This window comes from Enhydra lutris, unplaced genomic scaffold (assembly GCF_002288905.1).
Source record: "Enhydra lutris kenyoni isolate GAN:26980312 unplaced genomic scaffold, ASM228890v2 scaffoldscaffold12, whole genome shotgun sequence".
Lineage (NCBI taxonomy): Eukaryota > Metazoa > Chordata > Mammalia > Carnivora > Mustelidae > Enhydra > Enhydra lutris.
This window is the reverse complement of record NW_019154096.1, coordinates 24,379,068-24,487,792: the sequence shown is the minus strand read 5'-3', so window position 1 is coordinate 24,487,792 and position 108,725 is coordinate 24,379,068. Positions and strand designations below refer to the sequence as shown.

Below are 108,725 nucleotides of genomic sequence, written 5' to 3'. Positions count from 1 at the left end.
GATTCTTCTAGGTTGTTGTATGTATCGATAGTTCATGCTTTTTATTCTTTTTATTGCTGAGTAGTATTCCTTGGTATGTATGTAGGCTCACTCCAGTTTTTGGCTATTACACTGCGAAAGCTGCTGGGAACATTGCCACACACATTCGTTGTCTGCATCACCTGTCACTGTGATTGCCAGGTCAAATGACGGACGCTTAGTCTCCTAAGAAGCTGCCAAATTGTTTTCCAGAGTGTTGGGCCGGTTCACGCGGAAGATAATTACTGCTGTGTTCACATTTTATCCTGTTCAGGGTCTGCTCACCTTGGATCTGTAAGTTTGTGTCTTTCACCAGATGTGGGAATTTTCCAGTTGTATTTCTTCAAATACTCTTTCAGCCCCAACCGCCGTCCTCTTTCTCTGGGAGCCTGATGATATGAGGGTTGGATCCTTTGCTACCGTTCATGGGTCCATAGGCTCGGTTTTGTTTTTCCAATCTATTTTCTCTCTGTTCCAGACTGGGTGAGTTGTGTTGTTCTGTCCTCGAGTTCATGGAGCCTGTCTTCTGTTATCTCCAGGCTCACAGTGAACCTGCCCAGCAGGTGTTCTGTTACTATGGAACTGTTAAGTTACTGTATTTTTGGTTCTATGGTTTCCATTTGGTTCTTTTTTATAATTACTATTTCTTTGCCAAGGTTGTCTATTTTTTAACTTATTTCAAGGGAATTTCTAATTGACAGTCTAATCACAGTTTTAAGATGGCTGCTTTAAATTCCTTGTCAAGATTCATCACTCCATTGTCTTTTTTTCACTTAAGTGGTGATTTTCTTCTTTCACGGTACGATGGGCTAGCTGTGTCCTAGGCGTTTCTCTGTTATGGTCCTGTGTAACTCTTGGATTTTAGCAGGCATCCCCCACTGAAGGCTAGTGCATGAGGCTTGGCCCACTTTGTAGACCGTGGTTTCAATGGTGGTTTAATTTTCAGTGCTTCGCACTGTTAATCTGGTGTGCTTTGTTTCCCTGGTGCCTCTGGGGCTTCTATTGGTCCCTGAAGGTGCTGCCTCAAGGCGCTGGTGGGTATCTCTTGGTGGAGGAAGGGCGTGTGGGTCCATGAACTGGTCCTCCCAACCCCCACCCTCTTGGACTAGTGTCCCTGGGTGGGCGAGGAGAGCCTTACTTTAGGCTGCAGGGATAAAGAGGCTTCTAACCAGTGCACCTGCTATAGCTGGGTTTCTCCCTCGGGCTCAGCCTGCCCGCCTACCCACCGAGGAAACTTTTGGGGGAAAGGGGGAGTTTGTAGGGAAAGAGAATACCTCCCTGGTGGCTTATTCCTGGCTGGACCCGCAGTGATCCCCCTGGCCAGCTGATGTCCTGCCACCAGACAGACTCCCACTCTCTAAGGGGCAGGAATGAGCCTCCCTGGGCTGCCTTCTATTGCTAGGTCAAGGGTTGGGAAGGACTCTCTTGTGGGTGGTAGGACACACGTACCCCTGCCACTGGGCCACTCTCTGGTCCTGGTCCCAAACCAGCTCGCCGCCTAGAGTTTTCCTGTGGCTGCCTGTTTTGCCATTTCCAGGGTTTATAGCTGTACTTTGCCATGAGGAGCAGGGGGAAATGGGTCTACACCACCTTGTCTGGACCAGAATCAGAAATGTCAGCATTCAGATTTTAGCAATATTTCTCTGACTCCCTTTTTAAGTTTATTTTTAAATGTTGCCTCCATCACAGTTGACAAAAGTGATTTGTCAGGATGAGAAATAGGTTTTGTAATGAAAGGATTATACAATGTGCAGGACTTCCGAAGACTTGGCCCAGTAGTTAGGAATCAGTCATCAAGGTTTCTGCCAGTTTTCAATGCAGTAAATGATTGTATTTTTTTCTGTAGACTTGGAAGTCAAAGCTGACTATGTCACCACGGTTAAACTACTTAAACCTACTTGAGTTTTAGTTTTTCTGTCTGTTAAGATGCTCGTGAAGCTGTCCTCACAGGTAGAAGGAATGTAGGTGAAGGACTTCCTCAGTGCCAGGGTCACAGGAGAGGCTTGGTGGAGGCTGGTTGTTCTTAACTGTAAATCTCAACAACAGGGAGTGTGATCAGGTGCATTTTTCCAGCCAAGAGAATCTGAAACAGTGGCCCAGCTGTGGACAGGATCGGACTGAGAACTCCCAGGGGAAATCAATTCACTTTCGCCATCATTGAGCCTAGGCCTGTGTGTGCAGCCCCTGTAAAGGTAGTTTGTCCTATCTGATCTGCATGTTCACTCTGCAAGGGCTTAAACTATGCTTTTGCACAGAATGTTCTTTACATTTAGAAAGAGCTGCTTGGCTTTCTGAGAGTCTGGGCAGAGGGGAACTTGCTTTCACATTGACAAGAATGCTGTGCAAATCACTTCACGGTGGGCAAGTACTTATTAAAGAATTATTAACTGGGGTGCCTGGGTGGCTCAGGGGTTAAGCCTCTGCCTTTGGCTTGGGTCATGATCTCAGGGTCCTGGGATGGAGCCCCGCGTTGGGCTCTCTGCTCGGCGGGGAGCCTGCTTCCTCCTCTCTCTCGCTCTGCCTGCCTCTCTGCCTACTTCTGATCTCTCTCTGTCAAATAAATAAATAAATTCTTTAAAAAAATTATAAACTGGAGTTGGTTAGCACATAGTTCATGGTTCCCTCTGTCAGTCTTTGGAATCTTTGGTTATTACAAAACCTTTAAGTTAACAAAAAGTTTACCAGATGTAAGATGGAGCAATGAAAAATCACAAGGTCGTGTGGCAATCTGAATTTAAAAAGAAGCCTGAGATGAATTTGGCAGTCTCTTATCAAAAGTTTAGACTCACCCTTACCCTTTGAGTCAGCAGTTCTGAGAATTCATTCCAGTTGACAATAGTCAACCAAATGCACAGTGTGTGGTGGCTTTGTTTAGCACAGCAAAACCTGGAAAACTGATTGTCCAGTTGAGAAGTGGCTAGATATGTTCTCAGTACCTTGTAGCAATTAAAGAATAGTTACCGCTAGAGCTGATACGGGAAAGATACTCAAACTATACAAGTGGTAAGAGAACCCTGTACTCCGCAACAGCTAACTATGGCCCGTGGGCCAAATCCCGCCTGCTGCAGGTCTGATAACTAAAGCAGCCTTGGAACACAGCCATCCCCATTCATTTGCGAATTGTTGTGGCTGCCTTCAAGGTATGATGGCGAGTTTCATAGCTGGGACAGAGACCATATGGCCTACAAAGCCAAAAATATTTCCTGTTCAACATGTTGCTGAGAACATTTGCCAATCCCTACTCTCTCCTATGATCCTATTCGTGTTTTTCACAAAGTGAGCATGGGGGAAAAGACATATATTAGTGGATATGTTTGTATGGGCATAGACAATTTCTGGAAACAAAACCCACCACAGTTAACAAGGATTATCTCGGGTGGGAACCTAGGGATAGCGTGGAAGAAGCAGGGTCTGGGGAGTTTCCTTTCACTTAGTAAGATTCTGTGCTCTTTGAATTGTTTTTCTAAAATCATGTGTAACCTAATTTTTTGTTTAAGAAAATTGAAGTAGGAGAACACCAATGGACAGTACTCAGCACAGCTCCTGGCAGAGGGCTCCTGGCTCCCGGCGGCCTCTCTCCCTGTGGTCCTTGAACCACCAACACTGATTCACCTAAGATATTTGTAAAAAACAAAGAAGTAGGGGCGCCTGGGTGGCTCAGTGGGTTAAGCCTCTGCCTTTGGCTCCAGTCATGATCTCAGGATCCTGGGATCGAGCCCTGCATCCAGCTCTCTGCTCAGTAGGGAGCCTGCTTCTCCCACTCTCTCTGCCTGCCTCTCTGCCTAATTGTGATCTCTGTCTGTCAAATAAATAAATAAAATATTTCTCTCTCTCTCTCTCTCTGACAAATAAATAAATAAAATCTTTAAAAAAAAAAAAAAAGGGACGCCTGGGTGGCTCAGTTGGTTGAGCAGCTGCCTTCGGCTCAGGTCATGATCCCAGCATCCTGGGATCGAGTCCCACGTCGGGCTCCTTGCTCGACAGGGAGCCTGCTTCTCCCTCTGCCTCCATCTGCCAGTGCTCGCTCGCTCTCTCTCTCTCACAGATAAATAAAATCTTTAAAAAAATTTTTTTTTTAAAATAAAGAAGTAAAACACATACCATATATATATATATATATATAAAATATATGATAGATAACATGATATACATATACAGACTATATATGATAGATAACGTGATATCCATCCCACTGAATCAGAGCAGGGAGGGGCTAGGCCCTGAAATCTAATTTTGAACCAGTTCCCCTCAGGTTATTCTAACAAATCTCATGTCTGAAACCACTGCTCTAGTCATAAATCTCATAAATTAGCGAAAGAGTTCTCAGCGGGTTGTAATATAATCAGCGTGAGATAATCAGCAAACATCTACCACAGCAACAGCAGTCACAAAAATAGCTTCCCATTTGTGGGGCGCCTGGCTGGCTCAATCAATAGAGCATGTGTCTTATTGATCTCAGGGTTGTGAGTTCGAGCCCCATGTTGAGTGCAGAGATTACTTTAAAAAAAAAGCTCCCATTTGTTTGTACTTAGTAAATAAGCATCAGGCCCTGCCTCTTCTATACACTTTATGTACTTCATCTCATTTAACTCACTTGCAACACGCAGCTAGGGAGGCCAAGCTCTGAGTGCCTTGGGCCCTGCCCTTTGTGAAGAGCCAAAGGGCCAGGAATGGGACACCCTCCCAGCCCCATGGCACTCCCCAGTGACAAGCTGGTCTCTTTCCCCTGGCAAGCCACATAACACTGGCTGCACTTTGTCAGGTGGTCTCAAGAGATTCATAAGTTGGGTCACCTTCAATGCCCAACTTCCATCCCTGGGAAACAAGGGGCTCAACTGGGGTGCCCCGGAAGGTCTCTGCCAGCTGATATCCACGCCTCCACCTTGGAGCTGCAGTGCGGATGGTCCAGTGGGACATGCGGCTCCTCACTGCTGTACCCATGCACCTGTGGCCATCCTCCCCTGGCCTGTCCCCCTGCTCCTTCCCTGTGGAGGTGGATGGCATTGTCCTCCCGTGTTCCTGCCCTAGCAGCCCCATCTCTCCTCCTAGCTCCTTAAAATACCCCGTGAGCATGGAGCTGGGATCCCTAAACAGCCTGCCAGCCCCTCACAGGCAGAGGCCGTGTTGATGCTGTGTCATCCAGCACAGCCCCGAGCCCACAGCAGGAGTTCAGGAACCACCTGATGCTTCTCCAGTGCCTTTGCCAACAGAAACGTAATGGCGTCATCATACGACTCAAGTTGATAACCAGCAGCTGGTGCCTGCCTGCTCCCGCAGAGGGTGTGAGAGGGCACTGCGGTAGAGTGACACATGGCCTTCCACACGGGGGGGCCAGCACCCCACGGGGATACAGCCTGTGCCCAGACACCGAGCAGAGACATGCGGCTTCCATTGTACTGGAGGGGGAATAATCACCGGGTTATTCACAGGTTTGAAGACATAGATGTGCTGTGATTTTTGAATGCTGCCTTCCCCTGAATTTTAAAGAGAAACATGCCATTGCAGGGCAATTTTGCTATGTGTGCCTTCCGTCCTGGGGCTATGGCACCAGACCCCTGGAGCCAAAGTGGATTCTCCTCTGGTCTTGGAGTCAATTCAGAGGCAGTTTGCAGGGCACTGCAGGAACGAGCTCTGGGCCGCTGGTCCTGAGTCAGGAGTTCTGGCTCTGGCCCTGTGTGATATCGCAAAGGTCTTCTTACTTCTCTGGGCCTCAGTGTCCTCATTTTGTATAATAAAGTAGTCGACCCCTACCTCGAGCATGTATTAACAAGGAAAATATCATGTCTTTATAACTGCTACAGTCCTGCGGTGCAAGGAAGGGGTGGGAACAAAGTTTCTCTCTGTGGCTGGCACTGGACTGAGAGCTGGGGTGACAGAAACCACCATTTCACACTCTTTGCCTTCAGGAAGTTCCCCGGTATGGCGGTACACTAAAAAAATGGCTGTAGATGTGGAGAAACTGGACCTCTGCATGTACTGCTGGTGGGAATGCAACATGGCTCAGCCACCTTGGAAAACAGGCACATTTTCACAAAGTTCAACATAGTGTTACCAGATCACTTAGTGATTCCAGCCCTAGGTATATACCCAGAGAGATGTGTCCCTACAAAAATTTGTATGTTCATAGCAGCATTATTCATAATAGCCAAAAAGTGTAAATAGCCCAAAAGTCCACCAATTGAGTGGATAAATAAAACATGGGTATGACCGTGAATTAGGTATTGTTCAGCCAAAAGGAATGAACTATGGGCACGCACTACAACTTGGATGAACCTAGAAAACATGGTGCTGAGTGAAAGAAGCCAGACACAAAGGCCATATCTTGTATGATTCCATTATAGGAAAGTCTAGAATAGAAAAATCCATCAGGACAGAAAGTACACAGGTGCTTGCCAGAGTCTGGAGTGAGGGGGAGTGGGGCTAATGGGGTTTCTTTGGGGGATGGTGAAAATATTTTAAAATTGGGGTGATGACCGCCCAACTCTGCAAACATACTGAAAATCACTGCAAATACACTGCAAATGGGTGAATTTTATGATATGTGAATTACATCACAATAAGGCCATTATGAAAAAACCCAAAACCAACCTCAGAGGTGCTATAATGGTGGAAAAGAAGTTGAAGGACAATGCGGGAAAGGGCCATGTGGGAAAGGCTGACTAGGGGGAGTTTGCTTGACCTGGGTCTTGAGCCACAAGGCTCAGAAGAGATGGAAGGGTGTCCAGACAGAGGGAATAGCCCGTGCAAAGGAAGGGATCCCGAGGCTGGAGAGAATGTTGATGGTAATATTCAACTGTTATTGGATGTTTGGATTGTGCCAGCAAACTGGTATCATCTTATTTAATCTTCATAAAAGTCCTTACTTCATCCACTCTGTCATACTGAACAAACTTCATCAGAGACCTCCTGTATGCAGGAACTGTGCTAGCCACCAGAGATGCTATGATGAGGTAGACACTCTCATTATCCACTGTAGGCATATAAGGATTACATAAGTTATGTGAAGTTACAGAATGAGTAAGTGGAGGAACTGGGATTCAAACCCAGGCAGTCTGATTCCAGAGCCCATTTTCAAAAAAATGTTCTTTTATATATCCCTACAAATACTAATCATTTAGCATAAATACATAAATACCATCACACATTTCTCCCTTCATCTCCCTCTTATTCTATCACTCTGTCTCTTTCTCTCAATCCTTTTCTTTTCCAGTTTGGTTGCGAGAACATGGACAGATAACACTGTAAGTTTCAGGTGTACAATCTGTTCACGAGATACGCTCACACACTATAAAATGATGACCACCGCAGCATCAGCTCACACCTCCCCTCATGTCACCTCATACCGTCGCTATTTCCTTTTTTGTGGTGAGAGCATTTAAGATCTACTCTCTTAGCAACTTTCAAGTATAAAATACAGTATTACTAACTATAATCATCATGGTCTACCTCAGGTCCCCAGAAGTTATTTATCTTAAACTGGAAGTTTGTATCCTTCGGCCAGTATCTCCTATTTCCCCACCCCTCTGCCCCTGGTAACCACCACTATACTCTGTTTCTAGGAGTTTGGCTCTTTTGGATTCTATATACAATTGATATCATACAGTATTTGCCTTTTTCTGGTTTATTTCACTCAGCATGTTGTCTCCAAGTTCATCCATGTTGTCACAAATGGCAGGATCTCCTTCTTTCTCACAGGTGAACAATATTTCATTGTGTATACATACCACAACTTCTTTATTTGTTCAACAATTGATGGGCACTTAGGTGGCTTCCATATCTTGACTATTGTGAATAATGCTGCGGTGCACACAGAAGAGCAGATATCTCTTTAAGATTGTGTTTTTAGGGCGCCTGGGTGGCTCAGTAGGTTAAACTTCTCCCTTCAGCTCAGGTCATGATCTCATGGTCCCAGGGTCAAGCCCCGCGTGGGGCTCTTTGCTCAGCAGAGGGCCTGCTTCCTCCTCTCTCTCGGCCTACTTGTGATTTCTCTGTCAAATAAATAAACAAAATCTTTACCAAAAAAAAAAAAAAAAAAAAAAATTGTGTTTTTGTCTTCTTTGGATAGACCAGAAATGGAATAGTTGGATCATATGGTAGTTCTATTTTTTGTTTTTTGAGGAACCTCTATATTGTTCTCATTCCCACCAACAGTGCACAAGGGTGCCCTTTTCTCCACATCCTTGCCAAAACTTGTTATCGCTTGTCTTTTTTATAATATCCATTTTTTATAATATCCATTCTAAATATCACCTTTTGATAATATCCATCTAAAAATGGATAAAATCCATTCTAATAATCTCACTGTGGTTTTGAATTTCCCTAATGACTAGTGACATACCTTCTCATGTACCTGTTGGCCACCTGTATGCCTTCTTTGGAATCATGTCTGTTCAGATCCGCTGCCCGTTTTCTAAATCAGATTGGTTTTTTGTTATTGAGTTGTATGAGTTCTTTATATATTTTAATCCCTTATCAGATATATGATTGGCAACTATTTCTCCCACTCCATAGGTTGCCTTTTAATTTTATTTTTGTGTATTTTCTGCCCCAGCCCCAGAATCAGCCATTTCTTCAAGGAGCATCAGTTCCTTTCACTGGAGAATGGTATTAGAAACCAAGATCTGGATGCTAGGTGTGTTCAGGGCTACTGAGTTGCTGTTGCTTCTAGGTCCTCTCAGCTCACAGAGCAAGGAAATCTACAGTGTATACCATCTTGTGTATATACACATATCTATACATATTTCCATATACACCTATCTGTATCTATAGTAAGCTAAACTTGCATTTCTACTGTTGCCTCCTAAACTGCTTCTTCAAAGCCAGAACCTACACCTGGAAAGGCTCCTTCAACCAGAGGGAAAAAAGGGAAAACCAGTGCTGGTGAGGATGGGAATAATCCTGCAGAAAATGGAGATCCCCAAAAGACTTTGCGTGGAAAGCTGAAAATGCTAGAGGTTCTGCTCATTTCATCAGTACATACACTAACACTGGGATGGAAGACAGATTAGCATGGCCCTGCACAAAAATGACATGCAAATGTGCAAAAATGCTCTAGATGCCAAATGAAACATGTGCATTAAAAAAAAATTTTTTTTAGGGGCGCCTGGCTGTCTCAATCAAAGGAACACGTGACTCTTGATCTCGGATTGTGAGTCTGAGCCCCACATTGGGCATAGACATTCCTTAAAGAAAACAAAAAATCTTTTTAATATGTGGCAAAATATTTTACCATTTAAAAACTTAACATTTTAACCATTTTTCAGCATACAGTTCAACAATGTTAAGTACATTCATGATGTTAAGGAAAAGATCTCCAGAATTTTTTTTGTCTTGCAAACCTTAAAGTTTATAATCATTAAACAACTTCCCATTCCCCCTCCCCGTAACCCCTGACAACCACCATTCTACTTTCTGTCTCTATGAATTTGACGCCTCCAGGTACCTCATAGGAGTCAAATCCTATAGTATTTGCCTTTTTGTGACTATCTTATTTCAGTTAACATGTCCTCAAGGTTCATTCATGTTGTAGCATGTGTCAGATTCCCTTCCCTTTTAAGGCTGAATAATATCCATTGCATGTACATATCACATTTCATTTATTCATAAAGTGGGTTACTTTCACCTCTTGACGGTTCATAATGCTCCTATGAACATGGCTGTACAAATATCTCTTTGAGACCCTGCTTTCAATTCTTTGGGATGTATACCAAAGCAGTGGTGTTGCTAGACCAGATGGTAATTCTATTTTCGACTTTGTGAGCAACCCCCATGCTGTTGTCTATAGTGGCTGCACCATTTTACATTCCCACCAACGGTGCCCGAGTGTTCCAATATCCCCACCTCCTTGCCAACACTTATTCTCTGTTTTTGTTCTTGTTTGTTTTGAGTCTAGCCATCCTAATGGGTGAGGTGGCCGCTTATGTCAGTTCAATTTGCATTTATCTGACGATTAATGATGTTGGGCATCTTTTCATGTTTCTTGGCCATTTACAGATCCGTTCAAGCCCTTTGCCCATTTTCTTCTTTTTGAGAGTGCTATATTTGATTGGAATGAAATGGTATTACATAAAATCACCAATACAAAGATAAGGCATTATTCTTAATACAAACAGGACAAAAAAGACTTGAAAACCTCCCTGAGTGTCACAGTGTGTATGCCTTGATCTAGTTTTTCGGGGAGTTGAAAGTAATTTCACTGAAGACCCAGGGAGCTCTAATTTGCCTTTTTTTTTCTGAGTCATCTTGGAAAGAGTGAAGGAAGGGGCAATTTTGGCTTATCAGTTCCTCAACTCTTACAAGGATATAACAAGGGACAAAGAAAGTAATATACTATTCAGGAGGACATGGAGTTTATTTGGAACAAAGATACAATAGAAAATAGTTCTCTTTTAGTGATTTTTCTGACTCCAAAACCCATCCAGTTTTGGAAGGATTCCCTGTCCAGGAGGAAATCTAAGGTAAAACTTATCTTTGTATAACTATAATGACCAAGGAAATCAGAACCTAGATATAGAGAAATTTATAAAAACATATTTCAGGAAAAGGACTTCAAGTTAGATGTCCTTTCCCACCCCTTTGTAAACTGGGGAACATACAACTTAAAGAAGAAGTGCTTTTTTTCTAATTGCCTCTAGGTGATGTCTAAGGGGAAACATCTGAAAATTTTAACAATTCGTCTCAAATTTTAAAATAGATTGCTTTTGGGGGTACCTGGTTGGCTTAGTGAGGTGTCTGACTCTTGATTTTGGCTCAGGTCATGATCTCAGGGTCATGAGATTGAGCCCTGCATCCAGGCTCTGTGCTGAGCCCACTGAAGATTCTCTCTCTCCTCCTCACTCTGCCCCTTCCCCCTCTAAATAAAAATAAAATAAAATAACATAAAATAAGACAGATTTTTCTAATCAAAATGGTATAAAATCCTCCAGATGACAAAGGTCAAATGTTTATTTTCTCAAGATTTGAACCAACTTTTAAGTTTTTTTTTTTTGAAGATTTTATTTATTTATTTGACACAGAGAGAGAGAGAGAGAGATCACAAGTAGGCAGAGAGGCAGGCAGAGAGAGAGGGGGAAGCAGGCTCCCTGCTGAGCAGAGAGCCCGATGCCGGCTTCCATCCCAGGACCTGAGACCATGCCCTGAGCTGAAGGCAGAGGCTTAACCCACTGAGCCACCCAGGCACCCCAACTTTTAAGTTTTGACCCAGATGATATTCCAGTTTTTTACCACTAAGCAGAAAAGAATATGAATTCTCATCATCTATGCCCTTTTAGATCCCCAGTCTCTCCTTCACAGCCACATTTCTAACGGCATTGTCCTGGGTCACTGCCCCATTTCTTTCTCTCCTCAGGTCATTCCAGTCCAGCACCCATCCTCGTCACTCCCCAAAACTGCATTTATCAGGCTCACCCATTACCTCCATGTTGACAATTCCAAGAGATGCTGATGGTTTATTGTATGTGTCAACTTGACTGCACTAAGGGATGCCCAGGTGGGTGGTAGGTTATTTCTGGGTGTGTCTGTGAGAGTCTTTCTGGAAGAGATGAGCACTTGATTCAGTAGATTAAGGAAAGAGATCTGTCCCCACCAATGTAGGTGGGCATCACCCAATCCCTTGAGGATTCAAATGGGCCAAAAATGCAAAGGAAGGGCAAATTCTCTTTTTCTCTTCTTAAGCTTTGTCATCCATGTTTCCTATCCTCAGACATCAGAGCTCCTGGGTCTAGGGCCTTCAGGCTCTAGGGCAGACACAGCAGCCCCCTGATTCTCCACTCCAAGGCCTTTCGGGCTTGGCCTGAATCATACCACCAACTTTCCTGGTTCTCCAGCTTCCAGATGGCAGATCTGGGACATCTTGGCTTCCATAACTATGTGAGCCAATTCCTCTAATAAATAAATCTCCTCATATATATGTATATGTATGTATGTATATATGTATACATACATATATACATACTGTGTATATAGATACATATATATACATATATACATACATACATGTACATATACATGGAGAGCTATGAATACTGACACATTTTTTAATCCCCATTTTAGCTTCTGAGTTCTGTCTACCTAATAATACTGAGCATGTATAGGGGATAAGAATAGAGTGGGGGGGATTACATAAAATTGCTCTGTTTCTATTATTGTTTATTATCCTAAAAAGACCTATTTGTATTTCTTTTCCTGTGAATTGTCTGGTCTTATACTTGGCCTATTTTTCTAAAAATTTTTTTGAGATTTTATTTTGGAGAGAGAGAGAGAGAGAGAGAGCGCGTGCGTGAGCCCGTGCACACCTGCTGTGAGCAGGGGGCAGGGCAGATGGAGAGGGAGAGGCAGAGAATTCCAAGCAGACTCATGCCAGTACAGAGCCAGATGCAGGGCTTGAACGGCAGCCCCAGATCATGACCTGAGCCAAAACCGAGAGACAAATGCTCAACCCTCAACCAACTGAGCCACCAAGGCGCCCTCCCTTGCCCATCTTTCTAACAACAGTTAGTCTTTTCCTTTCACTTGTGATGTGATTATGCATATTTTTCCCAACACCTTGTTCTTTGGGGTTCATGGTGTCGTCACTGTTAGGGCAGCACTTTTCTGTCATATAAAACTTTCCTGTTTTCTTGTAGTTGAATTCGCGCATCTTTTCTCTTTTTACTTAGAAATTACAGGTTTACTTTCTTCTTTTGACGAAGACATAACAGACAAAAAACAAAAATAAAAACCCAAACAAGAAAACATGTGGTTAGATGTTTGAAAGCAAGGCTGGGCTCAAACAGCCTTCTGGTCAAATACAACTAAAAGTTTTGCTTAAGTGTTTAGGCAGTATTTTTGTTTATTTGTTTGTTTTTAAATAAGTTCCATGCCCAGGATGGAGCCTGATATAGGGATTGAACTCATGACCTTGAGATTAAGACCCAAGGTGAGATCGAGAGTCAGATGCTTAACCCCTGAGCCACCCAGGCTCAGGTTTTTGTTTTGTTTTGTACTACCTATTGTCCCAACCTTTTTATTATTTATTATTTATTTTTAAACATATAACTGAAACATTTATTGAAAACATACTCTAGAAAAATTGCTTACATGTACAACATCCTTCTTTAACTCATTTTAGAGCTGGGTACCCTGTGATCTGAGGTATCTGTCAACTTGCTCAAGGCTGCCCACTTGGTAAGGAGAGTTTGCAGCTGTCCTGATAATTTGCCTGTGTGCTCCTTCCTTCCTCCTGAGCCTCCCAAGCCATCCTTGTGGTTTGGGACTCCCCCACTCCAACCTCTTATAGCCAGCCTTCCATCAGGGCCAGTAATCCAATGCAGTAACTCGTGCTGAGGGAGCTCTCTGTCTCCAGGATACACACACTACGGGTCCAAGCCCTACGGACACAGTTCTGGTCTCACCAAAGCTGGGAGAAGCCTCAGAACATGGCTTTCTGTGTCTGGACAGGATTCAAACTCAATGCAGAAGACTTACAGGATAAAAAGAGCAGGGAAAGTGGTGAGCTTGTCCGTCCAGCTCCCTCTGAGTATTACTGGAGTTGTCAGATGCCACTTAAATTTTATTTCTGCACATATTTGGGTCTATTTCTGTATTTTGTTCTAATTGGTTTGTTTGGCTTTTCATGCACTAGTACCAAAGTGCCTTCTTTAAAGTTTTTTTTTTTTTTTTCTTATGAGAGAGCCTGAGCCAGAGAGAGAGAGAGAGAGAGAGAGCGAGCACAAGCAGTGGGGAGGGTAAGAGCGACAAGCAGACTTCCTGATGAGCAGGGAGCCCCGATTTGGGGCTCAATCCCAGGACCTTGACCCCAGGACCCTGGGATCAGGACCTGAGCCTAAGGCAGATGCTTAACAACTGGGCCACCTAGGCGCTACCCTCCTTAAGTGTTTTAATTACTGAGGATCTATAATATATTTGAGTATCTGATAGTGCTAGGTCCCCCTCCTTGTTCTTTTCCAGAGCCTGTTCCCCGAATAGTCTTCTTTATTTTTCCATTTGAATTTTAGGAAAAAATAGGGTAGTTTAAAACACACACACAACCTATTAATTCTATTAGTTCTTTTATGGGAATTATGTTAAATTTTATAACTGTACTTAAGGAGAATTGAATGTTCTTGGTATTGGGTCTTACTATCCAAAAACATCATTCATCTTGTCACTTGACTTAGTTTTCCTATCTGTAAAATTGGAGTAATACCAATCTCATAGGACTGTCTTCAGAATTAAATGAGAAAATGCTTGGGAAGGATGGCAGAGTAGGAGCTAACGTGCCGCTTTGCCACTTCCTAGCCTATGAACTTGGGCTTGGTTACTGGACTATTCTGAACCTTGATTCTCTCATCTGCAAAAGGGGGAAAATAAATCTACTTCATAACGGCTGTTATCAAGGTCAAATACTGGGGGCATGCATGCGAAGTACTCAGTGCACTGCGGGGAACCTAAGGGCTCAATGAATATTAGCTGTTCTTCTAAAACACAGGCTGTCGCAGAAAACGGTGACTGAAAGCAAAGGCTTTCTGGGATCCACCCTAAGTCGAGGGCTGTCGGGGCAACTCTTCGCTCTGAGAACCTACCTAGCCACTTGTGGATGCTCCCGATTTGGCCCGACCGTCTGCAACCGCAGTCGGACTTGAAGCCGCGATCCACCGCGTCTAGGAGCACTGCTAGACTCCAGGCTCCTGCCCCGCCCCTGGAGCCGCGGCCCTGCCACGTCTCGCGCGCCCGGCCCTCCGGCCGGTGGGGGGCGGAGCCAAACGTGGCCCGTCCCCGGGAACGCTCTGCACGCCTCAGGCCCGCCCCTCCGCGCCCGAGTCCTCGGTAGGAGGCCCCGGCGAGCCTGAGCGCCGTGACGCTACGAGGGGGCGGGGGCAAGCACGCGCCCGGAAGTCCCGGGGGAGGGGGTGTTACGTATATCCGGCGAATAGCTGGCGGTCCCGGGTGCTGCTGGGCTGTGTGCTGTGAGGGAGGGTTGAAGCCGCCCGCCGCTGCCGGAGGAGCCCCCTTGGCCGTGAGTCGGGGGGCTGCTGCGAAGGAAGGAGCCGAGGGGCGGGAGGGGCTGGGGCGGACGGCAGGGAGGGTCAGGGCGGAGGCCGGCTCAGGCGGGGTTGCTGTGTGTGTGTGTGGGAGGGGGGAAGTGACACGCAGGCGGTTCTGTGGGGCCGCGGGGCTGGTTCTGGGTGGGGACGGGCCGACTTGGCCGGTCTGCTCCGTTTGCTGACAGCCCTTGGGGTGTCGGTTCGATCTGCATTCCTTTCGGGGTCCCGCAGCTGCTGGGCGGGATAACAGTTTTCTTGTCTGTACTGTGCGCTCAGGTTTGCGAAACGGTTTCACATCCCGTCTCGGAGGAGCCTCACAGCCCTGGGTCGGGATAGTGGGGGTCCTTGATGACTGTCCTTGGTGCGGGGGAATAATAAGGCTCGGGAGGCACTGAATTGGCCAAGGCCCCACAGATAACAAGAGGAGCGTTCGAACCGGATCTCCTGACTCCCAGACCTGTGCGCACCCCCCTTCCCGACTTTCAGCTCTGTTATCATCTGATGCCCTGGGTCTCGAACCCCATATTTTCTTCTTCCACCTTCCTCTTTTCCTTCCTCTTTTCAGTGCGTGGAAAAATTCCTTCGAGTGCATTTTATATAGATAAGTATTTTCTTCATGATTCTATCCTAGAGGCCGGGCGTGCACTTGTGAGGGCTGGCACTAAATTGTCTCGGTTAGTAGTCTCCCCTGCTCTTGTCTTTTCTCTTTACCTCGACCCATCTGCTTAGGTCGTGACAAGGGACCTGTGGTGCTTTGCCTGGGGGCTTGACCTTTGGTATTTACGCTGCAGCTCAGCTTGGTTTCTTAGCTAAGAACCAACAGCCTGCTCTCCCAGATCTGTCAGGAATGGTGTCTCCAAGTTGTAAAGAGGATTCCTAAGAAATAATGAGCATATATAGAGAGTAATGCACACGTTATTGGCTAATGGTCAGCATTGGCTAGGGCTCTTCTTTTTTATTTACTTCATTCTCATGTCAGTCCTGAAATTGGCAAATTTTAGTTTGGGGTACATTGGCAGTGCTTTTGTGGTAGTTTAGAGTTCTTAAATTTTAGAGTACGCCAATTCGGCCACAAGATGCCATAAGGTGGTAGAGTGGATCAAGGATAGGAGATAAATAGAATGCTAGTTATTAAAATACCATTCAGAAGGTGTGATAAATTGTAAGGAAGGAAACTTAGAATGATTATCATCTGTTTAGCTGGTAGGTTAAGGACGTTTTATGTTTCTTTAAAAGCAGTTTTGTGATTTTGATTGGAATTTTATGTAATATTAACAGGAAGAGCTTTAGCTTTGGCATTTTAAGAGGAAGGTTTAAGTTTTGGCACTTAGACTTCTTTAGCTGAGCAGTTTTGGTTCAGCTAGCTGACCTAGGAGTGTCAGCGTCCTTGTCTTGTTATCGAAGGCTAAGGACCCCTGCCCAGTAGGATTTGTGTGAGGTCGAAATGAGATGTATGTGCAGGCACTGTATAAAACTGTAGAACTGCTCACGAGGGTTACAAACCCTAAGATTGCAAGGACGGAGGAACCATCAAAGCCATTTCCTTAACTATGGGTAGCAATACAGTACAACACTTTGGGTCCAGTAATGGCTTTTATTATTTTTTTAACATCACCTGAAGAGTTTCTTCAAGCACTTTTCCATCGATCATTTTGGAGGGACCTTTAATTAAAGCAGGAATGTCAAGGGAAGATAAATTGGAAAATCGAACTAATTCAGTTACCATGAAAAAATTCCTTATGCGGGGGTTTTCCCATTGTCACCTTTGGAGAATTCATTGAGTTTGGAAGAATTCTAAAATGATGTGGTAAAACTTTACAAAGAGTCTGTAGAAGTGTTGACTGCAACCCTGTGTCTACAAATGAATACGTAACAGTGGGTTTTAAAGGAGTGATCAGAGTGGGAGGGATCTTAAAGAGAGGTTCTCTGTAAAGGTGAGCCTCACTTCTCCAGGTTGTAGAGGGAGAAAAGTAGAAGGGAGAGATGACTGGTTTGGGGGAATTGTGGAGAAGAGGCACATTGTTCTTTTACTTACCTACAGTGGAAACTTAAAAACAGGAGCTTTGTAGGTGTATTTAAGTCATTAAATTTCTTAAAGTGCTGACTAAGTTATCAGACAAATTATTTAACATGCTAAATTTGGTCCCTGTCCTCCCCAAATATATGTAATACATATTAATATTAATATACATATTTAAAATTTTTATTTATTTGAGTGAGAGAGAGAGAGCATAAGCAGGGGGAACGGCAGAGGGAGAGGGAGAAACAGATTCATTGCTGAGCAGGGAGCCCGACGTGGGGCTCAATCCTAGGACCCCAGGATCCTGACCCAAGCCAGAGGCAGATGCTTAACCAACTGAGCCACCAGGCACCCTGCAAAAATATATTTTAATGTTACTGAAAAGGGCAAAAAAACCCCACAGTTAGTTTTTTTTTTTTTTTTTTTTTTTTGCAAAAGCTTTTGTCTTAGCCTCTGCTCTCACCCAAACTCCCAAGCCTCATTTGGCTTTCCATGATAAGAGCCATAGAAAACAAGCATTAGGAAGCCCCTAAAGTTTATAGTCAGACCTGATTTTTTTTTAAAGATTTTATTTATTTATTTGAGAGAGGGAGGGAGCGAGCACGAGCTGGGGGGTGGGGCATGGGCAGCAGAGGGAGAAGTAGACTCTCCACTGAGCAGGGAGCCCAGTGCATGACTGGATCCCAGGATCTGGGAGTCATGACCTGAGCTGAAGGCAGTTGTTCAACCGCTTAACCGACTGAGCCACCAGGTGCCCAGGCCTGATTAAACAAAACAAACAAAAAAACCAACTCAGTCACTGGACAGAAAAAAAGAATGATATATACACACACACACATATATATGTATATGTATATTAAATATATGTGTGTCTATATATGTGTGTGTGTGTGTGTGTATTCACATTTAGTTATTTAAGTAGTCTCTGCCCTTAATTTGGGGCTCAAACTTACAACCCCAAGATCAAGAGTCACAGTTCCTCTGATTGAGCCACCCAGGCACCCAGTGTAGCATTCTTTGAGGGAAGAATATAGGTGGGTTTTTGTGGATAACCCTGTTAAGGTCACTAGTAAAAGAAACAAAAGTTCATGAAAGTTGCATTTGATAACAGTTGGTCACATCTACCATAGGCTTATGTTCATATGCTCTGGCTGATGAAGAGGAGTGAAAGTGGGGGAAATCTTCTTTTTTTTTTTTTTTCTGCACCAAATCTGAGATATTGAGGCAAAAGTTCAGTGACCAGGAAATGCTGAACCTCAGAAACTTTGACACTAGCACTGGCATTAGATCTTACCTTCTTAACTTCTTTCAGAGGTCCTCTTGCTCATTACCAGTGTGTGTAGACTTTCTAGTAGCTTTGGGTGATCTTTTGTTTTGTTTAGGCTTATGGAAAACAATATGAAAAGTGGTCCTACTATTAGTACTAATTAGGGTGTGTACTTGGCTAGGAACCTATTTCTATGCCCCAAATAAGTACTCTTATTTTAAGAAAATCACTGTTTGTAAAATGGGTTATGTCTTGTTTACTCATATTATGAAAAGATTATCTTATTTCTTACTGTCTCTCCAAAATAGTGATATTATATCTTTTTATAAGTCGAGACACAAATCTGCAAAAGGGGTTAAATAAATATTGTTTAAGAAAGGGTATTGGTGGGGGCCTGGGTGGCTCAGTGGGTTAAGCCGCTGCCTTCGGCACAGGTTATGATCTCAGGGTCCTGGGATCGAGTCCCGCATCGGGCTCTCTGCTCAGCAGGGAGCTTGCTTCCCTCTCTCTCTCTGCCTGCCTCTCTGTCTACTTGTGATCTCTCTCTGTCAAATAAATAAATAAAATCTTAAAAAAAAAAAAAAGAGAGAAAGGGTATTGGTGGGGCGCCTTGGTGGCTCAGTTGATTAAGATTTCAACTTTTGGTTCAGCTCAATGTCATGAGCTCGGGGCTCCTTGCTCATTGGGGTGTCTACTTGAGATTCTCTCTCTCTCTGCCCCTCCTCACCTCCCACAAGCTATCTTTCTTTCTCAAATAAATAAATCTTTTAAAAAAAGAATCGTCATTGGTAAGTGGGGCAGGGCAAATCATGTCAGCCATTGGGATTTTGGTAACTGTGTTTTAGAGCTGTTTACAAGGAAGGATTAATACGCTTTTCATTCTTATTTTCTGCTTAGTGTATCGATGTGATGTTTTGATCTAGATTATTGATGGATTCATTTCCTAGAGGTTTTATTAACTGGTAATAGCTGTGGTGTATCTAGGGAATGTGAATGAGCAGCTGCCTGGAGGAGAAAGTTACACAGTAAAAGATGAAAGTGTATTTTTTTTTAAACTTTTTAAGATTTTATTTTTATTTATTTGGGAGAGGGAGAGAATGAGAGAGAGAGAGAATGAGAGAGGAAAGGTCAGAGGGAGAAGCAGGCTCCCCGCCCAGCAGGGAGCCTGATGCGGGACTCAATTCTAGGACTCCAGGATCATGACCTGAGCCGAAGGCAGTTGTTTAACCAACTGAGCCACCTAGGTGCCCTGAAAGTGTATCTTTAACTCCAAGCCCTCGGAGTATCATGGATTGAAAACTGATAGAAAACCAGGATTTTGTACAGATCTGAGAACCCCGGAGACTTCCCTCCAGGGTGCAAAATCTTTATTATCTTATGCCTGAAAACATGGGACAATAAACATGCATCAGAGCTACAGAATAAGAGTTAACTTCTCTGGAACTATACTAGCATTCAGAAAGCTAATGTTTGCTGCTTTCATATTTTATACAGGTAGTAAGCATTGATAATGTCTTTCATCTTTGAGTGGATCTACAATGGCTTCAGCAGTGTGCTCCAGTTTCTAGGTAAAACCATTTCCTTGAAATATATCATAGGTTTCAAACTTTGTACATTTTGTCCAACGATCTAACACAAACAGCCTTTGGTAAGTAGAAAGCAAAATTATGTTAATTTTTTTTTCCTTTTTAGGACTCTACAAGAAATCTGGAAAACTTGTTTTTTTGGGTTTGGACAATGCAGGCAAAACCACTCTTCTACACATGCTCAAAGATGACCGATTGGGCCAACATGTTCCAACATTACATCCAAGTAGGTTTGAAAATACCAGGTGACCTTTTGATACTTGAAGGTCATTGTCATGGTTTGAGGATAAATCCCCAGTTGACTCATTTCTTGTATTAACTGAGGTTTCAAAAGACAACTCACTTGAAAAAAAAGTTCCTTGTAGGACACTCAGGTCACATACCCCTAAATCTAACCCTCTGGGACTCTCAGTATCAGTTCTTACTAGTTCTCTAAGGGGACACATCTCCCATATCTACTTCTAAGAAGCAGCAGACAGACACTTTGGAGAAAAAGAAACTTGGCTTTTTAGAATAATTTAAGAATGTTTTCATCCTTGTATCCTTTTCTTTCCAAGGTAAAAGCTTCATTAAGTTTTGCCTTTGTATTGGCTTACAGTGCTGGGAGCTGGGCCTTGTTGGATGGAGGAGTTTATGTCTTTTTTCTATTTTGACCATTTTTCAGCATCAGAAGAGCTGACAATTGCTGGAATGACGTTTACAACTTTTGATCTTGGTGGGCATGAGCAAGGTAAGAGACGATTCAGTGGAAGAATGCTGTTAACTTATGGTTCTTTTTATTCCCTCTTTTTTTTTTTTTTAGCAGTGTGACATTTTTACCTTTTTAGAATGTGATTAAATTATGATTGAGCTCTTATTACTTAAAATTGTTAAGTACTTTCAGACTTATCAAAAGTTGCATATAGAGAACTCCACTCCTTTATACCTTTTGCTCCAATTTATTAGTCTCTCTGTAACACATAGTAAGTTATCAAACCTAGGAAGTTTTATTTTTATCTACTATGTAGTGTATATTTCTCTTTTTGTCAGTTGTCTCCATAATCTCCTTTATAGCATTTTTCCTCTTGAGCAAGATCTAGTACAATATCAAATTTAATCATGTCTCTTTTATATCCTTTATTCAATGGAGTGTAAGTATGTAGAAAATGGTTATTATTTGTAAGTAATTTCAAATTTGTCAAAAGTTGCAAAAATAATAACAGGGAGGGGCGCCTGGGTTGCTCAGTGGGTTAAAGCCTCTGCCTTCAGCTCAGGTCATGATCCCAGGGTTCTGGGATCGAGCCCCGCATCAGGCTCTCTGCTCAGCGGGGAGCCTGCTTCCCTTCCTCTCTCTCTGCCTGCCTCTCTACCTACTTGTGATCTCTGTCAAATAAATAAATAAAATCTTAAAAAAAAAAGTTAAAAAAAATAACAGGGATATATTTTTTAAGATTTTATTTATTTATATGACAGAGACACAGTGAGAGAGGGAACATAAGCAGGGAGAGTGGGAGAAGGAGAAGCAGGCTTACTGATCAGGGAGCCGGATGTGGGGCCAGATCCCAGGATCCTGGGATCATGACCTGAGCCAAAGGCAGAGGTATAACTGACTGAGCCACCCAGGCGCTGCTAACAGGGATATGCTTGTGACCACTCTGATCTATTTAGTATACTCTATCCATATGCGGTGGTTGGTAGAACATTTCCTTCTACCTTATTGTTTTTGTAGTACCTTTTGCCTTACACAGGCCATGTCCATTTGGTTCCTAGATTCCTATCAGGTATCTTGTGTGGGTTTTGGAGATATGTAGACCAGATCATCTTTTTCTGATGGACACTTAGTTTACATTTGGCAAGACTTTAGGCTTAGGAGTCAAACATTTAAGATGTGGGAATAAATAATCTGCAAAGTAGGAAAAATACTGAAATTTTGTCAGATTTATTCATTTGTTATTAAATTGAGAGGTTTCCTTTTGGAGCATTCATTTTATTAGGTTGAATTAAATATAGCTTTTTAAAAGCGTAGTTAAAAGAACAGAATATTGGTAATTTTAATTTTTTAGCCAAGTAATTTTTTTTTAAATTTTATTTATTTATTTGACAGAGAGAGAGATCACAAGTAGGCAGAGAGGAAGGCAGAGGGGGAGGAGGGAAGCAGGCTCCCTGTGGAGCAGAGAGCCTGATTAGGGGCTCGATCCCAGGACCTTGGGATCATGACCTGAGCCGAAGGCAGAGGCTTTAACCCACTGAGCCACCCAGGTGCCCCATTTTTTAGCCAAGTAATTTTAACCAAAAATCTAAGGAGTGATCCAAATGATTTTGTAGTCTGCGATTTCATTAACATAATTACATTTATTTTAGTCACTTAATATTTATATCCCACAAAATCCTATGTAGTATGATCATAATCACATAAAATACCTGTACAGAAAAAAGATTGAACAAATCTATACAAAAACATTAGCAGTAGGTGTATTTCGATGGAGGATTATAGATCATCTTGTGTCCTTTTGTCTATAATGAGCTTGTATTGTTTTCATTTGGGTAGGAATTGGGTATATGGTGGCTTTTTCACTTCTTTCAAAAGGATTTGTAACTGCTTACAAATTGAAATTCAGGGGTAATACAGTTGTAAGAACTGAACTGAGACCACTTTGAGAATGTAGGAAAGATGTTTTTGGACCCCTGAACTGAGACTTAGGGTGGTATTTGGTGTGATAGATTTAGCTTTCAGGTTTTGATAGATTAAGAAGGGGAGGAATGTGTTACATGTAGTTTTGTTTTGTTTGAGGAAAATTTATTTAACAAATTACTTTGTCTTAATAACTTAGTCACCATTTTACAGAAATTACTAAAATGCTATATATTTGGAGATTTCCTTTAAAAAAAAAAACTTAAAAATTTTAACTTATAAAAGTAGGCCAGGCTCAGGGTGCCTGGCTGGTTCAGTCAGAAAAGCATATAACTCTTGATCTCAGGGTCGTGAGTTCAAGCCTCAGGTTGGGTATAGAGAGAACTTAAAAAAAAAAAAGTAGTTCTGGCTCCATATAACAAATTGAATATACACTCAGCATATGAATATGGAAAGCAAAAAGTGGAAGTTTCCCCAGCCTCTCCCTATCACACTCTTTAGAGATAACCATTATTAACTATTTGATGTGGATATGCTTTGTTACTCATCCCAGTGAAAGTAGTAGAAATGAATGGCTTAGAAATGATAATATAATTAAAGTATTGCTTCCCAAACCATTATCACTTCATGGCATAAACAAAAAACTAAATAAATAAAATTTATAAGGCCTCTTGGGTTAAATATGGGAGACTGAGGTAATTGCCTGGGAACTTCAACCACCTGTCAGGCCCCATCTCCTGAGAGTGGACGGAGCGGGTGTGTCAGTACACATACACATTGGTTAGTTAGTAACTAACTTGGGACTAAATGGTGTTTGGACAGGTAATTTGCATCTTGATGAATTTGGCTTTAGGGGTGAGGTTGGTCATTTAAAGTGAGTCAAAGTGACTGGGTTTCAGACAGTAGAGTGGTGGAAACTTTGCCAAATGGAAGAGCCCAGATTTCATCTAAAGGGGCACTTAGTTCCAGCTGATCAGTGACATGTGGGCGGCTATGTGTGGGATTGCCAGATGTTGCAGTTTTTCTGAAAATCAGGCAGAAAACCTTGATTTTTTAATCTGAAAAAAATCAGGTTCATGGAATATCAGAGTATATATATACCCTTTGTTCTGATTTAATTCTGGTTGGGTCTTGGAGAATCCATATGGAATTGAATGCTATTGAAACCAAGCCAAGGTTTGCCCATTTTAGGACAAAAAAATAGATACATTTTTCAAAATACTTTTTAAAGAAAAAAAATTAACGCAACTACAACTTTGTCTTCCAGCACGTCGCGTTTGGAAAAATTACCTCCCAGCAATTAATGGGATTGTTTTTCTGGTTGACTGTGCAGATCATCCTCGCCTCATGGAATCCAAAGTTGAGCTAAATGTACGGTTATATTTTTTCTTTTCTTGGCCTCTGTTTCTTTTAAGGAATACAGGTCAGTAGTGCCAGCACTTCAGCATTCCAGTTACCATTTGATAAAAGTCTTAGTTACAGGAAGGACGTGTTTTAAATCGAAGACCTTGCTTTTCAGTGTCCTGAGGAAACTCAGCTTGAACTTGAGGAAGTTAACTTTGTTTATATCTATCATAGGGTGACTGTGTCCAGTTTGTTCCCACACTCCCCAGCGTGTGCCTCTTGCCCTGGCATAGTGAATGCCTTTCCCTTCACATACCATAGATGGTCCCTGTTTCAGAGTGAAACCTAAAGAGAGAGATTACGGATTCTTTATGTGTTTGAATCTGCATTCTCACTCTGTGTCTGCCCCCCTCGCGTTGAATGACTTCACAGACCCTCACAGTCTGTTCTCAGTCGTCAGTTTGGGTCATGGGCAGCTTTTGATACTGTCAGGTTTTCTCCTTCCTCAACATTGCATTTGCTCGGCTTCACAGTTCTTGTCATGTTGTCTTTGTTAATCCCTACTGGGTCACCCTGCACCTCTTCTTTTTATTTGATTTGTAACTACCTCTCTGCATTCTTGTTCCTGGCAGTTTGAACCTGTGCCCCATTTATTTGTGAGTATAGTTTCTTGCATCTATAGCTCTGGTCTCTTGTAGAATCACTTATAGGGCATTCCTTCTCTTGACCTCTTGGCGTTGGCATTCTCTCTCTCTTTGAGCTCCCATTTGCATTCTTGGTTTTGGTGTGCTCTCTCTGGCTAATACTTCTCAGATTCTTTCGCAGGCACCCATTCCCCTCCTTAGCCCTTAAACCTTGGTGTTCCCTAGGGTCTGTACTTTGTCCCGGGCTGGTCAGGGCTGCTTCTCATTCCTTCTTCTGCCACATGCCAGTGACTCCCCTATGGATTTCTCTTGTTTAAACCTCTCTTGAGCTCCAGCCTCACACATAATGCTGCCTACTAAAGAGCTCCACCTGCCAATTCCGGTCTCCCAGAATGGAACTCTTCCCGACCATCTACCTGGACATGCGGTCCAGATACTGTGAATGACCGGAGATTTCACTACCACCCTGCCACATTCTAAAATGCTAGAAGGAACTTTTTCAGACATATCATTGGCCTATTTAATATTCTTTAATAGAACTCTATCACCTTCTGGATAAAATCCACAAGTCTTGCATAGCACATAAAGTCTTTCCTGATCTTTCCTCTGTTTATTTCTCCAGCTTCTTTTCTCTTTATTGCCTACCTTGAACTACATTCCAAACATAGAGAACAACTTGTCCTTCCTTTAGTATGCACAAATGTCCCTGCCTGGCTTTCTCATCTGACCTCCACCCACTTTAACCGGTAAATTTAAAAATGTCCTTTAGGAGATCCCAGAGTTCAGCCATGACCTCTTAAAGGAAGCTTTCCCTGACCTCTCGGACTTAGACTCGCCGCCTTATCACTGTCTCTGGTCTTTACTGGTTTTCTTGTAGGTGTCTTCATCAGATTGTGAACTTAGAAGGGACCTAGTTTTCTTCTTTGTGAAACGCTTGCACTTAGCAAAGCATCAGACATAGAGTAGCATCTGGTTAGTATTTAATCAACGAATGACATCCTTACTCTGATTTTGTCTAACACTTCCTAGAACCTAAGATGGTCAAAAATATGTTGCGCATTATCCTTCAGCTCTACTGTCCTTTCCAGGCTTTTCCTGTCAGTGGGCACTGGGTTCCCAGGCTCGAAATCTCTGCCAGCTCAGGCCCGTCTTACTTGTCTTATCATCCAGACATCAGTCTCTTTACTTCTTTCTCCACAGTGCCTGCTGCACTCACTGTCCCTTAGATGCTGTCATCTAGGGCTAGGTCATTATCTCTTACCTGAGTGCACATAGATACTTTGTGTGAATTCATTGTGTTTTTTTTTTTTTTTATGCACAGATGTATTTTTTTTTTTTTATTGTTTTTTTTTTTTTGGAGAGTATGGGTGGGAGGGGCAGAGGGAGAAATAGACTCCCCACTGAGCAGGGAGCTGGATGTCAGTCTTGGTCCTAGAACCCTGAGATTATGACCTGAGCTGAAGGCAGACGCTTAACTGAGCCCCCCAGGCACCCCCTTACACACGGATTCTGTCTAGTAATTTCTGGATTTGGGGTCTTCAGGATCTGTTGCAGCTAACTTCTTAGGCTGGCACTGTAATGTTGATCACGCCTTCCCATTCTGTTATTACTGTGTGTACCAAGACAGGCAATTCTCCATGTGGCTTTCTGAATTCTTTTCCTACCGTAAAGCCATTGCTTATATTCTTCCTTCTCCTTTCCATCTATCCAAATCCTGCCCCTCTTTTAGAGCCTAGTTTGGGTTCCTCTACTTTGCTAAGACTTTCTTAAGTCCACCATTTGCCCTGCCATTTGATTTCCCCGAATGTCTGTTAGTATTTGTATTCTGTCCCTGTTCATTGTGACGCTTAATCATACACTTGCTTTGCTTTGCTGACAGATGTATGAACATAGAGTGAGGATTTCTTGAAGCCAGGGATATGTCTTACCTTTCTTTTTGTACTCCTTTCAGTGCCTGAGATAGTGCTTTGCACACACTGAGCACTCAGTGTACACTCGGGGACTTCCTGTAGCCCTCCTGGAGACTCTGTAGCCAGAGCATTCAGTCTTCTAGGACCGTGCTCAGTGGAGAGCCCGAGGATGGTCTTTGGTTGAGTGATTTATCTCAGAGTTAAGGTTGAGGCAGTTCTCCTGCCTTGTAAATAGGCACAGCCTTAAGCTGCAATTGTTTTGAAGCTGTTAGGGGATTTTTACCTAATGTCAAGGTAATTTTTAGGGGCTTCTTACGTAACATTAAAAATGTATAATGTCGATTTTTAGATCATCGCTCAGGTATAAAGACTATTAGATATTTCTCTTTACATTTGATTCATTGTAGACAAGTGAAGGTCTGGGTGGTTTTCATGATCTAGTGGGCATTCATAGATTCTCACCTAGTTCTTTATGTTGTCTTTAGGCGCTAATGACTGATGAAACAATATCCAATGTGCCAATCCTGATCTTGGGTAACAAGATTGACAGAACAGATGCAATCAGTGAAGAAAAACTCCGTGAGATATTTGGGCTTTATGGACAGACCACAGGAAAGGTAAGAGAAAAATTGTCAGGGGACGTATTATTAAGGAAATTCACAGCGTTTGAGAAATTCATGTTTTACTATCTGGATTTTACTTGTCTTTCAAAAGTTTAACTGGGCTAGGATTGGTTTTGCCATAGGTGATTTATAGTCACTGTGAAGGCAGGAGCCTGTTCTTTCACCATTGTCTGAGGAAATTTTCCTCAGGTATATGAGGATGAAGAAATTGGGAGGAAAGGCAGGCTTACCAATTTAAGAATTTTCTGACTCTCTTTCAAATCTCATTCAGAGAAATCTTTTTTGAAGAAGGCCGCCTTAACCAGAAATCAGTTTTGTTTTTGACTGGAGATTTCAGGTTATGAAGAAGAGTGATCATTCATGATCGCTTTCCAAGCACTGAGACCCAAGCACTGGATTATCGTCAGTGTTCCTTGCTGAGCGAGGTAGGACTGTGATCTCTAATTTGAAGATGAGGAAAATCAGAGAGTGATTTGTTCAGATCTACACAACAAGTCAGTGATAAAACCAGGAATAGAAGAACCTGAGTCTCCCGGATCATTAGGTTATTTGCTGTATCCAGTTGGAAGGAGAACTTGCTGCAGTGCTTGTGAGAGAAAAAATCTAGATCAGCAGTAGTTAAGCAAGAATTCTGGTTTTTTCAGCTTGAAGTTTTGGCATAATCAGTTTTAAAAAATTTTCCTTTTCTGAGATCTCTGATAACCTTCTGACTTTTTTCTTTTTATGGTTTCTTATTTCTAAGTGGTACCTCTTCTTGATTAGCTATTTCTTTCTAGAAACACTGACTTTAATTTCCCCTCTTCTGCATGAGTGTTACACAACATGAATTCTTAAATTCCTTGATATAATTTAATTCTGAATGCTTGTGCTAATGAGAGTGGGTTTTTTTTTCCTTAAGAGTTTATTTATTTGAGAGAGAGTGCACAGAAAGAGAGAGAGCATGAGCAAGGGGAGGGACAGAGGGAGAGGGAGAAGCAGATTGGCCACTGAACAGGGAGTCCCAAGTGGGGCTCAATCCTAATATCCTGAGATCATGACCTGAGCTGAAGGCAGATGCTTAATCCACTGAGTCGCCCAAGCACCCTTCCTTTTTTTTTTTTTTTAATTTTTTTTTTTTTTTAAGATTTTATTTATTTATTTGTCAGAGAGAGAGAGAGAGAGATCACAAGTAGGCCGAGAGGCAGGCAGAGGCAGAGGGAGAAGCAGGTTCCTTGCTGAGCAAGGAGCCCGATGCGGGACTCGATCCCAGGACGCTGGGATCATGACCTGAGCCGAAGGCAGCCGCTTAACCAACTGAGCCACACAGGCGTCCCTTTTTTTTTTTTTTTTTTAAAGATTTATTTGAGAGAGAGAGAGAGAGAGAGCGCATGCATGATGGGGGGAGGGGTGGAGGGAGGGAGAATCTTGAGCCAACTCCCACTAAGTGAGGAGCTCCGTATGGCGCTGGATATCACAACCCTGCGATTATGACCTGAGCCAAAACCAAGAGTCGGTGGTGCTGAACCAGCTGAGCCACCCAGGTGCCTCAAGAATGTCCTTATTTCCAAGAGTCTTGGACTTCTCTCCATCAAAGAACATGCTGGTTCTGTGGGTCCTGGTGGCCTTTTTCTTGGTTAGCTGCCGTAACTTTCCAGATGCTGGTGTGTTCAAAGTAAAGGCTCTTCACTGTGCTGCTTATTTTGTCTTGAAAGCATGATGCTCTGGGGAAGATAATCTGTATGGCTTTGACCCCATTTTTATAAGTAATTCCTACTTCATTTGCTTTTGAGGAACAAAGAGTGTGATTTGTGATCACCCTTTCAAGCTTTTCCACCATGGGGATGCTAACAGGCCTTTCTTGGTTTTGCCTCCCTTAGGGGAACGTGACCCTGAAGGAGCTGAACGCCCGCCCCATGGAAGTGTTCATGTGCAGCGTGCTCAAGAGGCAAGGCTACGGCGAGGGCTTCCGCTGGCTTTCCCAGTATATTGACTGATGTTTGGACAGTGAAAATAAAAGAGTTTTCCTTCTCTGGACTGATCCTATTCACAGCTTCCTCATGAACTTTTCTAATAGAACAAGGAAAGCTCTTCAACCGTGTCTGGCGTTGAGAAGCCAAGAGTCTCTGTCAGCTCTCTCATCGCCCAGTGGTGACATGTGCTCTTCTCCACACTGTCGGGAGGTAACACTGCCCCACGTGCTGGTGCAGCTCAGCATCCCGGGACTTGGAAGTTGGCAGGATTTGCTGTGTAAAGCTGTGTGCCATCCTGGGGCACCTGAAAAGAAAAACACGTCTCACCACTGTGGTTGATTTCAAAGAAAGTGATTCTATTTTTTAAAGAAAGTGTTGTTAATGTCATTGGTGTCCCTCCTAACTTTCTGAGTTCAAAATTTACTTGGTCCAGAGTTTTCTTTTCTTTTCTTTTCTTTTTTTTTTTTTTGGTCTAGTGAATGGCATTTAGCTTCTTCATAAAATTATGCACATGAAACATGTTGGAGGCCAGAGCTCAGTCGAGTAAACTTAGTCCTGTTGAGTTAGTAGGTCAGTGAGCCAAAGCTCCCCGGCTCTCTGACTGCCTTGTGGTAGGTGGCGCCAACTTTGTGCACAGAGGAGCAGGAGAGGGCCCGGCTGGCCTGGTGGTGGTGACAGGTTTCCACTGTGGTCAGCCAGGGTCGTTCCTCACCTGGTAGAGCAGATGGTTGGTTTGCTGTGGAGGAGTTCAATATAGAGTGGTGATTTTATTATTTTTACTTACAAAGCTACAAATTTCAGGCAGTCTTTGCTTTTATCTTTCCATAGCACCTTTTTCATTTTCAGTTATAAAAAAGAATGACTTTTGCATCAAAAGAGAACATCCCCCATGTTCTCCTATACTACAGGCATGTGTCCGTTACTTTTGCACAGAGTCTAGGAGAACATTTTCAGGATAGGTGAGTCACACAGGGCAGTTACAGTTGAAGGGCTTTTAATTCTGTGAGTTGAGAACTTAAAAACCTGGCATTTGTAGCATTTGTTTGGATCCAGGAAAGATTTATTTAGTGGGGTTTAAAATTCTCATGTGCAAGATTTGGCTTCTTTATGGGAATGTTCATGAGCTCTTTTTCTAGGTTACTTTTTGGGGGGAGGGTTGTGGTATGAAATTGCCTTTCTCCATGCCAGAGATAAGCTGGGGAAACTGAGGACTTCGTGTAGTGTTGTTCTTTCTGCGCCAGTGTCACTTGTCCTTAAGAGCTCAGTATAAAAGCCTCAGCATGCCCAGTCGTGTGATGATCATTTTTATAGCATTCCTTTTTCTTAGTGCCACGTGTAAAATTGGATTTTCAGGATCTTAGACCCTCTCTTAAAATGGGTGGATATCTTCATTTTTCTTTAATGGGAGATTACAAGTAGTTTCCTCAAAACAAAATTATGATGCAAAGGTTTGAAATACATTCAGTGGAATTTTGGTGTCTAAGGTGAGGGTAGGAAAGTGTGGGTAATATTCCAGGGGTGAGTAGGAGTGTTACTCTTTAATGGACTTCTCATTGTCAGTCTTCAGTACTGACCTATTAGGAAGGGCTAGTTTCTCACTGCCAGGTACAAATGCAGAGGCTCAGTAAAGGATAAATCTGGGAATAGCGTGCCTTTCCTCTGTTAGCAAACATAGCTGGATTGCAACACAACTGTTGGTTTGGAAAGGGTGAAAGCCTTAAATGAACAAATGTAGCTAATGGTGAATGAACTAGGTAGTTAACTTGCATAATTTTAATTTCCTTTGGCTAAAGGTAACCCTTACTTTATCCAGAGACTTGAGAAGTATGATTGCAGCGCTAGTTTTCGGTTTTGTTTTTTCCTCTTTGTCCCTGACCCCTTCGTAGGCAAGCTAGAAAACTATGGATTCTACACAGCTCAGCTCTTTGTGAAAGTGGTTTACTTTGGCCACTGGAGAAAGAGGGGATTGAAAAGTCTGGCATCTATTTCCTGCTCCACAGAAAACACTGTTCCTATGAAAAGATTGCAAAAGAAGCTGCTGTGAGGAGCTTGGCTCTTAACAGAGAGGATCAGAGCTTTGTACAGGAACTCCCGTGAATTGAGACTTTTCATTCTGTTTTATCAGAGTGCATTATGTGTCCTATTTCAGGAAAAGTTAATGAAAACATTTACAAAAGAAAGTCAATCTGTATCCTAAGCATTTTAATAAAAAGTTAAAACAGACTTGCTTTCTTGTGCCATTTATTTTTTCATTTATTTGCGAGGCTTTGTTCTGGTTTTGAATGTGTCTTGACATTTGTTGTGTGGTGAGGGTGATGAAGCAAAAGTTTCCTACTTAGGGAAAGAAATATTTACAAAGGTTATGAGAGACAAGTTTTGCTACTGGGAGAAAAAAAAAAAAAGGGCTAGGCCAATTCACACATTTCATTGCAAGTCATAAACTTGGTACATTCGAGAGGCTTCAGACATGTGGTGATCCCAGGACTGGTGGTGTATACTTTTTAAGCAAAATCTCATATTAACATGTTAGTAAGGACTGGGGCCAGTTTAGCTGTTTACCATTCACCATTTTATACAAAATCGGAGAGATTCAGTTGAGTGCTACATTTGGTAAAACAGGGAAAGGAATGAAATGTGTGCTCGTGCATTTACCAGGTTTGTAGGGAGCCTTGTTTTTAGAAAACCCAAATGAGATTCTAAAACTAAAGCAATGGGACAAATAGAATGGAAGCAAAACGCAACAGGTTCTTTTTGACCAAGTATTAAAAGTGTTAGAGGCATCTTGTGATTGAAACTAATGTCCCTGTTACTAAAATGATGCCATGGGTCCTATGCTTATATATAATATCTGTCGTTTGAGTTAGAGTGGGACATGATAAGTACAGACTGAGTCAATGAACCCAGCACTCAAGGGGTCTCACCTTGGCTGCTGGCTGTGACTTGGGACTCTTTTTAATGTGCTGTAAACAGAAAAACCTGACGCATCATGGTTCATGCTGGAGCCTTGAGCGTCATTAAGGGAGAATCATGGGACTCAAGAGAGAAAGGAACTCTTAATTGCTAGGAAGTTGGGATAATTAGATTTTCCTGTGACCGAGGCATCTTCGGTGTCACAGAGCCAAAGGAAAACCATGCCTGCTATGGAAGACGGCTTATTTCAGTCCCACCTCATACTATGATGGGTCATTTAACTTTCTCCAGCAGCCTTATTGGATAAAACAGCATTAGTTTTATCCAGAAATTGAGGCAGAAAGGTTATGTAATTTTAGTAGTAATTGAATCATCTTTGTTAATGCTTGCATAAATAATGCACTACAATCTTCCAGGCTGCTGCCTGTTTTTGTATGACCTGTTGGGGGGGGGGCGGCGGATAAAAGAATGCTGTCTTGTGACATAAAATTCAAATTTGTTTCCATAAGGAAACTTCTACTGGAGCACAGCCATCCATTCCCTCAGGTTTTGCCTACTACAGCTGCAGACTTGGGCGTTGGAGAGTGTATGGTTCCCAACTGCTGTTCCACTGAGGCTCTGGCCCTTTACTGAAAGAGTGTTGGGCCCCTAACCTAGATACATCCTAGGTGGTGGTTATAAATGTATGGGAAAAGTGCACACTGCAAAGTACAGGGTGGTAGAATTGAAAATTTTTACTTCAGTTACTGTTCATAGTTTTAAAGGGCAATTTTACTTTGCGCAAACCCAGTTTTCATCCGTTTTGTCTCAGGCTTTGGCATCAAAAGCTTCCTAGGTGTAGTCCTGTGAGCTGCGTTTCAATTTCAATTAGTAATTTCAAATTACTAATTCGGCCAAAGGGCCAAGGATTTCCTTGCCCTTATCAAGCCCGGGGCCAGAGACCGCTGGTTTAGACCTGAGCAGATACTCAGGTCCTATCACTGCCTGGACAAGTCTAGCCACGTCAGCCCTCATTTCTATTCTTTCTCCTGCAGCCCAACGAACAGCAAAGGTACTCTGTCTTGCCCAAACCCTGTCTCTCGGTAAAACCACACGCCGTCCACTCTCCTTGAATTTATCCTCCTGGACTGCTTCGGCCCCTCGGTGGCACAGGCGCCCAGAACGAACGGGTTGGGGGGGGGCGGGGAAAGGGACGGGGTCAGCTTGGGTAGCCAATCAGGGCCCGGCCCGAGCCCAGCCAATGGGGGCGGGCAAGTTGGGGCTTAGCCAATCGGGTCCGACGAGGAAGGTTGGAGTACGTGTTTGCTGCTCTCGCTTGCCCCTTTGGGTGACGCTGAGTGGGACCCGCGCGGGGCCCGACCGGGGATCTCTGTCTCTCTGTCGTTCCTCTGGGAACCCGGTGTGCATCGTTCTGGAGGCCATGGCGCGGCAGTGGGGGCCCTCCATGAGGGCGGCCGAGAAAGCGGGTTGCGTGGTGAGCGCCTCCCGGGCCGGGCAGGCCGAGGCGGACTCGTGGAGCTGCAGCGGAGTGATCCTGAGCCGCGGCCCGGACCTGGTTCTGTGCCACGGGGGCATCTTCACCCCCTTCCTGCGGGCCGGGAGCGCGGCGCTGACCGCGGCCGGCGCCTCCTTCCTGCCCAGCGACAGTTGCGATGACGACCTGCGCCTGCACGTGCAGTGGGGTCCGGCAGCCGCGAGCCCCGCAGGCCGCGCGGAGAGGGCCCGTCCCGGCTTGTGCACGCCCCAGTGCGCCGGCCCGGAGCCCGACCCGCCGGCCCGACCCCGCGGGCGGCTCCTACAGTCCCCGCGGCCCGCCGAGCTGCTACTGCTGCTGAGCTGCCCGGCCTTCCGAGCCCACTTCGCGCGCCTCTTCGGGGGCGAGGCGGCCGAGCAGTGGCGCTTCGCGAACGCGGCGCCGGACGACGAGGTGTCGGAGGAGGAGGAGGAGGACCAGCTGAGAGCGCTGGGATGGTTCGCGCTGCTGCGCGTGCGGCCCGAGCCGGAGGAAGAGGAGGAGGCGGCGGCGGCGGAGGAGAGCGGGCCGGCCGTGGCCGTGGCGCCTCTCGGGGCCGTGCCCAAGGGCGCGCCGCTGCTGGCCTGCGGCTCCCCGTTCGGGGCCTTCTGCCCGGACATCTTCCTCAACACGCTCAGCCGCGGCGTGCTCAGCAACGCCACCGGCCCGCTGCTGCTCACCGACGCGCGCTGCCTGCCGGGCACCGAGGGCGGCGGCGTGTACGCGGCAAGGCCCGCGGGGGCGCTCGTGGCGCTGGTGGCCGCGCCCCTCTGCTGGAAAGCCCGCGAGTGGGTGGGCCTCACGCTGCTCTGCGCTGCCGCCCCTCTCCTGCGCGCCGCCCGAGCCGCACTCGGCCGCTTGGGTCCCGGCCCCCGCGCCCTGGCCGCCTTCCTGCCGCAGGAGATGGGCGCGCCGTGGGGCCTGCCTCTCCGAGACCCCGGCCCCCCGTGGGCGGCTGCGGCCGTGCTGGTGGAGTGCGGCACCGTCTGGGGCTCCGGAGTGGCCGTGGCGCCCCGCCTCGTGGTGACCTGCCGACATGTGGCCCCTCGGGAGGCGTCCAGGGTCCTGGTGCGCGCCACGCCCCCTAAGTAAGGCCCGCAAGGTTGCCCCAACTGCCCGCCCCGGGGGTCTCAGATCGTAACTCTGAGGATAATGGAGGCCTTCTGGCGTCATGCTGATGCTTTGACGGCGTAGCGCGGACAGAGACCTGAGTCGCTGCGCTCATCCTCGGCGTTCACAACCTTAGTGTAGGGCTTTCGGGGCCTCCTTCTTGGCAGGGGGTGAGCTGGGCTTGAGCAAAATGTCAGGCAGCTCTGGATTGGTCTCAGCATCCCTGGCTGGGCCGGTGTCTCTGAGCACCCTCTCCCAGCTTGAATTCCTTCTGAACTCTGCTGTCTCATAGCCCTGCTCCCACACACCACTAGGCTCCTTGGATGGTGACTTCCCCACGCTGTTCTGTCTCCCCTCAGAGGGGTGGTGAAGTCTCAGAGGCCCAGAATGCTGCCTTCCTGGAATCAGGAGAGGAGCCTCTTAATCTTACTTGATCGCTATCTTAGACCTTAAGCAGAACTTCCCATCCCCGTAAAAATTACATGTGTGGAGTTACACCTAGTTAGAATGTGGGAATGGGGCGGAGCCCACAGCCGCACTGGAACAATCTTTGGATGATCCTGGCAGCCAGGTTTGGACTTCAGTCACTTCCATCTCTGCAGGGAAAGGGCCCTTGGCCTTCTTTCCTTCCTTTTGCCTGGTAGCAGGGACAGCAGCCTTAGCTTCCTGGCTTAGTTTCTAGGATGCGGTCTGTTTCTGGGACCTCCCAGGTGCCAAACTTAGGCAAGAGCAGAGCGGTATTGCGCCTTTTTGTTAATGCCTGAGGTTCTGTACCCGGCTCAGCCCAGCCTTGCAGCCCAGGCCTTTCCAAATTCCTCTACTGAATTTCCAGGGTTAACCTCCCCCCCCCACACCCCCGGCAGGCAGCAGGACAGCCATGGTGCTATAAGGAAGAGGGTAATGAGGATTTCCAGCAGGAGTGGTGCCCACTCCCCCTCCCCTGACAATACACACACTTGTTTCTGGGGCGCCCACAGGGTCTGCTGGAAGCTTTTCCTGCAGTGTAGGACAGGGGCCCCTCTGTGATCCCGGGCAAGCCAGTCTATGCTGCCTCTCCCTGAGTTGACTTGTAAAGTCTTGGAACACAGTCTGGGACACACTGAGAGCGGAGATGTGCTAGGGTGTATGTATGTATGTAAACAGGGACACAGCGTTGAAATCCTATGCCTGCCCCACCAACTGGCAGGATTGTTTTCCTGCAATGAGACCATGAAGGAAAACACTGGGAATGTGTGCCCTGGCTTCTGCCACTTAACCGTGTGACCTTGAGGAAGTTACTCAACCTTTCCGGGCCTCAGAAGTGCCATTTCAAATGGCGCTAACACCAGCGCCTGGTTCTTAGGGCTTTGATGGGAACTAAATGAAATGGGGTGCACAGAGCATTAACACCTGAGCCGGCCCACAGCGCTCTCCAGGTGTCAGGGGTTAGGAATATGGTGAGACGCAGGGAGCTTACATAGAAGTGTGAAGCTTATGTTTGGAAGTACCCCAGGACGGCTGAGGGATGTGCCCAGAGATGCCTGCCTGGCACGTGTCAGGGCCAACGCCAGACCCGTTAACCCCCAAGTCCATGACTTCTAGAGTCACTCTCATCCCCTTGCTTCCTCCCAGCGCTGAAGGGTCAGAAAGCTAGCGCTCACTTTGTTTCCCTTGCTCCTAGGAGTGCCACAATCTGGGGACGTGTGGTGTTTGCCACCCAGGAGACCTGTCCCTATGACGTAGCACTAGTGAGCCTGGAGGAGGACCTACACGATGTCCCCCTGCCGGTACTGGCTGAGCATTTCCAAGAAGGTAAAGAACAGGGTGCCCTGTGGTCTGTGGCGGACCTCAGGAAGCAAAGTGCTGGGCACTCGAACCCTCTAGATTGGGGGCCCGGTTCCCTAGGCGGGCTCCCTGCCTTGCCCCTGACAGAATGATGACGGTGGCGTGAGTCTGGGATGAAGTCAGCCTGCCTTCAGCACTCTGGTTGGGTTGCTCTTGGAGGTTTCCCTGCTTGTGCCCAGCATGCGTCAGGTCCTAGGCGCGGTGGGGGTGTGTGTGTTGGGGGCAGGTGGTGGGGTCCCCATGAAGGGTAAGGCACACCTTTTTTCCCCCTGAGGCCCTGCAGCAGTGTTATGTGGAGGGGCTGAGCTTGGGGGCTCCTTAAAACACCGCGGGCCTGCCAGAGCACTGTTCTGCTTTTGAGGCCCCAGTGGCGTGGCACACTGCCTGGGGAGTGCCTGAGGTCTCCAAGTGGGCATCTCCTCTGCCACTTGCTAGCCCTGTGTCCTTGGACAGGCAACTCCTTATTCTCTGCCTCAGTTTCCACATCTGGAAAATGGGGATAATGTTCCCTGCTCCCGGGCACTGTGAGGTGTGGGTAGGGCACTGTGAGGTGTGGGTAAAGCAATTAGCCTGTAAAGCAATTAGCTGCGTGCGCCATGCACGAGCACTTGGTAAAGGAAGTTACTGGCAGGTTCTTGGTCGTCGTCATGACCACCTTTTTTTTTTAAATTTTTTTTAACAAAGAGACTTCTTAGAAAGGAGGAGATAGGTATTAATGTCACAAACATTTATTTTCATTTTTTTTTTTTTAGGATTTTATTTATCTGTTTGTCAGAGAGAGAGAGAGATCACAAGCAGGGGGAGTGGCAGGGAGAGGGAGAAGCAGGCTCCCCATGGAGCAGGGAGCCTGATGGAGGGCTTGATCCCAGGACGCCGGGATCATGACCTCAGCTGAAGGCAGATGCTTCACCAACACAAACATTTATTGAGCACGGGGCTGGGTACCAGGGACCCTGAAAAGCAGCTCCCCGGTCCGGCAGGGACATGAGGGCCAGAGAACAGCCTGATGTCAGGAACAAGTGGTGAGCAAGTGCGGGGAGCTCAGTGGATGTCCTGGCTTCTTCCCGTGGGGACCTGGGGCCAGCTCCCTGGAGGCGGGAGTATCTGAGCAGCAGGGCAGGTTTGGGACTTTGGAGAGGGCAGGGAGCAGGATGGGGAGCGTGAGAGTCCTATCAGACAGAGGTGACTCCCTGCCTTTGCCTTCCTTTCTCTCCGGGCAGGAGAAGCTGTCAGCGTGGTGGGCTTCGGCATCTTCGGCCAGGCTTGCGGGCCCTTGGTGACCTCAGGCATCCTGTCCGCTGTGGTGCGGGTGGACGGCAGACCGGTGATGCTCCAGACCACCTGTGCCGTGCATGGCGGCTCCAGTGGGGGACCCCTCTTCTCCACCTGCACAGGAGACCTCCTGGGTAAGCAGCCCCTTCGCCCTCTCCCAGCCTTACCCTTGCTGGAGCCTCAATGCCATCTAGTGAGTGCTGGGCATCCTGCCCCGGGAGCCACCCTTGGCCTGGGACGTTGGTGGGCCCGATGCCCAAGAGGTAGTGAGCCCAAGTTGCCAGGCACTTGTGCTCTCGAGGGCGGAGAGGGACAGACGCTGAGCAGGGAGGGAAGAGATCTGAGTCCCGGTTTCTTCTCTGCCACTAAGCCACCTGTCACCTCAGGTAAGTCCCCACACCTCGTTGGATCTGTGACACTCAGGAGTTGAATTAGTCCAAGAGTCACAGGTCAAGTGAATGAGTGCAGGAGTGAAGACAGCAGGGAGTGGAGCGTCAGGGGTGACGCAAGGTGAATGGCACCCCACTCCAGCACCCCGCGGCCTCCTGACACAGGACTGTGGGGTTAACATGGCCCAATTCTGCAGCTGTTCACTAGCAACTGTGACCCTTTTTTAAAAAAAATATGTGGTTGTTAAATCTTTCCACTTTAAAATTTTGGTAATAAAAAACAAAATAGCCTGTCCATTAAAAAAAAAAAAAAGCCAACTGTGAGCACACATGGACGCCTCCACCTGCACGCCAGCACCGGGACCCCCGCGGTGCTTCCCCTTCCCTTAGTTCTGAGGTCATGAGGAACCTCGCCCTGTGCTAGCTAGCGGGAGTGGAATCCCTTACTTCTTCAGCTGTGGAACACATAGTACTGGCGGAATCCCTACCTCACAGCCCCGTGAGAAACAGATTGACCAGCTAGAGCACAGTGTTGAAGTGCGGATGGTTCTTTCTGTCTTGAGCCTTTACGTGTCCCAGCGAAACACTTTTTTCCCAAGTTTCTTATGCACTTGCCCACAGTCTGTTGCCCACTGTAGAGCAGCCGGCAGACAGCATCTTAGCCAAGTGATGGAGGTCAGCTAGCATCACAGACGTGCCGACAGACCTCCTCCACCTCCCTGCGGGTCACCCGGAGAAGGGCGCGGGACGGTATTCCCAAGCACGTCAGACCTCATGCTTACTGTGAGGAAACACTGGGTGACCCCAGTGTGAGGGACCTTCTGCGGAACAGTTGACCCATGCTCCTCCAAGCGTCAAGGCCACAAATGGTGGGGAAAGACTGGAACTGATGCAGACCGGAGAAAACTCTAGAGACAGGAGCCAGAGGCTGATGGGGCCCTGGATTGCATCCGGGAGCAGAGAAAGCGCTCATGGAATCACCGGCGACATCTGAACATGTCCTGTATTTCAGTCACGAGCATTGCTCCAAGGTGACTTTCCTAGTTCTGAGGACCGTTTTGCAGTGACATGAGAAGCTGCGTGAGGGGCAGGCAGGGACTGTACTATTCTGGCAAGGCTCCAGGCTGGGGATGGGCCTCAGCTCCCATCCGTACGTCTGTCCCGCGGCTCACACCCCCTTTCCTTTTTGACCCTTCCACAGGCATCGTGGCCAGCAACACCAGAGACAATAACACGGGGGCCACCTATCCTCACCTGAACTTCAGCATTCCCGTCTCGGTGCTGCAGCCGGCCCTGTGGCGGTACAGGCAGACAGGGGACCTGGACGGCCTCCGCCAGCTGGACGGCGCCACAGAGCCTGTGAAGGTGGTGTGGCGGCTACAGCGGCCCCTGACCGAGGCCCCGCGGAGCAAGCTGTGAGGCAGCGTCAGGCCTCTGGAGAGAAGAGCCCCTGTTTTACATCACAGTGAGCAGCGGCCTTGGGATGCGGACGGGGCGCACCCCCCCACACCTTGTTCAGCTCTGGAATTGGGACCAGACCCCATGGGTCTCCAACCTGGCAGCCTTTTTTGGGGTGCCCTTTCGAGCCCTCACCTCAGTCTGCCCACTGGCACTAGACTTAGCTGTGTTATTTCTCCTTCTGGGGAGCCCTGTGCGGGCGCATAACAGCCCTGGTCCTGAGAGATGGAGGCCAGCGGAGGGCAGGGCCAGCCCCGGCTTTGCGTCTGTTCCCTGTCTCCTGATGGCTGCTGGCCACCAGAGCAGCTGTGTTACTGAGAAACCCTCGGCAGAGAGGCCGGCCCTGACCGTCTTTCTGGATCTGCTGCATCTCTAGGTGGAGTCCCTGAAGGTTAGGATTCATGGGTCTTCGTAAGTCGGGTGTTGCTGACCTCCAGCGGCACTCTGCCATAGTGCCTTTACTTTCCCGCCCATAAAATGGGCCTCAGGGATCTCACGGGGTAGAATGTGTCTCGCTGGAGGTTGGGAATAAAGAGGATGTCTAGGAGAAACTCTGCTTCTATATATCAGGTTCTTTTTTCGTCTTCTTTGTTGCAAAAGTTGAATTGGGAAGAGGAAACCACCAGGCACAGAAATACACCTTTTCTGTCCTGCTTTCTTGGCGGGGCTGTGAGCGCGGGGGATACTCTGATGCCAGATGGGCCTGGCCTCAGGCCATGGTGCCAGTCAGCACTGTTCGGGGCTCGCAGCCCCCAGAAGGTGGCGGTCTTGGCCGGGCAGTAAGGGCTTCCAGAGCAGCCAGGATGCGTCCAGGCCTGTACTAGGCCCTGAGGGTGGGTTGGGGAGTTCAAGGTATGAAGGAGACCATGGCAGCCCCAAGGAGCTAAGACCAGCCTTGCAAGTCAAGAACATGCACTGCATATCCAGGGTCCTGCACATGTCCCCCCCTCAAGAAATGACTGTGAGGTCATTGACAGGTTGAATGCCATTGTGGGGGTGGTGACTGGGGGACTAACTCTAAGCCAAGAGAATCGCCGGGAATACTTCGTTTCCAGCATCTGCCTGTTGAGTGTCAGCTGGACAACGAAAACTCCTGCGATGGTTGTTCTCCTCTTCACAGCTTCAGAGTGGTCCAGAGGCCAAAGTTAGCTTGAGAGAAACCCCATAGTAAAGTAGTGGCAGCAGGGGGTGAGGGCTGGGGGCTGACTTAGCTGGGGGTGGGAGGGGAACATTCCTTCCAGTGGGTATCAAGGAGCTCGGCATTCTGGGGAGACTGGTGTGTCAGCCCGTTAGTGTGATGGGCTGTGTCCTAGGGCCTTAGGGAGGGGGGATCAGGTAAGGTCTCCTCAAGGTGTCTTAGGAGCTGAACGCTGAGAGGAGAGTAGGTCTTCATGTGATGGCCTGGACACAGGCAGTTGTTCCAGTTGGAGAGCAGCAGGAACTGGGACAAGGAAGTGTGAGCCGTGTGTGTTCTGGGCAGTGCTAAGTGGAGGGGAATTCGAAAGGAGCAGGATGGTGGGCTGGGGAACCAGCTCCATGGGGCCAGGTCAGGGAGAAGATGGCTGAAGCAGGACAGGTGGGCATGGAGAAGACCAAGTGATGGGACAGGAGCTGGGACAACACCGAGAGAGAAAGGGGAGATGCGCCTGCGTTTCTGACGAGGACAGTAATAGCTGATGAGTTTGGGGGCAAGATGTTTCCTCGGGGTGTGTAGGACCTCAAGTGGAAAAGTACAGTGGGCTGTTGAGTAAGTAGATGAGTCGGGATAAAGCAGGATCCCCCCACCCCCAGCTCAGCAGCTTCAGACAATAGAAGTTTATGTGGGGTCGAAAGTAGCAGATTGGACCAGCCAGGAAGGGAAGGGGACTCTGGTGCAGGGGTGGTCAAGGGACTGAGACTCCTTCCCTCTGGTCCCGCAGAGTCCTCTGCCATGTCCTCTCCAACTGGCGGGTGGATGGGGGAAGAGACAGATCTAGTCCTGCTTCTTTCTCTTCTACTTTCCTTTTTTTTTTTTTTTTTAAGATTTTATTTATTGGGGTGCCTGGGTGGCTCAGTGAGTTAAAGCCTCTGCCTTCGGCTCGGGTCATGATCCCAGGGTCCTGGGATCGAGCCCCGCATCGGGCTCTCTGTTCAGCAGGGAGCCTGCTTCCCTCTCTCTCTCTGCCTGCCTCTCTGCCTACTTGTGATCTCTGTCAAATAAATAAAATCTTAAAAGAAAAAGATTTTATTTATTTATTTGAGTGAGAAAGAGTATGTGCCCTGGGGAGGAGCAGATGGAGAGGGAGAAGCAGACTCCTCTGAGTAGGGAGCCTGATGCGGGACGCGATCCCAAGACCCTGAGATCATGACTCGAGCCCAAGGCAGATGGTTCACCAACTGAGCCACCCAGGCGCCCCAATTCCTGCTGCTTTTTTAAAAAAAATAATTTTATTTTGAAAAAATTTAACATGCAGAAAGGTTGCAAGAATTCCCGGACGCCCTTCACCTAGACATCCGATTCCACTTTTGCCAAATGCCCCTGTGATGTTCTTTGTAATAAAAAGGTCTGATTTGGGATAATGAGTTACATCCACTCACCATGGCTTTGATTCCCCCCTTTGCCTGGAGCACTTCCTCACTCTTTCCTGAGTCTGATGCCCTTGATCTTCCTAAAGGAAACAGAGAATGTGCCTGAGCCTAAGTCTGTCCAAGCTTCCTCCTGATCAGATTCAGGATATGCCTCTTTGGTGGGGAGATCCCATTAGTGATGTCGTCTTATTGTGACCTACTGGGGGGTATGTGGCATATATTTGTGCTATTACAGATGATAATGTTGGTCATTTGAGTAAGACAGCACCTGCGAGTTTTCTCTGACCTAAAGGTTTTTTCCCCCTCTTTGTAATTAATAACTATTTTGTGTGGAATCACTTTAAGTGATATAAATCCGCTGTTCTTTACCCCACTTTCACCCATGATGTTTATCACCCATTTATGTCTGTTGGCTTGATAACCTTAATCATTACAAAATGGTCGTTCTTTATTTTCACTATTCCTCCAACATTTTTTAGTGGGCTTTCCCTTCCATTTGTTTAATTGTACCTGTTTGGACTCATGGATTCATATTTTCTTCTATGGATTATAATCTATTGTCATTATGTATTTCGATGCTGAAGTTGTCTGTTGCTTTTGTCTATGTGTTTTGAGGCTGAAATTGTCTGTTGGCTGGTGGGGGCTCCTTCAAACTAGCTTCTCTGTTCCTTCTTTTGGCATCTTCCCATCGTTCTTTGAGCACCGCCTTCCAAACAAAAATATGCTGGGCTTGCCTTGTACTTTCCCCGGAGCCAGACATTTCTCCAGGGTTCTGACTACCGGAAAATGATGTTTAGAAGCCAAGATCTAGGTAAAAGGTGTGCTTATGGTTCTGAGGTGTTGCTGCTTCTGGGGTAGACCCTCCGTCTGTATGTTTCGGTCTCTGTATATGGTAAGCCTTGAGTTATCACCAAGAGTACCGATTTGTATTAAATGCCACAAGGTTCCTTCTTGCTCTCCCCTATTCCTATGTGTTCTCCCTCCTGTCGGTGAGAAATACAGGTACTTGCTTGCTCCATTCCTTGCATGTGGTCGATCTTCTGACCCCCTTGGGTTGCCTCTGCCCATGCTCTGATGGTCTTCTCATATGGACCACCATTACCACTCCCCACAAATCTACCCACTGATTTTTTTTTTCCTACTTCACTGGTGTAGGAAAGACATTAGGGATCAAAGCCAACAGCTAAGAAAGAATTCTTGAGACATCTTTGGTACAAAAAGGTGGTTTTATTACAGCACGGGGACAGGACCTATGGGCAGAAAAAGCTGCACTGGGGTCATGAGGAGTGGCCCATTATAGACTTTCAAGTTGGGAGGGGGTTAGAGATAGCATGAGTCTCTAAGGAATTTGGAAGCAAGGTTTCCAGGACCTTGAGGGGGCTAGCTATTGTTGGGAAAAAGTCACTTATTACCGTTTAATAAAACCTGAGTCATGAAACCCTTCAGATGTGTATCAGTGGGCCAATTCCCTGGGTAAGGGGAGGGAGTGATTGCCAACACATATCTTGGTAGTTTAGAGGTAAAGGAAATTTCTAAAGGAAACTTTATATGTTAAAGTAGACTTACAGGATCGGTGGGGCGTGGGGGTTCAGGATAGGATTGTCTTTTGCCCTCAGCAAAGTATTAAGATCGAGGCAGTTGAGTCCCTAGAGGAATGTCACTCTGCCTATTGGCTCTTGGGAGCTCCTTCAAACTAGCTTCTCTGTTCCTTCTTTTGGCATCTTCCCATTGTTTTTGGAGTACCGCCTAACATGGGCTATAGGTAGGAAGGAAATTTAATATTTTTTCTTCTGCCTTTGTTTCCCACATCAATTAGGAAGAGGGAAGGAAGCCACCTTTGCTTCTTAACTGCTTCAGACCAGAAGTGATGAGTCTCATTACTGTTCACTGTCCTTCAGTGAGAACTTGGTCCCACCCAGAAGCAAGGGACAGGGTGGGAAATGTCCCTGGCTGGGCAGAAGTTCCCCGGCAGGACCCCCACACCATAGAAGGACCCTGCCAAACTGGGTCTCATTTTAGTGCTGCCTTAGGAACAAAGACTCACTTCTACCTGAATAAAAATAGGTTTAGTCTTCAGAACCTTGTGGACAGGTGCCAGAAACCTCGTCAACATGGGGAGGCTCTAGGGGCCGCTAGGGATACATGAGGACCCGGCATCCTCTCTGCTTTGTTCCCCCTCTTCCGGCCTCTTCCGCACGCAGGTTCTGTCCTTCGTTGTAAGCACAGTTTGCATTTGGCCATCCAGACCTTTCTGGCCCTTCTCTCCAGGCCCTTTGATCTCTAGCTCTCCTTATCACACACCCCGTTTTCAAAATTCCCTCCATAAATGCCCAAGAGACCAGATGTCTGATTGGACCCATCATCTTCTCGGGTCTTGCTATGGCTGGGTTCCTGGGCCAGAGAAGCCCTGCACGGCTGTCTGCGTTGCACACGAGGCTGGGTGCGGGCTCAGTGAAGGGCCTGGGGCTGCCAGTGTTGACAGGACAGAGGCAGAGCCCGAGCCTGCCAGGGGGCCAAGAAGAGACAAGCAGAGGCGCAGGAAGAAGATCAGGGAGGCTAAGACCTAGCTTACCAGCGTCCCTCGTACTCCTGGGTATGTGCTAGACTGAGTTTCCTGGCCCCTCTCACGGTGGGTGTGTCCATGAGTTCCAGCTCACAGAATGAGAGCAGAAGGGAGGCATACCACTTCCAGGCCTGCCTATAACAACCTCTTCGCTCTCACCCCCTCCCCTTGATGGGAATGGAGGCAACTCCTAAAAGAGGTCAGAAGCCACTTGTTAAAGATGGCCTCTGACTGGCTGGTTCCAGGATGACTGTGAGTGAAGCAGGGGGCAGCTTCACGAACCTGTCCACTGGCCTGGTACTGACACCCAGCAAGAAATGCCCTTCTGTTGAATTTGAGCCATTCAGTTCGGGGGTCCAGATGGCCCAGCAGTAGAATTCTACCCTTGCGAATACAGTCTTTCCCTAGCCGAAAGCACTATAACCAAAGCACATTCTGGGGGAGAGAAGAGGAAACAGGGAGATTCGCCCTGTCCTTTGAGGCTTATACATTTCACTGAAAATACAGGAGCAAAAGGAAAGTACTTACCAGGCTCGCCAGAGTTAAGGGTTGCCTCTTCCTCAAGTGGGGGTCCTGCCTCTCTTTCACCTGCTCCCCGAATTGACCCTAGGACCTTGGAGCTCCTCCCAGCCATGGGACCTAGCAGTAAAGCCACCTGTTATCTGTCAGGAAATATGGGCTCATCGTGGCTGAGAGCCAGCGACAGACACTTCCTTCTCTTAGGTTCCATGATGTTAAACAATCTGCCTGCAGTTCCTACACATCATTAAAGTTCCATAAGACTGCCAGGGTTTCGACATTCAAACCATACCTTCCTAACTAGCTCTGACCCTTGCAAATTCAAAGACAAAAGTCTTCCGTTAGGCAGGGAGCCCTGATTTTCAGTTTCACGGCTCTGGGCCCCATTGGATGGGAAGAGAGGAGTGGTGTGGGGTAGGTGGGCTGGGGAATTGCGTATGGGGATTTTTTTTTTTTTTTTTTGGAATGATGAAATGCCCTGGAGTTAATGGTGAATGGTTGCACAGTGTAACACTACTGAATTGTATACTTAAAAGGGGGAGTTTTATGGTATGTGACTTATCCCTTAATCTAAAAAAAATCATTCATTTTTTCAACGTGTGGGGGCGATGCCAGATGCCGGGGATCCACAGTCCAGCAAAGCAAGGTCTCTGTCCCCCAAAAGCAGGTCAAATGTGCTTATTGCCCTCCTTAGCATCAGAGTTTAAGCCTCAGCCCTACTTTTCTCTAGGGGTGTCAGGAGGCAAAAGAGGAGATTAAAAGCTATTTGGAAGTTTGCAAAGCCTAGGACAAGTACAAGGCTTGGCATCCACACTGTAGCTCTCGGGTGGTTCCTCGAAGGCCAGCATTAGTACGGGCAGGGCAATGAGCCCTCTGAGTGGTTGCTTTTCTGTGGCCCCAGGGGCTGAGAGAAAGAGGTAGAGACTCCCATACCTCTGATTGAATCTCCTTCTTCAGCCCAAATTCAGGGGGCAGGGTGCCAGCCGGGATAGGAGAGAGGCAAGGAGTCCAAGGAAGCGGAAGGGGCAGCACACAGCCTGGGCTGTATGGGCTAATAATGTGTGTAGGGCACTCACAGGAGGACACCAGCTTCCCTCCAGCTCGGGATGGTTCTAGGCACCAACGTCTTCTAGGTCGCATCAATCACAACCCTCCTCATACCAGGGGTATACCAGGGGATACAAGGTCCTTGCCCAGAGCTTTTGGAAAAGGCACAGAACAGTTCAGACTGCTAATGTGAATATTCCTGAATACCAGGAAGACGGAGGGCAGTATCAGAAAGAGCACTGGCCTGGGAGCCCAGATGTTGCCAACATACTGTGTAGCCTTGGGCAGACTGTCTGCCCACATAAAACACCTATAAGAAATGGCTGCTGTGTGTGTATTGCTGCTGTGAGCCAGGCACCCAGCTAAACACTTCACACAGATGAACTCGTTGGTTCTGTTCCACAACTCTTAGGGTAGGTGCTAATATTTGTATTAAATAGAGGAAGGTGGCTCACCCATCACCAAACCGGCTATATCCTATCTCCAGGTTAGAACTTGCGCTGGTCTGTTTCTCTCCGGATCCCAGTCAAGCTCCTTGGTCTCCAGGACTGCCCTCCTAACTAGTTCCCCAATTTCAGGCATACCTGCCACTCCCCTATTCTTTCCTTACAGACATAAGTCAGATCTGTCACTCTTCTGCACTCTTCACAGTGGCATCCCACCGCCCTGGGGATGACACAACCAATCTCCACCCGGCCCTTGGCGGGGGGTGGGGGGGTGGGGGGGTGGGGCGCGGTGCTGCGCACCCTGTCCACGCGGGGCCACTCTGTCCCGTGGCGGCCTCTGCAGCAGCCCCCTCTCAGCTCTCTGTCCTGCCTCTGGGTCTTTGCACGCTCATCCTTGGAGAGAGGCCTTGGGACGCTTCCTTTGCCCGTCTTTGGTACTGCGGTTAGCGATACAGGTTTTGTGTGTTTACCCCGGACTGTCAGCTCAGCGGAAGGTGGACACCATGCCTGTTTGATTCTCCATCCTGCCCGCCCCCCAACCCCGCCCCGGGTTTACAGCGGGTGCGAGTTTACAGGGTGCCCCGTGCGCGGTCTCCGGAATTGGGATTTACGATGGTGCAGCCAGAGGCTGGTGATCCGCCGCCGAGGTGGCTCCGCCAGTGCCCGGGAGCCCGAAGTGTCCCCCGCGCACTCTGGGGGCGGTCCCGGGGGCGGTCCCGGGGGTGAGGGCAGGCGCGTGCCAAGCCACGCCCATGCCCGGCGGGAGGAGCCCGGAGCACTAGGCTACACGGGAGCGGCCGGGACTGGAGCGGCCGGGGCGGGGGCGGGGACGGGGGTGGCCCGGCGGGGTGGCGCACGGGGCGGGCTCTCGGGGCCCCGCGTCCCCGAGCCCGCTTAGCCCCACACACGCCTGGAGGAGGCTCGCGGGGCCTGGAAGACGCGGCGGACTGCGTTGGAGGTCGGTGCCGCGGCATTGGGGCCCTGGTGGGGAGGGCGATCGTGCGGGGTAACCGGGCCCAGGCCTGCCTCACCCCAGTTCCCCCAGCACACGAAAATTGGGAGGTTTAGTCCCGGGGAGGGTAGGGCAAACTCGACCCCTCGAAACATCCGCCCCTCGAAACTTCCGCGAAGTCTTCCCAGGGAAGACGGGCGGCCCCTCCCTCACGCTTCCCCGGCCCCCGGGAAGGCTCGAGAGTCACCCCTGGGTGAAAAGCAGTGTTATCAGGCAGGAGGAAAGCCTCCGTCTCTGGGGGGCAATACCTGGGCTTACCCGAGTGCCGACCGACTCAGGTGTGCGCTAGGAGGTCCGCTTCTCTCCCGGTGCAGCCCAGGTTCCGCGGCGACAAAGGACATTGGTCCTGAACTAACTCTGGTGGGGCTGGGAAGGCCAGGAAGCCTGAAATTCACCCGGAGCCGCTACAAGTGGGTGATGTGGGGCGCTTTCCTCCCCATCCCACCCAGTAAACACACCCGCCTTTCCCCTCCAGGGAGAGCCCTTCTGTCAGGGTGGGGACGGGAGAGGCCCTGGGGAGCTGAGGATCCCGCAGATGGACCTGCGCAGGGCAGAGGGTCAGGTTGGGATGGGCCTTCCAGGTATGGCGGCTAGCTGTACCTTGTGTTTAAAGGCCAGCAGGTGAAACAGGGAAATATGTAAGATATCAGGGAGGCCTGCTCAGGTCAGTGTGTGTAAGTGTGTGTGACCACACTAGCACCCCAAACTCTCAGACTCCCTTGTCCTCACCCTGTGCCTAGAGAGGAGCCTCCAAGGAGCGCTGGGCCGAAGCCAGCTTCTGGAGGGCTTCCATGCCAGGGGAGGAGACCTGGGCCTGGTCTCCTTCAGGGCTACGGAGGGGTTACTGGGTGGAGCTGGCCTCCAGCCGGGTCTTCGGCCCTGAAATGAGGAAGCCAGGATCCAGACACAGGCGGGGAACAGACTGTCGGTCTGGGTGTTGAGGGAACCACAAAGTGACTTGCCCCCAGGAGGGTGTCCAAGTTTCCTGGCCTTGGTTTTCCCTATGAATATGTATGTGCCACCTGAATGAGCCTCTCTGCCCAGAGCTGCCCTCTCCTGGGGCCTGACAGGACAGCTCCCCCTTCAGACTTTACCTTCTTTCAGAAGTCCCTCTCTTTTGGGTTATATTCAGTGTGCATCCCCTGGGGGGCTGGCCATAAAATGCCAACTCTCAGCCTGCCCCCCTCTTCCCTGACCGTGAGGGTGGCTGCCTGAGAGGGGATACTTAGGGTGAGCCACACTCCAGCGGCCCCCTCATCCAGACGGCCACTTGGAAGCATGGCTGAAATCTACCCTTGGGGTGACGAGGATGACTCAGAAAACTGTATGTTTTATTTGTAATCTCTGTGAAGCAATGCTGGGGTCATGTCCTCGCTTTGGTCAGAGCCCGCATGGCTCTCGTGTCTTCTGAGGCAGGACCTCTGAGCAGCTTTGGCATAAATGTAACTTCCTCGCTTCTCAGTAGGTTCCTAGCGGGCTCTTGTTTGCATGACTGGAGAAGAATCCTCCTGGAGTCAGGCTGGTGTTCTTGGCAGAGAAAAGAGGATTTACCGAGAAAATACTAGCGTAAACCAGATTTTGTGTGTGTGTGTGTGTGTATTGGAGGGGTTGGCAAAGGTAAAATTCCTCTAGGAGTTGTGGACAATTAGGGTATGTTCTCTTCTTGGACCTGCTTTATGCTAACATTCCCGAGTCTAGACTGATGTAGTTGATTCTCCGGGGTCGCTCTCCCCCTCGGCTTGATGTTTGGTTCAAAACTGGATGGTGGGTCCGGCAGTTCCTGAAAGAGTTAACTCTAGAGTTACCAAACTCTACCAAACAACCAAGCAATCCCACGCCTAGGTGTATATACTCAAGAGAACTGGAAACAAATGTCCGCACAAAAAATTGGACACAAATGTTGACAGCAGCACTATTCATAGCAGACAAAAGGTGGGGACAACCCCATGTCCCTCAACTGACCAATGGAGAAACAAAATGTGGGGGCTCCTGGGTGGCTCAGTCCTTAAGTGTCTGCTTTCAGCTCAGGTCACTGTCCCAGGGTCCTGGGATCAAGCCCTGCATCAGGGTCCCTGCTCAGCGGGAAGCCTGCTTCTCCCTCTCCCACTCCCTCTGCTTGTGTTTCCTCTCTAGCTGTGTCTCTCTCTGCCAAATAAATAAATAAATCTTAAAAAGCAAAATGAAACAAAACGTGGTATCTCCATATGATGGAATGTTAGCCACAAGAAGGAAAGAATCCTCATAATATGCTATAGTTTGGATGACTCTTGGAAACGTTATGCTAAGGGAAGGAAGCCAGACACAAAAGGTAGGGAGCAGGTGAATCTATGGAGACAGAAATATGAGTTCTTGCCAGCGGCTGGAGGGAGAAGGGCATGGGGAGTTATTGCTAGTGGATAAGAGGTTATTTGGGAGAGTGAGGAACATATTCTGGGATTAGATTGTGGTGATGGTTGCACAACTTTATGAATGTACTAGAAACTGCTGGACTGTGTACTTTAAACTAATGGAATATAGGAGTGTCTCAATTTATAAAAATAGATGTTAGGAGGCCTGCCCTGTTTTTAAACCTTTATTATTTCTACCAAAATGACATATTTAGTTAAAAATTTTCAGGCAATATAAAAAAAGAAAAAGGAAAAGAAAAAGTCTCAAAGAGGAAAGTAAAAATATCACCTAGTGACCTCTATTAGCATTTTGGTTTGGAACTCAGTTCCAGTCAGAGTGTTGAGGGTTGAACTTGGACAAATTATTAAACTGGTTTCTAAGATGGGGACAGAAATCCACAGCTGCTGGGTACAGAGGTACAGATAAAAACACAATGAATGCTAGCCGACGGAGTCATCACGTTTCTGTGCACAGCGGGTTAGGCTTTTTTTTTTTTTTTTTTTTAAGATTTTCTTTATTTATTTGAGGGAGAGAACATGAACAGTGGGAGAAGCAGAGGGAGAGGGAGAAGCCGATTCCCCACCAAGCAGGGAGTTCGATGTGGGGCTCGATCCTGGGACTCCGGGATCATGACCTGAGGAGAAGGCAGACGCTTAACCGACTGAGCCACCCAGGTGCGCCTAGTGGGATGAGGCTTACATGCTGTTACTAGACTTTTTCGTAGACACCTTTTCCCTGCGCTGAGACTTGATGCTTTTAGAGTGGTTTTAGTTTCACAGCAAAACAGAGGGGAGGGCACCACGATTTCCCGGGTGCCCCCGCCCCCGCACAGCCCCAGCTTCTCCCGCCGGCAGCCTCACTCATCAGGGTGGCACAGTTGTTACCATTGATGAACCTCCGAGGACGGAGTCATCCGAAGACCATAGTTTACATCGGGGTTCACGGTTGGCCTCGTACGTTCTATGGGTGTGGGGTTGTCATGGACAAAATTTTCATGTAAAAAAATCACCCATTCTGAAAACGGACGGCTCCAGGATATTCCATCGTGGGGGTATATAATAGAGTCGTCTGTCACGCGTGGAGGTTCGATTGGCTGTGGCATCCCCCGCTGATCGAGGCTATTCGAATGGCACTACTGTTAGCTTGGAGCATAGGACTCAACGTCATCCATAGCCCACGTGCTTTTTGACCGCCTTTAGGGTGTGTAGCTGGAACGCAGGTCTGTGGCTTAAGCCCACGGATTCGGTTGTGGGCTTTGGTCGGCCCCCAGAGTAGTTGTGGCCTTGCAGAGTCTAACTGTCCTCAGGGCCAGGCATGACTTGACACTGGAAGAGCCAATGGAGCGTTGGTGTGTCCTAGAGCCTTGGGCAGGGGAGGCTGCTGAGGAGTAAGGGCGGAATGGGCTGGAGAGCTGCCAGCCCCCATCTTCCAAGTGGGGTGCCAGAGGCCAGTAGGGGAGAGGGACAGATTCCAGGAGAGGCCTCAGGCAGCCTGGAGTGTAAAAGCCGTTCCCCTCCCCTGGCCTAGCTATGGCAGCCCCTCAGGGGCCTGGCTCTGCCCTCAGGCCCCAGGCCCTCCACTGGGAGTCTGGAGAAGCAGTCTGCTTTCATGGAGGGGTTATCTAGGCCAAGGTAGCCCTTTGGGGAAGCCAGCTGATGACCTTTGGGGGCTGAGGGAGCAGGGGTTCAAGTCCTTTGGCCAACCCACTGTCCATCAGGCCTAGGCTGGGGTCCTTGGGCTTTCCTCCCTGGGTGCTCACAGCCTGGATGTAGGCTTGAGAATGGCCCTGGCAGCGTAACATGTGTCTGGTGGGACCTGTCACCTGCCCTCCTGGCCTCCCCACCTTGTTCCCCGAACTTCTACCCCCTCCCTTCTTGCCCCTGGACTTTGTGGGCTAAGCTTTGCCTTCGGTGGTGAAGGCCCCTGGCTCCACTGTTTTTCAGGGCTCCTCCTTGAGCTGTCCTGGGTGGTCTGGTGTGACCTGACCCAGGCTGGACCCCATCTCCCCAGCGTGCTGTGTATCGTCTCTAGTGCCCGTGTCCAGCCAGCTGGGAAACCGAGTTCTCTGGGTTCTCCCCAACCTCCTTTCAGGCTGCTGGCCCCAAGAGCAGGCTGGCACAGAGGGGGCTGTGTTGGAGGGGGCTGGTGATGCAGCTCTTCCTTAGCCCTCCACATTCAACAGGCTCTGCTCAGCTCCTGGGATCCTCTACTGACCTCTGGCTGGGTCCCTGGGCTCTCTTGGGTCCCCGCCCCAGGAAGTATTCTCATTCTGGCCCAGTTGGCAGGTTCAGCCTGATGAACACTCAGGGGACCAGCTCTGGATGACCTTTTTGAAGGCCTGGAGCAGTGAAAATGGCAGTGCCTGCTGGAGACTTGTCTTGGTCATGGCACTGCTGAGGACTCAGTTTTCTCATCTGTAAAATGGGTGGAATGTACAATGTCTCAGTGCATTGGGGACCATTTAGCCAACGAGAAACAGAGTTAAATCTCTTCTAATTTCCTGTGCCAAATCCCCCTCCCCCATGCCCAGGTTCTCTCTCCCCCAGGGGAGAAAGGAAGCAGCAGGCATTTGAATACCAATGAGAGCAGAGCCTAGAGGTCCATAAGCTGCCTCTCTAAGTGTGGGAAGATCTAGGGGCCATCTTGCGGGGGTCACCATGTCCTGGAAACTTAGGTGTGCAAGGCTATCTCAGGGCATCACCTCCCATTACAGGGGGTAAATGGGGGCCCAGAGAGGGGAGGGATTTTGTCCCAGGCCACACAGATGATGCAAAACAGAGTAGTGGCCTTCCCCTTTCCTGTAGTGCTGCCTGAGAGGATCCCAGATGACCTGGAACATGCTTCCGCATTGAGCCTTCGAGCAGCTTGCTGTCTGTCCTTCAAGGTTGACCTTCAAGGTTGAGTTCAATTTCTGGGGCGCCTGGGTGGCTCAGTTGGTTAAGTGTCTGCCTTTGGCTCGGGTCATAATCCCGGACTCCTGGGATCGAGCCCCAAGGTGGTCTCCCTGCTCAGCAAGAGGTCTGCTTATCCCTCTCCCTCTCTGCTCTCTCCCTCTCTTTTCTCTCCATTGTTTTCTTTCTCTCTCTTGTTCTCTGTCAAATAAATAAATAAAATCTTTAAAAAAAAAAAGAAATGTTGGGGTGCCTGGGTGGCTCAGTGGGTTAAGCTTCTGCCTTCGGCTCAGGTCATGATCTGGGGGTTCTGGGATCAAGCCCCACGCTGGGCTCTATGCCTGTGGGGAGCCTGCTTCCCCCCCTCTCTGCTTGCTTCTTTGCCTACTTGTGATCTGTCTGTCTCTGTCAGATGAATAAATAAAATCTGTAAAAAAATTTAAAAAAATGTTTAAGCTCAATTTCTTATTTCCTTGCCTTCCCCCCTCCACACCCCACCCCCCACAGCCTTGAACTTCCCCTCCCTGAAGCCCACAGCACCTGTTGGCTTCTCTTGCTGCTTTCTGCTGCTGCTTCTTTTTAAGATTTTATTTATTTATTTGACAGAGAGAGAGAGAGAGAGCACGCGCTCCTAAGCAGGGGGAGCAACAGGCAGAGGAAGAGGGAGAAACAGGCTCCCAGGCTGAGCAGGGAGCCCAGTGTAGGGCTCCATCCCAGGACCCCAGGATCATGACCTGAGCCAAAGGCAGACACTTCACCGACTGAGCCACTCAGGTGCCTCCCCTTGCTGCTTTCTGTGCAGGGGAGACTTTGTTTCTTTCCTTAGCATTGCTCTCCAGCAGAGAGCAATCCCTGCCTCTCCGTGGAGCCTGGCACAGGCTGGGAGGAGGTTTGATGGCCGGTTGCCCTTGAGCTGTCCTCTCCCCATAGGATGCTCTCAGCATCTCAGCCCCTCAGACAGCTGGGCTCCCACCCTAGCGAGCCCTGAGGCCTGTACCACGACTGCCCTTCTCTGGGGCTAAGCTGGGCTGGGGACAGGGCCTCTAGCTGCAGCCCCAAGCTGGCCCCTCTGCCCTCCCTGGAGGCAGAGTCTGGAACACTCTGCCTGGATGACCCAGGCCCTCAGGAGGCTGAGCCCTCTGGGCAGCGCCCCAGGCTGGCTAGGAGAGCCCCAGCAAACTGCTATCTCTTTCCTTTGGGCTTGGCGGTTCAGTGTCTAGTGACCCAGCCCAATGCTGTCCTCTGCCTCAGATATCCTCCAGTGTCCAATTCAGTGCCAGGCAATGGTCCTTGAATTTTCGCTCCTTAGGGGTTCAACCAAAGTTGGTTCTCAGTTTGCCAGGAACTGGTCAGGCTGCCCCAGTCCCTGTGTGAGTGTGAGCCTGGGGTACCCTTGGCCTGCAGATCTGGCTTCTGCCCTCTGCAGATGCTCTCACGGGTGACTGCTCCCCTGTCATGGGCATCAGGCAGGACTCTGTACCCCACGCCCTCTGACCGGAGCCTCCACGGTCAGCGCATGTCCCCTACCCTCTTTCTTACCGCAGACGTCTCCTCCTGTCTCCTCTCCTGGGGGATGTGGCTCAGCCAGCCGTCTTGGTGCACACCCGCTGTCCCAGGAACGCTCAGGGAGTGACCTGCCCACTGCAGGCCCCTTTTCCCCACCCTCCTGTCCTGACCTCCATCGTACCACATCCTGTTTTGTGGGTTGATGGGCATAACCTGCTATTTGATCTACTTCGACTTGGGGCTCAAGGTGGTGGCCTGTGAGCCGGGCAGAGTCTGGCGTCTGCCCGTGCGGCACTTAGAGAAGTGTGGTCAGTTTCCTTACCGTGCCTGCCAGTTCCCTCTTGTTATTCTGCGTCTGCCCTCATCGGCCTCACCCACCTGGCCCCACGAAGTCTGCAAGTCCTGCCTTTATAAGGGCAAAACAAGTACACAACGATTTGTTTAATGTGTGCAAAAAGGAATATTGTAGGTGCGCAGAGCATCTCTGGAGGGATTCGTGGACACTCGGTAATTGCGGATGCCGCCGAGAAGGGGACTGGTGGTTGGGGAATGGGACGGAATTAGGGTACACCTGTTTCTGTGGAATTTAACCCACATGTTACAAAATTGGAATTTTGTTAATAGACAGTTATATAATTTAAAAAGTTCAAGTCATGGGGCACCTGGCTGGCTCGGTCAGTAGAGCAGGTGACTCTTGACCTTGGGGTTGTGGGTTCAAACCCCAAGTTGGGTGTAGAGTTTACAAAAACTAAAAATAAGGAATAAATCAAAAGATCAAGTCTTGGCATTTGAGGCCTTCTTGCTGTGCCCCCCCGCCAGCCTTTGAGCCCCCTGACTCTGATGTGGTCTCTCTTCCTATCCCAGCAGTGCCTGGTTCGAGATGGGTTCCCAGGTGTCCGTGGACGTGGGAGCCGTGCGTGTGGTGATCGTGGGTGGGGGCTTTGGCGGGATAGCTGCTGCCAGCCAGCTGCAGACTCTGAACATCCCCTTCGTGCTGGTGGACATGAAGGACTCCTTCCACCACAACGTGGCAGCCCTGCGGGCCTCCGTGGAAAGTGGTAATGGACTCTTTTCTGGGGCTTTCTTTGTCAGAGTGGTCTTGTCACCACTGTGGGTTTAGGGGTGGCTTTGCCACTTAGGGCAAGGCCTAAATTCCACCTTTAGAGAAATTCTGGAGATTCTTGAGGTCCCTGGCCTTAAGCAGCTACCATATCAAGGCTGTAGAAGTAGGAGCTGCAGCTTCCCCGAGGACCCGGCCCTTGTGGCTCAGGGGCCTCGAGGCTCAGGTGGCTGTTTCCGGCGGGGGGCGGGGGCGGGGGTTCCCCGAATACCACTGGCTCAGCTCTTTGGCCAAGGACACCCCTCAGGAAAGGTTTTGAGTGCTTCTGGCTTCCCGTGGGCAGCCCAGTTTCACTCTCTGACCTCCTCTGTGCCCATTCCCCAGGGTTTGCCAAAAAGACATTCATCTCCTACTCCGTGACCTTTAAGGAGAACTTCCGGCAGGGGCTGGTGGTGGAGATAGACCTGCAGAATCAGACAGTGCTGCTCGAGGACGGCGAGGTGAGCACGGTGGGGGCCAACCCGACCCCTCTGCTGGCTTCAGGGGGTCCCCAGGGCTCCGCAGCTGCTGCTTGGAGGGGACCCAGGTGGTCTTAAGGCTGGAGAGCCCTCGATGGCCCCTACGTCGTGCCGGCCAGGTAGCAGATTCCTCATAAACAAAGGCCTGGCCCCAACAGACTTTCCCCGAGCCATTCCTGTATGCCTGGTACTGTCTTAAGCCTTATGTGGTCTCATTTTGTGCCCACCATGACTCCGTGGGGAGTGGTGTAGCTTCTCTTTATGAAGAGGGTAAGTGGCCCAAGATCCCACAGCTGGTAAGACACTTGGCCAGGATATGAACCCAGGCAGTTTCACCCCAGAGTCTACACTGAAAGCTGGTGTCCCAGACCAGGTCCTGGTTCGGCCGGCCTGTGGGGCCATCCTGGCTGTGTGGGGTCAAAGGGCAGGCGGACACATGATACCACATCCCCCGGATTGGGAGGCCCTCACTCATCCCTGCATTCCCCAGCCCTGGGAAGAGCCCGGAGCCTGGTGTGGCCCTGCAGTGACGGAGACAATAGGGGAGCTGCCATATGTTGTGGGAAGGGCCACCTCCAGCCTGGCCCTAGGGGCACCAATTTCTGTCCTCGGTGACTTTGTGCGAATCAGTCTTCCTTGAATTTATTCCCGGCAGGACGCGCAGCTGTTCCCTTCGGTATTGGCCGGGTTCTAGTGCTTCTCCTTGGCCTGCTCAGTGTGATGGTTTCACTCCTTTCAGAGGAGGGCGGCCGCAGTGTGCCCAGGCCTCTCCCGCCCGGTGCTCCTTGCCCGGTGGGCCCGATCATGGGCAGAAGCCCGGGCCTGCCCTCACCTCCTTTCTCCACCCCCTCCCCACCCCCCGCTCCAGGCCCTGCCCTTCTCACATCTTATCCTGGCCACTGGCAGCACCGGGCTCTTTCCAGGCAAGTTTAACAAGGTTTCCAGCCGGGAGGCTGCTATCCAGGCCTACGAGGACATGGTGAAGCAGGTGAGCTACCTGTGGGGGCCAGGTGGGGCCGTGAGGGTCAAGCGGGGCCCTGGGGGAGGGGAACCACTGTGGGGATGCATGGGGCAGCAGCAAAGAGCCCCCGGGTGCAGCCGTGAAGATGGAGAGTTAGTGGGAAGATCCCAGACTCCCTGGCAGAGACCTTTGTCCCTCACCGAAGTCCGGATAGGAGTACCCTCGACCTCATGTAGTGGCTGGTGTATCCCTGCCATGTCTCCCTTGGGGTCCCGTTTGCACAAGGCTTTGTATTTTACAGAGCAGGTGTGGGTCCGTGACCTCAGGTGGTTTTCCCTGAGGGGTGGGCAGGGTCTGGCCTGGCTGAAAGACAAGGGACAGAGCCCCACAGAAGGATCCCAAGGCGAGTGCGACTGTGTGACTGTGGCTGGGTCCTGCCCTCCCTGCCACGCTTCTTAGATGCCTGGGGAGCCTCTCTTGGCCCATCATAAACAGATGTGGATGTGGAGGTTAGGGTCCTGGCTGTGAGCTCAGACAGACCTGGGTCGTGGTCCTCTGGATGGTGGGTGGGGGTGCTGTCTGCCTCGTGGGGCCAAGCAAGAACCATGCGAGGACATGCGGGGAGACACCCGGCACGACCCGGCTCCGAGGAAGCACGTTTGGACCCCAAATTTGGACTCTTCTTTGGTCGGGGAGCCGCCAGCCTGGCCGAACCCCTGGGCAGGCTGGGTCTGAGGGCGTGTTTCCTCCTTCCTTCCCCTCCAGGTCCAGCGCTCCCAGTCGGTGGTGGTGGTGGGAGGCGGTTCTGCCGGAGTGGAAATGGCAGCCGAGGTTAAAACCGAATTCCCCGAGAAAAAGGTAGGCGCGCGGCCTTGCCTTTGGGCTCTCTGCATGGCGTGCAAGGAGCCGGGGGACTGACTCGGGGCCTGGGCCGTGGCACTCCACGACCCCAGGCCCTGCTCTCTGCAGTGGGGTGTCCTCCTTCAGGGAGGGGGCCTGTGAGCCAGTCCAGCCAGGGCCAGTGAGCCTAGCAGACTGTGAGCTCTCGTGTCCCCTGCTGTGTTCAGCCTCTTGAGACATAAATGTAGACTTGGATTCCCTCTCTTTGGTGGCAGCTGCCTGCTCAGAGACACCCGAGGGCGGCGTTTTGTCTGGGGCAAGCAGCAGCTGGTCTTCAAGTGACGAAAGCCTTTGCCCTGAGTAGCTGCATGGCTGCCATGCTGTCCCCTCACTGCCCGTGCTGGGGAAGGAGTGGCCAGCGCCCCTGGCAGGAGTGCCCTTTAAAATGATGGGGGGCAGCAGGAGGACCTGCCTGGAACCCTGGAAAGAAAGACCCGCAGGATGTAGAGGCTCGGCCCAGGGCCCAGTGATGAGCGGTCATTACAGGTCCTTGAGGCAAGAGCTTGCTCAGCTGACGCCAGCCCGGCTTCTCAGAGCCACGTGGCTGCTGCTTCCTCCCGAGGGAAAGGCAGGTTGGCTTTGAAAAGATCCATATGGGCTAATTGTATTATGTAGCTGTTCTCTGACAAATTATTGGACCTTATTATGAGTGATTGATGTGAAAGGGTTTTAATTTTGATTTATGGGGTAAAGACGAGGCTGAAGTAGTCGTCACTCGTCAGGGGGCGGATACAAGTAACAGTACCCACCCCTTTATTCAGGACTCAGTGCGTACTGAGTTATGTGCTTACCGCACGGTTTCTCAGTCCATCGTCACAATTTCCTGAGGGTGGGCCTGGATCCCTGTTTGACGGACTCTTCGGGAGGCGTCCGAGTGAGTGTCTGAGATGAGGCTTCCACTCAGGCCATCTGGTTTTATTTTTATTTATTTCTTTTTTTTTTTTTAAAGATTATTTATTTATTTATTTGACAGAGATCACAAGTAGGCAGAGAGGCAGGTGGGGCGGGGGGGGGGAGCAGGCTCCCCGCTGAGCAGAGAGCCCGATGTGTGGCTCGATCCCAGGACCCTGGGACCATGACTTAAGCTGAAGGCAGAGGCCTTAACCCACTGAGCCACCCAGGTGCCCCGGCCACCTAGTTTTAAAGCCCGAGCTTCGAGCACCGTCCCAGGCTGCCCCTGCCTCCCCAGGCTGGCCCGCAGCGAGTAGCCGCGCCTGGAAGGGCGGGCGTCGGGCCTGGCTGTAGTGTAAATGCCGGCCTGCCCGACTGCCAGGGTGTCCATGGCTTACACGTAGGCTGTAAATAATTTCCCCGTGGCCCTGAGGTGGGTGGGGGTGGGGAATGGAGCCCTGGCGCCTTCTGGAAGAGTTTTAGACTAGATGTGGGCTCGCGCCCAGCCGCCTTCCCTGGTTCCGGCCTCGGGCAGTTGACTTCTCTGCGGGTGCCGAGGTGGGGAGGGAGACAGGCTGGCGTGGACGTTGGTAAGCCTCTTCCTGTGAGCCTGAGACTCAGCTGCTCCTTCTCCACCCCGTGGTCTCCTGTCCAGGTCACTCTCATCCACGCCCAGGTGGCCCTTGCCGACAAGGAGCTCCTGCCCTGTGTTCGGCAGGAAGCGAAGGAGATCCTGCTGCAGAAAGGCGTTCAGCTGCTGCTGAGTATGTGCGAGGCCCCCTCCTGCTCGCCCTCTCCCCCGCCCACCGCCCCAGCTCCACGGCCCCCTGGGTCCCGGGGTTGGGCATTTGAGCCTTGCTGGCCTGCTGTGGGCTGTGTCTGCCCGAGGACTGGGCAGAGGCCCCGGTGCTCAGGGGACTCCTGGGCCACAGGGGTAGCCCCGGCCTGGCTTCTCCAGGATTTGACCTGAATTATGGTGTCTCTGTGGTACAATGTGTTTGGTTTTTTTTTTTTTTTTTTTTGGCGTGTGTTTTTCTTTGGTTTATATTCAGAAGGTGGTGAGGAGTGTGAGCTTTGTCGAGGCCAGGAGGAGGGGGAGAGCACCAAACAGCTTGTTTAGAGACTGGGGCCCTGACCCTGGCACGGTGACTGGCGCACTTCATGGGGTTCCGCAGGGAGGGGTGACGTTTCTGCTCTGGGCAGACCCCTTCCAGCTCCTGGTCTCCTTGCGCGGGGCTGCCCACTAGTGTCACCACCTTTCCTCTGAGGCAGCGTAGAGTGTAGGCGAGCTTCTGGACTTTTCTCTTCTTCCTTTTTTTTTTTTTAAAGATTTTATTTATTTATATTTATTTATTTATTTATCAGAGAGAGAGAGAGAGGGAGAGGGAGAGCACGAGCAGGCAGTGGCAGGCAGAGGCAGAGAAGCAGGCTCCCTGCTGAGGAAGGAGCCTGATGCGGGACTTGATCCCAGGATTCTGGGATCGTGACCTGAGTCTAAGGCAGCGGCTTAACCGGCTGAGCCACCTCTTGGTCCCTCTTCTGGACTTTCTTGCTCACACCTTAGTGGGTGGTGCACCTGGAGCGCCTCCCTGCCTGGTGAGGATGGCGTGGCTGGCTGACGTTCCAGGAGGCATGCTTGAGGTCTTCCTCCAACAGCTTTTCCCAGAACTTCTTGGGAAATTCAGCCTCACTTTTCCACACTGCTTTTGGGAACTTTCCTGACTTTGGATCCTCCGGGGTGGCCGGATGTCCACCTTGTGCCTCTTGGGGGCAGCAGGGTGGACTGGCAGAGGGGCTTGCAGGAAGGTGGGAGCCGAAGGATCTCTTAGGTGGGCCCCAGCCTTGATGCCGTGCCCACCCCCTGCCGGCCTCCCGCTCACAGATCCCACTTGACAGGTGAGCGCGTGAGCAACCTGGAGGATTTGCCTCTGAACGAGTATCAGGAGTGCATCCAGGTGCGCACGGACAAAGGCACAGAGGTGGCCACCAACTTGGTGATCGTCTGCAACGGTATTAAGATCAACAGCTCAGCCTACCACAGTTCGTTCGGTGAGCAGGAGCCGGGGCCCACTGCCTGGGCCACCGCCCCACTGTCCGGCTATGGCAGGCCCTGCAGGCCTCTCCCCCGGCATCAGTGTCGCCCCGCCTCCCTTCCCCTCTCCCCCAGCAGCTCAGGTCTCTTCTGAATGGTGACATCAAACTTTAAATTCAGGCTTGGGTCCACTCTCCCGGTGCCTTCCTCCACTATGGCCCTGACTTAGGCCAAAGTGGCGAAAGTGACCGATCTTTCAAAGTCGGAGCCCGCCCCCTCGTGGTGAGAGCGGGGAACAGGTTTCAGGGGGAAGGAAAGATCCACCGTTTCATTTTCTGTGAACAGGGAGGGGAGGCAATTCCTGGGTCAGGCCTTTGCCTATTTATTCACAGGTGTGCTGTTCTCCCCAGACCCTGATCCAAACGTGGAATGACATTCTGGGGAGTAGAGGAAATAATGTAGCCTCAGGCTCAGTAGTGAACTCCCCAGCTAACTGGAGGCTGGGGGAGGTGGTGTCCTGGCCTTCGTGTGTGAGCTGGAGACTCTGTGACTCTTCCTCGGGCCCCAGGATTGCCGTGTCCCCAGGCTGCTCCCATTTACTTCGTAGCACCCTTCCTGGACAGGGAAGTCCTGTTTGGGTCCTGCGGGAAAGAACTGGCCAGTCCCAGCAGAAGGAAACCGGTCCAGGCCACATGTGGGGTGCGGGATTGAGGGCCTGTAATGGACAGAGATCCCAGCATTTTACACCCATTTGTCTTAATATTTTCAAAAGTAATTCTTTCAGGTCCCTTAAAAAGAAAAGTTTATCATTTACTAGAGTCCTGCATTTACTTAAAAAGTCTGATCCATGTTCAAGGGGAAATTTAAGACTTGGCTGAGCCGCCACGTTGTCATTGTGAGTCATTGTCAGTCGTGGTAATTTATAGCCACGCAGGTTGTGTAAAACGGCAGGTGCTGTCTTTCTGACCAGCTTCCCTCCTGGAATAGTAACCTTGACTTTGCAAGAAGAGTTCTGAGATGGGTCTTGAGGCAGAACTAAATCGAGGATGTGCCTTTGGAGGGGGGCTTAGCCGGCACCAGAGGGCCCTCTTCTTGGTGTTCTAGTGGCCGCATAACAGGGTCTCTGGGTTACCTTTGCCCGGCAGAGAGTCACCTGGCCAGCAACGGTGCTCTGCGAGTGAACGAGCATCTCCAGGTGGAAGGCTGCAGCCGCGTCTACGCCATTGGCGACTGTGCCGATGTGAAGGAGCCCAAGATGGCCTATCACGCCGGCCTCCATGCCAGCGTGGCTGTGGCCAACATTGTCAACTCCATGAAACAGAGGCCCCTTAAGGCCTACAAGCCAGGTAAGGAAGCTGCACGTACCTCAGAGACTCGCCCATCTTCCTAAAAGTCTTATACAGTTCCTAGTCCTCAGATGGGAGGCCCCAGGAACAGCAGGCCCATGGATGGTGAGCGGGGGTCTGGTTTACCCACCCGTGTCTGCCCCACAGGGGCACTGACGTTCCTTCTGGCCATGGGGAGAAACGATGGTGTGGGCCAGATCAGTGGCTTCTACGTGGGGCGACTCATGGTTCGGCTGGCCAAGAGCCGGGACCTATTCGTCTCCTCCAGCTGGAAGACCATGCGGCAGTCTCCACCTTGAGCTGGAGCAGGGCGGGAGACGAGGTACTGCTGGGGTTGGGGGTGGGGGATGGGGGACAGATTGCTCGCTAAGTGCTAACCACTTGACGAATGCCGAAGGGTAGATGCCCTTTTCCTGGAGTGAGATGCCGGGGATGTACTGATCAGACACAACTTACAGAAAGCCAAAACTGGGAGAGGGAGCAAGTGAGCCATTGGAAAAAAGACACCCTCTAGAGGATTCTTTCCGGGTTTGGAGAGGTCTGCTTGCCTTTGTGCTGGCTGAGGGGTTCACTTGGTCCTGGCGAGAGGTATAGCTGGCTTTCTCTTCCCCAGGCTCCTTGCATGGGCACATGTGTTGGGACTCAGGGCTCTCAGAGCAGGAGAGAGCAGGGTCTCCTGGTGGCTGGCATCCTGTTAGGGCAGGAAGAGGAGCCTGCATGGTGACACCAGCTATGGAAGGGGAGCTGGGGTAGACATAGCCTGCACCCCAAGCCTCTCCCGTCGCATCCTGGGTGGGGAAGCCGTGCATTCTGCGATGCCCAGGTTGTTAAGAGGAGCCTAATTTCAAACGATTTGTCCCTATGGTCTTTCATATTCACAAAACTTTCTATATTTCCTTTTCTAAGTTCTGATTATACACCTTAGGTTACATTTAAGAAGAAAAAATTAGATAAACTGCCCTCCCGTTTAGCCCATCCTAACGGAGAGTGAGTTCTTAACAAAGCTAGTGGGTTGAGACGGAAGCCTGGCCGGCCAGCCGCTAGAGATGTTAAGGAGAAGCAGCTGAGCTAACGGGACCCTTGGGTGGGCTGCCGTTGGGCTCACATTCAGAGAGCAGAGTGGGACTTGCAGGTGAACCCCTGTGTGCTTCTAGGCTACTCAGTGGATTCTGTAGGGGACAAAATTCCTGCTGATGCTGGGGCAGGGGACCCTGTGGGAACCTCTGGGGTTCTGTACTTCTGGTTTCCTGGCTAACCCCAGTGACACTTGTGGGGGTCCTGCCTGCCACTGGCTGTGTTAAGGTACATAAATGACTCCTGTATCGGGGAAAGGACTTCAATTAGAGGGAGTCTCTTCTGGAAGACAGAGGTTAAATCCCCAGAGTGGAAGTGGTTGCTGATTTCATCTGCATAAATGCAGGCCCTGCTCATTTTTGATGGTGGCTTCTGGGTCCTTGGCCAGAGTCCTGAGGACACAGCCTTTGGGGGTTCTCAGTCCTCCCTGCCTGGGCTGTGGCCCAGGTCAGTTCCATTTGTTCTCTAGGCCTACGTGAGACCTGTGCCTCTCTCCCGTAGGATGGCTGCCCACCGGAGGCTTCACCTAGGACTACCTTCCTGTGGACCAAGGCCAACCAGGCTCCTCTTGCCCAGACCAGTCCGTGCTGTCTGCCCTGGGGTCTGGCAGGGTGGGCGTCTCAGCCTGTGAGTGACAGGCCTGTTCTATTTATAACATTTTACAAGTGTCCACCCAAGGGGACACAGTTTTCTAAACTGAGGAAAATGTTGCAATAAAAGATTATGTTGTAAGAAAGACACTGGATCTTCTTTTTTTTTTTTCCTTTCATTTTCTTTTTCTTTAAAAACAAAATAAAACAAAACAAAAGCCTGAAGCAAAATCTTTTTAGGAGTAGATACAGATGTCATGGGGGGAGGGGAGGGGGCACTAAAAACAGAAAAGGAAAGCACCAGTGAGACGCCTTTCTCATGTTCTTCTCTCTGCCCCCGAACACAGACAGCCGACAAAGCCCAAGTCACTTTTATGCCCTCTTCCCTTGCAAAAAGGAGAAACAAGGTTTTAAGAATTTTGAAAGGATTTTTTTTGTGTGTGTGTGTAAAAGTCAATGCTATAAATCTAAAACGAAGTCTGTCTTTTAAAAAAGTTCTAAAACAACAGGAAGGAAACACATGAAAGAAACCCCTCGTGGAGACCTGGTTGATTACAGATGGAGCCTCTTTGAAACGAGAATAGAAAAGGCAGAGAGCTCGTTCCGTGGGCAGGCCCCGCTCTGGCAGCCCCCGTGACCCGCTGCCCTCCGCTCCCCTGCCGTCACCCTTCCTCTCTCCTCTTAAAAAAGAAACCCCTCTCCTGTGACTTGGATCCTCCTCTGATTCCTGTGGGCCACCATGGCTGGGCGGGGGGCGTCTACTTGGTGTCGAGCTTGGCCATCTCCTGCACGTAGATGCCGATGCTCTCGCTGTCAAAGAGCAGGAAGTAGACATTCTTCAGCGAGGACGAGCTTGAGTCGTCAAAGTGGGCTGAGATGGCTTTGAGGGTCACCTGGGCGGCCATCTGTTTGGGGAAGCAGTTTCTGTGTTGGAGGGAAAGAAGAGCTGATGTCACTTTGGTTCCCAGGACCCACGGGGTAACTTGGCCCTCAACCCGGGGCCGGGGGCAGCGCGGTGCCTTCTTATCTTGGCACCAAGCCTTTTGGTTTCTGTCTCATGGGGTCTCCCTGTGTGCCGGCGGGGCCACGGACCACCTCCTTTGAGCCGAGGCAGAGGGGCAGCCTGGGACGGGGCAGGCAGGTCCTCCTCTATGGGAGCCACGCTGGCTGGGACAGGTGTGGTGGGCTCAGCCCAAGTCACAGGGACATAGGAATCCATGTCCCCCGCCTCCAGTCGAGCCAGGCTTTAAAACCACGACCAGCTCAGCACTGACATAGCTGGTGTTCTAGAACGCACAGCTAGTGTTTCTGAGCGCCCTCGAAACGGCTGCATGGTGTCAGGTTGTTGGTGAAAGGGGAAAATGTATGCTCACTGGTCCTCTCGCGGGCCCCCTACGGACATGCCACGGGCCCCCTACGGACGTGCCGCTGTAATCTGAGTGTGGGGGCCTCCAAGCACCCAGCGGAGATGTGGCTGTCCGCCGGGCTGGGCCATGGCAGCAGCCTCCGGGGACACAGCCATCGTAGTCGTCTGGGGTTGGCCACCAAGCCCCCTCGGGCAGGGATGGGATGAGCCCGCTGGACAGGAATTCTCATTTGCCTGTGGTGTCCCAGCCCAGAACATCACAACATGTGGGCCCGGCTGCACAAAGACTTCAGCCCGCTGTGCCTCTGGGCCAGGCTATGGAGACCTCATACTGCTGGCTCAGCCTGGGCTGGGATGGTAGCAGGAAGCAAGGCCTCACCATTCCCCTCAGAGCCTTCCCCTCAGAGAACATCTTGGGTATGTAAATCCCATCCATGTTACAGAGGGGCATCTTGTGAGAGAGAGCATGTCCAAAACAGAAGCAATAGCTCGCTTTGACTGCGAGGGTGATGGGAGAGGACAGGCCACCCGTGAGGACAGACAGCCTCATTCCCTACCTGCTGCGGCTCTCGCACTCAGCTGCATCCGTGACAATTAGAACCAGCACTTATAATTCCCAAAGCAGACCTTTGGTGGGAGCCTGTCCCTTCTCTGGGAGTGTCTGTGAGGGCCGCAGCCTCAGGCTGTCCTCCCCTCCACCCCGGCAGCTCACGAGCCCCCCGGCACTCTGAGGTGGTAGTTTTTTGTGGGGCGGGGGTCCGAGACTCTGCACTCTAACACACTAACACAGCAGAGTCAGCACGGCCTGGCCACGGGCAACACTTGGAATAGCAAGACATTGGAGCCTGGTGTTCTTTTAAGGAGGCTCCTTGACCAGCAGAGCCCAACGCGAAGCTTGAACTAGTGACTGACCCCGAGATCACGGCCTGAGCGGAGATCAAGGGTCGGACGCCTAACCAGCTGAGCCCGGAGCCTGGGGTTTTCCGATCACGTGCTCTGACGGGGCAGCCGCTGGGGATGCGGGCCTTGACCATGGAAGCCCGTCAGAGAAGCTCCGCTCCCAGCTCCTCTCCAGCGCCGCCCTTCACACTCTTTCCGAGGCTGGAAACTGGGTTTCTGGCCCAATGACCAGGTCAGTGCACTTGGCTGTGCCGGCAGCCCTCGGTCGTCTCCTCTCGATTGGCCAGACTGGGTGTGACTGTGGGAGAGCCGCAGGCCACAGTCTGGAAGGGGAGACCCCCGGCCTCCCGCGGCCATCGGAGGAATGCATCTTACCTGCCGCTGGGGAACGGGGGGAACGCCACGGACTTGAGCTTCTTGTCCTCGGCTGCCGACAAGCAGTTTTTGATGGTCTCTTCAAGCTGTTCTTCACATTTGTCCGAGCCCCACTGAGGGATGTGACAGTGGATGACAAACTTGGCTGCAAGTCCGCTGGACTGGCTGACAGCGGCTGGGACAGGAGGGAAACACGGCGCGTTACTTCCCATACCTCCCCCTTTAGCCGGGGGCCGAGGCCGGACCTCACGGAAGCCTCTCGGCTGTGCGTGCACGGGGCAGTGAGAGAAGCTGGCTGGGCACCGTTCTGTGCCTCTGACGGGACCGGATGGCTGCCAGAGAGCGGGAGCCCTGTCCGGCCTGCCGTGGCCAGTGGACACCGGCTCCAGACGAATGCGTCAGCGGCCCTCCCGTGCTCCCCCTGGCTGCTAGGGTGGGCGACCTCCTGACCATGGCTCCCAGCAGGAGGTACCCACCAGCATCTTCTCTGATGGCTGAGTGGCCTGACCCCAATGTCCTACATCCAGATCCTTGGAACCTGGGGACGTTACCTTACATGGCGAAAGGGGCTTTGCAGAGGTGAGTTAGTGAAGACCTGCAGGATGGATTATCTGGGGTTATCGGGGGGGGGTGCTCTAAATGTAATCACCTGGGTCCTCCTAAGCGGGGGGGAGATGGGTGGGCAGGGAGGTCAAAGGTAGGAGCAGTGATGGGAGGAGAAGGTGACTGGAGCGACGCGGCCAGGAGCCAGGGAGTGGGGTGGAAGTGGGTCTCGTCTTGGCTGTGGTGTGTTTTGCTTGGCACACTGCTTGTGCGAGAAGCAAGTGATGCTGGCGGGGAGGGGGCTGAGGCTGTGCTGGGAACCCGGGCTCGAGGCCACACTCACCTTCAGCAACTTCCAAAGGGCCTTGGGATTTGCGAAGCTCCTTCACCGTTTCCAAGAACTCTTTGCCGCCAGCCTTTTCCAAGGCCTTCCCTGAGGAAGAGAACAAGGGAAGCCATTGCTGTTGTCTTTTCCAAAGTCATTTGCCACACCGTGTCACATAGTTTCAGTAGGCCAGAAGACAAACCCACCCACCACTCTGAGAAAGCAGGAATCACGCTTGCAGTGGGAGTCCTGGTTGCCAGTGGTCATTGCTGGCCGGGGTCTTGGCTTTTGTCCCACAGGACTTGGATTCTAGCAAACTCTCTCTCTCTCTCTTTTTTTTTTTTTAAGATTTTACTGCATATTTTAGAGAGAGCTCGCTCTCCTGCAAGTGGGCAAAAGGGCAGAGGGAGAGGGAGAGAGAGAATCTAAAGCAGACGCCTCGCTGAGTGGGGAGCCCAATGCCAGGCTCCCCCTCCCAACCCTGAGATCATGGCCTGAGCTGAAATCAAGAGTCAGACACTCAGCCGATGGAGCCAACCAGGTGCCCCTCTAGCAAACTCTTTTAAGGGGACTTTGAGGGAGTGATGGCGTCATAAGCAGCCTCAGGACATGAAACCTAAAGGTGATTTTTAAAAATGGAAGTATAGTAGACACATGAGGCTACATGAGTTTCAGGCACACCACACAGTAATGGCACAAGTCTACACGTTATGTTGTGTTCCCCACCGCGGGGGCCGCTGCCTGGCACTGTTTGGCGCCCTTGTAATACCATTGCCTACGTTACTCCCTATGCTGTAGTAAAGGTGAGCTTTAAAAAAAAATTGGGGCTCCAGTGTTCTGAAGTCTGGGTTCAGTCCCCATGCTGGGTTGGTCAAATTCAGTGTCTTGGTGATTTGAAGGCAGTGCTTTCTCACAGAACCTGCAGCCTGCCTCTTGTCACCAGGTCCCAAGGTTGGTCCCAGGCCAGTGGTGACAGATGACTCAGCAGGAACCTTGGGGCGGGGCTGGGGTGGGTGGAGAGTTTTAGGGCCCTACTCCCCGCTCACCACCTATGTGTGGTAAGTCTTGGTCAGAGGACAGGCACAGGCCCAGGGCGGCCAACAAGGGTCTTTCTCCAAACCAGGTCGTGGTTTTCAATGGAAAAAGGCAGTTTGGAGAGGCTAAACTCTAAGGACCTTCCTGATGGGAGATCCCTTGGCTCTTTGATGTTAGGACAATTCTTGGTATCTCAGAATCATGCTTCCACAGAGGCCAAGAGGAACCCCCAGGAGATGGCAGGATGCCCCTTCTGGCTGGCAGTAACCCTCTGTCAGCACACTGGGGATCCCCAAGCCTCTGAGCTGACATCTGGGCATCGTGTCTACATGAGATGGGGGCTGCCCCCAGGTGTGGGAAGAGGCCTTTCCCCCCATGTGCTTTCAGCTTCTGGTGGATTGGGTCATCTGGCTGTCTGGGACAAGTCTCGGCTCTCTCTTCAGTGTTATTATGATGGTGGTTAGTACTCAGTTGAGGGGTTTCCCTGGGAGCTGGGTGAGGGGTCTTCCCCATGCCCCACCAAGACACCCAAGTGTATTTGGAGAGCCACAGGATGTCGCACAAGATATTGGGGACCATGTATTTCCAGCAGCCATTCTCCCCTGGGGTTGGGGAGCCGAGGGGATCTCTTCATGAATGTGCTTGAGTTTCAGTGACATCATTAGGAATGGTCACCTCGGGCCTTCAAGTCTCCTTTTGGGCCCTCAGACTCCTGGCCGGTGCTGAGCTATGGGGTCATAGGAGTCCTGAGACATCCAGGAACCACAGCCGGCAGCCCCGTTCACACCGAGCCACAGAGGCAGCAGGTATAAGGGACCAGGTGGGAACCTATGAAAGGCAAGGTGAGCCCACCCTCTTCCCTGAAGACTTCCAAGAAGAACGCAACCTGAAATGTGGATGAGGGGACTTTCCCCCCATGGAAGCATTCCAGGGAAGGAAGGAAGGAGGGCTGGAATTTGGATATGGTTCCCCACCCCACGCCACCCTTAACAAACTGACAAACATAGACAAGAAGCGTCAGTGAGAGACAACCGGCCGTCACCTGCTTCCTGATGGAAGAACATTCCAACAGTGACCAAACAGTCTTGCCCAAAAATTTGGAGCCTGAATCTCATTGAGACTCTAGATCCAACTACCAATTTATAAGAAAAACAGAGAAGAAACATGTTTAATGACACCAGGAGGATGAAGTCAGTACAATCCAGGCTTGGGAAACCCTACAGGACAAACTGCCCAGCTTCCTCAACAAAATCAATAAAAAAAAAAAAAAAAGAGCGAGCGAGAAAGGAGGAAAAGATGTGAAAGAGGAGGCTGTAGATTATAAGAGACTTAACCAATTGGAGCATGTGGGCTTATTTGGATCCTGAATCAAACACATTAAAAAATAAATTGATATTAATGACATGATTAAAATTTGAACAGTGACTGATATTTGATGACATGACTTTTTCTAGTTGTGATAATGATATCATGGTGATGCTGTCCAAAAGCTCGCCCTTATTCTGACATATCCACGAATTCGATGGTGTGAGGTCTGGGGGCTGCGGGTGGGAGGCACTGAAGCAGCCTTGGCCCCAGGTAGATACGCTTGTAACAGGGTGTGTAGGGTTTATCACGCTCTGCTGTTTCTGTGTGTGCTCGAACTTTCCTGTAGTAACACACAATGCTTTAAAAAGAATAACTCAAAGGGGTGTCTGGGTGGCTCAGTCGGTTAAGTGTCTGCTTCTTGATTTTGGCTCAGGTCGGGATCTCAGGGTTGAGAGATCGAGCCCTGAGTTGGGCTCTGCGCTCAGTGCGGAGTCTGCTTGGGATTCTCTCTCCCCCTGTCCCCAGCCTCCTCAACTTGTGCGCGCACGCTCTCTAATAAATAAAATCTTTAAATAAAATAGACTAAACCAGGGTCTCATCTACAGGGGATGACTGGTTTGGATGATGGTCGTGGAAAATGGAATCATGACAGCAGGGCCCCCTTCTAAACACAGAGCAACAACAACAAAAAAGACCAGCACTCATCGGAATGGTGAGCCTGGCCCTGTGCTAAGCTTCATCCATGTGTGACCCTACTTACTCTTCACAGCGCCCCTGTGACACAGGCGCTATTGCTATCCTCACTTACAGTGGAGGAAACGGAGGTTCAGAGAGCTTAAGAAACCTGCCTAAAGTCACACAGCTAGGAGGTGGTTTGTAGAATCCAGGCCTGAGTTTTTGACCCAATACCTGTATCCTGTCTACCCTATCACCCACCCCGCCACTTAAAAAAATGAAAAAAAAAATCACGATGACTTTCCCGATATAAAAATGCAAACTACAGAAATGATAAAGTTACATGCTACTACTCATTTTGTTTTCAAGAAGCTAGTATATATGTCAAAGCAGAGCTTCGGGCTAAAGCTCTGCCGGGGGGAGGGGGTTTGTCTTTCCACGGGGGTGGGGAGCGAGGGGAGTTCAGGGCAGTTGGTACGACCAGGGCTGGGTCTGAAGAAGGAAGGAGAAATTTTCAGGTTTTGTGTGCAAGTCCTGCTTCTCCCCATTGTGGTTCACCCGCCCCCACCCCTGAGGCTGTCCTGTCTCCTTTAAGCAAAGCAAGTGGCCTCTGATGCCACAGGGGAAACCTGAGGGTGCCCAGCATTCTGGGGCCCCCGGTGTTGCCACCCAAGGCTGAGCTGCCAGCCTCTGCCTAAATCCCAACCTCAGAAGCAAGCCCAGAACCCCAGGGACAAAGCCCTTTTTTTCTTTGCTCACTTCACTTTTTCACTGGTGAGCTTAAGGCACTTCGTCTTATAAAAAATGGCTAAGATAGTGGTCTCCCAGAGGGCTACTATGTCCAGTGCCCTCAAGAGCTTACCCTCCCCCCCAGTTTCATCCAGCCAGCCCGGAGCAGCTCCCTCCACCACCCGTGGGGCAGGTGGCAGTCCCCCGGAAAGGTGACTCAACGTACAGCCTCACAGACAACTTTGTCCAGATGTCCGATTCCTTTTTACCAAAGGTGTTAATTTTTAAGCTCAGAATAAGTGTGGAGGTTTACCCAACACACGTACAACAACGTTTACAGCAGCATGACTCATCATAGCCCAAACTGGAAGTCATGCAAATGGTACCCGCGGCGGAATGGTCAGCACGCTGCCAGAGTCCACGGGGGAGCCAGGAAGAGGACCCAGCTCCAGCCCCTCGTGACAATACGGGTGGATCTCACAATACAGAGTCGGGCAAAAGATACAGAAGACAACTCAGGGCATGACTTTGTATAAAATCCAAAACAGAGGACAGCCATCTGTGCTGTGAGAAGACAGGACAGTGGCAGCACTTGGAGGGAGGGGACTGGGCAGGGCAGGAAGGGAGAGTTCTGGGGTGCTGGTGAGGTTCTGCTCTGTGATCAAGGTGCCCGCTGCACACTTGTGTTCACTTAGAGTAAAAGTCATCCAGGTGTGCTCTAATGAGCTGGGTTTTTTGAAGAGACTTTTTTAAAGATTTTATTTATTTATCGGTCAGAAGAGAGAGCATGTGCGCACAAGCAGGGGGAGCATCAGAGGGAGAAGCAGGCTTCCCGCTGAGCAGGGAGCCCGATGCAGGGCTCAATCCCAGGGCCCTGGGATCATGACCTGAGCCAAAGGAAGTTGCTTAGCCAATTAAGCCACCCAGGTGTCCCTAATGATGTTTTTATAGAACACCTCAATAAACATTTCAGAAATGCACGCAGATTCAAAAGAAAATTCATTATTTTCTAGTAATGCTGTTTGGGGACAAGCAGGGTGTGACACGGTTCCACCAGGAGAAGGTATCAAGTCGACAATGACCCACTTCAGAAGGATGTGCCCAAGCAGTGGGTGATGCTCTGGCCCCTCTACCTGAGCCTCAGGACCTTACCTATGTCTTCCTTGAGGTCAATTTCGGCTGTGGTTGGGTGGACAATGCCCTCCACTCTCATGGAGCCAATATGGCTGATGTCACTCTGGGTCAGGGACAGCTGTGTCAGGAAGGGAAGATGGGAGAGTGTGGGAAAGATCAAATCCAGTTAAAATCTTCACATTTCACGTCCCGTCTGTTAATTCTCATGATTATATATAGCGAATGTCCACAGAAAGGACCGGGACATAGAGTGACTGTCAAGATTGCCAGGTGTCTGGCCTTTGGTGGGCTCTTTGCAGCTCAGTGGATTTAGTTTTCACTAAGGCGACGGCAGCATGCGACGAATCTGCCTCCTGTTCTAGGAGCAGGATGGGGCCCTCGCCTCGTCTTCTCTTCCCTAGAGCTATGCCTCCGTCTCCCAGTCCTGGGGGCCTTGGTGTGCGGTGACACACAGTCTGAGCGGCTCCTAGGAGGGAAGCCCGGGCTGGCTCTCCCCCTCCCCACTCAGCATCCCAATTCTCCCCAGAGCAGCCTGGACCTCTGGGGGCAGGAACGTGCGGCCGAGGGACCTCACTCAAGAAAAGTGATGGGCTCCGGGACCCTGACCTGCCTTCATCAGACCACCTTGCCTTTGGGGGACCACATTCTTGGGGCTACCCTTGTGAAATGCTGCCCTAGGTGCACACAGCTCAGTGGAAAGCAGGGCATTTTCCACTGTTTCCCCTGTGAGCACGACAGTCACATTCCCCTCGGTAAGGGACAGAAAGCTAATTGTCGCGCAGCCATAGCCAGCCCCTGCAGGGAACCTCAATGCCGCCTCTTTGCTTCCCTGTGCTCATCAGTGAAAAATGAGGAACCCACCCCAGGTACACTCTTCTCGAACACGCTCTTCCCATCTGCTGCAGTCGCGGTGGATCCTTTCACCAGGCTGCAAACATTCAGCTCCCAGAGATGTGATTCGCTGACTGTTTCCCTGTGTGTGTCTTACTTCAGCCCCGTTTGACGTGGCAGATAAATGGTCTATTCCGTAAACTTTACGCTAGTGGGAATGAATTATTTGCACGTCTGTCTTGGCATACAACAGACTGTTGCATGTCTTGTGGCAACAGACTGTTCAGACGCATAGCCCTGTTTGTTTTCTTTCCGCAGTCTAAAAAGGCAAGCAGACTGAATTATTGGCAAATAATTCATTTCTAACACCGGAGATGTTCAGGAAACATCTATTTCTATTTTCTTTTTCTGATAAATCACATCGAACCATGTCCGGCTGGACTCCCAGAGCTATTTGAGAGAGTTAGCTGAGGATGTTTTGGGCAGGCCCAGGGGGGCGTGGGGAGTTCCCGGCAATGGTGCCATTCTTTTGCCTGACCTGGAAGCTTCTCTATCTTTGTCTGACCGATGGCACCATGAACACTTCTCAGCACTAAAGAGCATGTTGATTCTCACAATACAAACCCTGTCAAAGCCCTTTAGTCTAAATGTAAATAATTCAAGACCAGAGTGAGAGTCCTTTTGGGGGAGCAGGGATGAAGGAAGCATCATTGCTTGTGGCAAATAGGAGGTCATAAAAATGCAATAGCGTTTTTACTACAGCACATCACAATGGTCTTTATTACCTTCTGCCCTAGAACAAGGCTCTTAGAAGACAGAATGGTGAATCCATCCCCTGGCCCATCTTCGGAGGTGGAATTTGAAGTTCCTTCTTTATCGCTGTCCTTTGGTTTGGACTGTTGGTAGAAATCAGAAGGACAGATGGGAACTAATCCAGAAAAAGTCCCAAGTGGCGTTATTAAGTTCTTCCTGTGGCTATGACCACCTTGGATACGAAAGGAAGTGGTTAAGTGTTCCTTTCGGTGGAGGGAAGCAAGGACAGCGATACAAGGGAAAGAAAAGTGTACCGCCCCAAAGAAAGAGTGTTAAAGAAGTTCAAAGGTACCTGTATTCCTCACTCAAATCTGGACATAGGTGTGTTATTCTTGTCCTCTGCAATGCCTACAGCTTATGATGGCAAGCCTCAGAACGAAGCGTGGTCATTCCTAGCCCACTGTTCCACCTCCCTTCTCCCCAGGATTTCCCTGGGGCACGGAGGCAGCGGAGTGAACCCTTATAAACCTTTTGTGTTATCACAGAGGTCTGTGGAATGGAAATGTGACAACCCCTGCAGCAGCGTTGTCCAGTAGAACTTTCAGTTGATCACAGAACCGTTTTACGCCTATTGAGCACTTGAAATGCGGGTGATGTAACCAAGGAACCGGATTTTTAATCTGATTTAGTTTTAATGAATTCCAATTCAAAGAGCACATGTGGCTAGTGGTTCTGGTACTAGGCGGCATATGAAAGTCTTACTCTGTAAATGGCATCTCCCAGCTGTGGCTACCTAGCACATCTCACTGGCTAGTCCCAGGGGACTGTCTGTGGCAGACACACAGTCTGTAGGAGACAGAGGTGTTTTTGTGCATGATGAGGAGCTCTAAAGAGAAATGATAAACTCCAGGCTATCATCTCTCACTTAAGATTTTGACGGGGTCAGTGGAAGCATCTGGCAATGTGAAGACCACCCGTGCTTTGGCTTTGAAAACCTCTAGTAGACCCTGCTTGGTGGTTTAAGCTCTTGTCCCAGAGGCCCCTTGCCATTTTCTCCCAGTGGGGAGAGTCCCCAGCCCATCAGCAACGCTGGCTACACTCTCATCTTCTGAGGTTTCAGCTTCTCCTGTTCTCTGAGAGTCCCTGGCTCACACAGCAACCTGGGCTCACCTTTTTGGACGTCCGTGGTTTGGCTGCCTTGGATTTCTTGCCTCCCTTCTTGCCCGATGCCGCCTTCCTTCCCCTTTTCTCCGGGGGAGGGGAGAGGATACTTTCCGACTTGCCTTTGGTCCCTCGCTTTTTGGCCAGAAGTTCAGGGTGAATTCTGGGCAGGACACCTCCACTGGCAATGGTCACTCCTTTTAGCAGCTAGAAAGAGAAACATGTGAACTCAGGCAGCAAAGAGCTTGCTCGTTCTGGATTTAATACTGTTCTAACTGATGGCAAAACAAGTGTTACATCTGGCCTTTGCTTTCCCAGAGACACTATGTGATTAGTGGTTTCACTGGCTTTCCTGTTTCACCGGTAGAGCATGTCTCTGTAGGTATCCAGGCATCCCATGGTCCCGTACAGAAAGCAAAACAAGGAAGGCACGAAGAAAGGGTGGAAGGGTTGCAGCCAGCAATGTTGCCCAGGTGTGGAATTCTAGACATAAAGGAGGATAAAGAGTTTTGCAGGTGGAGAGCTTTGCTTGACAAAACTGGGTTCAAAGGTCCATGCTAGGGCTAGACCCAGCTAACAACAGATCAGTGGTCTCCCCGCTCTGGGGATCATGCATTCCATCTGTAAAGTACGCTGGACTGTGCGCCTCTCCATTAACGTTTACTTTGTACATAACTGACATGTGCTGCTGTATTAGCACAGTCTGCACATCCCGAAACAGCTCGGGGACTCCAAGGGTGGTCTGCAGCCAGGACTGGCCCATAGACAGGCAGTTACTGTCCAGGGCAAGAGAAGTACAGATATGGCAAGGAAGAGCCCAGAAACTTTTAAAGCAAGCTGACAAAGGTATCAAATAGCAAAGAATTGTGGCTTGCGGTTTGTATGTTTTTGTTTTTTTAAAAATGTTTCTGGCAATTAGTTTTTATTGTATATTTGGAAATTATCAGTCCATGATGGACTGGAAAGAGGAGCTGATTCTTCACCACACACAGTTTGAGAAGAAAATGATTAGAATAAAAATTCTTACACCATCCACCATCCATCTCACATTTCCCGGGGGAGGTATTCACAACACTTGGTAATTAATTCTATGCTAAGAAGAAGATTCTCCTGTCCTCATCAGAATAAATCATCAACAAAATTCAGGTGAAGAAACCATGAATAGCATCTCTGCACTGTATCTTCCCCAGCCACACACAGAGCTCACTTCTAGAGAGGAAAAGAAGGTCTGGCAAGACCCAGAGTAGGTAATGGGTTTATTCCAGAAGCAATTTTCTCTCTGAATGACTGAGCTAGCAGAAATGGTTCTTCTCCTACACAATCTGAAAAAAAAATTTTTTTTTTTTTAATATGCTTGGGAACTATAGCAGGAATGATAACGTAGCCAACCGGGTCCGTGAGCCGTTGTGTGTCTGGCAAACATGGCTTGTCGTGATGTTTCAGACAAGACGTACCTGGTTGAGCTCCTCGTCATTGGCCACCGCTAGCAGGATGTGTCTCGGTGCTATCCGGGCCTTCTTGTTGTCCCTCGCGGCATTCCCAGCCAGTTCTAGAATTTCCGCTGAAATCACGATGGAGAGTTAATAGGCAATCACAGAACGGGGTCTGAGATTTCTAGAGCTTTTCTTTGGAAATGGTCTTTGAATGTGATCACATTGATGCATTTGTGAATTTTAATGCCAGGGCCTGGAAAGAAATCCGGAAAGCTGGAAAGAACTCAGGTTACAGACGATGACGATATTTTAGCAAGTCCTGCTGTATGATCCCATGGCAGTCTTCCAGTGGCCCTCACATTAATTCTCCCTCATTTTCCTTAGCATCTGGACCGCTAACTTTTTGTTGAGCCCACCGTCACAAGAGAAAAAGGTATTTCCCAACCTGTCTTGTTGATAACTGTGGTCATGTGACTAGATTCTGGCCAATGAGAGGGAGGCGTCCTCCTGTGAGGTACTTCTGGGAAGTGTCCATCAATGGCGGGACTGTGCCCTCCTTCCCTTTCTGCTGGCAGACTGGGAACGTGATGGCTGGAATTTTGCCCAGAGGAAGAACAAAACAGAAGGAACTGGAGTCTCTTGTGATGGTGGAGGCTCCTGACTGGCCTGTCCTTCCTTACTCCTGGACTGTCTTTCTCAGCTTCTTTTGTATGAGAGAGAAGTAACCTCTCCCGTTTAAGCCACAGTCAGCAGGAGTTAATGCTGACCAGTATGGAGCCCTAACACAGGACTGGAGTCTCAGTCTCAGGAGAGCAGGGCCATCTCTGAAGAGGATAGTGATGTAGGCAGAGTCTATCTTTGGTGCCCACTGGGACATCTTCCAGAATCTCCTTTTCCTCTTCACTTGATGCCCCAGGTCCCTCCTGTCCTAAAGGAAAGTGGATGGGAAGAACTAACTCGTACTGTGGGATGAGGAAATGTTTAACCCGGAAAGTGAATTCTGAATGCGGGATACCTACAAGGCTTGGAAGGAAGGTATTTGGGGTTTGGGGGGTTTCCACATATCCCTCAGGATCTGACTTTACCAACCATGTCATTTGATAAACGTGAAAGGGCTGATAAAGAGGAATTTTCCTACAATTCTCTTACGTGTCATCAAAATTCTTAGTCAAAATTTAAAAAAAAATCTGTAGAATTGGATCATACCATCTATATGCTTTCCTCCTTTCCTCTCTTCTTTCTTTGTCAACTTCAGACGGATGTTCTGCTAATCAAATTTGTCCACCTTCAAAAGTATGTGAAGCTTTAAGGAAAAATTCCTTCACTTAGAACGCTAGAGGCATGTGCCAATGTGTTGTCTCACTGATACTGTGGTGGCGAAGTGTGTGTGTATGTGTGTGTGTTGGGAGAATTTGCTGGTACAATGGCATAAATACCAAGCTCTAAAATTAACAGGCAATTCTGTGTGAGTCTTTACAATCAACCTAATTTCAAATAAATAGCACATGAAATTGCCATCACTCATAAAAATCTATGGCAATAAAAAAACTGCCTAAGTATGCCATATTAACTAAGCAAATGTGATTAACAAAAAATTAGAATAAAATACGCATTAGAGTTAAATATTTATATAGAATTTCCATAATGAAAAGTTGTAAATCACTGCAAATTCATTCTCACAAGATCTTTTCCAGGTTATTAAGCAATGAATATCGTGTTTACCCACAATCCATTTATACAGTGGCCGTGTTTTCAGAATCAAAGACTGGGGGATGGTAGTTTGAGAAGTATGACCACGCTTGGTTGGGACGATGGGATAGAGTATTTGAAATTCATGCCCTATTAGGTCATCTGGTTGGCTAGTTCAAGCTGCTGACCAACCCTTTTTTCCCTTGAAAGAAGGGTATCCATCACAAAGAACTGTAGTTATGAAGTTTTCACAAATAGGCTGGCTTTTTCGACTCTAGGTTAAAATGTACAGCTCCCCATTTGTACAATAAAAAGGAGTTGCCTGCACCTGCTCATTTAGGGGGTTCCTCCTGGGGGGAAGGAGGACTCCTCTCAGCCCTTTTTCTAGATTGGGTGGGGGAGGTCAAGGAGCCCCCCACTTTTAAACTTCTGAGCCACTGAATTTAATTCAGGATCTGGGACTACCACTTTTCTGCCTGTGTCTCCCGCACTTAGAGGAAGACGTTAAGCGCCCTGCCATGTTCTGCAAATTAGCTGTCAGCATGAGAGGCAGGGTAAATGGGAAGCCTGACAGACTTGGAGCCTTCAGGAAGCCCCCTGAGGTCGGGCTATTTTCAGCTTGACAGGCAGGATGCACACACATTGGATTCACAGACGGACAGCCTGCCGGAATCCAAGGCAGCACAGCCCGGCCAGCATGCCACTGGACTCCCGGACTAGCCCTTTCTGAAATCAGAGAGGAGAGAAAAACCTCAATTCTGTACTCCAGTAGAAAAACAGAGGTAGACTTTTGCTGTAGAAAGAGAAAAACTTCTTAACAATACACAGCTGAAAATCTAGACCAAGGAATTCTCTGTCGGATAGGTGGTCTGATTGTTCCTTGGGACAAGGACTTCATGGTTTAAAAGTCTGAAATAACATTATTATTAATATTTTCCAAATGTTATTATGACCCATATATTCACATGAACTATAAATGTTTGTTACATTCTTGAGTGATTTTATTGGTTTTGAGAACATAAGTATCCTTTTATTGGCAGTCAGTAGGAAAAATGGATTTCTATAGCACAAATTTGTTTCGCTGAAAATTTTGTGGGAAGATTATTATTCTGTGAAGTGGTGGAGACTTCCTTGGGAGTCTATAGACTTCTATATTCTTGGAATTCACACTTCCAGCAATAGGAACCATCTGGAATACGGCTTAGAATCTGGTCATAAAAAAAAAAAAATGATTTCTGTAGCCAAAAGGGATTTTGGAAATCTCATCATGCACGTAATCTCGGAAGAGCTGGGTCCTCTCGTTTTGTCCACAGTCTGACCAGCATTGGCTACCTGAGCCCACGGGAGCCCGGAAATAGCAGAGTGACTGCAGGGCTGGGGCAGAGGGCACGGCGTGGCCACGCCTTCAAGACTGTTTCCTTCCTCAGCCCCTTCCTTCCTGCCCATTTGCCCATGAGGTGATGATGCCCCCAGGGGTCTGTCTGGGCCCTCTGGTCTGCCCAGGCCATGCAGTCTTCCAGGGAAACCCCATCCATTCACGGCTCTAGCTTCTCTGTGCCACCAGATCCGCACCTCCAGTCCTGATGGGATGTCCCCTGGACAGCCTCCCCTGGCTGTTCCACAGGTAAATCGAACTTACCACATCCCCAAATCCAAATCATTTCCTTGGGGTGGCAGCTCTAACTCCATGCAGTTCCTCCCAGAGACCTGCAAGTCCTTCCCTCCATCTCCCCTTCTCACCTCCTCCTGGCCTCACGAGTCATACCTCTTCTCCATACCTGCTGCCTGAGGGTCTGAGTTCAGGCCCTCTTCTCTTTGAGCCCAGAGAGTGGTCATGGCTGCCCAAATGGTTTCCTTGCCCCCATTTTTGTCTTCCTCCAGATCCATGCCAACAACACCACTGCTGGCCCATAGACACCTTTGTACAAATTCCAGGTCCTTTCTGCCAGACACTTTGCTTCCCTGATTTTGTCAGAACAACACCCTTTACTGCCATCTGCTGGCAATCCTCATAATAAATATACAAATCTTCGAGGTTATGAGCGGAATGATATTCCCACACGAGTGGAATGTGTGTCCTTGCAAGTGTACAACCTGTACAACCATACATGTGGCCCTGGATGCCAAAGTCATCTTTTCAAAAATACAAATGTAATAAATGAAAATCATTAGATAAACAAATGCATGTTGTTAAATGGAAAGACCCAACTGTCTGGAAATGCTGTAAATGATGGGTTTCTATGTGACACAGTGACTTAAGGTACCTGGAAATTCAAGCTCTTTTAAAGGCCTATTTGTCCTATCAATTAAAAGTATATTATAGAACATTTCCTCACTACAAAAATTATTTAAATTATTCACTTTTAATATCTTACATTTATGCTATATCTGTTGTTGGTAAATACAAAACTATTTTCCAGGATTGGGGGCTTGCTTTTCAGTCCATCTTCCCTCACTTCTATTGGAGATGTGAGCTGGACCAACATTTACAGACGACACACTGAAATATGAATGTGATGTCCATTCTGGGAAGCTTGAGAATGTCTCAGGTGGAAGGAACACTCTAGATGCGTAGTTCAGCATGCCTCTGCTACCAGACTGTGCAACCTCCTCCCCCTTTCTTGGGTCTTAGAAACACTGCATGGCTCTAACATCCTGGTGATGTATGAACCAGGGCCCAACCTGGCAGCCAGTCCGGAGAAATTGGGCAAGGCAGACTGCTTTCTCTTGCCCATCCACTGTGGGCATGAAGAGCACAGTCTGCTGTTGAGATCAGGGCAGGAGAGAAGAGCTGAATGGTGAGACTTATAAGCTCTTTTACGAGGTTCAGTAAGGAGAGACAGCAAAGGTGATGCTCTGTGGGTAGGACGGTGTTGCCCAGAGGCTGATGTGTTCGTATGGGGACACTGTAGTGTGCTCATCTGTACCCAGCTGTCCCTCTGCTTCTGGGAACCAGAGGAGAGACCTATCCCCTTCGACCAGAGCCTCCAGCCAGCTCCGGAGGCCCCATGGGTCCTACTTCTCTGATGGGCCCCTTGTCTCCAGCATCTGCAGCTTCTCTCCCTCTGCCTGGGAGGCTAGATCATTGTTAGTGCCAGGATATTCTTTCCTGCTTTGTTGAAAACTGACCATATAATTCTGGGTTCATTTCTGGGTTTCCTATTCCAGTCCATTGATCTACATGTCTGTTTTCCTGCCAATACCATGTTGTTTGGATGACTACAGTTCTGCAGTTTTATAACTTGAAGTCTGGAATTATGATGCCTCCAGTTTTTTCTTTTTTAAGACTTCTTTGGCCATTCAGGGTCTTTCTGTGGTTCCATACATATTTTAGGGTTGTTGGTTCCAGTTTCATGAAAAATGCGGTTGGAATTTTGATAGGGCTTGCGTTAAATCTATAGATTGCTTTGGGTAGTGTGGACATTTCAACAATACTTGTTCTTCCGATCTATTTCTTTTTGTCACCTTCAATTTCTTTCGTCAATGTTTTATAGTTCTCAGAATACAGGTCCTTCTCCTCCTTGACTAAGTTTATTTCTAGGTAATTTATTATTTTTGTTGCAATTGTAAATGGGGTTGTTTCCTTAATTTCTCTTTCTGCTGCTTCATTATTCGTGTATAGAAATGCAACAGATTTCTGTACATTGATTTTATATGCTGCAACCTTACTGAATTCATTTATCAGTTCTAGTAGTTTTTTTGTGGCGTCTTTAGGGTTTGCTATGTAAATATGTTATCTGCAAATAGTGCAGAAAGTTTTACTTCTGACCAACTTGGATGCCCTTTATTTTTTTTTTATTGTCTGATTGCTGTACGTAGGACTTCCACTACCATGTTGAATAAAAATGGTGAGTGGACATCCTTGTCTTGTTCCTGATCATAGAGGAAAACCTCTCAGTTTTACCCCATTGAATATGACATTTGCTGTGGATTTTTCATATAAGGCTTTTATTATAGTGAGGTATGTTCCTTCTAAATGGACTTCTTCGAGGGTTTTTTATCATGAATGGATGTTATACCTTATCAAATGCTTCTTATGCATCTATTGAGGGTCCTATGGTTCTTATCCTTTCTCTTACTGATGCAATGTATCACGTTGCTTGATTTGTAAATATGGAACCACCCTCGCATCCTGGGAATAAATCCCACTGATCATGGCGAATGTTTTTCTTATGTATTGTTGAATACAGTTTGCTAGTATTTTGTTGAGAATTTTTGCATCTATGTTCACCAGAGATATTGGCCTGTAGTTCTCTCTCTCTCTTTTTTGTGGTATCTTCATTTGGTTTTGGTGTCAGGGAAATGCTGGCCTCATAGAATGCATTTGGAAGTTTTCTTCTTTCCTCTTATATTTTCTGGAATATTTCGAGAATAGGTACTAACCCTTCCTTACGTGTTGGGTAGAATTTTCCTGTGAAGCCGTCTGGTCCCGGTCTTTTGTTTGCTGGGAGTTTTTTCATTACTGCTTCGCTTACTCTGTTCAAACTTCCTATTTCTTCCTGCTTCAGTTTTGGAATGTTATAAGTTCCTTGAAATTTATCCATTTCTTTTAGGTTGTCCAATTTGTTGGCACAGAGTTTTTCGTAATGTTCTCTTATAACCCTTTGTATTTCTGTGGTGTTGGTGGTTTTTTCCTCTCATTTGTGATTGTTTGAGCCATCTCTCTCTCTTTTTAAATGAGTCTGGCTAGAGGTTTATCGATTTTGTTGATCTTTTCAAAGAATCAGCTCCTGGTTTCACTGATCTGTTCTAACATTTTTTTAGTTTCTCTATCATTTATTTATGCTCTAATCTTTATTCTTTCCTTTCTTCTGCTAGTTTTGGGTTTTGCTTGTTCTTCTTTTTCTAGTTCCTGTAGGTGTAGGGTTAGGCTGTTTATTTGAGATTTTTCTTGTTCCTTGTGGTAGGTCTTTATTGCTATGAACTTTCTTCTTAGGACGGCTTTTGCTGCACCCCAAAGGTTTTGGACTGTTGTATTTTCATTTTCATTTGTTTCCAGCTACTTGCTTATTTCTTCTTCGATTCCTTGGTTGACCTCTATGTTTACCTTTTCAAGGAATCACAAACTGTTTTCCACAGCAACTACACCAACTGACCATCCTACCAGCAATGCACAAGGATTCCAATTCTCCATATCCTTATCAAAAATTGTAATTCTTTTAATAACCATCCTAATGAGTGTCAGGATAAAGTTTGAAATGTACAAAATAAAATACATAGGATGGCAAAGAAAACCAATGATGCTGAAATGTAATTTTCAAAGTATTAAAAAATCTGTAATATAGTAGTCACCTAGAGAGAGTGCAGCCCTTACTGCACTCTGCCCACAATACCCCTATCTGTACCTCCAGCTCACAGCTCCCTGCAGGCTCCAAGCATGCCTAGAAGGGTTTCACTCAATAATAGCCATAGCCCTGGGGCGAGCTGCGGCTGTGGACCCCCAAGTGAAGCCCCTTTCATGCACTGTCTTAGGTAATGCTTACCATGGTGTTGTGAGGGTAAACCTACATACCTCACAGTCCTCAGCTGATAAGTGGCAGAGCCAGAATTTGTCTTCCCGGGCACCTTGCAGGGCCTGCACTCAACCCCGCCCCCTGCACCCAGTTTCTCCGCCATTGTTTCGGGCTTCAGCGACAGGCACCAGTCTCACAAACCAGCTGCTTAGCTCTTCTCATCCCCTTGGCCAGTCCTCTTAGATGGGGGCCCCCGTCTCCACTCCTCGACCAATGGCAGCTTGGCTTGAGAGAAAGTAGCCAGCCCAAGGCTCAAAGGTTCATGCCATTGTTGATGCCCTTCCCCTCATCCAATCCATCATGGAGCAGAGCTGACTCTACCTGCTCCCCCCCCCCAATATCTCCCCTAGAAGTCCATCTTTTCTCATCATCCTCTCTGCACACCCCTGTCCTTGCCACTATCAATTCTCAAAGGTGACATGAAAATGGCCCCAGTGGTTTCCTGCACTCTGATCTGCTTCCTGCCAACCGTTCACTTAAAGTCCAAGTGATGTCTCCCAGATGCCACTGCCTCTCTTCTACACGCATATGTCCCTGGGCGTGCATAACATATACATTTTCATCATGACCTCAAGGACCCGCCTGCCCATTCCCCATCTCGTCCCTTACCCCCTCCCATTGCCCAACTCTGCTCCAGGCACGAACCTCCTCCAGATTCTGGAAGGGGCCACACACTTCCTCTAAACTTCGGGTCTTTACTCTTGTTCCTACCCCACCTAAAAATCTCCCCCCCCCCAGCTCAATCTCTCATCAGAATCTGCTTAATTCCTACTAATTCTCCACTCTGCCTGCCACCAAAATCACTTGGGGGAGCTTTAGAAAAATCCTGATGCCTAGAACATACCCCCATGAGAGCCTAGCATCAGGATTTTAGATCAGTCAACTTAAGAAAAACCAGAGCTGCGAACCCAGTTTCGGTCCTAATAACTCTTATTTGACAAGAGGCAGCCCCCGGCACCCCAACTCCACACATGCTTTCCAGAGCTCCGGTCACTTCCTTGCCCAGCACGTATGCGGCATATTTTGCTGTGCTTCATGCTCTCAGCCCTGCTGTTCTGCCAGCCCTGCCTTCCGAGGCAGGAGCTGGCTTCTGCTTTCCTCTGGATCTTCAAGGCCCGATCCGAAGGAGAAGTTCAGTCGAGATTTGTGTCATGGATGCTGAAAGTCGTCTCAAGGGTGACAGGATGCTCTCATGCTTTGAACCTCTTTTCCTAAACAAAACCAACTGATGGCTGCCACCCCACCCCAAAAGTAACAAAACTAATAAGGATTCATTTCTTTGGCTTAAAACTTGTTGTTTCAGTAGAATGCAAGTACCGCTGGAAAATGTAACACGTGAACCGAGTTAGTCATTATCTTTGCCCCGAATGATTTCATCAGCTCTCAATGAAAGGACAACAGAAGAATGACCATTTGTTGAGGGTATTCTAGGCACCTGGCATTAAAAATACGTTAGCTCATTCATGGAGTTAAATGAGTGAGCTCAAAGAGGCTCAAGAATTAGCCAAGGTAACAGAGCCTGTAAATTGACACACCAGATTTAAACTGACAGGAAGGGAAGGAAGGCACACAGAGAACAGGCCTGGGCTTCTGAGGACCAACTTCACCTCCTCCCGTTGGCCCAGGACCCTACTGGGTGCTGGGACTGGCCCCGGGGGATGCAGTGTTATTGGAAATAGCATCCTTCCAGGTGCTCATCCTCTCTCCTTGTTCATGTCCAACACATTGGCAAATGCTGTTGGCTTTGCCTTCAAGATATATCCGTACTCTAACTGCTTCTCAGTACCTTTGCCGCCCACTCACCAGATCGCTGCAAGAGCGTCTTGCTACTTACCCTGCTTCAGCCCTGGTACCCTCTCCCCACAGGGTCCCATCACTTCCACTTCCGCTCAAAACTCCCCCAGAACTCTCAGTGCAAGATCTTATCTCCCACCGGCTCAGTCTTCCTCCTGCCTCATTTATAGGCCAAGCCGCTCCCTCAGCCCCAGTGCTCTCGGGCCCACCGCTGCTCCTCCAACACCCTGCACCTGCCTTCCCCCTGCCTGGAGCACCCACTCACACGCACGCATGCTCACGCATGCGCGCGCGAACACAGACACACACACACACACACACACACACACACACGCTCACTCCCTGCCCCGCCCCCAGTGGGTTCTCAACCAGCGCTATTCGCCCGCCCTTCGCCTCTCTCCTTCCTAGCTTTATTTGTCTCCTAGCTCTTGTCACCAGATCACACACACTTTCCTTGTTTGTTTGCTGCTTCTCCTCCCCGGAATGCACCTGCTCGAGGGCGGGGATTCCTGCCTGTTTTGGGGCTTCAGTAGGCATTCTTATGGGGTCTGGTGGCTCTAATCCAACATAAATTAAAAATCCTATCAGTGGTCCAGTTCTAATACCGGGGAGAGGCTAAGGACTTGCTGTACACCGACATGTTGATGCTTAACAAGTATTGGTTAAATGAGTGAACAAGGAAACATCAGCTTTTATTGGAACCACAGACTAACAGAGATGCCAGTGATTCAAAAGGCCAAAGTCTGTTCTATTATGCCCCAAGATTAGACTTTCACTGAGTGGAGGCATGGGATGTACTTAACTATTATTTGATTATACCAGCATTAATGGGACAATGTAGTGCAGCAGAAGTACATGGCTTAGGGTTGTAGGACATTGGGGGAACCCTGGCTCCCTGCTTGGAGGCTGTGGGATCTCTGGTTACTCAGTATCTCCCAGTCGCACTGGGTGATGTGCTCCTAAGTGATAGTTTTAAAACTTCATTAGCCTTTCCCTCTCTGAGCCGGCAGATTTTTCCATCAGATTCCCAGGTCGCATTCCAGACCCAGTGAATCAGACCACAGGGTGTGTATGTGGGGTAGAGGTGGGGGGACAAGCAGCCAGGATCCTACATTTTAAACAATCATTCCCTAAGTGTTTAGGCTGCTGCTGCTACAAGACTGGCTAGAGTCTCGCTCCTCTGAGCCATCCCTGGACCAGCATCAGCACCAGCTGGGAGCGCACGAGGAAGGCTGAGTCTCAGGCCCCACCCCAGACCTTGTCAACAAGATCCCAGGATGGTTGGTGCTTTGAAAACACAGTTCTCTCACACTTGATTGGACCAACTTACAGAGCCCTCAGCCCTTCTCTCCAACCTCCTAAAGGATGCCAGTGAAAAGCCTAGGACAAACTTTCATTTCACAATAAGGGACAGGCTTAAGATGCCAAGGTCTGCCTAGGAAGCTCCAGGGGAAGGCTTCCACAGGTGGATTAAGGCAAACCTTTCATTGCTAACGTTGCTTGGTGACAGATGGGGGCCAAGAGGGCAGATGTTTCGATGCTCAGGTCATGAGATCGAGCCCCATGTCAGGTTCCATGCCCAACAGGGCACCTGCTTGAGGATTCTCTCTCTCCCTCTCCCTCTCCTTCTGTCACTCCCCCTGCTTGTGCACTCTCTCTTTATTTAGAGAAATAAATAAAGTCTTAAAAAAAAAAAAGAAAGAAAACTAGGGGCATCTGGGTGGCTCAGTCAGTTAAACATCTATCTTCAGCTCAGGTCATGATCCCAGAATCATGATTCCAGAATTCATCGGGCTCAGTGCGGAGCCTGCTTCTCCCTCTGCCCCCACTTCCCCTGTTTGTGCTCTCTCTCTTTCTCTTTATGAAAAAAAAAAAAAAAAAAGCTAAATAGGAAGTTACTCTAACATATAAAGACCACACACAGCAAAAATCTCATCTTTTAGTAAAAAAAAGTACTGCTAACAATCAATATGGGAATTATTTCCTATGGACCCACTGTATACAATGAAGGATGCACCTGGAACGTTACGGGCTTCACGGAACCGGGTGGCGCTGGTTCTGATGGGGGTCAACACTATTCACCGACACCGAGGACTAGCGCCTACACACCAGGACACCCAACGCTCAGGGAAGATGTCAAAGCAAAGCGAAGACCCCCTGTTACAAAGTGAATAGCACGCCCCCCCCCCACCCCAGTCTTCCCTGGAGTTTCTCTTCTGCAGGAACCTAGACTTCTACTCGCTGTGTTTGCCGAAAGCAAAACACACCTTTTTCGTGGCTGGTCTAGAGAAGCCATTTGATGGTGTGGTCTCTTCTTTCCATGTTGTTTCCCTGTCGTTGTGCCCTCTTCCCTCCCCTAAAGCCTGCAAAATGAATCTTAGCCAAGCAGGCACACGGAAACCCCGTTAGCACCCGCAGGAGCCTCGAGCCCGCGACCAAGGGGAGTGATCCTCCCTGTCCCGGGGTGGCAGGAGTGGAGGGGCCGGGGTAGGGAGCCAGGAGGGGGGAACACGTTACCTGCCAGGTACTCGATGACTGCCGCCATGTAGACGGGAGCACCCACGCTGATCCGGTACTTGAACGTCCCTTTCTTCAGGTACCGCATCAGCCTCCCCACGGGGAAGATGACACCGGCCCTGGCTGAACGGGACAGCTTGGACATTTTCTTCTTCCCACTCCGGCCCGACATCTTGCCTCAGTTTCCCTCTCAGCTTGCTGACACGGAGGCCTCCTGGCTCTAACACGATGCTGAGAAGGAAAGAAGGCAGGGTGAGGAAGTGGGGCTGGCAAGCATTTGGGGAACGGTGATGGGGCACCAGGACACCAAGTGACACATTTGGTGGCCCCAGGGTGACAGCTGAGACCTGGCAGCCACCGCCAGCCACTGAGGGCTGGGAGCTGGGCATGGGGGCTTTACGGAGTATTGCCAGCCACCCTGTAAACATCTCCCCACCCCACTGCATCAGCCCAACCTCACGGGGAGAGGCCAAAGAAAGTCACTAGAGAAAGGGGTCATCGTGCGGTTGTCTGCAGGACAGTGGCCCCAAAGATGCCCAGAATCCCTGCTTATGTCACCTTATATGGCAAAAGATTCTTTGAAGACTTGATGAGGTCGGGGATCCTGAGATGGGGAGATTATCCTGGAGTATTGGAACAGGCCCAGCGTAACTGCAAAGGTTCTTTTAGGAGGGAGCAGGAGATGAGTGAGTAGGAACAGGTGTAATGGGAGAAGCAATGGATTCTCCCCTCAGAGCCTCCAGAAGCTTGAAGCAGTCCTAACGACACCTTCACTTCGGCCTGGAGAACCTGAATTTCACCTCAGCTCCAGAACTGTCAGGGAATAAATTCATACTGCTTTAACCCCTAAACTGGGGCTAAGTTATTATAATAGCAGCAAGAAAATGAATAGGTTTCTTCTTTGCCCTGATTTGCTTCTGCCTGTCTGACTCCAGGGTACTTTGTTAATAGGGCAATGCCTGTCACGGTTGGCTCTGACCAACGACTCAGAGCTCCTGGGCATTTCTTGGATGAAAGTGCTTTTCTAAATTCTCCAATCTCCAATTCTCAAAATCAGAAAGACGCCAGAAGATGTAGTTTATTCAAATGCTAAATGCAGAGGAATAAAACCCAGCAAATTAAAAGCTGCAAAGCAGCCCAACCTTCCCCTTCTTTGAATGAGGGGTCCAGACTGATTTGGGGGAGAAACTTCAGAAAGAGCCTGAAGAGGTGACTTCAATACAACGCACGGACAGACACGCCAATAGCTCACTGTTATTTCAGGAACCGGTCTTCTGTATGAAGATAAGATAATTATACACTTCTGAAAAGCTCACTCAGAGAATCATAATAGAGCTTCATCCATTGGTTGAGGGAGTAAAAGCAAATGAGACAGGACAAACAGGCATGACCAAAGGGGGGGAAAAGAAAAGGAAACAAAATTTCTAGGAAATCCGTTAATGAGTCAAAGTTCTCTGCTTCAAGGGCAATGCCATTCTTTCTGGCTATTTCATTTGGGAAAGCAAAATAAGAAAGTCAAAAAGAAATTGAGATTGGTTCTTTTTGTGGAGGCTGCCTGTCTCACATGCTAGCTAGCCTAGTTTACCAACAGCCAACGTGACCTTGAAAAGGCCCAAGAAAGTGGATAAAAATATGACGGAAGAAAGTGCGACACTGAGGCATTGCTGGTGGGAAAGATACGAAGCTGGGATGTATTCAATCTGGATGGAAGAATGAACAGAGTTCAGGTTCCTAAAGTAGCTGATTACCCTGTTACAACTGAGAAATTTTATATAAACACTATGGAATTGGCAACCAACCCTGTCTTCGACACCCTCTCATCCTCGAGGTGAATAATGTGCATTTGAGGCATTTTATTACATACTTCACATACATTATTTTTTTACGTGCTCATATGTACTTACTGTACTCCTATTTTATGAGTCGTTTTGCCCCCAAAAGATGTAGGTATTCATCAAAGTTAAGTATGAGCAAAGAGGAGCAAATAGCCTTAGAATATTGTCTCTCTCATAATAAGGTACAGGGATCAAACAATAGCACCCTTTTTAAAACTCCCACATTTTCTGTGCTTCCACTGTCCCAGGCTGCTACCTCTCATGGAGCTGCTCAGATGTCCTCCTTTGGAGGAAACAAGCAACTACAATATTAAGGTCCTAACCATCAATTTACGTTAAGGAAACTGAGGTCAGGCATCTGTCAAAGTCTGCTGTACCTGCTGTTGGTCATTGCTGACCCGGGGCACAGGGTGCTCATAGAGCACAGTGAACTGGTCCTGTCCCCAGAGAGAGCTACACGACAGCTGTGTTAGTGGCTGGTGGGGCCCAAAACGGAGGTGGCTCCTGGGAAAATGGAAAGCCCCTAGGATCCGGAGCAAGAAGCCCAGGGCGAGGTCCCGCTTCTGCATAAGTAGCCAGGAGAGCTCTGATTGTCATTGGTGTGGGCCTCATCTCTAAGACAGGGAGGTGACTCATTGATCCTGAAGGTCACGGCCGTCTGAAACACCCCAGGGTTCGTGAAATGCATTTTCAAATGGTTCTGGTAAAGAAGCTTTAATTCCTTTAGGAAATGAATTCTAAGGAGTTGAGAGCCTGTACAGGTTCATAAAGATGTATTAGCATTGAGGACTCCGCTAAGCGAATTATATGCTTTTTGTAGTAACAGGTAAGTTGGGGGAGGGAGAAGATCAGTCCGTCTGGATGCCAAGAAAACCACCTGGAAAGACTGTCACAGGGTGGACTTGGCCTGCAGATACTGTGCACGCTGTACGGACATGATCTCTCATACCAACAGAGAGAAGGACACACAGAGCATGAATACAATGGGGGCAGGACCCACTACTCATCCCTCCCCACCCCGCCATGTTTTTCTCAAACGAAAATAGCCAGAGAATGACTAAGTATGTAGGGTAAAGCCACCTAGTGACTCCCCCAGTGTCAGCCAATCGGAGTGACAAGTTTCCCTAAAAACAGGGGACATTAGGGGACTGACGCCTAAAACACTCATGAAGATAAAACAGCCAGGTAGGGAAAAGCAGGGTCAGATCAGACAGAGGCGCATGTCAGCTATGCAGTGTAAAACGTAGGGATCACCCTATGCATAGCATTTTGTAACCAGGCTTTCTTTTACTCGCTCCCAGACTTTCCTCCAGGTTAGGGCCTTAGAGCTGAGGAGGTGGCTCCGTCTGAGGTCTCCGAGGGAAACTGTGCCCGGGGAACCCATCTTTGCAGACACTTAAGCAGATGGGCACCCAACTCCGGGGCCCCGGATGCTAGGAGGACCCGGATATTGTAAGAACCAGACCACATCCGGGAATCCCTAAGGATTCAGAGGATGCTGATGGGGCTGACGTGTCACACCTACTGGACCCCACAGGTGGAAGGAAGTGCTTGCACCCACCATCCGCTCCAGAGAAGACCTCCCTTTACAGACCATCCCCGCCCCCAGCTTGGGCTGGACTCTGCCTGGAGCGGTGAGACATTGTAACCCCGAACTGCCTTCCTTCCCAGGACTCCCTTTCCCCTGACTCTATCCAGTCTTGGGAAGTTAGGAGTGAAAAACTTGAACAGGTTTTTATCTACCTCCTGTGAATCTCCGAAATCTATTGTAGAGGGCCACTCGTCGAAAGAGTAAAGCAGTATGGCAATGTGAAATTTGTTTCCATCAGACTAATACTTAAATGTTTACACTTATTTACCTTCTGCTCTAAAACATTTTTTTCTCTAATTAGGCACAGCTAAGGACTACCCTACATTATGTTTGTTTACAAGTTTGAAGACGAGAATATGGGTGGATGGAGCTCTCCCGGTGGTTACAGGCACCACGTGGGCGCCCCCTGGAGGCTGCGCCTGGCCAAGCTCAACCCGCCCCACCCTCCAGGCCAATCCTGGGGTATCCTGGGGTCCTTAAGAGGAATTGGGGACCAGACCAGAGAGAACCTAGATCTGCAATATATCTGTCCTTTCATATCAGAGAGACCAAGAAAAACCAAGATATAAGGTCTCCTGATGACTTGCAAAGCGGATGGGAGAGTTTTCAGCATGCTAACAGTGGGGGCTCAGGGAAGAAGACCAGAGAATGCCTTGCCGCCTGCTCATTTCCCTTTCCCTCCAAAAGCACAGGTGGGAGAACAAAACTGGTTTTGTGTGCTGGGCAGAGGGCACATTCAGATTCTGTTGTTTTAGGATTTATTCCTACAATGGCTTTTAAGCCCATAAGAATACCGATGAGCTAGATTTCACAGATATCACAAGGGTAGATATTAAATTGCAGCGTTAACTCAGACACGGGCAATAAACTCATGCTGGGTTATTCAAATAACTACTGTATTTTCCTGATTTTATAGTGCTTTCTTTTTTTATATTTTACTATCTCTGGAAAGCAGTATGCATCTTCCAATCTATGACATCATCAATTAAATGAAAGACAGTATTTATGAAGCATTTATTATTGAACAAGAAACTACATTAGTTGTGGAGTATACATGGCCCTTGTCCTCAAATATTTTCCAATGAAGTTGCAAGACAGACCATGATAGAGTTTCAAATAGATGCTAGAGACATGGTTCCCAAACTGTGCACCAGGATGCCCTGGGACAAGTCAGCAAATGTTTAAGCTTTCAAGGGAAATAAAGTGATACCCAAGCACTGTGGGACCCTATAGCCTCCAGATCAAAGTGTTCCTACCAGGGGTTCATGACAGATTGTACTTCTTTCTCATGGTTCCGTATCTTACAAAGCTGAGTTTTTGGTTGCTGCTGTGATTAAAGCAAAAGCCAGGGAAAAATTGATGTAGAACAGAAAATGAGAATGGCTATGTCCAACCTGATTCTAAGGTCTGGGAAGTTGTGCAGTGCCCAACACACACATACATGCTATTTGTAATTCATTGTGGCTATTTAAGAACAGAATACAAATATTCTTTTTTCTTCTTATTTATGTACTCTTTTTTTTCTTTCAAATAGCTCCTAATTGTTAGGACATAAATACGAAGGTGTTTGGACCTCGCCACTTAATAAATAGAACCAATAGGTATTTCTTCTGGCCTAGGCACTTGGAAGAAAAATGGCAGAGACACTAATTTCTCTGTGAACTGAGAAAGTCTGGGAACTTCTCTGTTAGGGCACATCACCAGCAGGCTGAAACATGTAATTATGACTTGCTCAAGGTCACACTGAAGCAAGAAAAACAAAATTTTAAATTAGCTATTTAAAATTTTGTGTTTATGGGCGACTGGCTGGCTCAGTTGGCAGAGCAGGTGACCCTTGATCCTGGTGTTGTGAGTTCGAGCCCCACACTGGGTGTGGAGAGGACTTAAAAATAAAATCTTAAAATAAGAATTTGAGTTTATTTTATCTTTAAATCTAAGTAATACTTGCACATAGTAATATAAAGCAAAGAGACAGAAATGCACAAAATGAAAAGCAGTAGTTTCCCACCCCACTTTTTCTACCCCCAATCTTGCCTCCAGAGGCCATTCTGGAACAGTTCTATAATTTTAGTCCTGGTGGTCACTTCCTCAGCTCTAGTATTTATACTTTTACTTGGTGATTTATTTCCATTTTTAGATAGTCTATCAATGCCTAAGAAGGACAAGGACTTTCCCCTCCCTTTTCTAGCTGTTGACAGCATACTACCGTTTTTATTTCTTCTGCTGATTACCTTGGAAACTTTATTTATTTTTAAAGATTTTATTTATTTATTTGAGAATGAGAGAGAGCATGAGAGGGGAGCAGGGGAAGGAGCAGAGGTAGAGGGACAAACAGGCTCCACGCTGAGCACGCAGCCTGACTCAGGGCTTCATCCCATGCCCCTGAGATCAGGACTTGAGCCGAAATCAAGAGTGGGACCCTTAATTGACTGAGCCGCCCAGGCACCCCTACCTTGGGAACTTTAAATAACACACTTCAAGCTCTGACTCCCCCAACTTCGGGGATCCCTATTGAGCTGCTGTTACGTAGGCTGGGGCTGTGTGCCCTGAGCTTTCCCTGGTCCTCCACTCCCTACCTCTCCTCCCCGTTCCTACCTCTGCCCTCTCTGCCACCATCATCCCCACTCACAAACTTCCTTTGGTTCCAGAATCACAGTGAAATCTTCATTTTGGCTCTAGGCTGATTTTGAAAGTGAAATGCTCCTAGGCAGCATTTATATGACTAAGACTTTATAAAGACTGGCCCTTCAGAATCAGGTGGGTGCGGGGCTCACATTGGCCTTCTGTGGTCCAGCTCCGGATGCCTTGTGTCTCAGGATTAACAAGCGGATTCTCTGCATTCTGAAAACGTGTTGTTCAACAGTCGTTCCACATTTCACTTGGCTTCACCTTTAGATCCTGCCTTTGTTACAGGGCTCCCCACCCCCACCCCCAAGTTAGGAGTCACTGTTGGCTGCGGGGGCAAAGGGGAGGAGAGGGGCAGTAGCTGTGTTCTACAAAGCAACTGGGAACACCGGACTAGTGAATAGGGAGCACGGCTCCTAGGGGAAACAGGGTTAGGTGGCCACGAGTCCCTGGTCATCACTTTTTCATCAATGAAATCAATATATAACCTCATTTTATGTGTGTTTCTGTTCACAGATACCTTATGTAATATGTAGTGTTGATTCATCAACATTGAACTCATGGGAACTAGTGATTATCACTTAAACTTGAACAAACTTCAACTAACACACATATTTCCTCCCAAAGGCACGTTTGTTCGCAACCTTCTTGTGCTCAGGAACACTGGACAGCACTTCAGGACAGTGCTTGGGGGCCATTTCGAAAAGTGGAATCATCCATGCAAAGCACACAGATGTGCAAACCACGGTGCTACACAGGCCATGGAAAGGGCACGAATTTACTGAGTGAGAGACAAAAGAGGAAGGCCAGTCTCGGTAGAACTTGGCTGGGAAGGTGAGTGATTCGGCTCAAATGTTTTGCTGCTCTGTGCGTGTCTTTGAAAGACTGAAAAAGCATTGATTTGGCGGTGACAAATAAAGGTTAGTAAGCAGGCAAACTCGCTAATACGGAATCTGTGAATAACGAGGATTGATCATGCTTTCCTTAAGTGTGGCTTTGCCATAGCCTAACACCGACCCCATCACTTCTCACTCATCATTCTTTGCCCGGGCCACTGAATTCCCAGAGACTTTTACCCAAAAGTTCTCGGACCTCTGACCTCACGCTCCAGTCTGGAATGGTACTTTCGCCCAGTGGTCATCCCAGCACCATCTTCCCAGCTCCTCCCTCACCGCTAACCTCCTCCTTCTCTGCTCGCTGCCTAGTTTGCTTGGGGTCAGCCTCCTGTAACTCTTCGGAGACAAGTACAGGGAAGTACACTTTGGTCTCTTATAAATGGAACTGTCTTTACTTAATGATCTTTGGGTGATCATTTGGTAGGGTATATAATTTTCAGCATCGAAATAATTTTGCTTCAACATTTTGAAACCATCGATCCATTGTTTTTTTCATCCAGTGTTACAGAGAAGTGTGGTGCCCCCAATCCCAAGCTTTTATTTTTTTACTTTTTAAAATATTTTATTTATTTATTTGACACAGAGAGATCACAAGTAGGCAGAGAGGCAGGCAGAGAGAGAGAGGAGGAAGCAGGCTCCCTGCTGAGCAGAGAGCCTGATGCGGGATTCGATCCCAGGACCCCGAGATCATGACCTGAGCCAAAGGCAGAGGCTTAACCCACTGAGCCACCCAGGAGCCCCAACCCCAAGCTTTTAGATTGTCTCTTTCCATTCTAAAATTTCACAAGGATGTGTCTAAGGATGATGTCTAAGTATGGGTCCTCCCCGACCCCATTCACCCTGCTCAATCAGTCAGAAGACTGGAGTCTTTAATAACTGCGGACATTTTCTGTTCCAGACTTGATCATTTTGCCCCGTCTCTTTATTCCTCCCGCCTGTCCCTTCTCTTACTGGGATGCCTGTAAGCCAGGGGTTGGAGCTCCTGCATTGCTCCTCGAAGTGTCTCGTCTTTTTCCTTCCATTTTTTCAGCCCTCTGAACATCTAATTTTGGCAACAATATTATTAATTTCCAAGAGCTCTCTCTCGTTCTCTGATCATTCCTTTTCTCATATCAGTGCTGCCTTTTATGAATGCACCACGTCTTCAAGTCTCTCTGAGACTAGTTAGGGTGTGTTAATGTGATCGTTTGCTCTCAAAATTATTTGGTCCAGTCAGTCATCCCATGTATTTCTTTTCTTTCTCTTCCATGTCAGATTTCCTTCAATGTCTGGTGAGTTTGGTCATGACTTCATGTTTAAGAATGAAAGCCAAGTCTGATCATTACCAGCAGATAGAAAAGCTTTTCTCAGCTGTTGTTATTAGCGAGGGATGGTTCCTGCTTGGGACCTCTGGGTGTGTGCATAGGGCCTGCCAAGCACGTATCACCTGGGCACCCAGTCAGGGGCTGAGAGCCCCCAAATGCCAGAATGGGAAAGCATCACTTTGTGGAGCTGCAGGTGTCCTAGAAATTCTAGACCTGCCCTGAAGTTGTTCAGTTTCTCTCTTTTTTAAAAAAAATAAGCCTTAATAGATTTCTTTTTAAAAATAAATAAATTTATTTATTTTGAGAGGGTAGGGGCAGAAGGAGAGGGAGAGAGAGAATCTCAAGTGGGCTTCATGCTCAGCGTAGAGCCCGAAGCAGGGCTCGGTCTCACGACCCTGAGATCATGACCTGAGCTGAAATCAGGAGTCAGACGCTTCCCCAACTGAGCCACCCAGGTGCCCCTCATAGTTAGTCTATTTCTTTAGATTTTTTTTTTTTTTAATTTGACACAGAGAGAGAGAGATCACAAGTAGGCGGAGAGGCAGGCAGAGAGAGAGAGAGAGAGGAGGAAGCAGGCTCCCCACTGAGCAGAGAGCCCGATGCGGGGCTCGATCCCAGGACCCTGGGATCACGACCTGAGCCGAAGGCAGAGGCTTTAACCCACTGAGCCACCCAGGCACCCCTAGTCTATTTCTTTAGAGAGGAAACCCAGATTGTTAGTTGGATGGATACATGCCGGATGGCCAGAAACTATAGGGAGAAGGGGAGGGAGAGGGACCAATTCAGCTGGCTGTTCTGGAAACAGACTCTCAGCAACGCCCCCTCTCTCACCCTGCCCACCTTCCTTGCAGTTCCCTCTTGTCTTACCCTTAAATGGGAGGCTCTCCCGTGTGACACTGTCTGCATGGTCCAAGGCACTAGGGTCTTCCAGCAATTTAAGATCTCCTACCTGCTGAAGACCCACACCAGCCTTCCGCAATTGTTGTTTGAATTTCCTTGAAATTCTCTCTCTCTCTCCCTCTTTTTTTTTAAGATTTTATTTATTTGACAGACAGAGATCACAAGTAGGCAGAGAGGCAGACAGAGAGAAGAGGAAGCAGGCTCCCTGCCGAGCAGAGAGCCCGATGCGGGGCTTGATCCCAGGACCCTGGAATCATGACCTGAGCCGAAGGCAGTCGCTTAACCAACTGAGCCACCCAGGCGCGCCTCCTTGAAATTCTTAACCATTATTTTTGTGGGCTCCAGGAGAGGGAAAGCCCTTGCGCTCTGGCCATCATGCAGAACTGGAAATGGAAGGTGTCATTATAACTTAACATCCTAAAGAACATCAATTGGGAATCAGCCTAGAAATGAGTATGCTGGTAAAGAGAAAAAGCTCAACTGTTTTATAATTGAGTAACAATGTCATATTGAAAAATTTAGATTGCTTTCATCACCAGGTGAGTCACTGGTCTTGAGATAATTGAGGAATATAAAATTTCCTATCAAGAGATTATGTAAGACCCATTAATATAACCGAATCAAATTCAGTGTGTCTGTATTTGCCCAACTATAGCATATGGGATTCTTATAAACAATATTTATAATTATACTGTAATCCCAGAAGGGAGGAGAAGAAAGGAAAGAAAAATCCCAAGCATTTGCCCTTATTGAATGAATTGCTTTTGATGGGAAACAGCAAACTTTGCTTAACACTCTGACTGCCTGCCTTCTCGAGAAGACAAAATAGTCTGGTGTCTTTGGACCAATATTTTGTTTAATTTAAATACGTTCTTTCTCAAGCATAAAGAGCTGATCAAGAGTAATCCATTTTTTCTGCCTCCAACAACTTCTTGCAATGTTTATTATATGTAAACTCATGAGGACTATGACACACTCTAGCCAATCAGCGAGATGGTCCATCAGAAGCCGCCAGCGATCCTGATTTCAATGACCCTTTTTCTGCTGTTAAGGTGCTGCAAAGCGGCTTTTAAAGAGAGCAGTCATTTGAGATGGGAACAGTCATTGCGGGCCGCGTGTCACAGGTGAGGGTTGGTTGGGCTGATGAACCACCCGGACAAAGGATCTGGAATGACAAGACAGCTTATTTTAAATTACTCTTTTGAGCTTGTTCTCTTCAGAAGTATGCGATCGGGGGCTGTGGGTGGGGGGGAGGGGCTGGGGGCAGCAAATGCTCCGGGGTGGGCTTTGGTCCCCCATCTGCCTGCAGGCTGCTCCCGCTGGATAGAGAAATCCGGTCCTGCTGCCTCTGCTTTAGTGAGGAGGGACCCTGGGGTTGGCCAAAGAGAGGGGCCCGACCCCTGAACATCAACAAGCCTGGGGCCTTGTTTTATCCACGCACTATCTAGACAAACCTTGCCTCCTAGATGATTCTCCCGAAGTTTCTGTTGAGTAAGTCAGTGAGCGAGTGAATCCCCATAAAAAAGTATGTGAATCAAAATGCTTTCATCTATATATTACTTTAAAACCGAAAATTAGAGCACTTGTAGCTTTTTAATGATGGGGATGAATTTTTTAAAACTTTAAGTACTGTTTTAAAATTGCTGAGATGTACTCATTTCTCATCCCCGTGATATTTTTCTAATCTGTAGGATCGTGCTTCAGAATATCTCATATTGTAAATATTTATGAAAAAAACGAGGTAGACGCTGCAATGAAACATCTTTACTCTGTCAGTTCAAAACTCGCCTCTGGGAGACTAAAATGAGATGAAATAAAACTCGGTAGAACATAAGGGAATTCAATACAAATGTATTAACTATATGTAGAAATATATTTTTAAAGGGTGTTAAAAAAAAAAAACTCTTAGCCTCACACCTAATAGAATTCTAATATATTTTGGTGTGTTCCCCTATGTACTGTATTAAAATAATAATAGTTAGTATTATTTTGTAGCTGTAAAAACCATTCTTAGTAATACTAGCTAAATCACCTGCTCTATTACATTTCCATTTATGAAGTCCAAGGGCAAATCATTATTGCACAAGTAATACTTTCCAAACCGTTTTCTTCCAAGGCCACCTTTAAGTGAATGAGAACAGTCAATAATTTTATCGTCATATATGTTAGAGCACATTAACAATTTATAATGTAAAGAGCTATATCAAATGCAATTTCATCAAAATGACGCGCGGATCAAATTAACTAAATTAACCAACCGTGAACGTTAGAACCAAGCATTAACCCAATTTATTTAAATTATACTACTGGGTTACAAATCATTCCCTTTTAAAAAAGTCTTTCAAGTCATGTCCTGGAATAATCTAGGAGGACGTCAGCTTCCAGTGAATTCTTTATAACCCAGAGTCAGAGTGTGTGTGCCCACCTCCTTCTAGAGGGGACGGGAGAGAGAGAGAGCAGAGCATGGGGGCGGGGGGACAGATAGGGTCTGGATATAGAGTATATCCTGCTAGTATGGTACTCAGTGACTTTTAACAGGTGTTATTACCTTTGCTAAACGTGAGCTCAAGTTTTTTTTTTTTTTAAAGACAAAAGGACAAGTTGTTAATATATATTCAGTCTCTTTGTTATTAGCCTGCCATTGTCTAACACAATATAAATATATTTGGTTATCTATGGTATCAGTTGATTGAGAAATGATATAAATGAATGAATAAAAAAAAGTTTTATTCTTATTGGATCTCAGTCATGCACCCCGGAAGAAAACTGTCTTCCTGAATCTATTTATTCATGGAAAACAAAATAAAAACCAAACCCTTCACTGGGTCCAGCCTGGTCTCTTGTCTTTTTGCTCTTGGGAATTAACCAGAACAGTGGGCAAGCTGTCTTCTTTCTTCAAAATCGAGCAGTTTCAGATTCGTAGTGAGGTTTATTGTTATCAGTGGTGGCCTCTTATCCTCTGAGCAGGGGACCAACTTTGAGCCAAGATGAGCTTCTCAGGTGAGGGGTGAGGAGATGCGGGAGCCCGCTTCGGGGCTGGGTGTGAGCATGCCAGTATCAGACAGCAAGGAGACTGTAGCCCCCCGGGACTGCCTGATCCACCAGGGGCTTCCAGAGACATCCATGACTGGTGGGCCCCTGAGTGCATAGGTGGGGGTGGTTGTGGGTGCTCAAGACAGAGGCAGCTGCCCTGGAACTCCTCTTCCTCCATCCCTTCCTTGCCTGTCTCTCCCACCCTGTTTTCCTTACTGCCGGTCCTAAGGCAGTGGCTGCACTGTGGGTGCTGGTGGGGGTGGGGGCTGTGACTCCGGCTGCCGTGTTCTATACTGGCAACACACAGTGCCCTTTCCTGGAGTGCGCGTACGGACTGGGCTTGGCAGTTTTATCTGCTGCACTAGGTAAGGGCAACCGTGGGGTGCCTTTCCATCTATGAGCAGAAGCCGCTAGACCTCGAGGGTGCAGCACAATGGCAGATGGGAGGTACAGGGGACTGGAGTGGGGGGCGGGGGGGCAGTGTGTGGTGTGAGCGGGTGGGGGCTCCAGTCTTGTACTCACCACCTGTGGTCCTTAGCCAAACCCACTGATTTTTCAATACCTCTCCCCCACAACCCCGCTAACTTTGCTCAAACAAACAACAAAAAGAACAATCTTTCAGGAATTCCAACATATGAAACAGATGGAAGGAAGGGGAGCAGTCCTGGGTGCAGAGTCGGGAAGTCCCTGAGAACCTTGATGGCTGGTCCCCGCCTTGCCTGCTTTGGGCCTCTGAGAAATGACAGCCCTTACACCTGCCAACCTGTGAGGTCCTTTCCCACTTGAAAGATGGTCCTAGTCTATGAAGATGCTCAAAAGATCCCTCCTTCTGACACCCCTCCCCTCTGTTACATCCACAGACATGGAACAACCCAGTAGAATGAAGTCATAGCCAGGTGACCTTTCCTTTGAAGGGACTATCTTGTCATCCACAGCAATCATAGGGAAGAAAAACCAGACTTGAATATTCTACTTTGCTTGGTTCTGAAACTGCCCTTCTCCACCCCAAGACAATAATCTATAGTGTTCACTGAAGAGCAGCGGGGGTGAAATCCAATTTCATAGCACGGGGGCAACACTGGAGTGGGTTAGCATTGCACGAAAATTCTGGAAGCGTGATCGATCCGCAAGCTTGGCATCCTGCTGGGGGACCCCGTGAATAATCACCTGATCTAAAAGTTTATGTTGTCTATCACAAAAGCTGTTGGAATTTACCTTTTCATATTCTGCCACCACTATCTAATTTTAATGGCTTTATTGAACGGTTAAGGCAGTCCAAAATATACATCGCATAATATATGGCGTTATTAGCACCCGGCTAATGTAAATGCAGTAAATGCAGGGCGTGGGTTTCCCAGGATCGGTTTGATTTTTACTTTGTTAGGTTTTTGTCCACTTGTGGTGGAAACACCCCAAATTTAGCCCTCCAAACTATATCATCAGGATTGCCTCTTTTATGCAGAAATAACCCCAAATCTCTGATCAGATCATGTGTCACAGTTTTGGGTTCAATATTATGGTTGCCCGTAGCTAATCCTGGCATCCCCGGAATGAGCTGGAGTGAACGTCCCTGGGCTGGGGCTGCTGGTTGGACATGGATTTCCACACACACTTCTTTGTCAAAGCACGAGAATTCTGACTTGAATTACTTACTCCATTCCTAGTCCAAATTGGCAACGCCAGTCAAATAAATCGGGCAAAGTATGATGGAGGGCGGGATGGATAAATGAACAGCAAGGGCTTCAGCGAAACCACCAAATTCATCTTATTTAATACTTTGTGACAAGACAGTTTAAAGCACAGTGTTGTGTAGCTCAATCGGATAATCTTTATCTTTCATCTGACAGAGGCAGGTAAAATGGTGATGCAGAGAAGTTTTTTAAAGTAAAAATCTGCGTATCGAACCTAATCTGAGACTCCCTAGGGAGGCCCACAGGCCCTTGTTCTCACCCCATGGAGGGGAGGATGTGGGTTGTAGAGGGAGGGTGTCTGGACCCGACTCCCAAGTCTACCTCCAGCTGTGGGCACATCCTCCACCTCTCTTTTCTTTCCCATAAGATGGCTCTAATAATAGTACCTGCCTATTGCGCTGTTGGAAGAATGAAAGGAGTGAATATGGAGAAAGTGTCTGGAACAGCACCTGGCAGGCAATAAGGCATTTCATAAACCTTAGCCATTGTGGACTTATTTCCAGAGAAGAAACAATTTTAGGGGATGATTTTCATGGAGCGCAGGCAGGCATTTCCCCTCTAGTTTAAAAGCAACAACGACAATCCCACAGCGCTGGGTGGTCTGTGTACATCACGAAGCTGGAGCTCAGCAACATCTTCCTAGGAGCTTGTGTAAAGGGCTGGTGATGAAATTTCCACCCTGGGGAAACACCGAGAGCTACCCAAGCTACTGAGAACTTCAAGACAGTGAGTACCTTTATTTTTCCCAAGATGGGGCACTTGGGGCCCCTCCTAGTCCAATCCCCCAAATTCCATCTGTCTGGGAATTCACAATCAGTCACCACATGGTTAGAATCCTAGGATTTCGCAAGGTCATGATCTAAGACTGAAAGGGACTAGAGTGATCGACCATTTTTAGTGCACCCCTCCTGCTTTTAGCCACCACAGAAGGTGTGACAGGGGAGGGGCGGGGGTCAGTAAACAGCTTGTCTATGACCACACAGTCCATGTGAGACCAGAGCTATGACCAGCCCCTCACCCCCACTTCTGGAACCCTGGCCTGGGGCTGTTTGTCCTGTACTCAGTTATACCTGGCAGTGTTATGTACACATTTGATCTTCAATAAATATTCCTTGAACGAGTGAATAAGGGAAACCAGCCTTAAATGTCCCCTTCTTTCTTTCCTTCCTTCCTTCCTTCCTTCCATCCTTCCTTCTTACTGTAGTCTCCACCTGCAATGTGGGACTTGGACTCATGACCCCGAGATCAAAATTTGCATGCTCTAAGGGCTGAGCCAGGTACCCCTTAAATATCTGTTTCAAAAGCATTTGGGGGGTTCCTTTTGTGAATTTTTGGGGGGAGGGGAAGTGAATTACCCTCTCAAATGCTCATCTTTCCCTCCAACTAAATTCCCCATATATAGCCCTGTGTGCATCTAGGAGAAAAAAAACTCCCCCATCCTGAAGTTTTCATTATCTTCCTTTTTAAAATACTACCTCCCAGTATCATTGTCAGAAGTTCCTCTACTGGTTCATTTTTTTTCCTCTCATCTAAATCTAATGTAAGATATTCACAGAAACATAGCGATTAGACAAGTATAAACTATTGGTTTAGTTCCCTCACCCACCCGAACCTTGGCAGGGCAGGCCGGCCGCAGCCTCGCAAGGGAATTTACGTAATAACGTGATGACATTGAAGAAAGAGGAGAAGCTCTGTCTGGTCAGTCTTCCTTCTGCCTGCCTCGGTCGGATCCTATCCCCTTCTTCTACATTCTCTGTGAAGCCTACTCCCAGCCTTCTTCCAGACTAAAATTCTATTCTCCCTTTAAAAACTGTCGTAGCATTTTATTGGGACTGTTATTACACATTATCAATCACTTGTAACTTCTTAATTGTATTTAGTTATGCAAGTAATACAGAAATTAATTCAAATAGTAAAATTCCAAACGTTGTAACAATGGTTACAGATGGGTATGAATAATTGTATGACTAAACTCTTCCTTGACAATTTCTCCAGTTCTTGTCTCTTTCAGTGGGTGTCTTTATGCCCTTCCTATCTTTTTATATGTGCATTTTTACTTACAGAATACATAGTATTTTGTTTTTGTTTTTGTTTTTTACAAAAATAGTACCATACAGTATGTATTGTTCTGCAACTGCCTTTTTCATTAGTATGTCTTGGTGACCTTTCTGTCTCAGTATATATGGGCTTACTTCATTCTTTTTAAATGCTGCCTGATCTGTCCAGAAGATAGATGTACCAGATTTTATTTAGCCATTCCATATGATGGCCATTAGGTTGCTTTCAGTTTCAAAACTGCCAAAACTCTGCAATGTGAGGGAATTACATAATCTGTGCCTGCTTCCCTAAGATATAGACCAAGAAATGGAATGGCTGGGTCACAGAGTGTGCTCGTTATTTGACTTTAACAGTGCCCTCCAAATTGGCTATACCAGTTGACACACCTGTTAGCAGTGTAAGAAAGTAACTGGTTTCCCACTTAGCTTGCCAAGAGTAATCATTTTTTACCTTGTCTTACTTGCATACATATTTTATCTCCTAGGCTTGGAACCTGAGCTCTCTCAGAGCAAGGCCCATGACTTCTACATATGTGCATTGGTTCCCCCAACCAGAGGTGTTTAATAATTGGGTCCCAGTAGATGCTTGGGGAGTGATCTCCAATCACAATCTTTGCTCATCCCTGTGCCAAAAAAGCATTTATCTTTGAGGTTATTTCTTAAGAACGAAAAAATTTTTTTCAAAAACTTGGTTGGATTTTTGTACATCCTTCCCCCTGGCCAAGTTACAGATATCATTCATTTAAAGTTGTCTGCCTAAAGCAGGATTCCCTCGTGCTCTGCAGGCAGGAGGCAGAGAAAGCAGACCTGCCTGTCTCAGACAACAGCTAGCAGGGTGTCCCACCCACTGGGAAAAGCCTCAGAATCCCTGGGAAGCAGACAGAAGATGAGATAGAGAGGGAGTAAGGTCCCTCTTTGGAACATTCTAGATCCAAGGAATGAAATTCTTTTACAGAGTTCTGAAATAGAGGAAATCATTCATAATGTCCGAAGCATGGCAATAAATGGATCCAGGTGAGGAAGACCTGTGACAGGCTAGCAGAACTGGAGCAGAGAACCGGAAATAAATATATTTTCAATTTGGTTACAGGAAAGGAAGGTTTTAGAGGTGTGAATTACTGGATGCAAGATAAACTTTTCCTTCAGGCAGAGCCTATATTTATTTGTATGATAATCTTGGGCTAAAGCGATTCTAAAAATCCGTGAGCGTGGTTCCAAATCTTGCCGTTCTGAACACTCACTTGGAAAAAAAAAAAAGGAGTTTTCCAAAAGGGTAAGAGATAACTTTCAGTTAAATATGAACGAGCTGAGAATTGTGTGTCGCTAAATAAGAAACAGTACAAACGGAGGCGCGTTTCGCTCTGGATAACGGTTCTATTCCTCTCGCCTATTGAACCGTTTCAGTAGCAACTGTGCAGCCCAGGGAGGGGCCACAGGGGTATTTGGACACAAACACAAATGAGAAAAACGAGGAAACCGTTTGCTAGGGTGGACTGACCGCCTCCAGCGGAGTGGGCCCCTGAGGTCTGGGGGGCGCTGGCGCGGGCCCTGTTCGGAATTCCCTGGGGTCACCAGCGCCGCTGGGGTGCGGGGACCCCCTTTTCCGTCGGGGCTGCCCTGCCCCAGACACACAGGGACCCGCGCTTCGGCTTCTCAGCCAGCTTCTTCTGGCCCCTTATGCTCACCGTGGGACCGTTGCCACTAAACCCCAGCAGTGACCCGGCCGAAATCAAGCTCGCGGTGGCCCAGGTCGCGGCCGCAGCAATCAGCTCCCGGGAACTCCTGGAGAAGAGGTGCATTTGGCCCTTTGGGGGCTCCAGGCCCGTTGGCCATTGTTGGGATGAACAAAGAGGGCAGGAGCGGAGGGCGCCCCCACGGGGCAAGGCGGGGAAGGACACCGACGGGCGCGATTTCGAAGGCGGGCGAGGCTGGCACCGGGTGCTGGGGAGAGCGGGCTGCGAGCCGGGGAGGCAGGGCCGGTCCCGCCCGCCGCGCCCCGCACGCGCCTCGCGCGCCGTCTGGCGCCCGCCGCAGCCCTTTCCTTCGTCGCGGCCACTTTACTTTTATCCCCCTTTCCCTTTTATTATTATTATTATTACTATTAATTATTATATTATTATTATTGTATTTTTCCCGCGCAAAGCGGGAAGCGGGGACTGCACGAGCGAGCTCCGCGGAGGGGCCGCCATTTCCCGGGGAAAGCGCAGCGCGCGGCGGCACCGGGCGCCCCGGAAAGGGAACCGGAGGGGAGTGCCCGGCCCCGAGCCCTCCTCCGCGCCGGCCGAGGCTCATGGGGCTCACGGAGCTCGCAGCGCCCCGCTACCGCGCAGCGGCCCCCGGCGTCGCCCCCGCCGCCCGCGTCCCCGGCCTGACCTTCCGCGGCGCGGCCCGCCCCCGGCCCGCGGCCCCCGGCCCCCTTCCCTCTGGCCCGCGCCCCCGCGCCCCTTCCATTGTCAGCCCCGAGCGGGCCGGCGCCCAGCTCCGCACCCTCGGAGGCCCCCCGAGCGGCCCACCGCCCCGGAGCAGTCCCCTCGGCGGCCGGGCGCCTCCTTCCTCGGCTCTGGCGCCCCGAAGTCCGCATCCCGGGAGCCCTCCGCTCCCTGCCGGGCCGGCCTCGCCGCGGCCCGCCGCTGGACCCCGCATCCCGCCGCCTCCTCCCACCTCGCCCAGGATGCCCCCGCTCCTTGCCGGCCTCGGCAATTTTACCGCTTCTTTCGCACCCCCGCCCCCCCCCCCCCGCCTTTATTTCGCGAGGAAGCAAGTTGGGCAGCTTGATTTATTAATTCTTCTCTCTTTTCTTTGGCGGGGAGGGTCGGCTATCGGGGCGCGCCGGCAGGGGCCGGGCGGCAGGAGAGGCAGGGGTTCTCTCCGGCCCCTGCGCTGCCCCCGCGGCGCGTTTTGTCTCCAGACCCCGGAGCCCCCTGAACAATAATGCCATCGCCATGGCTGGCTCACCTGGTGCTGCGCCGCCTGCTCCGGGCGCCCGGTGCCCTCGGCGCGCCGCTCCCGGGGCGCAGGTTCGGCCCGCGCGGCGCCGGTGCCGGGCAGGACTCTTTGCCTTTCTTTGGGTTCTATCGGTGCTTGTCAATGGCGGCAAGCGGCAGTTCTCCGGGCCGCGGATAGTAGCGGGGGGAGGAGGAGGAGGGAGAAGGGATTGCTCCTTCTCCACATAACCACCTCTAGGAGGAGTCGCTCAGCCTCATCCCCCGCCAGCCCAGGCTCCGCGACGGGTCCGGGGCTTTCGGTGGGGCTTGATGAGCTATTGTCCTTCAGGAGCATTAATGATGAAACCGCGCGGCCTCCGCGTCGCGGGCGGATCTGCCGGCTGCGCCGAGGGGCATTCGCGGAGACGAGGCTTTCCCCAGGGCCGGGAACAGAAGCGCTACTGTCAGGATCCGGAGGCTCCGGAGAGCAGGAGCCACCTTTGGTGGGAGAAGACGGCGTGGGCGTTCATCGGGCTCTTCTGTGGAGAGCCTTAGAAGGGGAAAGCCCAAACGGCCCCCTTCTATGGTCTCGTGTCCTCAAATAATAACGAATACCAAACAGGAACGTTCGTGTCTACTCCTGGGGCTGTTGCCTAGAGTGGCCACGGCCACGAGAACCGAGAATGTGTATCCATGCCTGTTGGCTTTTTATAAATTCAGACCAGTTTAGATTCCAGCGTTGCATAATATTAGCAGATGGATGTTTTGGTGGGGGAGACGGTGTGTGTGGACATAATTTTTAATTCGGTTGCTTTACCGTGTGTTAATTCGTAATATCGAAGCAGGTGTTAAGATGGGCGCGAGGCTATTGTCTTAAGGACCAAATGTTAGTTTCCAGGAAATGTATTTTTCTAGGGATGCGGTGGACGATATCAGGTGTGATCATGGAATTAGTAGTAGCTCTCTTCTACTGGAAGCCATCTCCTTTGTCACTGGAGATGGTGGTGGGGGCTCCGTGGCTGGGAGCGAGTCAAAGGAATGTGTTTATTGCAGGGAGAAGTGTTCACTTGCTATGGGCCACCCATGCTTCCTCGGGTTTCTCCCCATGACTCAAAGGATTGGGAGAGGCGAAATTTTGACCTCTTCATAAAAGAGAAACCCACAGGAAGACACAGGTCTCCAGCATTGGTCAAATGTGTGCTTTTCAGAGCCTTTCACATTTGGTAATATTGTGTACATCTGCCCCCATAAACCTGTAAATGTTTAGGTGGTGGGAAACATTGGGAGTGACTGAGAGCCTCCAATCCCTGGAGTGGGAAAGAACCCAAATGCCCAGCTGCCCTCAGGATTTTCATTAGTCCATGGGGGCTGTTGATGGAATTAGTAGATAGGGCTTTAGACCGAATGCCTTTTAAACAAGTATTTTGCTGAGAAATCTGTCTGCTTCCCAAAAGATCGTGCATATATCAGAAAGGTATAAATAAAACTCCCTTTGTTGAAATCTCATATGGCTTCTCCAGCTCTCCTGGACACAATGGTCTCAGTTTATGGAGACTTCCTTCACTCTTCTTCCTATCTCTTTTACCCTCTCTGTATATGACCTCACTCTTCTTTGTCTTTGAAGGTACTCTCCAGGTCAGAAATCTAGTCAGGATAAAGTCCTCTTTTCCCGAGACATATATTTAAAGGGTTTCAAATGATCCCTTGGGGGCATCTCAAATGGTTTCGATTTTCCTGTTCTAGAGGAAGTGCCTATCTCCCTTCTTATATAGATTTTTGGTGTGTCCATTCTTGATCACAAATAACCTCCAGGCCAACATTCAAAAGAGTTCAGGAGCCTTCTGGGAGTGCTTGAAAAATGCTCCTACCCTGTGACCCACTCAGCCTGGCTGACTGAGATATAGTTGAATAATTCATCAATACATATTAGATTCACATTGTCCCTGTAACTTCACCATAAAAACGGTACACTTGGTCAATTTTATGTGCATTTTATGTAACTCAT

At 48.7% G+C, this 108,725-nt stretch overlaps 4 protein-coding genes across 8 annotated transcripts; 3 read left to right on the top strand and 1 right to left on the bottom strand.

Annotated features, from left to right (window-relative positions):
* The first annotated feature begins 14,902 nt into the window (after positions 1-14,902).
* LOC111145345 (secretion associated Ras related GTPase 1A) lies at positions 14,903-31,223 on the top strand. The gene is made up of 7 exons (XM_022500196.1): positions 14,903-15,013; positions 19,823-19,896; positions 20,021-20,140; positions 20,579-20,644; positions 23,793-23,896; positions 26,909-27,040; positions 28,903-31,223. The coding sequence occupies exons 2-7, from the start codon at positions 19,839-19,841 to the stop codon at positions 29,017-29,019; spliced, it is 597 nt and encodes a 198-aa protein (XP_022355904.1). The 5' UTR covers positions 14,903-15,013; positions 19,823-19,838; the 3' UTR covers positions 29,020-31,223.
* A 1,993-nt stretch (positions 31,224-33,216) lies between these two features.
* LOC111144901 (trypsin domain containing 1) lies at positions 33,217-40,302 on the top strand. The gene is made up of 4 exons (XM_022499494.1): positions 33,217-34,506; positions 36,189-36,319; positions 37,573-37,758; positions 39,215-40,302. The coding sequence occupies exons 1-4, from the start codon at positions 33,326-33,328 to the stop codon at positions 39,430-39,432; spliced, it is 1,716 nt and encodes a 571-aa protein (XP_022355202.1). The 5' UTR covers positions 33,217-33,325; the 3' UTR covers positions 39,433-40,302.
* A 7,168-nt stretch (positions 40,303-47,470) lies between these two features.
* On the top strand, positions 47,471-63,929 carry LOC111145111 (apoptosis inducing factor, mitochondria associated 2). Of its 5 annotated transcripts, none has more exons than XM_022499759.1 (10): positions 47,471-47,572; positions 55,276-55,469; positions 55,856-55,971; positions 56,858-56,977; positions 57,716-57,808; positions 59,397-59,505; positions 60,638-60,790; positions 61,919-62,119; positions 62,267-62,441; positions 63,695-63,929. In XM_022499759.1, the coding sequence occupies exons 2-9, from the start codon at positions 55,292-55,294 to the stop codon at positions 62,416-62,418; spliced, it is 1,122 nt and encodes a 373-aa protein (XP_022355467.1). In that variant the 5' UTR covers positions 47,471-47,572; positions 55,276-55,291; the 3' UTR covers positions 62,419-62,441; positions 63,695-63,929. The 5 variants fall into 5 exon arrangements, with proteins under 5 accessions (XP_022355467.1, XP_022355469.1, XP_022355470.1 ...); XM_022499761.1 differs by having other exon boundaries at positions 47,521-47,572; positions 63,663-63,714; XM_022499762.1 differs by lacking the exon at positions 63,695-63,929 and adding an exon at positions 63,641-63,679 and having other exon boundaries at positions 47,521-47,572.
* Positions 63,930-64,211: 282 nt separating this feature from the next.
* Positions 64,212-106,764, bottom strand: LOC111145129 (core histone macro-H2A.2). The gene is made up of 9 exons (XM_022499811.1): positions 106,752-106,764; positions 87,865-88,095; positions 76,373-76,479; positions 74,928-75,125; positions 73,790-73,900; positions 72,192-72,291; positions 67,311-67,400; positions 66,425-66,599; positions 64,212-64,707 (listed from the first exon to the last, which is right to left on the bottom strand). Exons 2-9 carry the CDS (start codon positions 88,034-88,036, stop codon positions 64,542-64,544), a joined length of 1,119 nt encoding a protein of 372 aa, XP_022355519.1. The 5' UTR covers positions 88,037-88,095; positions 106,752-106,764; the 3' UTR covers positions 64,212-64,541.
* Positions 106,765-108,725: the final 1,961 nt, after the last annotated feature.

Bases quoted from the DNA above. Each gene is read 5' to 3' on its own strand.
- LOC111145345 (XM_022500196.1), top strand. From the start codon at position 19,839: ATGTCTTTCATCTTTGAGTGGATCTACAATGGCTTCAGCAGTGTGCTC. The intron at 19,897-20,020 runs GTAAAACCATTT...TTTCCTTTTTAG, and splicing joins CAGTGTGCTCCAGTTTCTAG to GACTCTACAAGAAATCTGGA. The intron at 27,041-28,902 runs GTAAGAGAAAAA...TGCCTCCCTTAG, and splicing joins ATGGACAGACCACAGGAAAG to GGGAACGTGACCCTGAAGGA.
- LOC111144901 (XM_022499494.1), top strand. From the start codon at position 33,326: ATGGCGCGGCAGTGGGGGCCCTCCATGAGGGCGGCCGAGAAAGCGGGT. The intron at 36,320-37,572 runs GTAAAGAACAGG...CTCTCCGGGCAG, and splicing joins GGCTGAGCATTTCCAAGAAG to GAGAAGCTGTCAGCGTGGTG. The intron at 37,759-39,214 runs GTAAGCAGCCCC...ACCCTTCCACAG, and splicing joins CTGCACAGGAGACCTCCTGG to GCATCGTGGCCAGCAACACC.
- LOC111145111 (XM_022499759.1), top strand. From the start codon at position 55,292: ATGGGTTCCCAGGTGTCCGTGGACGTGGGAGCCGTGCGTGTGGTGATC. The intron at 56,978-57,715 runs GTGAGCTACCTG...CTTCCCCTCCAG, and splicing joins ACGAGGACATGGTGAAGCAG to GTCCAGCGCTCCCAGTCGGT. The intron at 60,791-61,918 runs GTGAGCAGGAGC...TTTGCCCGGCAG, and splicing joins AGCCTACCACAGTTCGTTCG to AGAGTCACCTGGCCAGCAAC.
- LOC111145129 (XM_022499811.1), bottom strand. From the start codon at position 88,036: ATGTCGGGCCGGAGTGGGAAGAAGAAAATGTCCAAGCTGTCCCGTTCA. The intron at 67,401-72,191 runs GTAAGGTCCTGA...TCTCTTCCTCAG, and splicing joins TGACCTCAAGGAAGACATAG to GGAAGGCCTTGGAAAAGGCT. The intron at 66,600-67,310 runs GTGAGTGTGGCC...CTCCTGTCCCAG, and splicing joins CCCTTTGGAAGTTGCTGAAG to CCGCTGTCAGCCAGTCCAGC.